At 36.5% G+C, this 121,896-nt stretch overlaps 1 long non-coding RNA gene across 1 annotated transcript; it reads left to right on the top strand.

Moving 5' to 3' along the window:
- The first annotated feature begins 2,474 nt into the window (after positions 1-2,474).
- LOC136767019 (uncharacterized) lies at positions 2,475-58,083 on the top strand. The gene is made up of 3 exons (XR_010821802.1): positions 2,475-2,546; positions 55,217-55,290; positions 57,331-58,083. It is a non-coding gene; the product is annotated as an uncharacterized LOC136767019 (long non-coding RNA).
- Positions 58,084-121,896: the final 63,813 nt, after the last annotated feature.

Raw genomic sequence — 121,896 nt, 5'->3', positions numbered from 1 at the left:
GTATTTTGTTATCTCATATCTATATATATATATATATACAGAGAGAGGAAGAGAGAGAAATATGTAAATGACAGCTGCATAGTTACACATTTCCAAAACTGCCATCTGGTAATTATTCTGATAGTAACAGGCAAGAAGCCATGCTTTCGTATATAAGCTGAAGGTTGTTTTTTTTTCCTCGTTTTTTTTTCTTTCCAAGAAGCACTAAAATGTCAGGGGATGCAGACTGAGTCAGTCTGCTCAGGGCCGCCATGGTAACAACAAACCAAACTTGCAGCTCACCGAAGGGGTTTTATCACAAGTGTTTTTGGGGGGTGGAGATGATTTCAGTCTCTCTATTTATGTTCATTTCTTTTACATCTCCACATTGCACTGAATTGCATTAGAATTTTTCTTGTGTAATGCTATACCTTCAGAGGGTTGGCTATAACTGATGGATGCAATCCAACACAAACCAAACGAGAGCCATTGATCCTACTGAAATTGCACACTGTATCTAGGCACTTATGGTTGCAGATTCATACTGTAATGTGTGTCTGTGTGCTGCAGTGCAAATAGATAATCATACTGTGCTCCATCTGCTCAGACAAATGTCCCCAGGTTAAAAAAGGAGCTCCAGTACAGGGCTTATGAGGCCAGAATTTTAGTCCTTTTAATATTGTGCAGGAAGTAAACAATGGATAGCAGATGCAGTGCCTTATCAACTCCAAACCACTATTAACTGCATTGAACCAGTACAATTAATTGTGGGTTTAATGGCATCCCTTCCCCAGCACTCCCTCAGTCAGTGAGTGGATGTTTCACTGTAACCAAACAAGTGAACTATCGACAAATAAAAGCATCAGCTGCCATTGTTACTGTCAGGATTCGGTTTTAGTAAGATCCTGCAGCATAAATAGATTTGCAAATTCTGTGCATGATTACAAAACCACACATTTGACACCCATGGTTGGTGAGTAATGAGGTTTGAAATAATACCCCTTTCTGCACGTTTGTTGTTTTTCCTTCCTAATAACACCAAGGAGGCCTGCTGAGATGAAGACTGAGTGCTCAGGACGGTTTAGGTTATGCGTCGATAACTGTCACTGCTTCACGTTTTTTTGAAACATTATGTATTGTGGTTTGCTGGTTAGTGGTTAAGTCCATTTTTTTCTTAACACAATCCTATCTGGGCTTGTTTCTGAGCTGCCCCCTACAAATATACCATTTTAAAATGCCCTCCAAATGAATAAACACATCTTGTGCTTGAAGTTCAGCATCTATTTACTACTGCATCGCATATTATTTGGGAGGCTACAGTCCATGCTTGAAAGTATTTATAAAACAGAAACATAGTGCAGACAAAATTCTGTAGCTTTAATATAATGTTTCATTTTTAGTTATGCTTGATGGGCAGGATCAGGAGAATTCTTTGATAAAAATTTATATGATTGCACATCAGGTACACATCATAAAACTATAATACTCTTGATGCAGGAAAATGTTGAACATGGTGATGCAATTTCTAGCTTTTGGTTCCTGCAGAGGAGTCCAGGGGCAGCAGTGATTGATGGGGAGGGGATTCCTGCTGCCAATACTCACATGGCACCTGGGTGAGTGAGTAGTGCTGTGTGCACATCCAAATATAGTTTAGTTTTAATTTGTTAAGATTCCCAAGTAGGAAGTGTCCAGTAGTAATTAAAATGCATCGTATGTACATCGACAAGAGAGTCTGGGTCTGTCTGTACAGCTGTCACCATCCCTGACACTACTTTTCTATGCGCCATTCCTGCTGCCTCTCCTGCCAGACAGACATTCAGGGTCTGCTGCCTTTATTGCTGTTTCCTTGCATTGAAATGCATGACACAACATACCTAAATACCATGCTGAAAAAATGAAATCGTTAATGGGGGAAATTAATGTACAGAATCTCCAAAGCAGGAGATATACATTACATTAATGGTGGGGGTTGCTAAGGTGTGGAAGGACTGCTCTCCTCCTTAGAGCAGAAAAGTCTATTCCAATAAACAGTTCTGACATAAGGCACTCCCTAGCTCTTGGCATTGCAAATTGCCAACTAATTACTATTGCTTTGCTTTTACAGCCTCGATATTCTCAACAAGGAAATAGTTTACTAGTTCTTCATCGTGGTAATTCTGTGCTTCTGTACCAGACCAGATGAACTCAAGCTAGAGGGGGCATTTTTTATTAGAGCATCATATTAATATAATGGATGACTGTTGCACAAAATATTATATTGTCATCATGTCTAAAAGTCTGGCATGCTGAAAAGAGACAATGTATGCCTGGATTACATTATTTATAAAAAGCCTCCATTAGCCCCTTTGCTCCTGTCTTTGGGGTTCTGCACGTTTGAAAATATTAACGTTCTGCTACTAAAAAGTTTCAAAACTGAACCATAGATGGCACTGTGGCTCTTTGTTGTATGTTGAGGCTGAGCTTCATTTTAATTACATTAGAACAAAACAATAGATTATAATAAAGCAGCAGGATTTTTACCAGGGTAGTTCCTCCTCATCCGTATACAAGACTGACTCACCTGACAGGTACGTACGATAAATCAAGCCACACTATCGCTGTGGCAATTGTTATGGTGCTCTTTTTAAAGTGAGAGGTAACCAAACAATTGAATGCCTGTAAGCCATGTAACATTACAGACTTGAAATACAGATGGGTGGATATCTGGGCTGCTGTCTGTGGCTGCTTGTGAAAGAATTTAACAGTAGAAGTATTCATGCTAAACTGTTGCTTTATATTATATATCTAAATATCTATCTATATATATCTATATCTCTCTCTCTCTATATATATATATATCTATATCTCTCTCTCTCTCTCTCTCTATATATATATATATATATATATATATATATATATATATATATATATCTATATATATATATATCTATATATATATCTATATCTATCTATATATATATATATATATATATATATATATATATATATAACACAACATTTATGTGTGCCAAAGTGAAAATGATTAACAAAGCTTGTCTTTTTGCAGCTTGCAAGTTTTGGCCTTTGGGACTTTAGCATGGCTTTTCAATAAAAGAGAAAATTGCCAGCTCTGTCCCCTAAGAAGCAAGTTTTACAGCAATTGCATAATTCTGCTAGATGTGCTTGTATTCCCTGCGTAGACTGATAGAAGATAGAGAGTAGATTAAGGTTAACTTTGGTTATTTCAAAAATGAAAAAATTAAACAACATTTGAATGAATTGGTAAACAAGAACCTCTGTGGACTTTTCTTTACACATGATTGATAACTAAGTTAACATTATGGATGTATTGGAATGCGAAACTGGGTCGGAGGTCATGGGGGATAAATTGAGTGTTGGTAAAGAGAGACTCAGGCAAAGACAATTTTATATCGAGTAGAAGCTTTTGAAATTATCTTGTTGCTATATACATCAGAGGATATAATTCATTATCACCATCTGAACATAGAAAAAGTCCTGGAATACGATAGGTGGGTGTACTTTTGAGCCTGGGAGCTAGTAGGTGGTAAATAGCAGAGGATCATTAGAAAATGAGGGAGTGGGTGTCAAGAGAGCAAAATGCGTAGCCGTCCAGGAAAAAGCAGTGACAGCATTAACAGACTGAGTGGAGCCTTACACTAACTGCAGGATGAGTGTCTCGCCAGGCCGTAGAGGAGAACTCTGTTTTAGACTGAGCCAAATAAAGAGACATTAACACCTAAGTGTTTAAGGGTTTATAGAGCACAAGCCTGAATTAGTACTCCAAACACCAGAATGTGCCAGCACAACCACTAGAACAAAAGAAAGGCATACATATATAGGTTTATGTATACCTTGTTTGTGTACTTTTTCACTTTCTATATTTATATATTATAATAGTGTGGCTCATCTAATAAAAGCCTCCAGGAGACCTACTGCCTGGATATTAAAGGTCTGAAATGAGGCTATGCAACTCCCCAACACTGCCATGGTTGCCCAGTGCAGTTTAAATGTGGTCATGTGATCTGGTCCCTTCATTATTTTGGCGGTGTGAGCAGGGGGATCCTGGCTGTGCATCAGTGGGTTATATCACTAGCCAGGTGTCTGGTTGTTACCAATGGCAGCTTGAGATGCAAAAATAAACACTTGGCCTGATAGAAACCCTCAGAAGAAGCAGATTATACTTAATCTGATTTCCACTGGTTGTTGATTTATTTTCAGATTGTGGGATTAATTAAATGTCTGCAACATATTTAAGAATAATATAAATAAATAAATGTTTTTGTCATTTTCAGTCACATTTGCTAAAATTATCATTCAATTTCTACCCAAATAAAAACCACTTACATGCACTGATTATTTGACTATTTTCTGTATCTTTTCTTACTTGAATATGTATTCTTTTTTATATATAGTATGTCAAAATAGGTTGTTAGGTTAACATTTGCAAGACCTAAAATAAAAAAGTATAAAGAGAAGTTTGACTTAAAAGAGAAGTGAGTGTCCCTGAATGAACAGACAGGAACAAACCTTAATTGACAGCACAGAGTGTTCTGCACGTATTACAGAGAATGATCAATTCTTGTGAAACCTCAACAAAAAGAATGTCTTGAAAACTCGAAAAGCATTTTAGGCTATTGTAGTTTTCAGTTACCTTGGGTGTTTTAAGTTTGCCTTAAAAAGGAAAAAGCCTTTGAACGTCAGTGAGTCTTGAGACTAAGGTCTTTGGATTCACGTACCTAAAGGCAGGCTGCTTCACAGGTAAAACATCAAAGCATACTCATCCTTTACCAAATATTTTTGCATTTCAGTGACATCTTTTCCAGTTGTACCATCAGGAATGAATTTGAAAAGAAAAACTCCCACATAACCTGATTTCCAAATCTCTCAAGGTCACAAAATACAGAAAGACACTTTCATAAACATAGGGGGGAGTAAGAGAATTCAGCTGAACACAATGACAAGAAGTGTGTCAATAACTGTATTGTACATTGAATTCATATTACCCTGTTTAAATATATTAAAATACTAGAACAATTACACTAATTACATCTAAATACATCTAAAATAATTCACAGCACTGTTCTGTGAATCCTTTAGTTAAGGACATATTGTTTCACTTATTTGTCAGTGGTTGTTTTTTTCAGACTTTGCTGAACATTGATTCAGCCTCAGGAAAATTGTAATGATTTCATTTGACTGAACTGAGTTAAGACAGGGGATTTAAAAACATTTGACTGACACTGTAGAAATCAATACAAATATATATAAACATGCTTTATAATGCATTTAATTTAATTTCAATGGCGTAGTTCCGACAGAAAATGACCAATTGATTCTTTGATTTAGCACTTGCAAAAAAGTCCATTGCTACTTTAACACAACGATGGAGGGAGGGAGACAGAGAGAGAGAGAGAGAGAGAGAGAGTGAGCGAGAGAGAGAGAGAGAGAGGGAGAAAGAGGGAGAGTGGAGGTGCAAGCATTCTCCATAACTGTGGAATTAAGTAGATTCACATTTAGGTAATTAGTATGAGCTAAATCGCTCTAGTGTAGGCTTAATTGCCACATCTGCATCTAAGCGACCACATGATATTTTTGTAGCCACGATAAAAAAGCCTTTCAGGTGATTTAGCTCACCCAACAGGTATTTTATTTTTAGCATTGTGAAGGAAGCCGTGCCAGTACATTCCACGCTGAAAGGCTTTGATATAAAGGCAAATTGAGTTACATCGGCTTGTTTTTGTTTCTGTCTGAATTAATGCTACATGATTTCTCAATCTGAATGTTTGCAGTCTACACATTCGGGTTTTCGTAATTGTGTTCATGGCACAAAACAGAGGCAGGACTCTAATCTCCCGCTCGGCAATGCCATAATTTTGTATTTTAATCTTCCATTTTTACAATGGCTTGTTTGTTGCTTTTTGTTTGATTTATATTCGTTTTAAAATGATAAATAATGCCTTACAGTTGTTTATGAGTTTTGATGACTTTTTCAGCTATGGGCTAAAACAGATCTATCATCTTAATAGCTGGCATGAAAAAGTCTGATTGTGACTTCAAACAATTTGTAATTGGAAGTAAAACTCTAGAACAAACGTGTATTGAACTATATATTTTTTCCATTTGGTTTGCAGGTTCCATGATTAAATGGTGTCCAAAAGGCTTTTTTAGATTTGTATGTAGGGTGGATTCAAATTACAGCAATGGTGATTCCAGCTGGCAGATATAATGTAACTGGAAGAAAGGGCTTCTCATTTCTTGTTAGAAGATTTAAAACCGAACATTATGGCTTGCCTTTCATAATCCTGTGATATTTGTTTGTAGAGGTTGGAATAATACATTGAAACAGAGTATTTGTAGTCTTGTAGATCTATTAGTTGTAAAAAACTGGTATTTTAGTTATGCATATCTCCAAGTGCACCTCTACTGACCCATTCATTATTCAATATGTATATTGTTCTCATTTTAAAAGTAAAAATAGTTCCCAGACACATACATTGCCAGCACTTGTATCAAGCTACTTACCAAAGGAATTATAAGGTAACTTGGGTCAAAGTCTGAGATTACTTCTGTGAGATAATGTCAGGTTTCATTTCCCTGTTAGAGTGAGACTGGATACTCACCATGGTATTTTCATTCTGGCGTATGAATTGTCTTAATACTCAGGTTCTTAAGCCACTGTCTGAGACCCAGATGAAGTAACAGCTTCTACTTTGTGGCAGTGCAATGAACATTTAATTTTTAATGGAAATGTGGATCAACTCATAGGAATATTCTTCAGCAGGAGAAATTTATGAGGGCCCTCTGTCATATCCTGTATGAAATCTCAGCATTGCATTATAATAAAGTCTTAACTGGAGGGCCATATGAGCTGTAGAGTCTGCTATATATATATATATATATACATGAGACCTGACTTTAACATATCAGCACAAACACAGCCAAGCCTACCAACACGTGGAGGTCTGGAATACATTGTATTGTGGTCTTCAGGGGAGTGCCCCTCATGCTTTTCTGCTCCGCTGCAAGACGAGTCTAATTGTGTAGAGGGCAGACACACAGAAAATGTAACCTTGTCAGAGGGTCTGTGTAAGATGTACTTACTTCTTACTAACAAGATAGTCCTATAACTCCCAAGTCATGCCAAAGCTTCCTCATGACACATAGAATCACACTTCTGAGGTGATTATAAAAGGTATTTTTGTAAGGACAGTATGAAGAATCCATTTCCATCAAAAGGGCTGGGTGGCAGAAAAACGCCTGTCATAAGAAAACGGGAACAGCAGTAGTTTTATCCACATGTGTCTGAACTCCTCATAATGCTTAAAAGGAATGAGAGATATATAGCTAAAATTGTGTGCTCTAAAGAGTCACAAATCTTGGAATGGGATTTTGAGTGACCGAAAGTCACACTATTCACCCTTTCATTCTCAGGGGTAAACCTTATTTTCTACGGAGGTAGGAGCACAGGTCTGAGGTCAACAGGATGCTGTCATGCATGTACAGTGCAACATTCAGTCACATGTAACAATACCAGAGCTCAATGAATATAAGCAGGGGCATTACAAAATAATAAATAAATAAATAAATAAATATGTGTAGAAACAACTTTCTCAGTCTCTTCCTGCATAGAGATATGATAATGACAATAGGACTCACAATTCTATATCATCTACTTTCTATGCCCTCTGGATAAGTACAATGTTTAATTTTGAAGCATGCTTTGAATACCTCTGAAAAAATGAACTACTACTGTATATATAAATCATGCAATGCTTTTATTATAAATCTACATACTATACAAAAAAAATCTAACACAGTTATATTGAAAAGTGGTGGCTTGCACATCAAACATATGTGATACAAAATGATATTATGAATATTAACTTGTTTTATAATTGCTATATTCTTCAAAGAATAAAACATAGAAAAATGCTTGACTACATGCTCAGAATATCCCAAACCTTTCGGCATTACAACAGCATGAGGGTAAAAAGATATTGGTATGTTTATGTTGTTTGTATAAAAGATTGTGATTGTTTTCCTCTTGTTTTGGACATCTTCTGTTTTCATGATTTAACTTACATAGTTTAAGTCCTAAACTGCCTTCATGTTGATAAAGCCTTTGTGGAAGAGGGAGATATCATTGCAATTAGCCTAAACTTCCCAAATGTATACATCTTAACCTTGGTAAATAAATGAGGTTTCGCTCCACAAAATAATTCACAGCAGTCTAAATTTATGAGAGCACAAACAATGCATCCAAAACACAGCATCCGATCCAATCAGAAGATGGCAGTCTAACTCTTCAGTTAAAATCAACCATCAAAGAGGTTTTCTGTGGAAGAAGGTGACAGTCATAAAAGCATGTATTAAAATAATTGTCTTTTAAAATAAATAAAATATAATTTTCATTTGGAATAAATTGCAACGATGTTTCATTTTTTTACTTTGGGCATCTGAAATAGCAGTTTTACAGTTAATTTTCGAGAGTTTAGCTAATAGGATTGTTCAGAAATTGAATTCATGCAGGTTGAGTTCCAAAGCAAATAATAGTGCCACATTATGCAGACCAGGTCCATCAAAGTATGCATGACAAAGATACAAGGATTTACACCCAGAGCTAATCCTAGGATGGCAGCAGGGAAGCTATATCTCTCTGTGTGATACTTCATTATTATTATTATTATTATTATTATTATTATTATTATTATTATTATTATTATTTAAGGGAATTACTATTTTGGGACAGACCTTTAATTTTCACTTTGAATCTTATTCATCACCTGACCACAGCACAAAGTGATACTGTGTGTCAAGCAAATGTGGTGACAGCTTGTGATCAGTAGAAGGGTTGAATGTAGGACACACAACATCATTCAAAACAGATATTTTTAATCGCTTTTTTGTTTTGCATGTGTAGTGTGTGCAGGACAGAGGCGGGGCGCTAGGGATCCCACTAGGGATTCGAACTACGCCATCCCAAGCACTCCTCCCAGTAGAGAGATAAACCTGCTACGCCAAAACACTGGTCTCCAGACTTTGGAGATTTATACACTCTACTGATTATACAGAGGAGTTACAGCACCGTAACGAGCTCACGTACAATTAGTGCCCCATTACACATGCGTAATTGAATATGATTTATTTTTTTTACAAGATCTGCTTCCAAATGAGAGTAACATTCCTAACTCACTTTAATTTAATTCATATCATTTAGAAATACGCCATCCAAACATTTTTAGGATAAGCCTCCTTCCACCAGTAATGTACAGCCAGACATGTGTAGTAAGATTGTGTGGTTTCTTTGGTATTGGACCTCTTTTTGTGAAAGAGGTCCAAACTAATAAATAACAATGTCACAGAGCTGGTATTGTAACATAGTGGTTCAAGGACAACGGCACTTAAAATATTTCATGGCCTGCACACAGTCCCGACCTTAATCCCACAGAATACATGCAATATGTATAGTAGCATTTCAGTGGCAGACCACAGAGACCAGCTTGCCTCACTGCATTAGAAACTTTGTGGTGGGAGGAAGGGTACAGTATTCCCCAGGGCATCTATCAAAAAGTGCTGGAAGGCATCCCTTCTAGAATTACAGTAGTCATTTAGGCCAGGGGAGGGCATAACTACCTATACCCTTTCCTGACTGCGCTTTTTTTTGTCACAGTACCTTTGCTAATATAGTGTGGTACATGTTCCTCATATACCTATTTTGACTGCAGCTATTGCTTTGTCAGATTCCTTATAGCTTGAGAGAAACTGCTCTCTTTCAGTCTGTCTATTACAACACATAAGACTTTGCTGTTAATCTATTCAAGGTGCACACAGTACCCAGGAACCTTGTCTAGCATCACGCAGATCTCGCTCAAGCACAGAATGGATGACTGACTGGTGCTGATTTTGCTCCACATGATAGAGTTTTGCCTTTAGTTTGTTAATATTAGCTGGATGTGCACATGCTGATCACATTTGCCTATATAGTTGTTTGCAGACATGTTGTTTCAGGCTAATGAGAAGGGCTCCACTGTGCCCAGCAAACAAACTCAAGCCTCCAACTCTTCCTTGCTGCTGTTATGTTTGTTGTCTGACAGGTAGAAAAATGTGTCCTGAATTGAATGACACCCCACCAAAACAAAGGCAGGGGGTTATTTGTGAACAAATCAATGCAGCCTTCATCGTCGTGTCTTCCTCCAATGAGCCCAGCTTTATTCTGTAAAAAGAACAAAATCTGACTGGCATCTGAAAAATAGGCCTGTTGTGTTTTGTGTGTGATTCAGAACTGTATGAGCTGTATCCGTACAACAGTACTTGTGAGGTAAAATCTGGACTGATGATCTTTCTTGGTGATACACTGAGTAATCCATTAATTAAGGCACTCCTGTAGTGATCAAAAGATCTCTTGAAATGTATAATTATTCTAATGGGGGGGTGTATTTTCTCAGTGAGGGTGGGCAGAAGCTTTCTGTATGGGGGGTAACTCCCAATATTCAATTTATTTTAACAATTTGTAATCATTTATTTATTTATTGTTAATGAATCGGTGGAAACTGTAAAATATGACAATTTAATGAAAGCAATATTTGAAAAATGCTGTATTACAGATACTCTGGGGCAGATTTGGCCTTGAAATGTGTATTATCGCTGCATTAATTAAAGTGGAATAAATTCTGTTAGTTGTCTAAAAATGTGCTGATGCTTGTATGCTTATGTAATACAGTACTGTACCATTTTTGATAATACAGTATCATAGCAAGGAGTGCTGTTGTTTAAATTGTAAACTTTCATTGAATTAAAAGCTTATGGATATGAAATGCTTCTGTTTCCATAAGTTGCTGTATTTTTGTCTGCTCCCTTTCCTTCTTGTTGTCGAGTCAACACATTAGGCCTCTTTAACTCTGGTTTATGTGTAGTCGTGTTTGTGCCACCATTAAATGGCATGACAAAACATTCCAAACGGACAGTTAAGTAGCATTAACGATAATGATAATGCCTAATGGACATTTTATTTTAGGAAAATCTATTACTTTAATCTGTTTCTGGCTCAGGGCTCAGGGCTCAGTGATTTTACGTGAAGGCTGAGCACCTTTTCAACAAGAAAAAAGTTTTCTCAGTAATCATGTCTAATTTTTTTTATTATCATTTTAATTTTGATTTTATGTGTTTTTAAAAGTTGCTTAAGGTGCAAGTCTCTTTGGCCTTGTAACCTCACAGTTGGCTTAATTGGTGCTTACAGCTAAACTGCCAAAGCTCCCAGGGATAGTAAACAACAGGGAGAAATAAACAGTGTGTTTATTGAATGTATAAGAGCTGTGTGAAATAATTTGCACTATAAACATTTCCTGCAGACTGGAATTTTATTATGTTGTTACAAATGATACGTTTTGTATTCATCCTTTGACAACTTTAAAATGTAAACAGAATCTTTCCAGCATCTGACTTAAAAAATAATAGCATACAATTTTCACCAACCACATTTTCCAAAGAAATTGCTTTACTTTTTAAAGTATGTGTTGTAATGGAGATAGAATATGTTACAAAAGAATAAGGCATAATCTGCTCATATATTTCCCTTGCATGGTAACAGGGGTCCCCAGTCTTGGTCCTGAGAGGGCCTTGCGTATCTTCAGGGTTTCATTTCTCCTGAGCTCTTAAATACCTCATTCAATTGAGTTATTGTCTTACTAGAATCCCATTTAACTGACTCACCCAGGGTTCAGAGTGTGGCCCTCCACGATCAGGACTGAGGAGCCCTTTCAATTTTAGAAAGACAACTTCAGAAACCATGGCGGTGTATATAAGCTTGTACACTCACTGAAATTATGGGAACACTAAATATCCTGGGCAAAACAAATTATCATTAAAATGCTTACAAATGAAAAGACGAATGTGGAATAAAAGCAAACAAACCAAAAAGGGTTTGCAGTAAAAAAAAAAAAAAAGCATCACAGTTGAAATAAATGCATGCAACATCTGCAAAAGCAAACCTTTCTTCTTTTCTATAAATCTTCAGAAAGTCACAGATAGAGAATTCATTGCATTATAGATTTCTACTAGAACATTTCAATTTCATGTCTTTTGCATAGTAAAACCTAATAAGATTAGAATATTGTACTTTCATTTAAAGTTGAGGAGTTGTAACTGAAAGATTCTGCTGCGTAGTTTGCTATACCCCATGCACTCTCATGCCTGAATTCGCTATTTTCAAATGTAGCTTTCATATATCAATAGAGTGGAGACCATTATTTATAATTTAATGATTTTTTAAAGAGAATGATGGATTATAATTTTAATTCAAACAGCAAAAAAAAAAAAATATATATATATATATATATATATATATATGACAAAAAAATACTTTCTGCTTGCATTTAAATACCACATGACATTCTATATCTAAGACTGAGTCTCAAATACACACAAAAACCCACTCCAGGGAAACAATTACTTGGCCATGTGAATAGTAAGAAACTGTAATATAATATTAACATCAGATAATTTTTTTATATTCAAGAATATTACATATTACACATATAGCTGCTTAAAATAGAATATATTTTATATTACTATCAATGCACATATTGCCCTTTATAAAGAATGCATACCTTTTTTTCAATACAAAAAGACAAGATATAGGTCTACACAGCAGAATGAAATTAAATGCCTGCGGATGGGTCTTGAAAAAAATCATTTATGATATACAAAAGAACTGTCGCTTTAACAGAAGCTCTACCCATAAAGACATAACCTGTATTCATCTTCTGCTGTTTTTCTCTTTACTGCAATGCAGATGATTAAGATCTTCTTTAACTTGTTTAAGACAAATTTCAAACATCAAGCCTCTCATCTATATTTAGATCAGTGAATCAAGCCCAGGACTAAACTTCTGTGTTCCCAAAGACTGTCCCTTCCGTCACACCAACAACATGTGTAATTAAACTCTCATTGTCGACATGTTTTTATTTTAGACTACTATATATTTATTGTGTGTGTGTCAGGTGTGTGGGGGGTGTCTGCTGTAGTAGGCATAAGCAGACTAAGCAATTATTACAGGCCCAGAGCAAGACACTTGCATATGACTTTACTAAGACATGTCAAAGCCTGATATATTGTTTTACTTATTTTAAAAATAGGTTTTAATTAGAACACATTTGAAAATATTGTGCGGTAAAGAATTTTTGCAGGAAAACTGTTACACATGTGGCAGTTTTGTGTGTGCTGATTGGCTGAAATCTGAAGTGGGACACGTGGGAAAACAATTACTTCAAAAAGAGATTATGGGGTGGAAAAAAGAAACTAAAGAAACAGATACAATTCAGATACAATCTTCAAGGAAAAGGGCATGTTTGTATATCTTTTTAAATGTATATATACAGTATATACACTCACCTAAAGGATTATTGGGAACACCTGTTCAATTTCTCATTAATGCAATTATCTAACCAACCAATCACATGGCAGTTGCTTCAATGCATTTAGGGGTGTGGTCCTGGTCAAGACAATCTCCTGAACTCCAAACTGAATGTCTGAATGGGAAAGAAAGGTGATTTAAGCAATTTTGAGCGTGGCATGGTTGTTGGTGCCAGACGGGCCGGTCTGAGTATTTCACAATCTGCTCAGTTACTGGGATTTTCACGCACAACCATTTCTAGGGTTTACAAAGAATGGTGTGAAAAGGGAAAAACATCCAGTATGCGGCAGTCCTGTGGGCGAAAATGCCTTGTTGATGCTAGAGGTCAGAGGAGAATGGGCCGACTGATTCAAGCTGATAGAAGAGCAACTTTGACTGAAATAACCACTCGTTACAACCGAGGTATGCAGCAAAGCATTTGTGAAGCCACAACACGTACAACCTTGAGGCGGATGGGCTACAACAGCAGAGGACCCCACCGGGTACCACTCATCTCCACTACAAATAGGAAAAAGAGGCTACAATTTGCACAAGCTCACGAAAATTGGACAGTTGAAGACTGGAAAAATGTTGCCTGGTCTGATGAGTCTCGATTTCTGTTGAGACATTCACATGGTAGAGTCAGAATTTGGCGTAAACAGAATGAGAACATGGATCCATCATGCCTTGTTACCACTGTGCAGGCTGGTGGTGGTGGTGTAATGGTGTGGGGGATGTTTTCTTGGCACACTTTAGGCCCCTTAGTGCCAACTGGGCATCGTTTAAATGCCACGGCCTACCTGAGCATTGTTTCTGACCATGTCCATCCCTTTATGACCACCATGTACCCATCCTCTGATGGCTACTTCCAGCAGGATAATGCACCATGTCACAAAGGTCGAATCATTTCAAATTGGTTTCTTGAACATGACAATAAGTTCACTGTACTAAACTGGCCCCCACAGTCACCAGATCTCAACCCAATAGTGCATCTTTGGGATGTGGTGGAACGGGAGCGTCGTGCCCTGGATGTGCATCCCACAAATCTCCATCAACTGCAAGATGCTATCCTATCAATATGGGCCAACATTTCTAAAGAATGCTTTCAGCACCTTGTTGAATCAATGCCACGTAGAATTAAGGCAGTTCTGAAGGCGAAAGGGGGTCAAACACAGTATTAGTATGGTGTTCCTAATAATCCTTTAGGTGAGTGTATATATATATATGTATGTATGTATATATATATATATACAGTACTGTACAAAAGTTTTAGGCAGGTGTGAAAAAATGCTGTAAAGTAAGAATGCTTTCAACAATAGACATGTTAATAGATTATATTTATCAATTAACTAAATGCAAAGTGAGTGAACAGAAGAAAAATCTACATCAAATCAATGTTTAGTGTGACCACCCTTTGCCTTCAGCATCAATTCTTCTAGGTACACTTGCACAAAGTCAGGGATTTTGTAGGCATATAGTCAGGTGTTTGACTAAACAATTATACAAGACAGGTGCTAATGATCATCAATTCAATGTAGGTTGAAACAATCAAAAACTGAAACAGAAACAGCTGTGTAGGAGGAATAAAACTGGGTGAGGAACAGCCAAACTCAGCTAAGAAGGTGAGGTTGCTGAAGACAGTTTACTGTCAAAAGTCATACACCATGGCAAGACTGAGCACAGCAACAAGACACAAGGTAGTTATACTGTCTCTCCCAGGCAGACATTTCAAGGCAGACAGGGGTTTCCAGATGTGCTGTCCAAGCTCTTTTGAAGAAGCACAAAAAAACGGGCAACGTTGAGGACTGTAGACGCAGTGGTCAGCCAAGGAAACTTACTTAAGCAGATGAAAGTCACATCATGCTTACTTCCCTTCACAATCGGAAGATGTCCAGCAGTGCCATCAGCTCAGAATTGGCAGAAAACAGTGGGACCCTGGTACACCCATTTACTGTCTGGAGAAGTCTGGTCAGACGTGGCCTTCATGGAAGACTTGCGGCCAAAAAGCCATACCTCTGACGTGGCAACAAGGCCAAGTGGCTCAAGTATGCATTAAAACACAGGAACTGTGGTGCAGCAACATGGCAGCAGGTGCTATGGACTGATGAGTCAAAATTTGAAATATTTGGCTGTAGCAGAAGGCAGTTTGTTCGCCGAAGGACTGGAGAGTGATACACGAATGAGTGTCTGCAGGTAACAGTGAAGCATGGTGGAGGTTCCTTGCAAGTTTGGGGCTGCATTTCTGCAAATGGAGTTGGGGATTTGGTAAGAATTAATGGTCTCCTCATTGCTGAGAAGTACAGGCAGATACTTATCCATCATGAAATACCATCAGGGAGGCATCTGATTGGCCCCAAATTTATTCTGCAGCATGACAACGACCACAAACATACAGCGAAAGTCATCAAGAACTATCTTCAGCGTGGAGAAGAACAAGGAGTCCTGGAAGTGATGGAATGGCCCCCACAGAGCCCTGATCTCAACATCATCGAGTCTGTCTGGGATTACATGAAGAGAGCGAAGCAACTGAGGCTGCCTAAATCCACAGAAGAACTGTGGTTAGTTCTCCAAGATGTTTGGGCCAAACTACCTGCCGAGTTCCTTCAAAAACTGTGTGCAAGTGTACCTAGAAGAATTGATGCTGTTTTGAAGGCAAAGGGTGTCACACTAAATATTGATTTGATGTAGATTTTTCTTCTGTTCACTCACTTTGCATTTTGTAAATTGATAAATATAATCTATTAACATGTCTATTTTTGAAAGCATTCTTACTTTTTTTCACACCTGCCTAAAAGTTTTGCACAGTACTGTATACATATATATATATATATATATATATATATATATATATATAATTTATATATTTATATATAATACATATATATATATATATATATATATATATATTATGTTTATCAACAAGATCAGAACATAGATTTGAAGTTAATCACCATACTTGAGACTCAAATTCTGCAAATTTACTTCATGTAATTAAGTTATGTGCACGGTGACATGCTGTGTTGCACAAACATGTACATTTTATGTACTGTGTATGTATTTGTTGTGAATTACATATATACTACAGCTACATTAAATGCAATGCAACAAATTAGATGAAATAAAAAAAAACGTAACAATTTTCCATCTGAACCTTTTGTGGGCAAAAGTTTCTGCTTTTAGTGATGTATTTTTAAATTGTATGTATTTATTTTTTCCTGGGCTGAGTTCTCTGAGCCCATGCTTGTACTAGTGTAGAAAACAGTTTCAGTGCTGACTAGCTTCTTATTTTAATACAGCTATAACTTGATTTATATTTTACAACCCATTATCCCAATAACGCTCACGATAATTGCGATAATGGGATTCATACATGCCCCTGAACTGCCATCATCATTAAGGAATCCAATCACAGATGCTTTTTCAATCCCAGGATTTCTGGGTTGTTGTTTTTTAATCCCGGGATCCCTGGAACCCATGATTAAAAGAGCTCCCCATAACACACATATACAGGTATTTGTCCTTTTCTGAAAATTCGATATTGAAGATGATATTTTACTACCTTAGTATTCCGCAACCGAAAAAAATAATAATTGATTTAACGAAGAGAACCCTTCGGCGTGACCAACAAGATTCCATCCTTCCTGTTTTTTGCTGTCGCCACACGAGAAAGACTTGACCTCTTTCACTCCCTCCCTCCTCCATCTCAGCTTAACACCACAAGCCTCTCTTCATTTCATTTCTTTGAGTGTTCATAGAGTTGTTTGATGTCTTTTTTTCTGTGTTTTTGATCCATCCATCCATTTTCGAAACCACTTATCCTGGGGAGGGTCACGGGGAAGCCGGAGCCGATCCTGGCATGCATACGGCATAGGGCACAAGGCAGGAACACACTCAGGACGGGACGCCAGGCCATTGCTGGGCAACACACACACACACACACACACATACAGGGCAATTTAGCATGATCAATTAACCTAACCCACATGTCTTTGGACACGGGGAGAACATGCAAACTCCACACTCCGTTTCATCTCCTCAACAACTTGATCATGAATATCAGCTGACATATCCTCGATCCTTCTGCGATCAATATTGTTTGACGGGGAATTGGCTGGCTTTGTTGTTTGCCGCATATTATTTCTACCACATCTTTTGCACGTGGTTTTATGAGCTAGGGGTAGAACGACTACTAATTTTATGTAGTCGATTGGTTAAGGGTAAAGTAGTTGAACTAGTTGACTAGTCTGGATTGTAGCACAAAAATATATAAAGAATAAATGGAGATTAAAAATGCTCTTTCCAAATCTCTTTACCAAAAAACAATGACTTCCATTTTGATCATTACCGTGGAGAAAATGGAGTCATGCAGTTTTATAACAAATTAATTTCTGCTTCATATAAACAACCGGCTGAAGTACTGCATGGACATAGTGAAAAACAACAAATACAACAAGTAGAGAAAAACAAAAGTATTGCTGTTAAACAGTGGTCTTTAGAATTATTTAAACTATGATGATAATTATTTATTAATATTCATGTTACTGATTTACTTAAAAAAAATGAATTAGTTCAAACAATACGCTCATGCCTTACAGAAAACAACTAATGTGTACATGCAATTGCATAGCTCGCCATAACTAAATAAATAAAAAAATACAATAAGAAATACCAGCGTAAGTTATTTTTACTGTTTACGTAGCCTATGTCATTTATTGGACGCTTTGACTGCATTTTTTCAGTGTCACTTACTGGACTGCAGTACCACTTGTTTGACTTTTAGCTGACAGGTTGAAGCAATGTTTTCCTCTGTGGTGAACACATTCACAATGTGCTTTGATTGTATTCTACCACTTTCTGACAAAGTGTGAATTATACTTCAGGGTTGTCTTGTTTTTTCTTTTAAATCCACACTAAGCCAGAGTCGCTTTGGATTGGTGGAATTATACAGTTCTGTTCAGAACTATGTAAATCTGCACTTCTTTTGATATTGATATAACATCTGCTAGCAAATATTGTGAATGGACATTTCTGGTTAGTCGAATACAAGCACTGAGGTCGACAACACCTGTAATTAGTCGACTATTCCACTTTCCGGTGCTAGCCCTATTACGAGCGTCTCTCTAATAGTGTGTGGTTTCTTTTGCTTGGCAATTGTGTATGCTACTTTGAATGATGCCTCCAACGCTGGTTTCTGAGTAGGGCCAAAACTGAGCTTTGACAGGGTTCCAGATGCTTCAAATCGAGCCTTTTTCTGGCGGAACTGGTCCTCTGTGTCATCCGCATTTCCCGCATTTGTTGATGTTAGGTGTTCTTTCAATTTTTAAGGTTTCATACTATCATTACACATACGTTTTCCACATATGAAGCACTGTGGTCTTTGATTCTCCCCATCCCTGTCACTTGCAAATGTGAAACCACACTTGACATACTCCTCCATGTACTTCCTCTTATTTGGGGGTATTTTTAATTATTTGCACTTTGCAAATGCACTGTGAAGGCACTATCACTGTAAGAGTGAAGCACTAGACTACAACTAGTACTAGTACACTAAAACATACACTGAGCAGTTAAACATTATATACAATAGGCCTATTTGTTTCTTAATATAGCAATAAAAAAAGAAGAAGAAGGTTCAAGGCATCAATTAGCTTGTCTCTTAGATGAGTGCGAAGATTTGTGCACAGCTAGAGCTAAAATGGGCTTTCGGACTCCACACTGGTTTGGTGGAGTGGACATCAGAAAGTCATATGTTAATTGCAGGTACAGCCCTTGTCCCCATTCGCTTCCAAATAGGGACAATTCTGTTTTGATAGAGTTAATCAAATGTAATGCTGCTACTGCTGTTGTAGCTGCTGCTGCGTCGCTCATACACTCCAGCCAACTTTAGCTGATCCACGAAGCCTCTCAGTAGTGCTTTCCTTCTGCCGCATATCAACTGAACTTGGGCTCAAATCTGCAGGTGGTTGTACTTCAGATTCAAATTTTGAGCAGATGACGAATCTCTGTATTAATTTGTGTACTTTTTTAATTCATAGTCCAAGAATTACTTCACCGTCACTTTTTTCATTAACCACAGTCCCGTGATTCACATTTCACATTTTTAATCCTGGTATTCCGGGACTCGAAAATTATCCAGGTTCCCAGGATTAGATTCCCTAATCATCATTTCGTTTGTCTTGGGCCGTTGCCAAATTATATCTCCCAGAAGCATCTCCAGGACGTATTTTAATCTCTTTATATAGCCTTAATTATAAAGTGAAATAGAGTAATCCTATGCATGCTAACAGTGATTCAAAGCACAGTGTGGCTAAAAGCAGAAAAAGCAACGTCTAAGCCCACCCTTTCAGAACCTATTTAATCCAGTTGGCTGGGATTTGTTGTCTGTAAGCCTCAGATGGTGAAGCACTCTCGCCAATCAGAGGACTGTAAATCTGTGAAATATATATAAAACATTGTCTGGTTTAAAAAATGTATTCCAGTACGTGGGCATGTGAGTGATTGGGGCCTATATTATTACCCCAATGGGTTTGCACTGGCTCTGGGGGGAATCTTGGGGGATAAGAATCTGACCCCTCCCATGGCATTGATTTACATCACAAATCTTATTTTCTATTTGTTCGAACCCCCCCAATTTTTTTAATGATTTTATTTAAAACTGCTAATGCTTTGAACCCAATTTATTTATTCACACTAGTAGCAACATGAGTTAATGATTAGCCAGTTTTCAATTGTTATTCTGAAAGGCTTCCAAACTTGTCTGAAGGGGGCTCACACTTGACATAAACATGATATATGTAAGAATACCCGAACCAGAGTACATGATGTGACCATTGGCGTATTAATATGTTGCAACATCATGGGGGGGTTCCACCACGGTGAGAATCAAACCCCTGTCTCCTGGGCCACAGTGCAGTGACCTTAACAAGTCACTAAAAGGCCCCTTAGTGAGGCCTCAGTATCGCTACACTACACCACCCCCCATAATTACAGCACGCCCTCATGTTGCTCTTCTATCCCCTCACTGCAGATGACCTGACGCAGACTCCTTCAGCACACTTCTGACACCAATGAAACACCCTGGGGGGTTCTGGCCACAAAAAGATTTGAACCGAAGTCTCCTGCGCCACAGTACAGTGACCATAATGCATCACTAAAAGGCCCAGGGCCCTTAGGCGAGCCTCAGGATTGTTACAAAATGTTTTGTTATCACATTTCTTGCAATGCACCTACTAAAATATAATAATTGTGAGCTTTTTATTAATATTTATTATACATTAATATGTATTATATATTTTATTCATATTTTTAGGTTTGTTTGCATGTGTTTTATTTAACATTCAACATAATAAGTGATGATGGCTTCTGTACCAGACTGGTCAATGATTCCTTACTTGTGCTGTCTTCCTTCTTACCCAAATTTATTTAATTAAGCTAAGCTATTAAGTTTATTGCATTCCAATAAATGTTTGTGAGAAAAAAAAAACAGTCCTCAGGCATAGGGAATATGATGTATAATACTTACAAACACACAGGGAAATACAACTGGAACAGTTTTGTGATTAAGTTAAAACCTTTTACACACAATGATTCATATTGAAATGAATCTAGTTTCTAATATATCAGCAGCAGCCAGGTTTCAAACGATTTCCCATTTAATAGAAAGATAAGAATAAGATTAGTGGGAGGGTTTGCTCTATGCATCATAAAACCATGCCTTCTCTGGCATTTGACCTGGGCTAAATGTGCCACATGGCTGTGTCTGTCCGTTTCTCAGTTACAGTGCGTGGCTCATCTGGAAAGCAATTCTTGGTAACAGTTTAGAAATACGTTCCTACAGGCTCCTAAAAACATTCCAAAAACCGTAACTGTGCGCTTTCATTTTTGTAAGTGGCTATCTGGTGAAAGCTCGTTGTCATTTATCATATTCTTTTACATGAAGCATGATTCAAGTATTTGTGAGATTCTACAGTATACAGTGTTGTTGCACAGCTCTGTCTCTGTCTCTTTTTATGGCTGCACCTTCTATATCATACAAACACACCTTTTTCCCCATGAGGGAGCAGCATGCTTTGAAGAAAGTGTAGTTCTGTGATCATTATCATAGCAGGAAGCTTTCCTAATCTGATTGTATTATTTTTATTTTTAATAACAAATGCCATTCTACAGATCTGGATATACGGCCATCAAATGAAATGCTTAAAAAACACACACTTGAACAGGCTCGTGGTATTTCCCACAGTTTACTGATTCACTCTCAATGCAAATCAGAAACTTGATTTCTGCGTTGGACAAGTTTCTGGATGTGGACACACTATTATTCATCCTACCCATATACTGAATTCATATAAAGTCAATGGGGAAATCCTTATGACAAGGATGTGTGTTATACCAAGGAAAATATTTCCTTATGAACAACATAATGAACTCTAACCCTAACCAATGGCTTTACTTTGAAACCAATCCACTTCTGTTTGCCCATAACTCATGTCCCTCATAACACACACATACTCATATTATATTTTATACTGTTTATTGTATTATTTTATTTCTGATTTGTTTTAGACCAGCTACATAGTAACTGCAATGATTCAACACATTGAATCTTCATCCTGTTCATAGGTTGAGGGGCCAATGTTACAATGTTTAATATTTATATTACAATGTTATTACAGTCAGCAAACTTATATTTTAGATTGTTTAGGGTCCTGTCAAATGTTTAGCCAAGTGTCTGTGAAGTGAATGTATTTCTGTCTAGGTACATGATTATTATTGTTTTATTTTTTTATTTCAAGAAGCATACATATGTAGCACTTCATTATTTCCTGACTATCTTTTTTTTTTATAAAAGCTGTGTGTACAGAATCATCTTTAATATACAGGGTGGCACTCAATTATAAATACTATCAATATATGTCAAGATTGTGGAAATTCATTTCGTGACTCATACTCTAATTATGTGTTCCCTTGTTATCACAGTTGGGTTTTTTAAATTACTCCGGAGCAGGCTAACCTCGGTCCTGTCTCTGAGTAAATAAAATCCCCCAGTAAGTGTTATTTCTTCAATTGATGCACAAATAGGCTCTCAAGCACCTCATATTTGGGATTAATATGATCTCACATAATCTTATTGACTCAGTGTCTGGCGGAACATAATTCCATGTACCTCAGGAGGCTTTGTCCACCTGACAAATGTTTAGAAATTTGCCTGTTTGCAGCTAATGCCCCTGTCTCCCCCTCCCACAATCTCTTTTTAACTAGTCATGTTATGTCAGATACCTAAAGGGCATCAGGTCCATGCTTTTGAACCAAATCCCATAGGAAAAATTAGAATTCTGTGTGCAATTCTTTGTCTGTAGGTAACTTTTTTTTTTTTTTTTTTACCTCTTTTATCCTTGAAAAGGCCAATGCCTACTTTTCTATTGTTTTTTTTTTCATATGGGATTTGATAGCTTGTATGCAAATTATGGAGCTCCTTTGAATTAAGAATGCTACTTCCCCTATCTCATTAAGCATCTTCTGTTAGGGCCTGGGTTTAAAACTGTGGTAATTTATTTTCAGTACATCTTTGTTAATGCAGTTGTGAAAGTTTAAAGGTACATTGTAGACAATTTTAAGGGAACAACATGCTGTGAATTTGCAAAACAGAGATCTCAATTAAACAGAAACAGAACATTTAAGTTGAAATAATAGTGAAATCTTACTTACACCACAATCAAAAGTGAATTTTACTAAAACTTAGCAACCAATACTGAATACATTTTCATTAATTCTATACTCTACAGCTTTAACTATATCCTACATGTTATTACAATAATTTGGAACATAATTTACCCCAAATTGACTTAAAGATTTCCATTTCATTGTGAGGAATGGCAGGGGAGGGTTTTAACATTGGTTATTGTACTCAAGTCAATAGTTGTTGTTTCTGACGCTATTAGAGGTTAGAACTGTGTGGGCTGTGTAAATTAACATTGCCTTGTATTTTGAAGACACTTTTGAATGTAGGACTGAAGGAAAGAACCGATAACAATGCATTTCCTGCCTGTCATTATAGCTGAGGATCCCAAGGTCCTTTACAAGAGTCCCTCGGTGCAGCGAACTGTTATCTGCTTGGGTGAAGCCCTGCACTCTCCATAATTGAATGAGGTTACCACTTTTAACTGCTATTTATTCTTGGACATTTAAGTTCATGGCTTAAAGCTGCTATGATCAAACAATGGTGAGCAGTAAGTGGGACTTCGGTTAGATTACAGTTTAATTTGTAAAAACTGCCGGCCATCATGTCCTTCATCTATGACAGTCACAGAGAAAAGACATTACCTGAGGTATGCTTTCACCAGTGTCTTATTCACCATGCTTTCTTCTACTTGGTTCAGATGATGCAATCCATTTCAGTTAAAAATGATCCTTTGACTTGAGACTGAGAGACAACTGTTCCTCTGCAATAAAATACATAGTTTAGAAATGTAAAGGCATTGTCACATTCATTCCCCAAGCAGAGGAAGCAGAATTGCATGTTGTAAATAAAAAATCTGGATAAAACCAATGGCCTGAAGGGCTAGATCCACCCCATACAGGCCAGTGTGTTTCACAGTGATCTTACAAGAAGTGGCGCAGGTTCTCTGCTTCCCACCGAGACTTTGATTAATCTGTCTGCCTTTATTTTATGTCTACTCTACATAAACTTTCCTCGGCATGAGGAAATGAAAGAGGAAGACGAGTTAAAACTGAACATCTGCTCACGAAGTCAGCCCAGAGCACCTTCACAAAGACAATCATTAAAAAATGCATAAACCTCCATGCCGGAGTTCTCCGAATAATTAACAACGCTGGTGTAAATTATCAGAGGGAAGCTCTTTAATCTGCTCCAACAACAGCCAACTGGATTACACCTGTCAGATACCCTGTTAAATATTTAAGGGCTCTATATTAAAATGGATTGTATAAAAAAAATCTACATAAGCCATGGAGCTTTATTTTCTCTTTATCATGACATTTTGATGTCAGAGTTTTAGTTAATAATGCTGTAAATGACAGTTTTATGATATTAGACCTTCAAACTAAAAAAATAACATGGAAAAAAGGCCATTGTGGAGTGAATGACAATCACCCTCAGATTGTACACTTTGATAAAAATAAAGAAACTCAGCAGGTATTGTGAACAATGAACCAACTTTTCAGCAGCACTGTCAGCATTATTGGCTCAAATTTGCAAGTTCTACCAGAGATTCTTTTTAGAGAAGTCTGCTAAACATGACAAAATATGACTGAAGTTTCTCTTATCATGCAGCTTGAGTTGATTAATATATCTTGAATGACATTAATAAGTGCCTCGAGCTGTGCTCTGACAGTTTATTGTGTTTTGTTAAATCTGGCAATTCAATTATGGCCTTATTTTCTACAGCTAGGAGTGCCGTGCTCTTCATATGTTGTATGTTATGTGTGCCAATTTTTAAAGAGCGAAATTATAATTCGCTGAATTGCTTTGCTGTACTGATTGTTAAGCCTGCATTTTTCCTAAGTGACATGCAGGCAGGCTTTCTCAGTAACCCTTTTCTATATACATTATTTTAAAAAATAGCAAGTGTCTTTTATTGATAACAATCATTTCACCAAGCACAATAAATAGGGACACTTACCATTCTCTGCCACTTCTGAATGGAAAAGCCCATTATTCACATCAATAAAAAACAGCATATAGGAAGCCCTAAAAAAGATCCATTGTCTGAAATGAAACCAAGCTCCAAAAAAAGAAATAGAAAAATGGGGGAAGAAATAAATTACTGTCTTCACAAAATATATTAATTATCTTTTGCGACTACTTACTAAAGGCAAAATAGACTATGAAAATGTGGATAATGTAAGTGGATTATCATGAGCTTTCATGTCCATTTGCATTTTTGTCTTCCAGTCCAAAATGAACCTGAGCTTGCTTTATTTTCTATATATTGTTTAATTTGCATAAAGCACACAGGAAGTGGATGCAAAGCATGACTAACGAATGGAAATGTTTCTGTCTTCTTTGTTAAATTAGAGTGCTCTGAACTCAGGATATGAAAATGAGGTTAATCGTACAGTGTTATTATTAAGTTACTTAGCAGGCGCCTCTATCTAAGGCGACTTACATGGTTTTACATTAGCATTTCATATTACCAGCGACCCCTGCCCCTCCATGAACCTAAATACATGATCTTTTGAATTTAAGGAGGGTGGAGGAGTGCTTTAACAGCAATTCAGAAAAAACAAAATAGCTCTGGCATTTCAAGAAGCAAAACGGACTGCTGCTGTTTACAAGATGTACCAGACTGAAGCTTAAACTGTAAAGACCCAGTGAGATCTCGAAAAGCTGCAGCCATACAATTGGTGAGAAGCAGAGACAGAGGATTTATAGCAGAGATGAAAGCTGAGAATCATTGTATTTCATTGTATATTAAATATATCTACACATTATTCATGATTTGAATATATCCACGATACACATCAAATCTATTGTATTTGGAAGACACAATGTATGTGGGCACTGTGCATCTCATCTGTACATGAAAGGTACATTGACACTCATTACTTTGTGGACCACATTAGCATCTACAATTCAAGTCTTTGACAATGTAAGAGGACTTTGGTTAGCATTGTCAGTTTCAACTAGTCTGAAGAAAATGTACCTTGAAAAAAAGAAAAAAAAAAGAATGGTTACTCAATTCCCCATCTGTCCCCGTATCAAAACGAGCAGCTTCTCCAGCAAGCAAAAATCATATATTATCCTTCCCTTCAAACACTCAATCATAAAATCTGTAGACCACTGAAAGGAACTAGGCTCATCATTAAACTGAATAACAATTACTTGACTATACTGATTAGTACTTCGCCAAGGCTTTGATGTTAAGTCACTCAACTCCAGAAATTCCTTTTCTTTGTTTCAGAATTCTGATTGCATGCACACTACCGCCATATAAATCAGCAGTGCTGCATAGCCCTCAGTTTCAAGCTTCATTTGCCACAATATTTAATGTAGCAATGCAGTCAGAGGTCTGACAACATCAAGGGTAAAACATAAAGCATATGCCTTTACTTGATTTCTATCATTGCTAATCATTCTCTTACTTAATCATTTTATTTTATACAGTGCATTCCCAGCATGTGTATATGCTTTATGTGGCTGACTTGGTGGCATATGGAAAACTGCTTCAGCAACTATTTATTTTTCAGATTAAAAAGCTATCTTTATACATGATGATTTCTCTAACCTATGAGAGAAAAAAAACACAGTTCTTTTGGAAATAGGCATGCATAGAAATGTTATTTTGCATAATCTCTGCTAGGTGAATGGAAGAAAATTTAAATTAACATTTGGTCTCAGTATTAAGTTTTATTTGTTCAAAATGTCAGGCAATTTGTTTGACATCAGCAGACTCTATATGTGCCTTGAATCTCCATAAGCTGCTCATAAACATGCTCTCACTCACAACTAGAAATGGTCATTATACATGCAACTGCAAAAATAAGTGGGAAAGCTCATATCACCACATTTCTGCTGAAGGCTTGCAATTCTCTTTTATTTTAATTTTTAAAAGACACATATACCCACATATCTACTATAAATGAGGTCAGTGTTAGTAAATAGCAGTCATGTGAAAAACAAATGAAGTATGAGCTTACATTCTTCATAAGCAGTAGTTGATATTCAGGTGACAAAAACAAACAGAACAACCAACAAAATAAAAATATTGATTTTCATGTTTATGAAGCTGGTCATAAATTATACAAATTCTATGTAAATGTTAAATTAATGTGAGTATTTGAGGGTGGAAAATATGAATGTGCATTTAAAAAAAAGTATAATGCCATGAAATACCAATATTTATATTATTTTAAGTAATTCTCGTTTCTTTAGCTGTGTTGACACAGTTAATCTGCAGCTGCAAAGGCTGTCTTACTTTAAACATTTTGTGCTGGTCTTTTACATATGCTTCACAAGAAAGGCTATACAAATACTCATAATCCTAAAATAAAATTAAAACTCTAGGACATTTTCTGATTTTCTGAAGGTATCATTTTTCTGGCGAATAGAATCAAAACAGTATATATACAAGATATATATATATATATATATATATATATATATATATCATCTTACTGGACTCTGAATGCCATTTTGACTTCTTGCATACATTTTTACAAGGCAGTAAAGTTGCTGCAATATAACATTACATTCTCTGAAGCAGACCTCATCAGTGTGCGGTGGCCTTCACTTCACTTTACTTATTTTTACCAGTGGATTTAGAGGACCAGCATCTCAATGGCCAACACCTTCTCTATATTGCCAATGTAGTATCATAGCACATCCAATATGGCGTGCATTCTAAACACTGTATAAGTGGGAAAAGGCAGTTTGTAGTTCAATTTATTTTTGATTGGCAAAGTAATAACACACTGGTGGCATTTGATGTGAGGGCTTGGGGTAGCAAGCAACCATTTCTTGATACAATCTGAAGAAATCATCACCTGAAACCCAAAGGGCAATTAAAAACATATTCTTCCAACAAATATGACCCTGGGTCTAAATCTTATTCTATAATAGGGGACCTTGCTAACCTGCCCACTAAGGTAATGGTTCATAACTTGGTCACTGCTTTCAAAAAATAATTATATTAGGGGGGAGGGTGTAGGGGTTAGCTGTGGTGTTAGTTGATGGTGGTAGGCTCTGAATAAAAATAAGAAAATCGCTCCACTCAATGCAGCTTTATTTTTCAATCTCACAAAACTATTCTGTCTGCAGAATGTGAAAAGCCTATTGATATCATATAGAACATGATCCCAGATTTGAGGCTTTCTGAATGTGACTGGCATGTGCTTAGACAATTAATTCAGCCTTTGAAAATCCTTTCTGGATATCCGGAGCTACACAATAAAGATTGTCAATGCTTTGATAACGTCTCCAAAGAATTAAATTCTCATAACTGTTGGAATCGGAAGGCATTGTCTGTGTGTAATTATGTTTCCTATGACAAAACACTGATATATTAATTGAAATAAACATTTTGCCGTGAATGTTTTATGACTAAATAACTTTTTTCTTTAACGATGAAGACGTTTTTTTTTTCCTCCGCCAAACTCAGGTTGTGCCTTATGATTTTTATTTTAAACACCAGTATTGGACTTAAAAGGCAGGACATGTTTTGCATTGAAGACCAAACACAGGGCTGGCCCCTTTTTCTCCAAATGATTAAATAAAAAAGGATTTGAGAGCCCAGGGGATCTTATTGCTTATTATTTTTTAATTCTAAGGCTTATCAGAGCTTTGTTTGTATTCTCAGTTGAAGCCCTTGCAGGCATGAAAATGTAAAGCTTTCTCAGCATTTCTGATTCATACACAGATGAAGATCAGTGTTATTTCTCACCTGTCATATTCCTCATCATCCATGCTGCAAATTAAATGTTATCCTTCACTCGTGGTTGTTTTACTGGTTTTGGAGAATGCAATTTTATTTAGGCTTTTTTTAATTAAGATGATCCCTTCTCTGATGTGTGAGTACAGGGGATTATAATTGCCTGCGACATCTCTTAGTGTAGTGCATGAATTTGACATAGTATTTCAGTATTTACTAAAAGGAGAAAAATCTCTTTGTGGTACTTCTCTGCTGATTAAATAAAAGGCAGCCATGGTGTTTGGGAATCTCCCTTAAGAGCAGTTGCAGAGGTAGCATTGGGTCCCTGTTGCGGCACCACAATGCACAGCTGAGAAATGTCGCTGTTATACCGGATATGTGACACATACTTTGTTCTCTCTCATGCATGTCCCAGGAGGATATTTTGAACTTTTAAGGTAATAATTTTTCATTTTAATATGATGCCAATGAAAATGGAACTATTGGTAGACTTGCATTTTCTTAAAAAAAACAATTCACTCTAAAGTTAAAATAAAACAAAAAATCAAACAAGGTGGAAAGAGGGCTGACTGCAAAGGTTTTGTTCTATGATAATGGCCTACATTTTGTCCTGGACTGGTACTGTTTTTCTTATTGTGTTTCATGAATAATACTGTTCTGCCCCTTCAAGAGAGCCCCACTACAGCTTCACAAGAATAAAAAACATGACGGCCATTAGTGGTTACTAGCATTAGGTAAGAACATATGTGAAATTAACTCTAAAGTGAGAGGTTGTAAATGCAAGCTGATTTGCTCTGTGGTATCACAACATTACAGTGAAACAAAGACTGCGAGGTCATCACCACGTATCCTATTACAACGAGGACAATAACAGCCTAGACCATTTACAGCAAAGTGCCATAACTGTGCTGACTATCACTGTGCATGCCAGTATAATAATAATATACTACTACTACTAATATAGCATTATAGTTTAAAGAGCAATATAGAACCCTGAATAGATTTGCCTTTGTTTCTATTTACTTCAGTTTCATACACTTGTGGTCACATACACTTTGGGACATGTGAGTGTTTGAATACATTACATTACAACCCTTGGGCTATAGCTTTCTCTTCTTCATGAAAAGCATCTTTTCCATTCATCGTTTCAACAAAGTATACATCAAGTGAAATTATAGTTTTTTTAATCTCTTAGCAAATGCAAATGTTACCTGATCCCCAGATCAGTTTAAGTGAAACAAACTTTTTTGTATACATAATCAAGTATGACAAAATAAATGTAAATATATATAAATTACAAGATTCTAATATTTTATTTTTAATTTTTAAAAACTATTTCATGCTTGGCAACATCAAAGGCGCCTCCATCTGTTATGTGAAATCTACAGCTACCCACAACTAGTAGGCTAGTAGCAATGAAGATATGTGTGTGTGGTGTGTATATATATATATATATATATATATATATATATAGATAGATCTCTCTCTCTCTATATATATATATATATATATATATATATGGGGGGCAAGGTAAAATATCTTTATTAGGAATACACACAGTTTGTTAGTGGATTATTGTGACTGCAGTCTTTCCTTTTTTTAAGTTAGTTTCACCTGAGCAGTTATGATTAGTTTAACCAGCCTGAGGTTCAGCTACCATTTGCATTTCACATTGCTAAGAGATGACATAAACTCAACATGCATTTCTTATGGTAATAGAATTGTGCTGTATATGGTCTTCGCCTTCACTGCTTTTGTCCTCTTGGTAAGGGGACACATGGTCATGTCGTTGCTGTCATCTGTTAGCTGTAATGTTGTGTAACTGTTGTTTGTCTGCTGTGGTGAAACATACAATGCTTTGTGAGACTAACTGTAATACAATATGACATGCTGATGGCCAAAGACTTTAAGATGAAATCTGTTATGCAAGCTGGACATGTTCTTTGAGAATAAATGGTAGTTCTCATGTAGGAGAACCTGGAAATTGTAAGGAGCCTGTGTTATTTCCTTACAGAATGAATCAACTGAATCATTGTATACATATTTTACAGATGTAATATTACAATAGGATTATATATATAGACATCTGAGATGAAAGAGATTACATTCAAAGCAAATTTACATTTCAACCACATGTATATAGTCATCCATTTACAAACACTTAAAAGCAAGGTTACAATACAGAAAACGGATACTGACCAACTGATCAGAAAAAAAAGCTGGCTGTATGAGATCAAAAAACAAAATGGTTTAATAAAGGTCGAAGAGAACCAATGAAAACAGGTGAGTGTTCAGTTTATATTCTGAACAAGGAGTGCAGGACCCTCTCTAAAAGTGGCTCCAAGAGTCTTCTAGTGAGGCTGCGACACAGCTAAAGGCAAGCCCCTTAAGTGCAGGTCTCTGAGGCAAGGAACTAATTGGCAGGCTGGAATGGGAGGATGTCAGATGCCACACAAGAACATAGGGCTTGTTTGATCAGAGGGGTAATGAAGAACGCACTATCCAAGGGTGTGTGTCTTTAGTACGAATAATGGAAGGTTTTGTAGAGTTATCTCCTGGTGTTTAGCTTAGTATAGCATTATAAATATTAATACAAATGTTGACAACAGATTATTCCAAACAACTGCCAAAAAAGTAATAGCATTTTATAAAATGAAAACAACAGAATTATTTTGTCATATATTACTTGCCTTACTTTTCCTGAAAGTATTGTATTCATCCCTCACAGATGTATTTGCATATTTTTAATTTGCCCTTGGAATAATTGCTAAAATATGTAGAATAAAGATGAAGTGAAAAACCCTTCACTTTAGCCAAAATAATTTGCTCTTTTTTAATGGACTCCCTAATTCTGTTGGACATCAGCTCAAACAATTTAAAAATGTTAGTATACCAATTAACATAACTAATCTCACAACTATTCAGATTTTGATAATGCGCTTGGGGTAATTTTAAGTTATTTGTGTTAAGTGTTTAATTCTTTTCTGAGCATTGGAATACTTCTTGCTTCATGCACAAATACATGATTTAATTGATTCCCTCCGGGCTAAGGAAAATGTATTAAAATCACGAAGTTGGAAATTTCACAGGCTGCACGCTTCAAGAAAAACTCTCCCACAGACACTCAAGTTACAAGTTGGGTCATATGATGCCTCATCTGCTTATATACCCTACAAAATGTAATGTTTTAAGAAGTTATTTGCAAAAAGTGAATCATTCTAATGCTTACCTGCAGGATTAATTATGAAATGACTAATTATGTGTCCTATAATCTTCAATTTAGCTTGGTGTTTATTCTTTTTCATTCCTTCCAAACTTGCATTTTGTTATATTAGATTTTTCCTTTTTGCTTTGCATACTCACTTCACATATTTTACAGATCTCTGGTTTATGAATCCCAATTTTATTTGGATTTCAATGGCTGTTTTATTTGCAAAGTGTACATTAAATAATACTACAGATCAGGAAATGAGGCTAATTCTGTTCCATCTTCTTGCATCCTGTATTTTAAACTGTGCATGTCTCCTGTTTCTCTTGTTTCTATGGGAACTGTTCAGGGAGATGGGGTCACGCATTAACATGGGCACTGGTGAAAGAAAGCACCATGAAACATGAAGTAACTTTTTCTGGCAGCAAAAATATTCTATTGATTTTTAATATTAGCTTAGTATTATCGCATTTTGTCTTACTTTCAATATTATTATTAACATTATAATCTTCTGCAAGGAGAAACTCTAGCCCTCTGCATCCAGCTGCTTTACCTGCTGTAAGAAAACCAGCTAAGATGTGTCTGATGACATTAGAAATAATTCTCTCATGAAAACTGATATATTACTGCAATTTGTTTCCATACCTTAAGGACAGCTATTACATCTGTCATGTGAAACGAATCATATTTGTATAACTCTGTTGTAACATAATGCACTACATATGACCACTCATTTACCGCATGCTGGAGACAGCTTTAACACATCAGCGGTCACTCTTCCGAGTCTCTCTTTCTGACTGACGGTGATCGAACGAGGCGGAAGCATGAGATGATTTAGAATACCATGATAATTCGAGATTATTTCTCAATATAGCGTGTATGTTCATGAATATGTATATGGAATTAGGACATTTGCCTCAGACAATTAGATCAAAATTGGAAGCAAAATGCTTCTGTTCATTCACAGATTATGCAATGGGATGAGGCTCAGTGAGGAAAGCTCTGCTGTGGTGATGTCCAGGTTGATTGTGCAGAATGACCTTGCAAATTGGGTATAAAGAAAGGAAAAAAAGATTATAACCTGGATAGAAAACATTCTAGTGAATGATTAAAAAACAAAGTGAGGTGGTCTCTCACAGAGAAAGTCTCCTGCTGGCAACATAAACACAAACATGTTTCAACAGGGCATCCTGTCACTGGTGGTGTGAGCGCGGTGGTAGGGGTTCACTCTGTCGACAGAGCAGGCAGTTGGAAATGAAACATAATGGCTGTCCTGCTGCAGTAAATGTTACTGGCTGGCTAGTTTTAAAGCTTTGGCACCCTTCTGTGAATCAGACGGGTTGTTTTGGATGCAAGCCAGTGCACCAATGATAAACAAGAACCCAACTGCTTGTTGCTGTCTGCTAGTGTCATTTTTCTCAAAATAATGTTTACTAATTGAGTGTTGTAGGGCAATAATAATGTTGGAAAATAAAGTATGAGTAGTAAGTTCTTAAAGTTAAAAAAACTCAACTAAACAAGCATATATATATATATATATATATATATATATATATATATATATATATATATATATATATATTAGTATTACTTCCAGAAATGTCACCATAACAACAAGGAATATCTTGACATTTGTTCGCCATATAAATATATATCAGGATTGACACAACACCTTTTGAGCACTTTGAGCAGTTGCCCATTCTCAGCTTCGAGTTGAAATTCAAATTTTGTATTTTTAATATCATGCAGTAGTAATGCATTAGGAAAAATACTGCAGCTCTGTGTTGATAGTTTGTTTTATACATGTGCTTTCACAGTTTTGTTCCTTTACACCAGACAACTGCACTTATTTGTGAAGAGTTATGACATGTTGATAAGAGTAAAACAGTTAGGTCCATAAATATTTGGACAGTGACACAATTGTCATAATTTTGGTTCTGTACGCCGCCACAATGCATTTGAAAGGAAACAATCAAGATGTGCTTTAAGTATAGACTTTCATCTTTAATTTGAGGGTAGTTACATCCAAATTGTGTCTTTGTCCAAATATTTATGGACCTAACTGTATGCTGCAGGTACAAGGAACTGAATTTCACACGTTTTATTTATTTTCTGTGAAATAAATGGTGTAAACAGTTTTGATTTACTTTAGTGTTTGAATGTTAAGCATGCCAGCCATAAACACAATTCAAGTGCCAACTATTAAAATCACTGTAATAGTCTTGCTGCTTTTTGAGTTTGGGCCCATTTTATACTTTTGGTTAAAAGCGAACTCTTTGTCCTCTGGGTGTTGTTGGCTTAACCTCATACTTGCAATATGTAACCATAATACATTCATTATGAAGAACAAGGTACTTACTATTTATACATAATTTGACCTTTAAGTGTTTAACATCAATAATGCTGCTAAATAAATAATGTATATTCTCCAAGTTAGCCTTTGTTCAAAACAAAGAAGCAACATGTTTCTTTCAGACTATTATTATGTCAGTTTGATTATATTATAGTCTAATGCTCCCCCTGGAACTTGAACAAAATCCTCTAAGTTGATAAAGTAATGTATTAAATGAGAGGAAACAATAAGTGCATGGTGCTGACATTGATGGTACAATTAAAAAAAATGTAAGAATTGTATGAAATGAGCATGAGGTTGATAAGACTGTGTCTAAATATGTTCAATACACAAGTGGTCTTTCTGAAAATCACACTATCAAGATTGTGAGATTACCAGTGCAGTTAATTATGCATTCTCATTTCCCTCTTATAAATAACACCTATTTTTCCCGTTTCCCTACCACTTTTCAACCATAGTGATTATATAATTTCAAACCTCCAGGGGTTTTTCAGGACCCACTCCCTGGGCTTTGAACATAAATGAAAAGAGAAAAGAGAAAATGATCTTTTTGCGTCCATAACTGTGACTCCATCAGTGTGTGGGTGCGTGTGTGCATGTGTGTGAGTGTGTGAGTGTGTGAGAAAGGACTCAACTGCTCTCACTGCCCCTGCTGCAGAAGCTCCCATATTCCTGTAAGGTATGGGGACAAAACAGCAAGTACATGTCTGTACAATGCAGTGACACAAATATTCAGATTAAAAAACACACAAGAAAACACCAACAATGGTTTAAACCACAGATCTAGTATTGTATGAACTTTGTCATGTTTCCAGCTATGTCAATTTTTGCCAGTGTATTTAAATGTGATTTATGAATCATGTGACTTAAGGTAGATGAACAAGCGAGTTCAAATAAACAAACATGCAATGCACTTCATGTGTTTTGTTGTTTTAATCACAATACACTGTTCACATTTCATTTTGATTTCTTTGTTTCTTTATTTTGGAATATTGATGGTATATTTGTTATATTGAGTATATATGAAGCCACACTCTATTCCCCTTTACTAATATTCCTTATTTTTATTTCCCCTGATTTCTGTTCTACTTTAGTTCTTGATCACCTAATATAACATGTAAATTCCCCAAATGCATCAATTTAACATTATACATTAATTGAAATGTAACCTTTTAAATTAAGAAGATTAATTTTGGATGCTTGATTTTCAGTGATGATGTATACACTCTGTTTTATTAATTTGACAATATATTTCATGTTAGTTACAGAGAGGGAAAAAGTATTTGATCCCCTGCTGATTTTGTACGTTTGCCCACTGACAAAGAAATGATCAGTCTATAATTTTAATGGTAGGTGTATTTTAACAGTGAGAGACAGAATAACAACAACAAAAATTCCGAAAAACGCAATTCAAAAAAGTTATAAATTGATTTGCATGTTAATGAGGGAAATAAGTATTTGATCCCCAATCAATCAGCAAGATTTCTGGCTCCCAGGTGTCTTTTATACAGGTAACGAGCTGAGATTAGGAGCACTCTATTAAAGGGAGTGCTCCTAATCTCAGCTCGGTACCTGTATAAAAGACACCTGTCCACAGAAGCAATCAATCAATCAATCAGATTCCAAACTCTCCACCATGGCCAAGACCAAAGAGCTGTCCAAGGATGTCAGTGACAAGATTGTAGACCTACACAAGGCTGGAATGGGCTACAAGACCATCGCCAAGCAGCTTGGTGAGAAGGTGACAACAGTTGGTGCGATTATTTGCAAATGGAAGAAACACAAAATAACTGTCAGTTTCCCTCGATCTGGGGCTCCATGCAAGATCTCACCTCGTGGAGTTTCAATGATCATGAGAACAGTGAGGAATCAGCCCAGAACTACACGGGAGGATCTTGTTAATTATCTCAAGGCAGCTGGGACCATAGTCACCAAGAAAACAATTGGTAACACACTATGCCGTGAAGGACTGAAATCCTGCAGCACCCGCAAGGTCCCCCTGCTCAAGACAGCACATGTACAGGCCCGTCTGAAGTTTGCCAATGAACATCTGAATGATTCAGAGGAGAACTGGGTGAAAGTGTTGTGGTCAGATGAGACCAAAATCGAGCTCTTTGGCATCAACTCAACTCGCCGTGTTTGGAGGAGGAGGAATGACCCCAAGAACACCATCCCCACCGTCAAACATGGAGGTGGAAACATTATGCTTTGGGGGTGTTTTTCTGCTAAGGGGACAGGACAACTGCACCGCATCAAAGGGACGATGGACGGGGCCATGTACCGTCAAATCTTGGGTGAGAACCTCCTTCCCTCACCCAGGGCATTGAAAATGGGTCGTGGATGGGTATTCCAGCATGACAATGACCCTAAACACACAGCCAAGGCAACAAAGGAGTGGCTCAAGAAGAAGCACATTAAAGTCCTGGAGTGGCCTAGCCAGTCTCCAGACCTTAATCCCATAGAAAATCTGTGGAGGGAGCTGAAGGTTCGAGTTGCCAAACGTCAGCCTCAAAACCTTAATGACTTGGAGAGGATCTGCAAAGAGGAGTGGGACAAAATCCCTCCTGAGATGTGTGCAAACCTGGTGGCCAACTACAAGAAACGTCTGACCTCTGTGATTGCCAACAAGGATTTTGCCACCAAGTACTAAGTTGAAGGGGTCAAATACTTATTTCCCCCATTAACATGCAAATCAATTTATAACTTTTTTGAATTGCGTTTTTCTGGATTTTTTTGTTGTTATTCTGTCTCTCACTGTTAAAATACACCTACCATTAAAATTATAGACTGATCATTTCTTTGTCAGTGGGCAAACGTACAAAATCAGCAGGGGATCAAATACTTTTTTCCCTCACTGTATATTGATTAAATCTATTTGGATATACATATATTTACTAAATTAGCTGTAAATCTCTGTGGTAACTAATTTATATCAGGAACAGAAAAACAGAAATCTGTTTTGGCATTTTTTCACCCTGAACAGAATGTGGAGATAATTTAATTTTTATATGTGATTATTATTTATTTATTTATTTATTTAAGACAGGTGGTTATGCTACATTATACTATTATTATTATTATTATTATTATTATTATTATTATTATTATTATTATGTTTACTTAATTAAGGTTAAGTCTTCTTCTTGATACTCCAAGATATATTTGTGGCACTAACAACATGGTCCAAAATGAGTTTGAATACCTACTTTATGTGAATCAATATGTAACGTACATGCTTCTACTGTGGCAATACGTTGCTAAAGTCTCCTTCACTTGTGATCTGTCTGGTGATACAATGAGGGCCAGAATTGGACAACATTCTGAATAGAGGTTGGAAAGCAGCCTAAGTAAATGTAAGATTGGCTTTTTCTGTCTGTAATGAAGCAGCAGCTGTTAACTTTGGGGTGTTTCAGACCTTACATAGCCATGAACACTGCCATTCTTGTTTCACTAGATTGGTTCATGCGCTACTAGTACATAACTTTCTGTTTGTCTTCAGCTGCAGTACATGGCTTATAGTTAAACCCCTCTAAAGCTCATTTCACCAAAGCCCTTTTCATTTCAACACAATTTACTTCAAAGGATAGAGGATCACACATGAAAAATGAGGCACCTCAATTTTGTAAATCAGTTTTTGTAAAGTGCATTGCATTTCCTGCAGTAATTATATAATGGGAATCAATACAAATATGTATTTATATATAAAATCCTTATATATTACTATGTGTTTCAGCTGCTGCTATATTACTTTAAAAAAGCTGACCTTATACTCCTTATACTCCTAGTAAAATATGTTCTTAATTCATAGGAAATGGGGTAATCCTTATAGGATTGATTAAATTGATAGAATCTAAAGAAAATATTGATATTGTCCACAAGTAAACAGGCATATAATCAAAACACACACACACACACACACACACACACACACACACACACACACACACACACACATAAGTAAGTGTGAGTTCTACATTATAATGTAAATATTATACAACTACTATGAGTATTATTAATTGAGCAGCAGTTTTTATGGCACATTTCTAACACACAAGAAATTTCCTGACTTGACTTTAAGGGGATTTAGGGCTAGATTAAAAAAGATTTTTACCACATGTTAATTGAAAACTACAATCCTGGTTAATTTCTTGTCTGATGCTTTTTCCTTCCACACACGAATATAATTGCCATCAAGTATATTTTAGTAGTTTGTTATGAATAATAATAATAATAATAATAATAATAATAATAATAATAATAATAATAATATTATTATTATTATTATTATTATTATTATTATTATTATTATTATTATTCATAACAAACTACTACAATTTGTTATGAATAATAATAATAATAATAATAATAATTATTATTATTATTATTCATAACAAACTACTAAAATATACTTGATGGCAATTATATTTGTGTGTGGAAGGAAAAAGCATCAGACAAGAAATTAACCAGGATTGTAGTTTTCAATTAGCATGTGGTAAAAAATGTGATTTAATCTAGTCCTAAATCCCCTTAATGTCAAGTCAGGAAATTTCTTGTGTGTTAGAAATGTGCCATAAAAACTGCTGCTCAATTAATAATACTCATACAGGGGCTTTAACTTCTTCTAATTTGATTAAAAGTATACTAAGAGACTCCAGGGTATGTATAGACCAATTATTTTGTATTTATGGATAATTACCAGGATTTATATATAAAAACAATCCATGCAAACTGTATGAAAAATATGCAAATGCTACTTTTTTGCATGCTTTACTTAAATATCTCAAAGACATCTTCAGTCCATCTCCATTAAGCAATATTTACATTTTGTATTTTGCAATTACATTTTAAGTGTAGTGTGGTTTAATGTAATTCTATTTAGGTTTATTCTTCAATAAGAACAACACGTTTACATATACCACTCATACAAAACCAAGTGAGACACCATTCTCAAACACTACAATGCAGCACCCATTTTAAGGTTGCCTTGAGTCAATCCTTTTCCCAGTGCCAGCTCTTCTCAGTTTTGGCAATCTGGGCTACCAGCAGCTTTAACAACAGGGCCTTGGGTCCTCCCAAGCTTCAGAAGACTGAGCCTAAAATCACAGCTTCAGAGGGATTTTTCTCGCTCAGGGTTTCACGGTGACAGAGTTCTGATCTTTTGCAGAAGCCCCTGGTGGTCTGGCTGACTGGATGCATACATCAAGCTTTTATCCTCGTAATTACCTTGATCAAGCAATTGATCCATTGGACAACCATGGAAAAAAAATGTTTATTTTTTAAGGGATATGCAATGGGTGACACTTTTACTCTCCTGTGTGCTGTAGAGTGCTTTCAGCTTCATCCAAGAAGTGAAATACTTGAGTTTACAATACATTTAGTGTAGGAGGTGTCATCAACCTGTTTTGATTCCTAAAGATTCAGTATTGTAACTTGACATGTTTGTGTGCTACGAGTGATCCCTGCATTACTCTTGGAGACCTTAGCAATGGCAAAATTTGTTCATGTTCCACTTCAGAACAGAAATAGCCTCCAATCAATACAATTTTTACCCTAATAGAGTTGTTTACTTTCAAGACTGAACTACTGCCATGTTTAAATGAGAGACATTTCAAGTGTGTTCTGTAGACACCATGATCCCTAAATCTCAATCCAATGAAGCACCTTTAGTTTGACTAAGGAAACCCATTAATCATCAAAATAGCCTGATTTCCTGTTCACCTGTTTACAGTACACATGAAATATTAAAGACTGAAACCTTTCAGGATGATGTACAGCTTATTGTGAATGATTGTACCAATATTATGCTTGGGGGAAATGAAGGCCCAACTTAATACTGTATGAGATACCTACAACGTGGCTAGGCACTGTACATGAAAAACAAATGTTTTTTCTGAGGTCTCCTTTGTATACTAAATGTAATTTTTCTCTGTTGAGTCTCCACTACTCAAAATATCTTAGGATATTACTACACAAGCTGGCATTGTCTCCATGAATTGTATTATGAGGTGTCTTTTTCTAATGACATAATTATTATTATTATTTATTATTATTATTTATTTATTGGCAGATGCCCTTATCCAGGATGACTTACAAAATATAAGCGCAAAATAAAGTGCAAAAATACATTGCAGTTCAAGGCATAAAACATTACAAATTCCGATTTACACAATATATGAGGTCTGACATCCTGGATTGTAAAAGCTGACGAGTGCAGACAAGATGTTAAGTCACATTCAAGGGCCAAGGGAAAGGGAGCATAGGGGAAATAAAAATACGAGTACTAGTAAAACAAGGCAAGAAGTATGATAAAACGATGTAAAGTGCTCTCTTACAGGAGAGTAAATGACTAAATTACAAGTAGTCTGAAAAGATGCATCTTGAGTAAGCACCGGAATGAGGTCAAAGACTCTGCAGTTTTGACTTCGGTGGGAAGGTCGTTCCACCACTTAGGGACCAGGGATGAAAAGGAGCGGCTCTGGAGGAAGGGGAGTGGAGAGGAGGCAGTGTGAGTCTTCTGGCACCGGAAGACCGCAGTGGTCTGGAGGGGATGTATGGGGAGATGAGGGTCTGAAGGTAGCTTGGTACAGTGTGGTCGAGACAGCGGTAGGTGAGGGTCAATGTCTTGAACTGAATGTGTGTCTGTATTGGGAGCTAGTGGCGGGAGCGGAGCAGTGGAGTAGTGTGTGCGAATCGGGGCAGAGAGAATACCAGATGAGCCGCAGAGTTCTGGATGAGCTGGAGTGGGCAGGTAGTAGTTGCAGGCAGGCCGGCCAGGAGGGAGTTGCAGTAGTCCAGGCGGGAGAGGACCAGGGACTGGACAAGTAGCTGAGTTGAGTAGTTGGTGAGGAATGGTCGGATTCGGCAAATGTTGCTCAGGAAGAATCTACAGGTGCGCGTCAGTGTGGTGATGTGCTGGGTGTAGGACAGCGCTGGATCGAGGGTGACTCCTAGGTTTTTAGCGGAAGAAGAAGGAGAGAGTGTCGTAGATTCCAAGATTCCAACGTTATAAATTGATTTTCATGTTAATGAGGGAAATAAGTATTTGATCCCCTATCGTTACCTGTATACCTGTATAAAAGACACCTGTCCACAGAAGCAATCAATCAATCAGATTCCAAACTCTCCACCATGGCCAAGACCAAAGAGCTGTCCAAGGATGTCAGGGACAAGATTGTAGACCTACACAAGGCTGGAATGGGCTACAAGACCATCGCCAAGCAGCTTGGTGAGAAGGTGACAACAGTTGGTGTGATTATTCGCAAATGGAAGAAACACAAAATAACTGTCAGTCTCCCTCGGTCTGGGGCTCCATCCAAGATCTCACCTCGTGGAGTTTCAATGATCATGAGAACGGTGAGGAATCAGCCGAGAACTACACGGGAGGATCTTGTTAATGATCTCAAGGCAGCTGGGACCATAGTCACCAAGAAAACAATTGGTAACACACTACGCCGTGAAGGACTGAAATCCTGCAGCACCCGCAAGGTCCCCCTGCTCAAGAAAGCACATGTACAGGCCCGTCTGAAGTTTGCCAATGAACATCTGAATGATTCAGAGGAGAACTGGGTGAAAGTGTTGTGGTCAGATGAGACCAAAATCAAGCTCTTTGGCATCAACTCAACTCGCCGTGTTTGGAGGAGGAGGAATGACCCTAAGAACACCATCCCCACCGTCAAACATGGAGGTGGAAACATTATGCTTTGGGGGTGTTTTTCTGCTAAGGGGACAGGACAACTGCACCACATCAAAGGGACGATGGACGGGGCCATGTACCGTCAAATCTTGGGTGAGAACCTCCTTCCCTCAGCCACTGTCTCTCACTGTTAAAATACACCTACCATTAAAATTATAGACTGATAATTTCTTTGTCAGTGGGCAAACGTACAAAATCAGTAGGGGATCAAATACTTTTTACTCACTGTAGCAGACAAGCAGGAAGAGATGCGAGAGGGGATGAGAGGGAAGAGGGAAAAGACAGGAAGATCTGGTCATGATCTGTGTAGAAGTGGTATTAGAAACCATGAGATGCCATGAGGGGGCCCAGGGAGCGAGTGTAGAGAGAGAACGGGAGGGGGCTGAGGACGTAGCCTTGCGGTACGCCTGTGAGGAGAGGTTGGGGGGTGGATAAGGAACCTCGCCAGGTCACTTGATAGGGTCTGGTCGGTGACGTAGGAGGAGAACCAGGTGAGAGCAGTCCCAGAGATTACAAAGTCAGCGAGGCAGGAGTGGAGGATGGAGTGATCGACAGTGTCAAATGCTGCGGAGAGGTCAAGGAGGAAGAGGACTGAGTAATGCAAGAATATACAGTACATTAAAAAAACAACAACATCCCTTTGTGAGTCAGAAAGTGCAGTTATTGCCTGCTTTCCTAGCCAAATGTGAAAGGAGAATAAACACTGTTTATGTGGACAATATGGCAGGTTTTACTCTATGGCTACATTTAACCTGATCAATCTTAAGTACCTGATAAATATGTATTCTTTCCTTCTGAAAACTGCAAGTAGACTTGGCTAGGCACTCTTTCTTATTTAATGCATTATAAATGACAACAGATATTTAACATTATTGAACATTCTTGGTGTCACCTACGCATATCAATTGAATCTACTTCAAAGCTCAAATTTCTCTTTTTTTTTTTTTTATTTTTGGTTAAAGTGCTGTAATGAAGGCAGACATTTAAAACTCACATTGAGCAACCTTCATTACTCTGTGTGGAATGCCTTTTGTTCTTCAAGCATTTAAGAAGCTAGAATATGCAAATGATGGCATATTGTCATCCTCGCATTTTAAAATAATTACACTTAAACTTCGCAGCCTGTCAGTTTTGAATGTAAGCCTATTTGAAGTATTCTGCATGGATAGCAATTAATAAAATTATCTGATCTCATGCATGAAATTGTTGATAGTAAAAGGCACATATCAGCATGAGAGTGGAAACTGATTAATCAGGAATCAGTTCAGTCTCAAATCTTACAAAAAATAAAGCGATGAGGTCTGCATAATGAAGGCAATGATTAATCAAAAAAGGACAGTGATACATACACACAAACATATATATGTTATATCCAATGTCTGAAACTTAGACAATGAAATCAGCAGGTGGTCATTGTTGTTAATAAGGTTTGGTGAAATAAATGTCGATGGCTTTGGATATATCTTACATAAAACTATGCTTAGTTATATTTACAAGTATCAAAAGCATTCATTTGTGGATGTGTTAGTTTATTGTTTATATATACACTCACCTAAAGGATTATTAGGAACACCATACTAATACTGTGTTTGACCCCCTTTCGCCTTCAGAACTGCCTTAATTCTACGTGGCATTGATTCAACAAGGTGCTGAAAGCATTCTTTAGAAATGTTGGCCCATATTGATAGGATAGCATCTTGCAGTTGATGGAGATTTGTGGGATGCACATCCAGGGCACGAAGCTCCCGTTCCACCACATCCCAAAGATGCCCTATTGGGTTGAGATCTGGTGACTGTGGGGGCCAGTTTAGTACAGTGAACTCATTGTCATGTTCAAGAAACCAATTTGAAATGATTCGACCTTTGTGACATGGTGCATTATCCTGCTGGAAGTAGCCATCAGAGGATGGGTACATTGTGGTCATAAAGGGATGGACATGGTCAGAAACAATGCTCAGGTAGGCCGTGGCATTTAAACGATGCCCAGTTGGCACTAAGGGGCCTAAAGTGTGCCAAGAAAACATCCCCCACACCATTACACCACCACCACCAGCCTGCACAGTGGTAACAAGGCATGATGGATCCATGTTCTCATTCTGTTTACGCCAAATTCTGACTCTACCATCTGAATGTCTCAACAGAAATCGAGACTCATCAGACCAGGCAACATTTTTCCAGTCTTCAACTGTCCAATTTTGGTGAGCTTGTGCAAATTGTAGCCTCTTTTTCCTATTTGTAGTGGAGATGAGTGGTACCCGGTGGGGTCTTCTGCTGTTGTAGCCCATCCGCCTCAAGGTTGTACGTGTTGTGGCTTCACAAATGCTTTGCTGCATACCTCGGTTGTAACGAGTGGTTATTTCAGTCAAAGTTGCTCTTCTATCAGCTTGAATCAGTCAGCCCATTCTCCTCTGACCTCTAGCATCAACAAGGCATTTTCGCCCACAGGACTGCCGCATACTGGATGTTTTTCCCTTTTCACACCATTCTTTGTAAACCCTAGAAATGGTTGTGCGTGAAAATCCCAGTAACTGAGCAGACTGTGAAATACTCAGACCGGCCCGTCTGGCACCAACAACCATGCCACGCTCAAAATTGCTTAAATCACCTTTCTTTCACATTCAGACATTCAGTTTGGAGTTCAGGAGATTGTCTTGACCAGGACCACACCCCTAAATGCATTGAAGCAACTGCCATGTGATTGGTTGGTTAGATAATTGCATTAATGAGAAATTGAACAGGTGTTCCTAATAATCCTTTAGGTGAGTGTATATATATATATATATATATATATATATATATATATATATATATATATATATAGTGGCAAAGTGCATGACCATGTAGTGGATGGGTGCTATTATAAGAACTACACATAACAAAATGGCAACTGCTAAAAAAAACTACATTCCCCAAAAAGCATCCAAGCATCGGCCTATATTGATCCACTGCTGGATGAAGGACTCCCCAAGATGTTTCCATATGTTTCAATACGTCCCCAGTCCTAGTACACAGGGTATAACTGTAGCTCCAAATAACCCTGTAAAGAGAAATGCTGATATATTGTTTCATGATACAGCAGGGGAATTAGATCTATCAGACCTTGGGATGTCTACCACAGGGACAGCACAAGCCCAAGATCCAAACTTATAACATGCAAGGGGAACTGTTAAACTAATCAATGATGTCCCGATTGATGATGGTAGTGGCCCTCCGTCACTCCCATATTTCTTTATGAAAAATGACTTGTTATATCGGGCTGACAAAATAGGTATTGAGTTGGTGGAACAATTACTGGTGCCTGCAACCTGTAAAGGAGCTGTGCTTGAATTAGCCCATGGACATGTCTTAGGAGGTCACTTATGGATTGATAAAACTAGGGAAAGAGTGTTAAGAAGATTTTATTGGCCAGGAGTGTATGCTGATATAGCCGGGTACAGTACATCCTGTCCTGAATGTCAGCAAACCGCCCCTAAACCAGCGTTCCGCAGCCCCCTTGTACCATTACCTATTATAGAGACTCATTTGAATGAATCATGATGGATATCATAGGACCCTTACCAAAGTCTGCTAGAGGTCACTTGTATATTCTAGTAATCTTGGACTATGCAACCAGATATCCAGAGGCAGTGCCTTTACGCAATACGTCATCCAAGAATATTGCTAAAGAGCTCATGATGGTGTTTAGTCGAGTAGGAATTCCTAAAGAGATTCTAACTGATCAGGGAACACCATTTATGTCTAACATGACTGCTGAATTATGTAAATTGCTCAAGATTAAACATTTAAGAACCTCTGTATGCCACCCTCAGACTGACGAACTTGTTGAAGTCTGTTACGCAAAGTCATAGACAAAGATTGGAAAAATTGAGATTTCATGTTGCCATATTTAATGTTTGCTGTACGAGAAGTACCCCAGGCTTCCCTGTGGTTTTCACCTTTTGAGCTGCTATATGGACGTCACACTAGGGGAATATTAGGACAGGAGGCTACGCCCTACCACAGTGTGATTGAACACATATCCCACATGCAAGACAGAATTGCAGTCACCCCAATAGTTCTGGAACATTTACAGCAGGTGAAGGAAAGTCAACGATATGTGTATAATCGGCAGGCAACGGTGAGGGTATTTCAGCCTGGGGACCCTGTGTTAGTGTTGGTCCCAACAGTTGAGTTTAAGCTTCTGTCTAGTTGGAAAGGACCATACGCAGTGATAGAAAGAGTAGGGGAAGAAAAATGTAGCATCGGTCTCGAGGAAGTTAAATACTTAGGGTACACAGTAGGGAGGGGTGTGCTGATACACCAATTTTCCAAAGTGGAGGGTATCAGAAACTGGCCAAGACCGGTCAGTAAAAAACAAATAAAGGCATTATTGGATGTGGTGGAACACCATGTGCTGTTCCTGAGTAGCAAACTTGAACCTAGGGAGAGGAATTACGCAATTGTGGAGAAGGAAGGCTTAGCCATCAAGTGGGCCCTAGAAGACCTTTGGTATTATCTGTTGGGCAGGACCTTCACTCTGGTTAGCAATCATGTGTTACTGACCTGGATGCACAGGTCTAAGGACCGGAATGCCAGGATCATGCGTTGGTTCCTCAGTTTGCAGCCTTTTCATTTTCAGCTGGTACATAGGCCTGGTTCTGTTATGGGGAACGCTGATGGCTTATCTAGGGTTCATAGCCTCCCTCTGACTCAGAGCTGGGGTAAGCATGTGTGGCAAAATGCATGGCCATGTAGTGGATGAGTGCTATTATAAGAACTAGACATTACAAAATGGTCACGGCTAAACAAACTACATTCCCCAAAAAGCATCCAGGTCCTTTGTTTCCAAAGGGCAGCAGACTCACCTGTCAGGCATTGAGGGCTAATGCAATGCCTATATAAGGTGATCTGTGCTCCTGGAAAGGGTGTGGTAGTAGGAGGACACTGTGTTTGAGTTTGTTTGGAAGATAAAATGATAGACCTTACTGTGTATGACCCTTGCTTGTTTGGACTTTCTGGTGTGATATATATTGTTTGGAGGAGGAACTTCTTTTGTGTACTGAACTTTGGACTGGCTATTGGAAAACAAGGCTTGCGCTTTATAAGGAATAAATTACAGACATTGACCCTGGTAACTAAGAAACCACTTCAAATAGTGGATAATATGCTCAAGAGTGTGCAAAAAGCACCTGAGGGAGCGTCTTTGTCAAAATATATACACATATGTCTATATCATCATCATCGGCCTATATTGATCCACTGCTGGATGAAGGACTCCCCAAGATGTTTCTGTATGTTTCAATCTGTAACTTCTCTTTTCCATGCAACTTTAGCAAAGTTTATAATTTCATCTTCCATGCGGTCATCTCCTAGGTCTTTTTTCATCTCTTGGGATCCATTCAATAGCTTCCTTAGTCCATCGTTGATCTATTCTTCTTGCAGTGTGTTCGGCCCATTGTGCATTTAACATCCATTAATTTATCTTTCTATCTCTTGTTATTTTCAAGCATACATTTCCATGCTTCTGCAGCTGGTGCAGGTCGAAGCTCCGAGAGCTCCACACCACACAGCTCCACCCAATAGAGTTATAATCTCGCTACACCGAAAGACCACGTCTCCCTATGCGAGAGGTTTATCATGTACACCATGAGCCCTGTTACACTTCTATGTGTCGTCCGCAGCTTCTGTAACTATTTGTGTTTAGTGACCAGATTTAAGGGCCGTAAGTGAGCACTGGAAGTATGCATTGATGAAACACTTTTCTCTGCAGGGAAATGGATAGATTGCCTTTCAACAGCATATTGTTTCTTGTTGTCCAAGGCAGACACCAGAGAGGTTAGGGCCCTATGGAATCTGTGGGAATTTCTTCCAAATTCAGCGGAACGTTTAACTTAAATTCTTTCAAAAATTTGCACCTTCATCTCTTCTTCATGTATCTTCACTATGCTTCCCTTTTCCAATGTGAATTGTTAAGTTACATTTACATAATATATTGTATAAATGGTGAACACTTTTCAACCTTGTTACCCTGCTCTAAATAATATGGCCATTTGATTGTTTTCTGCATATAATTAAATGTGGAAAAAATGAAATCTGGATTTATTCTGCTATATACATATCATAAAGTTACATTTTACACACATGTAAGGTTATGGTTAAACTTTCTCCTTTTTGCAGTCCAATCAAAAAGAAATTCAGAGCTGACTGTGTTTTCCCTCAGACATTTAAGCAGTCTGTTACCACAAGTCAGAAAAGTCCTTATTAGTTTTACTCTTCAGCACTTGTGTAAATTGAAATATGCTGTGTCCTCATTTAAATGCATTCTGTTATTCTCCCTCTTCTGATTTAATTCTTGGCTCCCAGATGCATTGAAACCAATTAACATTACCTTCATTATGTGGTTCATGTCAGGCACAAAAAAAGATTCATCATTAAGGGCAGTTTTATAATGAAGGTGGAGTTCATGTTTTCCAACTGTTGGCTTCCTTTGAAATGTTGAGGTGCTCCTTCTGACTGCATCCCAAAATCTTTGTTAATATTATTGTTGTTGTTTTAATTTTGCCTGGCAACAAGCTTTATTTATAAAGTCGAAACTTAGAAAGAAGTAAAACGTGGTAGTGACTTCAATGTAAGGATCGGGGCAATTACACTCTGAGTATCTTCAGAATAAGTTGCTTCAGCTCTGGGCTGAAATCTGAGTGGCTGCAGCTCACCTCTGGACTGAGATATTCCTGCATTGCAATTCAAACCTCATGTTGATACAGGTAGGCCTATAGCCCGAATCTTTTAATGTAAATCAGAGGATAATATGACATTGAGTGAAGACAGCCTTCTCTTACTGACTGTCTTCAAAGACCACAAAGGTCCTGCTTTGAATGTATTACTAGTAGGGAAGTTGGAAAGTTAGCATTTAATTGGGAGCCCTGAGCCGCACTCCAGCTGGTAACTTCTTTTGTGTGTTCCTAACCAAGTTTAATGAACTGAGGATGTGGTTTCTAGTTGCTCATTAATGTTCTTTTCTTTCTTTTTTATATTTTATTTTAACAAATGCTGTGTCTGAAGGTATGCATGAAAAAAGTACTAAGTCATTCACATTTAAAACATTTCATTTTCAGGTTAAAGTATTAATTAGTGTGGATGGCGCAATATCTGAGTGAAGAAAATAACTGTATTAATGTGTCTTAGATGTCACAGTTGGGACTCTGTGTAAAGTAACTAATCACTTTATTATACCGGGAAAATGGCATCAATTGCCAGAAAGGGACACATGGATTTCTTTAAACTGTTCACATGCAGGAGAGTGTTTCATGTTTCCTACTGAGCAATAATCATCATCATCATCATAATAATAATAATAATAATAATAATAACAATAATAATAATAACAATAATAATAGTTGTTACTGGTGATATTGTTATGATGATGATGATTGATATTATTTGCAGAAATATAATTACTTCAGTTTAAAATGCAAAAAAAAAATCAATAATCTAGTAAAGCTAAGCTGCAAGGCTAACAATTATATATCAGCAAATTAAAAATGATGAGCTCACATTATCAGCTTTGACCCCCTCAAAAACAGACACGAACATATCTAAAATGCCTGTACAACTCACTAATTTCTTATTAATACCCACTAGCATGTATTACTTTTATCAGCTAAAGCTAGGTGGAATATCCATTTGCTTTGAGTTGATGCAGAAGTAAATGTAATCCCCTGTGCCCTTTGTTCTCTAATGCTGCATAAAGACAAACTTTCATTATTTTCTGCTAGCAGGTAATTATTTTTGGCAGCCAAATGTCTCTTGGTAGATTATTAAATAATTTCATACAAACCTAAGGTACCTTGCAGTAGGCTTATTGACATAGCCCAAAGTTGTATTAATAAAAGTTAATATTATAAAGATTTACCAGCATAATTGTGCATACTTAAATAAAACACTCTGTCTGGGATTTCACTAATATCCAAACAATTTGCTTCCAAGTTACTAATCTTCCTAAAACACAACTGAATATTTCCACTCTCATCTTCCTAAATATTTTTTGCAAATAAGACTAGTAATATATACAGGTATGTATAAATTAAATCCTAAAAATCATATTCGTAGCACGGTAATTACAATTCAGGAAACTATAATGTGATCATAGAGAAATTTGAGAAATTTGTATGAAAACTTGAGGACCAAAAAAAATTGGCCAAAATGGTTTAATAGAAGTATGCAAAAAAATATCAAGAGAAAGAAAATATTGTATAGCGCATACAAAAGGAATAGAGACAAAACAAAATACAAAGAATATGTTGAGCTGCAAAGAGATGTTAAAAATCTTAAGGGATCAGGAAAGCAATGATAGAAATAGAAAGAAACAGCTCTTGTTGCAAAGAGTTTTTTTCAATACTACAACAGCAAGAGGTCAATAAAGGAGGATGTGAAACAGATAAAGGGCAATAATGGAAGTATCTTGGAAAATGAACAAGATGTGGCAAATGTTCTAAATGAGTATTTCACAGAGGTCTTTACAAAAGAAAAAACAGACGACATGCCACAGGTTGACAACCAGTCCAGCCTAATCCTAAGAGAGATCAGGATAAATGAGGAGGCGGTACTAAAGGGACGAGCAGAATTAAAACAAACAGATCACCTGGGCCAGATGGCATATTTCCAACAGTACGTAAAGAAATGAGGGAAATGATTTATAGGCCGCTAACTCAAATATTCCAAAAGACGCTTAGAACAGGGGATGTGCCAACTGACTGGAAGACAGCAAATGTCATCCAATCCACAAGAAAGGGGACAAAACTTACAGACCAATCAGTCTCACCTGCATCATCTGTAAAGTGTTGGAGAAAATTATTAGACAGAAAATAGGGGAGAATCTTAATGAAAACCATATTCTTGGAGATAGTCAACATGGGTTTAGATGAGGCAGATCATGTCTTACTAATTTATTAGAGTTTTTTGAACATGCAACTGCAGCTATAGATCATGTGAAAGCATATGATATGATATACTTAGATTTTCAAAAAGCTTTTGATAAGGTTCCACACCAAATACTGATTCTCAAATTGGAAGCTGTAGGCATTCGGGGTAATGTAAGTAGATGGATTATGAACTGGTTGATGTATAAGAAACAGAGGGTGTCGATTAGAGGAGTCGCTTCTAACTGGAGTGAGGTTGTTAGTGGAGTTCCACAGGGATCGGTACTAGGGCCTTTGCTTTTTCTAATCTATATTAATGATCTGGACTCTGGGATAGTTAGCAAACTTGTCAAATTTGCAGATGATACTAAAATAGGTCGCTCAGCAGATACAATCTCGGCAGCACAGGCTATTCAAAGGGACTTAGATAATATTCAGTTGTGGGCCGACACCTGGCAGATGATATTCAATGTGGAAAAGTGCAAGATAATACATGCAGGTAACAAAAATGTCCACTATAATTACATTATGGGAGGAATAGAACTAGATGAAGTAACGCATGAGAAAGACCTAGGAGTCAACATGGACTCCTCACTTTCTCCATCCAAACAGTGTGGAGAAGCAATAAAAAAGGCAAACAGGATGTTAGGGTATATTGTCAAAAGTGTAGAATTGAGAACAAGGGCAGTAATGTTCAGACTGTACAATGCACTAGTTAGACCTCATCTGGATACTGTGTACAGCTCTGGGCTCCATACTTCAAGAAAGATATCGCTGCTCTAGAGGCAGTTCAGAGGAGAGCAACCAGACTTATTCCAGGTCTGAAGGGAATGTCCTACTGAGAGACTGAGGGAACTGAACCTTTTCACCCTGGAACAGAGGAGACTACGTGGGGACTTGATCCAAGTCTTCAAAATAATGAAAGCATCGACTACATCAAACCAGAGGAGCTTTTCCAGATCAGCAGGGACACACGCACCCGGGGACACAAATGGAAATTGGGCTTCAAGGCATTCAAGACAGAAAACAGGAGACACTTCTTCACACAGAGAGTTGTCACAATCTGGAACAAACTCCCTAGCAATGTGGTAGATGCTGAAAATTTGGGAACATTTAAAAATAGACTGGATAGGATCCTTGGATCACTCAGTTATTAATGGACACCAAACGAGCACGATGGGTCGAATGGCCTCCTCTCATTTGTAAACTTTCTTTCTCTCTTTTGTTCTTATAGGAATGTTGCTTGGTTTTTTATAACCTTTATTAAATTCAGACACTGAATGATATTTTGCAAGCACATTTTGTATGGTTGGGAATCCATTCCCAAATGAAATCTACAGCATCTAAGTGTTATGAGTGTATAGGATTTGTGGCTCTGTGTTTTGTTGACTGTGGCCAACTGATAACCCAATTGCTGTGCTGAATTTGCCTTTCATTTTGTATCACAGCATTGTCTGTTTTTGCTGGCAGGATGCAGGGTCTTGACAGTACGAATCATACCTGTCTTCCAGTTGACATTCCTTTGTTTCCTTCTTGGTAATATTTCTCTTCATTAGTCAGGTCAGTGCACAACTGCAGTGTCAAGATAGGCCAAAAGATTTGGAAGAGGCAGGAAGCTAAAAGAAGATTCTAAAGTAGGTTTTAGGGACTATTCTGTTTAAGGGACAGAATAGATTAACTCTCTTCCTGTGTTTGTGTAAAAGGCATCATTTTAAGATTTTTTTTGTAAATGTATATATTTGTTATGATTTAAGTTGGTATATTTTATTTTAGGGATTTGCTTTCTTCAATTCCACACCCGTCACATGCAATGTGCTTTGTGTGTCAATGGCTAAAATAGCCACTGCAAACAACAAGACAAAAAGTGGGACAGTTAAAACGTAGTTTCTCCCTGCAGCATTTTCCGGCTTAGCTGTAGGGCAAGGTAACAGAAAATATACTCTACAAGATAGGAGGCCAACATGAGAGACAGAAATGAATGGTTCTGCAATTCTTTTAAGGCAAGGAATTTTTCGTAACGAGCTTAATATTCTAACGATTCAAATTAACATTTTGTCAACTTAAATTAAAACAGCAATCTTAATTATTATAATATTTATTTAAGTGATCTTGCATGCCAGAATTCAAGGAGCACTGTAAAGAAGGCACACGTCTATGTGTCTATGTAATATTTATGAATATAACATTGGTATCTTTTGGAAGCTGAAAATCTTGAACTTTACCTGAACCCTGAGCAATTGATTGACAGGGATTCAAGAAGCCTTAATAAACTTCTTCACATTCACTTGCCTGCTGTCAGATTATTATTTTTTTGTATAATATCTGCCTTTAATATTGAAGTCATTAGACACAAAACCACATGACCCTGGAAAACACAAATATTACCAATTCAAAGGAAACATACATTTACAGGAAGTCTGTCAATATTTTTTTGTTCCCCTTTGCAATGTTTCATTGAATAGCAGGAAGAAAAACTCATTCAAGGTGAAAAATTAAAGGTCTTTAAGGTTCTCTTCTAAAATGTTTAGATATAATCACTTTAATCTTAAAATCCTCATTTGTTTTTATATTCCTATCACCTCTGCAACATTTTCATTATGGTGTGCTGTAACATTTTTCAATAGCGAGTGCCATTTGTAATATTTATACATGTGCAAATGATTCTGTGATTCAGCTACACTAATAGATTCGTCCATTACACTGATCTGTTGACGTCATGGGCCTTGATCTCACAAGCAATTCATATTTCTGATACAAAGCTCCCTCTTCCTTCAACACAAATATTTTAAAAGGTTAATGTGCTGCACTGGCCGCTTTCATGGACTGTCTGTTTAATTAAATTATGCTTCATGACTTTTGCTCAGAAATATATATTTTTTCTTTACTGTTTGTCAAGGTATATATGAAGCACACTGTTCATGCATTGTCAGTTTTCCTTATTGACAGTATGAATGTCTCCGCAGCACCGAATAGCTTTGTATCAGGAATAGGAATCTCTTTTGAGTCAGTGCTAGAGATTAAGGTCTGTGACATCAGCTCAGCTGTGCTATGGTGCTATCTGGAAGTGTAGCTGTTGGCTGGGTTAAAGTACTTTGGAAAATCAAGTGACTTATTGGGCCAGAGCTTATCCTGGTTTCTGTAGCATTAAACACTAAAAGCGCAAGACTCCCTCTGGATGGGATGCTTGTCCATGGCAGATTAATCCTCTAGCCAAAGCCAGTAGCCATTAACACAGGTGGGTTGATTGCAACATTGAGTTTAATGTACCTTGCCCAAGGATACTTCTGACACACTAGGGACTTCAAGCCACAAACCCTAGTAATTGGGTACAGAACCCTAACCACTAACCTGTGCAACACCCTTAGTGTAGCATTAACATGTCTGTAAATCATTCTAAGCCATGCTTCAGATTGGGAAATTCTTCAGGAATGACAATGGATATTAATGCAAGTAAGGAAAATGGTAATGGCAGTAAAGCAGAATTACAGAATACTATAGCTGTTTAAATCCCATGCAAAATAAGTTATTACAATAATTGTATATGCATAACATAACAAGCCTGTAAACAAATGTTACTTCAAGAAATTATATCATGAAAGGAACATTTTATTAAAATAATAGTATTATATCACATTTTAATGCTACAATTATAAGACATTTACAATTGATTATATAGGTAAATTGAATGCTGATTTTGAAGGAACTGATTTCATAATCCCAATGAATGTGTGAAGAGTGGTAAACAAGGAAGAATCAGAAACGTCTTTTGACAGAAAGAAATGTGTTCGAAATGAAAAGAAAAGCATTAACTCCACACATTATAATGTATTTGCATTATAATTCAAATATATTCATGGGGTATATTCAACTATTTATGGATTTCTCTATATTAGGCCATACAGTCACCTATGAATCTGTTCCCCAACTGGATGTACCAGGGTGTGCTTATGAACCTGTTAGTGTGCTATATCAGCGGAACTTCATTTTGGGAAAACACAGCTAGTTACTAAAGATGAATAAACTGACAGGAAATGTGCCTGGAAGAAAACTATCATAGGGGTAAATTGGCAAGGCTCAAGTGGACATGACACTATTCATTTTATCTACAGGTAGCTGAAACATTTATGGCTTGGCTGCCTAATGTTTGGTTTCATTATCAAAATTCATGAATGTCTGAATTTACATTCAAGAAACAATCTTTGAAGACTATCTGGGGAAATCACGATTTACTGAATTGCTGTGAATGCTGTTTTGATGAATAAATTGTAGTTCGTTCAATCAGTATTTTCTTTCATTTTTGTTTGTTTCAGGAAAAGGACGACAAGATGACGCCCTTCACATTGCACTAATACAATCAAGAGGTGGATCAAAAGGAAGATTGTAGGTAGGTAGAGATTTATATGAACTCTTTGCTTTTATACCACTCTGCCCTGGAAATTACATACTAAATAGCCACAATGATTAATATTTTCTGCAAAACAATTACAATGTGGAAAAATGTGTTACTGGAATAGAATAGAATAGTGCATTAATCTATAATATTGCAAACATTGTTATATTATATCAATATGCAAAGTAAATTAGAAGCTTGAACATATTGTTCGAATTAATCATTTATATCAACCCTGTCCATTCCCCCATTCACTCCTATTCACTTCATCAAATTGTTCTTCAATTTTGATGAGCCAACTTGTCAACATCAAAAAGTAACAAGCCTCTAATAGTTGACTGGCATCGCAGGAACAGAATGAAAGAGATATCGCTATGAAGTGATAAGTCATTCATGATGCACACATATTTAAATGATACATCACAGTGTGAAAATAAAACCCTCTAAATTAAAATGAATGCCATTAAAATAAAAGCTGTTAAACACACAGACACAAACACACATCCAGCATCAGGCCTGGAGATATTCGAAAATAAATGAGAAAATATGACTCTATAGAAACAGCACTATCAAAAGTGAAGAAACTCTTGGAGCTTTCGGTTTTAGAATTTCAAATAAGAGAACAGACTTACCAGTAACTATAACAATGTGTAGTTCGTTAAAAACAAACTACATACTAACAGATACATTTATAAAGAAAAGCCTGTGCACAATAAATCAAAAGAGTTTTGCTTAGAGCGCAGAACAACAGAAACCTACCACCAACCCTTAAGACCTCCCAAGATAAAAGAGAAATCTGTCGCTGTTCAGATATACTATTTGCATCTATCCAATGAAACAAACACCTCAAGTCTAAAGCAGAAACTAAGAGAGAGAGTATACCAGGGAATCAGGACCTACGTTTTAATTAAACTCAACAGGGATTCCAAGTTAAAAGACAATTTAGTACCCACTGGCAAATTTTTTCACTTTCACAAGATGCTGTGAAAATAAGCTCTTGTCGTGGACTAACAACATAAGAAAACAAATAAAAGTGAAAAGACAAAACACTGATTTGCATGGAGCGCAATGAGGAGGAAAACATATCTTGAAACCACAATGTTTCAGACGTCTTACGGTGCCCATGCTGTCACAGCATTACCTATGAGCATAAAACAGGAATGTGTAAATTAAAAAAATCACTTTATAAAACAGAAATCCAACTGAAGAAATCCACTAAATCCACCAAAACATCTTCAAAGTACTTATACTTGCATTTTAATAATTAAATGTTGCATATTGGCTCCATATTAAATTGGTGTTACTGTACCAAAAACAGTCAATGCTTGTCCACATTTTTATGCAGAAGGAACATGTCACACATAGACCTACCATCCAAGTGTCCATATACATCCAGAACAAGCACTGTGATCCAGTCAAAGAAATTTACTATCACAGAGTATCACTAAAGGCTGAAACCAGTGCATGCGTGCTTGACACTCTTGGGAAGACCAGGATACGTCAGAACTCTCGCCTAGGGAATTTAAAGTATTAATGATGTGCTAGAGAAAAAACGTTTCCTGCTATAGACCAGTGAAGCTTCAAAATTTAATTTCCCTGCCAAACACTGCAGTTCAGACACTGACTTACATTTTTTTAGAGGAGAATGTATTTTATACCATTTTAATCTTTGCCAATTAATCGTCTGACGGTGACAAACCTATCCGTCATTAGCGCAACTGAATCCCTCAAAACAAGAAGGTGCTCTTTAGAAGAATAATTAAAACGATTTGTATTCTTGAACAGATTTTATACAAATATTTTCCTGGCACCCAAAAATGATTTGCTGTTTCTTTTAATGCAAAAAAACAACAACACACAAAAAACCCTTTATCTCCATTCATATGCAAGAATATGTCATTAAGGGCAGACTTTTTATATAAACATTCTGAGAAATGATCCAATTAGATTTAGGGTAGGTAATACATCAAATGTTGATCTGGTTTTTGTCAGACTAAATCTCAAGACTAAACCTGCTCATTTATTATGTTATAGCTGAAGACCCTGGGAGACATTGACTGATGGTCATAAGTGAATAGCGCCACAGACAATTAAAGAAGAAGAAAGACCCTGCAATGATATTATAAGCTTACAAAAATAAAATCACAAGCCACTCTTTCACAATATTTCAACTTTCAGGAAACTCTGAGAATTGGTTCAGGATTATATTGTAAGTGCTCTCAGCCCTCTCAAACTAGGCCCTGCTGCGCTGCACTGAAGGTGGTGACAAGCTATTGCTGATGGTTCTGTGCTGGGGATCAAAATCATTATGTGTTTCATCCACAGCACTGGTATCCATTTAGACATGAATGGATGGTATCGTGGAAGCAATACTTAAGTCTTTTCGAGGCACCTACAATTTCTCAGAAGCCTCAGGTGACTAAAACAAGAACAAATTGTTCTAATTAGTCAGACGTTTTGCACTCATAAATTGAAAATTTCAGGCAAGAGCAGAAGGGACATTTGGAGAGCATTCAGAGCCACCATAATGTCTCCCAGTAGTATACGTATAAATTGTTTTAAATTGATCTCCTGGATGCAATATTTTGTAAAAGCAAAATGCCATATAAAAACAACTGGCATCCATGCGCATTGCATCACACTCATAACTCATCACACTCTAGACTATCAAACTAATAGAAATTGACAAAATAGCAATGACTATCACTTGTTGCAAATCACTTGTTGTGAATTATACTAATCTTGTCACTGGATAATTTAAGAAAGTAATAAAATGGAATAATGATATGTTTAGTTCATTCTTTCAAAACAGGCAGTTAATATTATTGGTAACACTTTACAATGATCACACTTTAAAATAAGGTGGAGTTATTGTCTATGAATTAATATATGAATACCACAGGATTAACACATCAATACCTGATGAACATCATCTGGGTTCTGATGTTAATCACATGTATAACAGAGTTAGGGTTCGATTTTAGGGTTAGGGTAAGGGTTAGGGTTAGGGTTCATGTGCTCACTATCAGAACTCAGATGAGGTTCATGAGGTATTGATGTTGAAATCCTGTGGTATTCATATATTCATTCATGAGGAATCACACCACCTTATTATGATGTGTTACTTTTACAAAAATGGGTACCAATTCTTCATTAATTATTGTATAAATCCCACAGGAATAACATGGATCCCTGCTGATCGCATGTATAAGTCTTAACTTCAAACCCAGTCTGTAACCCCCTCCCTAACCCTGACCCTCACCTTGTTATACATTAACAGCCAAGCTCAGATTAAGTGTGTACGGTATTTGTGTGCTATTCCTGTGGTATTCATACATTGATTAATTAAGAATCGGTGCCCATTTATTGTAAAGTCTGACCATATCACATCTGCTCCTGCACACAGTATAATGAATGAGGTTGATTGGGATACCCATCACATGTCGCCTCCCAATATGCTTTGTTGTTTTAGCAGAGAATGCCTCAAAGGAACAGTATCACCAGCCTTTCAGTGATTCATTTTTGTTCTTCTTAATGAGTTAGCAGTCCCTCTAATTATTTAATATTAGTGTGCAAATCAGGACCCGCAGTGCTGTCCTTTGTTTCCTAAAGTGTCATCAGCTGTTCTTAGTGTTGTAAAATATTTGGAATAAATAATGAATACTTTTTAATATGGAAGGACTGAATAGCGTTAAGAAACTAATTTATTCCTTTCACTAATTTAATTTCCACAGCCGTTGGGTAAACCCTTTTCAATACTGTATTTACAAAACTATTGTAACATGGCCTGACGGTTTAAGGATGAATAAATTACACGCTATTTTCAAGCTCTGACCTTCGAATTAACGAATAGTGGAAGAAAAATAATTATTTTAAAATGACTGAATATTTGTATTTGTACCTTTTTTATTTGATGTAAACATATGCCAGTGTGCTGGGTTTGACATTTTGATACAACATTTTAGGTCATGTGCCTCAAACATTTATTTTAAATGCTCACATGCTGCTTCCATACTAAAGCAATTTGTTTTGGCTGAGTTGAAAATGCAATCACCTCTCTTGCATTGGTGCAGGGGGTGCATCTTTGAAAAAGCTGTCTGTCTCACATTACTTGCAGGTACTATAGAAAAAACGAACCCTGATGCGGAGAAAGTGCTTTTAGTCTGTTTGTTTTTGTAGCTGCAAGAGACATCAGAGATGTCATGAAAATCCAGAATACACACTATGAAGAAAAGCTAGCAGACATCTCAGAAGTTATTGCAGTGGACATATACAGTTAAGAAAATACCAGGATGTGAATAATGACAAGAACAATTACAGGTACTGTACTTTGAGTTGAAGCCACATGTGTTGAATCAAAACGCTCAGTTTTTCAGGGCCCTGCATCCCCCTCCCGCACACGTCCTTCCCTCTGTATTTTTTTAATATATATTTTTTTCATTTATTTGAACAAGGACTCATTCTTAAAATTTCATGAAGCACTGCAGGAAGGCAATTTCCCGTGTTAATAGGATTAACATTTACAGGAAATGCTCATTAGCATTAGGCCTTTCTTTGTGAAGTTTAAATAGCAGTATTACATTTGACTTTGCCAAGGGATACATCACTGCACAGAGTTACTGGACTTCGAGGTGCTAAGCCTAAGGTCTGAAGACCCATTTGAAACTTTGCTTCTGGCTACAATCCTAATATGAACTGAACAGCTGGCAAAGGGGTACCAGTGAAATTACGATTTCTGTTTATCAGCAAATCAAAAAAAATAAATTGAACTCAGGGCACAGATCAGTCAGGTATGATAAACAGCAGTGAAAAACCTCTGGCAATATAAAGACAGGCTTTTCTTCTTAAGTCTTTAGTTGTTTAAATATACCCCAAGTACAGTATCAGACCAAAGATAAATGCTTTTGAAAGATTTTATTTTTCTAGATGGATGAAACATTAAAATGGACCAATGAATAAAATGAGGGGTTTTAATGTATAAATGTTGGTACACTTCTATTTACAAAGCCACAGACTCTTAAGCCTTTGTTGTTAGGGAGGTTTAACCCTTTTTCAGGAAATTGTATGTTTATTGTCTGTGTCTTTTTAGCCAGTAGTACAGGTGATTATTACTTCAGTATACAATTTTCACTCCTTACATTTTAAATCACGGTGAGTTAGTACATTTTTTTATGGTATTGTTAGAAAGGTTTGTATTTGTGATGGAGTTTGTGTTTATTGTAAATAATCAATTTAAGCTGTACAGTGTAATAATATCTCCAGTGGATGCATTTCTATAGTATGATCCACACAACTGTATTTTGCCCAAATTCTAATGCTCAAGATTCTTTTTGTAATTATGATTAAAACTGAAGAATTGTAGAAATAGCCTTTGTCCTTTCAAAATGCATTTTATGTAGAAAATCCACTCTAAATTGTCTCTTTGGTTTGATGTCATTGAATAATATGTTAAATTAGCAACATGGAGTTGTAGGCTAATCATTTTTCGAGGAAGTCAGATGAAACATTCGTATATGCCTCTGTGATCTCAGTGTGCTCTATAGCTAAGTGGTTGAAGATCAAACCATCAGAGAAAGACCCCAATCATATAACAACATCCTATTATTTATCTAACCTTTTACATTTAAACTTCTAGTAGACCAGTCTTTTATCTATCAGTTTCATATCTTGGAAGACCTTCAGAGTCTAATGTAATATTTTCTTTTAATCATTTTCAATATTTTATAATTGATATGTTTTAACATTACCTTGATATGCATTTGACATGTCATTTAAAACGTAAAATGAAGATGAGCTGAAGACGTCGGCGACAATGTTGCCTGGAGTCCTGGATAATTACCGTGGAATCTGACCTGTATGTATTTAGACCTCAATAGGAGAGCAGCAAAACCCACAACCACTTAGAGTGATTGCAAAGTTAAAATCATATTTAAAAGGTGGGGGGGTTTGGGGGGGGGGATCAATAAACTGGAAAGCTATTTACACTTTAATATTTTTAGATGGGAAATAAGGCAGCCTAGGTCAAGCACTGCTGTTACCATGGCAAGAGCTTATTTCAGACTTCAGTCATTGCGCTGGAGTGCTGTTCCGCTTTCATAACACAATGAAGGCAAAGAGACACAAACCTGAACATATAATTAATGGATAACTAATAATACCATCCATTCATATCTGAACCATTCACTTAAGACATGCTTGATGTCCACACTATCATTTGGACTTCATTAATCACATTATTGAGTTTATAAAGAACAGTTCTGTGCAAATTATTTTCTCTGGGAAAACACTACTGTTCCACACATTTACTCAATGAACACATCTGAACAACTTACAGCAAACTTTAAACACTTTAATATGAGTGGTTGGTATTGTTCTCTTTTTTATTCTAAATACCGGTTTTATATTTTTCATTTTGTCAAATCTGTAGTATAAAGATGTTTAATGCCAGAGTGAATGTGTATTTAAATAAGCCTATCTGAAATGCTTCTGAGTTGATTGTTTGATAGTCCGTGCATCTATGTGATCATTTCATCCTGGAGGGAAAAATAAATCAGCATTTTAAAAGGTGTTGTCTGCCCTGTGTGCTGTTTCCACTTCTGTCGGTCTGGATATTTGTCTTAAAAATATTTGTGGAGAAGCAATACCTTCAGCGACACAGCAGCTGATTAATAAAGGTAAAAAGTTACCATACCAGTCTTACTGTTTTGTATTGCACTCCTGTGGAATCACCCTGTTACACGAGTATAGTCAATACTTGCAAAATGAAAAACCTGAACTTGATATTTTGTAAAGGTTGACAGATTTAATGTATCTTGACTCTACTTCCTTGCAATACTTGACACATAATGTGAGGCAAGGTTGGGGCTATTGGTAAAATATTTAGTACACAACAAATCGCAGTGTGTTTTCTTTGTGTGTACCACAAGTAAACTAGCATTTGTCAGGCAATTTCCCTTAAGGTACCCATTACTGTGTACTCCAGCTTGGCCAGACGTGATCTGTACAGCATGATCCCAAAATGAAAGAAACAAAACCTGAATCTAACAAATATAAAAAATGTATATTGAATCTAAAAGTGACAGTAACAATTCAGTACTGCCCCATTATAATAGGATAGTCTGTCAAACTCCATAGTTGACATGGGTAATCAATATTTGTCCTACCCCCTAAAAAAACAAATCTTGGAAAAAAAACTAGATTGTGAATTAGGATTTGAATCAATATTTAAAGATATAAAATTCTAATTGTATTACATTTAAGCATATACTTTCTTTACAACATGTACATTAATTTATGTTTAATATTACCCAGTGCATTAAGAAAGCAATACTTTCTCACATTTTCTGGATAATAGCTATGTATTTTTTTTAACTGTGCTCTGATTAAGTGTCCTTTTTCGGTAGGTAAAACTTCATTCAGCTGTCTCCAGATGCTGAAGATGTTTGAAGCCATTGCTTTGCATAATTTAAATCTAGCTTATTTCTGTATCCCTTGCTGCAAAGCTTTGAAGCTTCAGCTAAAAGGTGGTAAAATCCTTGATTTGAGTGACTGAGGGAGTGATTAACACAACATGATAGCAGAAACATAAGATGGGATACACAGGCTTCTCAGTGGGGAAAAGGTCTGATCCACAATACTCTTATGTGATTTACATAGTAATAATTTCACCAGTTTCTGTAAGCTACATGACTGTACACAGCGTAAAACTGTATAAGTGGACTTTTATTTGACAACTTGGTCTTACTGGGCTCAAGTGATGACAGCTAAATGAGTCAAATGCAGTTTTCTTCGGAACATTAAATGAAAGCCTTTAAATCACAAGCAGTATCTATGAGGGGCACATATGTTCCATTTTTTTATTCCTTGTTTTTAAGCACACACATGCACACAAATGCACACACACGCACATTCATAAGTTGTGGTGTATCTCTAATGTTACAAAACTAGTTTGCTTGGAGAAAAGCACTGATGGCACAAATTGGAGACTTTTACACAAAGTAATGCTACCATGAAAGGAAACAAGTCAATATTTTCTACTCGCTGATTAAGACTGTTCATCTTGCAAATGACATGATCCTTAATTGAAACATAAACAGCACTTATTTATTAACTTTATTTTTCTGCTCGATTGGAAATATTTGTCTGCTGTGGAAAGATGCAGATTTGTTGAACAATAGCACAGTATGAGTGCAATCTTTATAGCATGACTGACTTTGCTGAATGCTCCTTCGTGACTCCAGCAGAAAACCTCCCTCACACATTGCAACCCACCCAGCAACAGAGGGAAAATAATTAAAGATGAATGAACCCTGTGGCCAAAAAAAGCAGGTACCAACATACTTTTTTCTACCTGGGAGACAGTACACTACTACAGTACTACTACTATACTACAGTATACTGTCCCAAATGCCACCAGCGCAGATCTGGATGGAGTCAGCAGGGCGGTTGTCATCTGGCCACAGGGTGGCAGCTCCTCACCCCCTTGCCTGGGACACTCAGCAGAGGAAGTGTGAAGCATGACTGTCCTCCAGCTGGCAGTGGCGCCCTGTGGTTTCTGATGGGGTTGGTAGTGTGAAAGTACACATCTGACTTTATGACTCAATTTTGGAAGAGGCTTTATTTTGTTTGGTTCATGCAATACAACAAGAAGGTGCAGGTAAAATTAAATCAAAGTTGTCAGCTCCAAATTGTTTTGTCATATTGAAATCTTTCCTACCTGTTGATGTGATAACAAATCCAAGACTTACATTCTATCTTCTGCTAGTAGAGAATACCATTTGTAAGCAAGGAATATGCCTTTAAGATGAAAGTAGAAATGAACCGGGAACATAGTTTCTGGGCCAGAACTTTATGCACCAGAATGAATAGCTTCAGGGGTAACAATTAATTCATGCATTGTCTCCTTGCTTTATGTTGCATCCTATTTGCTTCTGGCGTAATCAGTCAGCACTTCTGAATGGTTTAACCCTTACAAAAGAGAGTTTGGCCTGCCAAAACTATTTGCTATTTATGGTCTATGTAATTAACTGTGACAGATGTGAAATTAATTGCAATCAACTTTACATGTTACTCTGCTCATAGTGCGTGTTAATGAACAGGCTTAGTCTACAGACTGCATCTGACAAAATGTTCAGACATAGTGTTTCTTGATGTACTGCTGACTATTGGTTCTGGCAGATTCCCTACTTCCCAGTTCCTCTGTTTGTCCCTTCTCCCCATGGGCACCAGAGGGCACATTTTTCACAACAGGGCCTCCCTTCTGTTATCTGCCATCTTCATTCTATTACCTATCAGGCAAGTAACATAATACATGACAAAAATAACTTACCTCAACACCAGACTTAAAATGACACATTATACCTACAGAGCATTATTCTTAGCTTGAATTACTTCTTTTATAAACAGGAGTGTTGATTCAATACTGTGAATAGTTTTATGTTATTTGTGGTTGTATTCATTTAAATGTGTTTCATTAGTTGCACAATTTCATTTGGACATATAAGTGTGTGATGAACGCATTTGCTTTCTTTCTTATTTTGACATTATTACCTGTGGCCAACTTGTGGCAGTTAATTAATCACTCCAAGTCACAGATCTGGGCCATTATTAGAATGAGAGGAAGTTATGACATGGGCAGCACTTATTTCAGAAAATTGTGAGTATATGTTTAGATTGAACCTTGATCTCCCTTTGCCCAAACCACACTTGCTACTTCACCTAAAGGTCCAGACCCACTTGTATGGCAGTAGTCGACGACTACTTGATTCTTGGACCCACTGCCAAGGCTTAGAACATTACTATATATACTGTTCATGTGAAGGTCACAGAGAGTGCGCAATAGCCTCAACAGCCTCAGCCTTTGAGAAATGTAAGTCTGGGTCAGTGGTTGTGGCATCAACCTATGACATTTGGACAGATATCCTTGGATTTAAGTTGTTTTCTGTTTTGTTAATTAATCGGTACTTGTGATGTTATATAGGAGCAGTGAGTTTGAAAGCTGCCCAACCGATAATATATTAGTGTATAATTTAGTCTATTCATTTCTGTTTTGGTTTGTTGATACACCCTTATGTTTGCATGCATAATTATAACATTCAGATGGATGTTTGAAGAGTGTATCTACTATAATTTCTAGATGGAGCAACAGAGCAATTTATCATCAAGACACATTGCACATCAATAACTCAGATTTAGCCATTGTTAAAAATACACTACTCTATGCTCATACCGTGATCATTAAACTGTGAGTTATTGTCAGGAATAATTTCCCGTAGTCTTGTTGATGTGATATAAAATATAAGGAAAACATTAAATAAGGATTGAGCGCTTTCTTGGAATGATGCATTGCCCTGCCAGCTGTAATCACTTTATACTATAAATTGAATTCATGGCAAATAAAATGGTGGCACTACATAATCCAGGACTTTCGACTGAGCTGAAAATTACATGAGGGCAAAGTGATATTTGACTTACAGGTTTTCTTTGTATGGGTGTGCTTGTAAGGTCATCGAGTGCATAGGCATTAGGAACGCATTTCTGATATATGAGGAGCTTTGAAACCAATGCACTTTCTATTGAATGCAACATCAGACAAAAATGAGATTTTGATCATTAATGTCCAGATTTCTTTTTTCTTTATTTTTAGATGGGGGAAAACAAAAATGGCAAAGAAGATAACAGGTGGCTTTAAAATCAGGTTGTCTTTGGTACTGTATGCTGAAGAGTCAAGTTTTTTGTGAATATTATGCTGTTCAAACTTATTACCAGAAAATGTATTAAACATCATGTCAAAAAATGATAACATTATTTACCTGTGTTGTTTTATGATGTCGTGCAACATTCCTGCAGAAACATGGCTGTTAAATGTTCACATGACATCTGTTAAATAGGAAATCATCTTTGATAGGATATTAAGTGTTGGCAAAGCATCCTTTCAGTCTTATGCCAAACATAAACAGTAATAAAACATGATTCTTAGTAATTTTTACATTCATTTGGATTTTGAAATTTTTAATGCAGTCTTATTATTATAATGAATAATAATCATAATAATAATAATAATAATAATAATAATAATAATAATAATAATAATAATAATAATAATAATAAAATACAGTACTGTATGCAATTCTTCTTTGGCCAAAACTCTGGAGCACTAGCAGAGTATGAATTATATATGTTCAAAATATATCATTCTAATGTTCTATTACAGACAGCATTTTTTAGCTGTAGGTATACTGACTTTGCCATCCCTTGGCGGTTTGCCTGTTTAAGATATTATTCGTTTAAGACATGAATCTACCAGGACAAGGGGTAACCCCTGAGTTGACCCATGCATATGTCTAATATAATCTTGTTGACCCTGCTTTTTGACCTCCCAATATGATCAGAACATGATAAATTATTATAGTGCTAGATCATAGTCTATTCTTGCTATCCAAACAAGGAGGAGGGGATACCATCTACATCTAAAATAAAATCTTACTGCACTCCACTGGTTAAAAAAAAAAACCCGGAAAAGCAAACAAACAAACACAAAATTACATAAGAACCCTGCACAGTAACACACTGTGACATTGATTCAGCAGGTTTCATGATGTAACAAGTAGCAAACAAACCTAGATCAGACATGTAGGTAACTCCAAAAGAAACCGATTACAGTGTTTTATGATCCCCAAAGAAAATGGATGTCAAGAGCTGGCAAACCCGATTATAATTTAAAAAAGAACAGAAACCCAAATCCTTTTTTTCTCCCGCCTCACTTAGCTCAGACAGCAGAGAGAAGGATTCCTGCCGAGAGCAGGTCCGTTTATGTGACATATACACCCTCAAACATATATGATCCTTGACATGCTCTTGAGAAGGTGATCTCTTAATCTTAGAAATAATGCAGGAATTGAGACTGCCAAACAGCATACTTCAAGGGTGCATTGCTTCAGGGACTGGAGAACTGTTATCCAAGTATGAAAAGAAGCAAGGCTTGTTAGAGGCACTCTTCCTGAATCTTCCTTCACCGATTTGAAGGGTCAGTGTATTGCCTGTGGCAGAACTGATGAGGAGAATCTGAGATATTTTCTTATGCAGTTTACCTACTATATTACAATGCAGGTTCATTTGTCATTGCACTTAGCTGACTTACATATTGTAATTAAGGAGAATAACACAGAGGTATGTAACCTAGGCACTATCAAATACTCATTTGGGGAAAAAACCTACAAAATTTGCAATTCATAGGCTTTTGCAGGCATAAAGATGAACAGCTTTGCATAATGTTTGCATTTTTATGTAGCAGGCCAACAATGGAGGCTACATTAACATGGAGAAGAGGTTTTCAGTGTAAGCTCAAAGCATTAGCGGTCCACGCTTTGCAGTAATGTACCCGTGTCCTGATTCATTTTTTAAAGGTGCCAAATCCCCTTTGGGGCTCTTAAAATACACTTGTGTGAACTCTCCAGTGGTTTGTACCCATTACTTCAGGAAATAGAAAACACTGCGGAGTTGTCATGATTGAACGTTATTAAAATTCATAAAATCTAGTGAAATATGGTAAGGGAGAAGCCAGCACTTGCATCAGAAGCGTTATTGAATGCTCGTTCGGTCTCTTGGGGCTCTGCACCTGTGTGTGCTCATCAAAGTAATGAGAGAAAAAAAAACACTTGGAAATTGCAACATTTAATCTTTTGAAGTCATGTGGTATATTTCACACCACAATCCCATGATCGCAGTGGTCACTTTCTTCGTCCATTCTCCTAAACGCAACTGATTTTCTATATCTACTTTTAAACCAGTTTTCGTGCACCAAAATGCTGAATCATTAAGGGTACAACTCTTTGGAACTACATTTAGATTAGCAGCACAAGGGACTAAAGAGAAAGCACTTACGAGAAAGAAGTGCTGAAAACAGAAAACAACAATCCCTGTAGACTTTGTAACACTGCCCTTTTGTTTCTACTGTGTTGCATTTTTCAGATCTTGGTTGTAGATGAGAAGTGAGAACATCACAGTTTGAAAAGGACACATGGGGAAAAAGGACACTTGTTTCTTTTAACAAATCAAACTATATATTGTCTGTTATTAACAATAAGCCATGATTATTATTATTATTATTATTATTATTATTATTAAGAACTGATGCCACCACAATCTCTGTATCAGTCTGGCATAAATGAAGACAGAACATGCATTCTGTAAGACGTGGATGTATGGGTTTTGTTTCTTTGTTGCTGTGTTTTGTACTGAGAGTCAAAGCAGCGAGACTTTTGTGCCAGGTGAAGGACAAATAAAGCCTTTGTAGTCAATGTTAAAAAGACTCGCAAGGTATGTGACATTTGTAGCAAAAAACTCAAAATATTTTAAAGCTCCACACAATAATGATTTCCTTGAAACCCTATTTCAAAATTGCAAATAATTGTTGGCAATACAATGAGGTCTTCAGTCTTGTGAACATTTCTCAGAGATATGCACATTCCACACATTCCTGTTGCTATAGAAAATAGACGCAAGTTGCTAGGATTGACACGAGAGAAACTGGAAATGGTTATAAAATTGCTGAATGCTGACTGTTGGAACCTTAAGTGCAATATTAAAACATAATGCATTATTAAAACTGCTATTGTATTAGCATCCTCAGCCTTGAAGTCGTGCTTCATTTTTATTTCTCTATTTCAGCTCAGTTGTCTAACCTTGGGGGTTGGCTCTGAATTCCATTTCAATGTAAAATATTTCACCTTCATATTTTTGTTAATGCATTCATACATGCATAAAAAATGGATCTTGACACTGCGGAGGTTATGGAAAGATTAGCCCCTTGGGACTCACTACTGTTGCTGTAATCAAGCATACCGATTATACATTTTATTGATTTCAGTTGGTTTGATCTGTCATGCAGCTGATCATATTTAGCCTGTGCTTATCATCCAAGAAGCATCCTTGGAGCTTTGCAGAAGAAACGCCAACAGAAGCAGTGGATAATAATGATAATATGCACGTGATTAAGAATGACTGGAAACCAGCTGATAAAGGAAAAGAGATACAGCTTGAAAAATATTTCCCCTTGCTGGGCTATTGATCATTTGCTTCCTCTGTCTGATCTAATATCATTGTTGATGTTGATAGGAGCTGATAATGATTTAATTAAAATGATAAGAATCCAAGTAGCACCTGCAATTGTTTAAGATATTTTCCTCTTGAAATCCTCTTGAAATCTTGAGGTAAACAGTTGTCATGTTCCATCTGGAAACAAATCATCCCTCATTTAAAATATCATATCTTCTTCTTTATGATTATTTTGACACTTTTATGATGAATACAATCAGACTCCTGTGGTTTACATGTGGTAAGAATTGCATTTAGCAGCCTATTAAATATGGTTTGTGATCTCTTTAAAGGGGAATTGGTTTTAAGGATTGTTGTCTGCAAATTAATCATGTTAATTGATCAGAGAATATTTAACAATGTTATTTATGCAAATACAAAAGCTAAACAGGTGATTTGGTAATGTCAGGATCAGAGTACTTACATAAGCATATATTTATAATATATTAATCAAAACTGTTAATATGATATAGCACCTGTATTTAATTACAGTATACTGTACGTGAAGACAGATAAGAATCTGGTGATACTTAAATTTAATGATCAGTGAGTTTTTATAACATCTGCAAATGCAAAGCTACAGCCCATGAAACATCATTTTACTTACCAGCAATTTCCACATTTCCACTACAAATGTCATGCACACTTGAATTGCTTGAATTCTAAATTACAGGGTCTTATGAAAACACAAATTTGAATTTGTGTTATGTTACAGTATATTATATTATTATATAATATACACTCACCTAAAGGATTATTAGGAACACCTGTTCAATTTCTCATTAATGCAATTATCTAACCAACCAATCACATGGCAGTTGCTTCAATGCATTTAGGGGTGTGGTCCTGGTCAAGACAATCTCCTGAACTCCAAACTGAATGTCTGAATGGGAAAGGAAGGTGATTTAAGCAATTTTGAGCGTGGCATGGTTGTTGGTGCCAGACGGGCCGGTCTGAGTATTTCACAATCTGCTCAGTTACTGGGATTTTCACGCACAACCATTTCTAGGGTTTACAAAGAATGGTGTGAAAAGGGAAAAACATCCAGTATGCGGCAGTCCTGTGGGCGAAAATGCCTTGTTGATGCTAGAGGTCAGAGGAGAATGGGCCGACTGATTCAAGCTGATAGAAGAGCAACTTTGACTGAAATAACCACTCGTTACAACCGAGGTATGCAGCAAAGCATTTGTGAAGCCACAACACGTACAACCTTGAGGCGGATGGGCTACAACAGCAGAAGACCCCACCGGGTACCACTCATCTCCACTACAAATAGGAAAAAGAGGCTACAATTTGCACAAGCTCACCAAAATTGGACAGTTGAAGACTGGAAAAATGTTGCCTGGTCTGATGAGTCTCGATTTCTGTTGAGACATTCAGATGGTAGAGTCAGAATTTGGCGTAAACAGAATGAGAACATGGATCCATCATGCCTTGTTACCACTGTGCAGGCTGGTGGTGGTGGTGTAATGGTGTGGGGGATGTTTTCTTGGCACACTTTAGGCCCCTTAGTGCCAATTGGGCATCGTTTAAATGCCACGGCCTACCTGAGCATTGTTTCTGACCATGTCCATCCCTTTATGACCACCATGTACCCATCCTCTGATGGCTACTTCCAGCAGGATAATGCACCATGTCACAAAGGTCGAATCATTTCAAATTGGTTTCTTGAACATGACAATGAGTTCACTGTACTAAACTGGCCCCCACAGTCTCCAGATCTCAACCCAATAGAGCATCTTTGGGATGTGGTGGAACGGGAGCTTCGTGCCCTGGATGTGCATCCCACAAATCTCCATCAACTGCAAGATGCTATCCTATCAATATGGGCCAACATTTCTAAAGAATGCTTTCAGCACCTTGTTGAATCAATGCCACGTAGAATTAAGGCAGTTCTGAAGGCGAAAGGGGGTCAAACACAGTATTAGTATGGTGTTCCTAATAATCCTTTAGGTGAGTGTATATTTGGATATATTACTGTATAACTACAATTAACGTATCTTCTAAAGCATATATATAATATAGCATATGTTATATCTCCAAACTAAATATCTTCCTTTAAATCTATTACAATATTAGAATCTATACCAAAGACATCCTGTCTATTACAACGTTAATTATGCTTCATTCAGCACTGGATACGATGGATTTCTGACTGTAAGTAAAAAACAATTGTCCGTTTCACATTACTTTATTGTAATTGAACTTAGTGAACAGATTAGCTTTGACAACAATTTACAACAGTGATTAAGTAATATGTTTTAAGATTTTTTTTAATCTTAACACTGTGAAAGCAATATAAAATCCCATGATACTATTTGTTAAAAAAGGCCACTTTAACACAAGGTTTATTGTGTTCTTATTATTGCTAAGTAAAACGAAAATCAATTTAATTCAAACAACAGCATGAAAAATGGCCTTTCATATCTTTTCATAGAAATATTTAATTTAGAAAACTGAAACACTTTTTCCTTGGTTATTAGCTTTTAATTACACTAAATGCGTGCAATATTTCTTTTTGTAAAGATTTTATTCTCTGGACAACTGATAGTTTGAACATGTAGGCATCCCTCGTGAGTTCATTACTCGCCAGGAAGCTGTATGATTGGAATTTAATCCATACCATTATTTAATATACTGGAGTTTAATAGAATAATTACTGTCTAAATGCATGACTCACTTCTGATAGAAATTCTAACTAGCAGGCTCATATTTAGGGTTCCTTTGTGCTCTAATTTTATGCTTGAGATCATTTTAAATTATTCCTGAAACTGCCTGATAAGTCGAAGCAATACATACAGTCAGTCATTTGTTGTGGGTTTTATTTATTTTCAGTAGCAGGGGAGAAAGTAAAAAAAAAAAAAGGAACACATCTTTTTTCTGATCTGGCATGGGTCATCTTCATTAAGATGGATTAAGGCTCTGTATTCTCCATAGATTGGTTCCCTTAATCCTATCATGATGCTTTGCTGCCAAAGCTTCTAGAAGCAAATAAATAAATAAATCAATATATAAATCCACCGAGACTGCTCAGAAGTTTAAGATTCTTCATCTGTCCTTGTGTTGTAGTGTAATAGTCTGTAAAAGACAAACGGCAAGAATTCTCAACAAACACAAATGACAAGCACAAAGAACACGTAAAGGTCACTGTATTTGCCTGTCATCGGCAAATGTGTGTAAACAGAATATTCTCAAAACATTAAGGCATGCATTAGCATCTGCTTTACAGGATTCAGCTGACCTAGAATTGGCTTTCACCGTGTACTATGAATGTAGGCAGGGTGTTTATACAAATAAGCACTAGTAGCATAAAAGGGCTGTCTATAGTAGTTTTTATATTGTCATTTTTACTCTAATCGCGGTGTAGTACCTGCCTCCTGCGAATCAGGGTGTGTTCCTCGTGCCATCTTGCAAGTTTTACTGTTTTTAAACCATACTTTTGGAAGGGATTATATACACTGATGCAGACAGTCATGCTCAGTTTCACCCAGAATGCTATTGTAAGCCCCTTTCTCGCTATTTGATGTTTTGCACTTCTCCCTTTTGAAGTTTTTCAACCTGAGGTCACAATACTATGAATATAAATCGGACACTTGAGGTCAAAAGTGCCTATTCAATGTATGTGTATTTTTACTGCCCTGTTTTTCATGTTTTGAATATATTATCATTTCAGCACATTCTTTCTAGACACCAGTTACTTTTTTTGGTGCGCACTCACTGGTTATTTATTAAATCACAGTTTCAAATGAAGGGTGTGAAAACTATTCAACTGTATACAAGTTTTTTCATATAAACTTATCACACGCCTTTATGTTCACAATATCAACTATGAACTATATATGAGTCAATAATATGATGAATGTTTCCCTCTTCTCTGCCAGAAGCCTGGAAAAAATGTCATGAATTCATACGAGCCTACAGCTCCTAACCAATTGCCCATCAACTGAAGACCCCAGGAAAGAGAAATTGTGATATATCTTAGTAAGGAAGTGGGAAGTGACATGGGCTGTAGCGAGTGTTTTACACTGAATAAACTTTCTCTTGTGAAACCCTAGTATAGTCACCTCAGTGAACAATTCCCTGTCAACTGTTTGACATGACTAACAGAATACATCTCAGCTGTGGAGCCTAGACACAAAGGTGCAAATATGCCTCTCTTGCTAAAGCAATACACACCAGCTTGGCACAGTAGTTTCACTCTGAAAAGGTCAAAAGCAGGGTGGAGATGAGTAATATGGATTTCTTTATACTTCAGGACTGGTTTCAGCTGTAGAAAGACTATCAATCAAAACCATATCAGCTACTAGTCTCATCAATACAGTACATTTCAGAATAATCAAGTCAGTGGTGAGGCTGCTGTGTGATATTTTAGCCTGTTCTGGAAATAAACCCTATTGCCAACTCAGGGTGACTGCTTTTGCATCATATAGTTGTTGATGGACAAGATGAGTAGAATAGGCTCCTCTCATTTGTAATCTTTCTTATGCAGGTTCTTATTGATTTGTATCGTCTCCGACACAGTCTCATAAATGATAGAATCATCGTTAAATTAGGTAAATTAGGTGAAACTATGATCATGTTCCTGATTACTTATATATTGTTAGAATGTTAGAATCATTTTACTGTAACTTTTCCTATGCCTTCCCAACCCATTTGTACAAGCTGGGACAAACTGTTTTATGTCTGCACCGTTTTGTTAGCTCATTTGTACTAGCATGCATGATTTGTACTAATTGTATGTATTTCACTTTGCAATGCTTTGAAAACATTTCTTGTGAAAACTGTAAGTCGCTCTGGATAAGGGCGTCTGCAAATAATAAAATAAAATAATATACAAGGCACTTATATGTCTCAATTTAGGACACTGCAATGGGTAATGTCCTTGACGGAGTTCAAAGGACAGTGAAGAGTAACCAAAATAATTCCTAGACTGAAAGGTATGTCATGCACAGAAAGATTAAAAGAGCTCAATCGCTGTAGTCTGGAAGAGATAAGGTTTAGTGGGTGTTTGATTTACTTATTAATAATGCTGAAAGGAACTGACAAAGTAAACCTCAACTACTCAGATGACACACATGGAAATTAGGTGCACATTTATTTATAACAGAAAATAGGAAGCAAATTATGCTAAGAGTTATGGATATTGGCACAAACTACCTAATCATGCTTTGGAATTGAATTAATTTGAATCCTGATGGAAAGATGTTTGAAGATCTCCAATTGATGAGGTTCAAGTAACTAAACAGCTGGTTAGGTCAAATAGCTTTCTGGCATTTGTAAACTTTCACATGTTATTGAAAGATTTCAAATTCCATACAACAACCTTCTACACCGATAACATAGACAATCAGGCTACCATACCTTCCTCTGAATAAAGATGCAGATCTCAAAGTTTTAGCATGATTTTTGTCACGTGGCAGCTGTCATATTACAAAACTGAACTGCATAGATTTCCCAAGAAACAGGAAAAACACAAAAAATGTAATTCTACTGATAAGAGGAATAACAGCCATGCCATATACGAAGACAAGCAGTGTACTTTAGCTGTCAGGGAATCCAATTGACCCTCTCTGGGCCAACTATATGAAACATTCATATCTGACGCGTTAAACCCCCCGCAAATGTTTGCTCACCCTCATATATCTGTATACACCCAGCTTAGTGATTGTTCAGATTATAGTTCCTTTCATTTTCAGCCTGGCAAGGACACATTGGCCTAGGATTGAAAATGGATGCATTTAGTGACACAGCTTGGGAGAACAACAGATGGCAGCACTGCTCTGCAGGATAGATGGCAGACAGAGGGTGACAGACTGTAGGCATAGTATGACTGGCTGCCATGTTGTTGGCAAGGGCACCTGGTAGATTTCCGTGTAAAATGGAATCCACAGATTCTGGTAATATAACCAAACAGGAGACGATGGGGCCTGCAAATAAAGCTCTCTCCATTCTAATGGACAGCAGGTCATCACGCTCTAAGGTCCGTGGACCCGTATTGGTAAGTTCTAACAAACAGGAGTTTTTGTTTTTATGCTACTTTCTAGGATTTAATTCTCAGCAACAGCTCTTGCTGATCTGTCACCACAAAACAGGACCCTTCTTTCAAAGGGATTATATGCCCGAATGACTGTCCAGAATATCTTTCCATTTATGTACGTCATGGTCCCCCATTTAAAGAAGAAACATGTGTGGAACTGAATATGTGGACAACTGTTCTACAGAGTAACAAATGTTTAAATAATTAATTTCTATTTTGGGTCTGGCTTCAGCTGGGACAGATACTTGATTATTGGCTCATCCAATAAGTCTCAGCATTGTAAAATAATAAGCTTGCACTATATCATTTATTTTTTGCTACAAATCAGAATACTATTATAGCCATATATATATATATATATATATATATATATATATATATATGTGGTACTGTGATGGGTTGGACACGGTTCCGGGGATCTCAAAGTGGGGCTTAGGAACAGAGAGGCTTGATTATGGTGCAAAATGAGTGATGTATTATACAGTGCGCCATGATCAAGACAGAAGGAAAGGCTGAACATTTCAAACAAAACCCTAGCTCGTCTTGACCCAAAACTAAACACATATAAATGGGTCCCTGAACTATACATATAACTAATCAAAACACGAACAAGGCAAGCAGCTACCATACAAAGTCCATGACCCAAAGTCATGGTCAAATTCCATAAACAAAGTCCCATATTCAAAATCCTTCAAAATCCTTTCTGTATCACACTCACTCACACTCTCCACATCAGGAAGCCGTCTACTTCCTGTTTTACTGAGGAGGGGAGCCAGTAATCAAGCTCCAGGTAAATCGTGCCGCCTGACACTGTATCACAATATATATATATATATACACCGATCAGCCATAACATTATGACCACTGACAGGTGAAGTGAATAACACTGATAATCTTGTTATCATGGCACCTGTCAGTGGGTGGGATATATTAGGCAGCAAGTGAACATTTTGTCCTCAAAGTTGATGTGTTAGAAGCAGGAAAAATGGGCAAGCGTAAGGATCTGAGCGACTTTGACAAGGGCCAAATTGTGATGGCTAGACGACTGGGTCAGAGCATCTCCAAAACTGCAGCTCTTGTGGGGTGTTCCCGGTCTGCAGTGGTCAGTACCTATCAAAAGTGGTCCAAGGAAGGAAAAGCGGTGAACCGGCGACAGGGTCATGGGCGGCCAAGGCTCATTGATGCATGTGGGGAGTGAAGGCTGGCCCGTGTGGTCCGATCCAACAGACGAGCTACTGTAGCTCAAATTGCTGAAAAAGTGAATGCTGGTTCTGATAGAAAGGTGTCAGAACTCACAGTGCATCGCAGTTTGTTGCGTATAGGGCTGCGTAGCCGCAGACCAGTCAGGGTGCCCATGCTGACCCCTGTCTACTGCCGAAAGCGCCTACAATGGGCACGTGAGCATCAGAACTGGACCATGGAGCAATGGAAGAAGGTGGCCTGGTCTGATGAATCATGAGTTCATGAGTTCAAGGTGTTGAATCGAGCATCTGTGGGATGTGCTGAACAAACAAGTCCAACCCATGGAGGCCCCACCTCACAACTTACAGTACTTAAAGGATCTGCTGCTAACGTCTTGGTGCCAGATACCACAGCACACCTTCAGAGGTCTAGTGGAGTCCATGCCTTGACAGGTCAGGGCTGTTTTGGCGGCAAAATGGGGACCTACACAATATTAGGCAGGTGGTCATTATGTTATGGCTGATCGTTGTACATACATTCATACACAAATTTATATTACAGAATTATAGAGATTAATAGAAATTGAATGTAGGAATTAATTCAATAGAATGCCAGCTAATTAATACATAAGTCTGCTATTGTGGCTCCTGTTGCAGGAGTAGAGCATCCTTGGAAAATTTCAGTGTAACAGCTGCAAAAGATATGCCTGGTTGTAACCAAAAATAATTTTGCAGATAATGATGTGAGACGTCATTCCATGGCTATCATTTAAGGCAAGAAAGAAACGCTGATGTTCCTATAAAAAGTGGTTGAAACTCTTCTGTTCACTGGCAGTGATTTCCTTATCTCCAAACAGTGGAATGGAATGATTGAAGAAGGCTGCCCTTATGAACCATTTACTAAATCAAACAAACAGCTACAGGCACAAGTTGTACTTGTATAATGCAATTGATTTAGAAACATGCTAGGGCACATGGATGAAGCTGTTGTGTATTTCTGAATGTTGAACTACAGAAGAGTGATTGGTGATATACTTTCTGTTTTCCAAGGCTTAAGATCTCTTGCTTTGAAAAAATATAACCTTTGCAGCTTAATGGCATGGTGCAATCGATCAATAAATGCATTAATAATCATATAAACTTAACTTAGGGATGTGGTTTTAATAACTTTACTTGTCGTGCTGTAGCATATACTGTTAGAAACTGGATTTGAATAGCCACCTCAGGCACAGTTCTGAGCCCTGGAGCCACAAAACATAATCATGTGTCAAAGCTGGCATGGCGAAAGTCCAGTCCACAGTTAAGAGGGATCTGGACCCTTTTGAGAAACCAGGCACATATACCTAATGATCCCTGTTACACTCTTCTGCAGCTACCTCTGTGATTGATAGGTATTAATCTACATGATGTGAGTCACCACTATAGGGAATACCATTGGGCTGTGGATTTGATCATCACTGGTTGGCAGGAGTTGGAGCGAGCAAGCCAATAGTGGAAAAAGGAATTAAATAATGGTAACGGATTGTATTTATGGATCTTTGATTGATTGGATTGGTTGCTGTGTGTGTGTCGTGTTTGTCTTGATTAGCAGATGCATGTGTTGAAAGGGACCTGTTGTACGTTTAGTTTAGGCTCGAGAGGAGCTAGGGTTTTCTGTTGGTTTTATCTGTTTATTTTGAGTATCCATGCACTGTATATAAATTAACATGCACTCTTTCACCGTACCTTGCCTATGTGTTTCCTGAATCCAGTCTTGAGAGCTGGACGCCCTGTCCAACCGCACACGGTGTCACAATATATATAGATATAGACAGATAGATAGACATGTAGATGATGTGTATAATTTTCTGTGGACGTTTTCCCTACCATTTTTTCCTGTAATTGTGAGCTATGCAACATGTGTGGTGGGAAATATTTTTTTAAAACATCACAGTGTAATGAAATTGTATTTTGACTAACTTGTAATTTCTTTTTTTGAAAACATTTAAAATCCCATTAAAAGTGTCTGGATTTCCACACTGGGAAAAGTATTCTTTGATTGAACATTGACACAAGGGTGAAGCAAACTAATAGTTTTTGAAGTACTGGGGTATATAATTGCATTCCGTTCCAAATAAACAGGCAGCTAAGCATAAATAATTGAAGCAAGCAGTTTTCTGTATTGCAGACTGCACATTTCATTGTTAGCTTTGAGCTTAATAAAAGGGGTGAACTCAATAGTTGTATTTGTATGGTGTTTTTATATTGTCATATCTGCTAATTCCTTTTGCTCTGTGTATGTTATTACCATAAAAAGCAGAAAATAAATTGAAATACTGATTCATTTTTATCTGTGCTTTTCATATTGAATATCTGGTCATGCTCAGAAATTTGTACAGTCTTTGTAGATAAATGGGTTTCCAAACTTTATAACTTATCAGAAACACAAAAGTAGGTAGTGTGACTTTGTCAATTTAATATGCATAACTCTTTGGTTGATATACATTTTATTACAGTTGCCTCACTATTCAATCTCCTCCTTATTTGCAAAAGGTCTGCCAGCTTTTGTTGGTGTCTGTAAGTGAGGTTTTATATTATCCTCAAAGCACAGTTGGAAGGATGCCTTATTGTTTCCTTTTCGAGAGGACAGGGACATGTGTTCAACTCTAATTACAATGTTTACAAAGTAATGTCTGCCATTTACGTTTTCATATTATGTAAGGTGCAGATATCTCCCCCAAAAAACAAAAAAAAACTATGGAAGAAGATGCTTTTGATGCTAGATGCAATTAAAGTTCAGGATTTTCAGTTCAGGGACTTCAAAATACACAATTTGAAATACTTTGTCTACTTCAATGTGCAAGTCTACATATACTTTTTATGTTTTTCCATACATGCCATTTACGTAATGTTTATATCTATATGAGGGGAAACTGGTAGATTATAATTTGTCTTTATGAAAAAACAAATCAATAAAATATGTACTTTCAGACTTTAAAATCAGTAGGGGGCCTATCTTCAAACTGTCAAAAGAAACACATTTGTTCCAGCTGTAGTAGCAATCCACAAGGTGGGTGGCAGGGTCCCATTTATTATTCTGTTACTCGTCTCACATCTATGCAATCTCTAATGTTAAGCAAATACCGTCTACTGGAAGAAGCAGAATAGGAGTAGGATGAAGAAGAATTTTAATTAAAGACAATCTTGTATTTCAGGCATCTATTGTTTACTTGTTCCATTTGTTTATATGATAGGAATCAGAAAGATACAAATTAGAATATAAAATATATACAGTACATGTTCCGCTTGGCACCAAAGACACTTTAATACCATGTGAAGAATATAAAAATGTCCCTTTTATATCACAGTCCTGTCTGTAACCCTGCATTGGTCCTTGTAATTTTTTGTAATTTTTTTTAGGTTTCCTTTTTTAATTTTATATTATTAATTATTAATATTAATTAACAAATACATGTTATACCCCCAAGTAGTAATTATGGTACAGTAATCATTTTAATTGCCAAACCACATTTATTTAGTGATGTTGGACTAAGCTTAAAAACCAGGAATATAGTAATGAAAAGCAATATTTTTAATTAATAATAATAATAATAATAATAATAATAATAATAATAATAATAATAATAATAATAATAATAATAATGAGGTAAACATATTTGGAAGGAAACAAACAAAAAAATCTGTATATATTAGAGGGGAACATATGGCATCAGGTTTTTCCAATGCTGGCTACTGCCCAGGCAAGGGGGTATTTGGAGACTATTATTTTCATTTCATTTCTTTATTTGTGTGTGTGTGTGTGTGTGAGAGAGATAGAAAGTAGTACAAGGTTGTTGACTAGGCTAATTGTTTTTGCTAACTGGGCTGGGCTGTTGAGTCTATTCATACTGATTACAGGGTTAGACCAAATCAAGACTTTGACCCTGTGAATTGCAAAGTACAGATCTACACCCTAAAGGAGTCTCATTCATTGTTAGAAGCCACTTACTATCTATAAATCAAAAGGTGATAAGGTAAATCTTCATAATTTGTGATTTGCCGGTGGGTCAGTTTTGACATGGTCTAGTCTTTAGTGAAGTTTTGCTGATTTGAGAATGAAAATAAATGTACAGATGCATCCTAAAATCAGGATATGTGTCAATAGGTTTTCTTGTCTGTGTGTCAGAAAAGTGTGCCAGTGACACAGTCTGCCTGACATTGAAAGACATGTACGTGTCTTTTTTGCCTCCACACATTGGATTATACTGAGGTGTGTGCTCTAAGAGAAGGCATTCCATTTCTCATTGGTCCTCTCATAGTTTTCGTGTTTTGCAATAATTGCTTATTTGTGCTCATAAGCTTAAAACATGATGACACCTTTTTAGTATTTCTCTGATGCCTAAGCTGCATAGGTGTAATGAAATGTATGTTGCTGCATTGTAGATGATTTCATTTTGATGAAAAACTGTGGGTTTTATTTCTACTACTCAATAAGCATTTTGAATATGAAACTGATGGACTTCTTTTTTGTGTTTTGTAACATCACTGAAAATCACATATGTAGAATAACATTTTCTGCTTCTTTCTACTTACCTAAAACAAATATGTTATTGACAGTTTTGCCTGGTATACACAAGAGAAAAAAAACAACTCACAAACAAACATGTTGGATTAAGTAACTATAGAAAAAAAAACACAGGTAAATCTTTTCTGGCATCTTAATAATAATCTATTATAGATAATTAATCTCTGACTGCGAAATCCTTTGGGCAAACATATCGGGCAGTTAGCAGGTGCCCCTGTCACGGCTGGTTAAGTTTTGAGTAAGCTATAGAGAGGACAACCGCAGAGAGTGCATTGTAAAGGGCGTTGAGGGGATGAGAGAATCAAAAGGGAGACGTGTATAAAAGGCCATTTGGAATGGTTATGAAACCCTGTTAGAGAGAGGAATGGCATAATTGTTTTATGGTGAAACCTTGCCTGTTGTATGTGATAGTGACCTATCACTGAGTTCTTTGTTCCAACATGTGTTCAGAAAAGCACTCACTCTCTGTGGAAATCCCATCTATAGCTGACAGTTGGCTCTTTTGAATGGATTTTGTGTGTGCATGTGAAAGTATATATTTTTCTCACTTCTTACTTTGAGAATAATAATAATAATAATAATAATCAAGGTATTTGGTGCCAAAAGGGTAAAAACCTTGTGACAGCCATTTCTGAAATATAAGCATCCTCACATCAGCTCATCTGACTCTTTGGACTAATGGGCTCATTGGCTGCTGGAAGGAATTAATTCCAGGTACTGTTCTACCTAAAAAAAGACTTGACATTTAAATAAAAACAGAAAACTGTACTGGGTTTGGGCAATTTGTTGTCATTGTTAATTATAACAATAGAAAAAACAAAAAGGCCTGAGCCCAGTAAATTATCAGGTTCATCAATCATAGCATCAAGGTAATTTAATTAGACTTGTTACAGTCACACAGGAAGCTATTACCTTAAAATAAGAATATTTTATATAATAATCAAATCATGTAACAAAATTAAATATAAAACTAAATTATCCAACGTGACTTCAATTTGGCTGGCATATACCATTACATTAATGTTAGCTTAGGGCAAATTAAATAGATATATTACACCATCAGTCTTTAACAGAATGCAACTTGGTGCTTCATCATACACAGCCAAACTCTGTGCTCCTGTCTGAAAATGTGTTTATATCAGGTAAAAGGGAACCAGTTGGATAAATAAAATCTGGGGTATTAAAACCTGTTTTCATATTTTATAAGTAATGTTCAGTTAGCTTCTTTGAAACCAGGGCAATTTAATAGGCTCAGTCATAGAACGGAAACACTAAATTATATATGACTTTTGAAGTGGAAGAAAAATGTCAAAGGCCAAATCTATATGATTAACATTTACTTTAATATTTAACTCATGACTTTAAACCCTGGTAATAACTCATATTAGATACCTTGAAAAGGTGACTTATATACCATATATAAAAACACAAATTAAAGTTTAAAAGTTTTTCTAGATTAAATTTCCCATTTAAAATCCAATTGATTGTGGACTTATGCATGCCTACGGTGAATGTTAACAACAATTAAACCCCAGTTATATGATCTTTGATGTAGTGTTAAAGGTTGAGGCCCTGTGGTCATGTATCCATTCATCTGTCTGTCAATGTTTCAGTCTGAAATAAACTAAAATCCATTTAGTATTTTAGCACTGGGATTGCTTACTACAATCAATCACAATTTCCTGGCTTATACAAGGTGAAGGTACTGCTTTTCTTACCAATTAAGTTTGACATTAAATCTATCCTCTAAAATAGAAAGTTTTTTTTTCACTTCATCAGAATATATATATATATATTATATATATATATATATATATATATATATATATATATATATATATATATATATATATATATTGCTCAATCATACATTCTCTAATTTCAGAATTAATATAATAATATTAATTATATATATTAAATAAATAAAAAAACTAGTCTGGGAATGGAGGTCGTAGTCCATACGAGACAGTACTTCAAACCCTGTAGCACAGGTGCTATATTTGAAATTAATTTCTGAGGGATACATGAGCAAATGAAACTGTTTAGGAAAGGTCAGACAGCAGAAGAGAGGAGGGCTTGTAATTTATTTTTGATTATAGAGGGTATACAGTGTAAAGCGTTGAGTGCATCTTGAAAAGTAGAGACTTCAGCTTTCAGTCCTTAAAGAGATGCAACTAGGAAGCTGCTTCATGCATCACGAAGAATGAACGTTAATAAAATGGGATTTAATTTTCGAACATGATGGCAATTCAAAGCACACAGCAGGTGATACTAGTGAAACACTTCCTAGCGCAGATAGGGTCGTTTTCTCATATTGAATTTCCTTGTTCTGGCCTCATCATATTAAAATGATGTTGGGATTGTGTTTGGAGTGTACAACAGGAGTTACTGTACAATCCCCACACAGACAAGTCTGAATTTCATACTGTTACCTGATTTCCTTAGGTGCTTAGGAGAAAGGACTAAAAAATAACCAATGTAGCTTGAATTATTTCATCCCCAAATATTTTTTTATATTTTCCTGCTGAAGGTAAATACTGGGATAATCTTATATCTAAACTATACATTCATGTGATTTAAACAGTTTCAGTCAAATACCATGCAACTGTCAATGCAGAAAAGTGGTTCCTGCTTTCATTACATCTCACACTATTGCAATGATGATCCAGAATGTGTGGCCTGGGTTTTAACTATAACCCCAGTCACGGTGTCTCTCCATCAGCTTCTGGTTCGGTTTAGAGTTAATGAGCCATGCTCCTCTATGTCGCCTGAGATATGTGTCCAAAAAATTAATCTGTCATCAATTGGTGATGTGTAGATTTCATGCCACTTCTTCCTATTGTACTGGACTCATTGTACTGATGTTTTTTTTTTTTTTATGGTGGCTTTTTAAATTGTCTTCATTTAGTTTTTTTCATGGTTTATTGCCTATTATTGTTGTCCCGAATGTAAGTGCTTGTTAATATATGTTAACACGAATCTGTATCTTTAATCTGTATAGTGCTTCGTAATTTCTTGGAGAAGCACTTCATGAGCTAAAATAAATTAGTATAATGATAATTATTAGTTTTATTACCTGATCAGCATCAATATCCTGCTGAGAGTCTCCCATTCAAATGTTCTCTACACATGGAAACCACATTTATGTAAGGTTTCTATTAAATCAACACAGAACCATATGCATGGCTAATTTGCATATCAATCCCCCCTTTTCGCCTTCATTTTCAACATAAGACTTCTGGTGTAAAGGAAATTCAGCCCATGAAACACCAAAGGTCATTTTATGTTTGGCTTGAATACAATGTCTTGAGTGAAATTAAAGCATATGCAGAAACCCCACCATTAAATAGTAGAATGTATATTGTGACATATTGAATAAAGCAGTAAGTATATAAAAAGTAAATAAATAAACCAAGGAAAACAATAACAATGTAAGTACTTGGTCAGTCACCCCTTTTCAATAATGGGCAACAATTCTAAATGATTAGATGTATGTATATCATGGGAATAACCCCTCAAAGTGAGGGTCAAGATTAATGATAGGGTTTCAGAATAGGGCTGGGATTAAATCAAAACCCACCTACTAATAGAAAACTACAATACTGTACTCAGTGGCAACTTCAACTTGTATTAGATGCTACTATCTTCTATTAATAAATGTTACTGTTATGATGTACAGCAGTGGGTTTCAAACCAGTCCTTGAGTACCCCCTGCCCTGCTGGTTTATGTTCCAACCGAGGTCTTAATTACTTCATTTAATGGTATATTGCTTTGTTAGTTCAATTAAGGATTCAATTAAGCAATTAAGGCCTCGGTTGGAACAAAAACCAGCAGGGAAGGGGATACTCCAGGACTGGTTTGAAAACCAGTGATGTACAGTACTGTAGTCTGTTATTAGTAGGTGAGTCACACTTTTTATTTAATTAGGTTTGCATTTATACATGTGATGGACCTCAGAATTTAGTGGAAATGTATTTGGCATTGATATGTTATTCCTGTGTGATTCATGTATTAATTAATCTAATATTGGATTCCATTATGGTAAATTGTTACCACATTCTTTACATATTCTTAACCACATATATCTGTTGTCTATATGCTAGGCTTACGTATTGCATATAAAAATAGTTGCTTTAACCTTTATAGATACAAGAAGATGACTGCAGGGGGCTTTTTATTTTAAATCAACCTTTAACAAAGGTTTAAAAGAAGTGTTTTCACCCCTTCCCTTTCAAAATCAGGCTATATGCAGTAAATATATTTCAAATTTGAGTATATATATCTTTCAGTAGTCGTATACATTTTCCTTGACTTCCCTTTATGATTTCCCTGCCATAAGCAGTTAAATAAGGAGGCGCAGAAGTCGACCTTTTCTCTATTGTTTTAATCTGCCATTATTAATCTTTTTCCAAATCAGATTGTATTAAGCAGTTTGTTTAAGAAAGCCCCCCTGGGAAACTATTAAGGGATTATAAGTATTTTATGTTGCGCAACCTTTCCATGTGCTTATACTGTTGTGGATTGATTTGTTTACCATATGTAATGACCGAAGCAAGTGTATGGGGTACACTTGATTAACCTTTTGTAATTAAACTTATTCATTCATAATGACTAGTTATTGTAAAGAAAAATATGAAAACATTACTGCAGTGCAAGATAAGGCAGAATAGGAAACAGTATATCCATTCACTCTGAAGAGAAAGGAGAAGACAATACAGATCTTTAAAAAGTACCCGGAGAAGAAACTTCAGCAGAGGGTCAAGGTCAGCAGAATGCAAAAGCATGAAAACATTTGCTGTGCTTCACAAAGAAAGCAAATCTAATTTGTGTAATCTATATCCATAAAACCTGAGACAATATATCAAACTTTTTGTGATGGGTCTCTGCCGCTTAATGATTATCCTTAGATATTTGAAAACAAATTCCATGTACAAAATGAATTAATAATAATACAAATGTTCTGCACCAAACCACTGTAGCAGTGTGTGGTTCATATTAAATACCAACATATATATTCCAGAAGCATACAATTATTTATTTTTCATGCAATACATGAGTATTTTATACTTCACATGAGTCTACATCTAAAGTGAATTAAAACTGCATTAACACTGCATTATTGACTTAATGTGAAGATTTCATTAGTTTTCATCGTTATCCATGTGTGGTAATATACTGCTCTTAACAGCTGCGTGTTCACAGTCTTTTATTTTATCGTATTATTAAAGTAATGGTATGATAGTGTACGTCATTATTTTAAGGCTGGTTCCTGGGACTCAAGCATTACTTACACTTTAGAGCTGTCAGTTGAACCCTTAATTGAACTAATTATTTGTGTAATTAGACCTTTTGTAATTGTTTTCCTCTCCTAAAATGCCGAAGAATTGACATTTCATTGAATATATCACTGGTTACTTGAAATCCCCCAAAGTTTAACAGCTAAGAACCGATTAAAAATATTTAATTAAGTAAATCATTAGTTCAGTAAAGAGTTCAATTAAGTAACAAAGAGCTCAGCTGGATTGAAAACTAGCAGACACTGGTGCCCCCAGGATCGGGAAGGGATGCCTTGTTCTAAAGGCTTTTCCCTCCTACCCCATGGTATTATTTCTGTTCCTCTTCAGTAGCACAGAGTAAAAATACAGTGATAATTGTATGGTAAGTATTAAAACAACCAGAAAAAAAACATGATTAGTTTTCAGATTGTAATATAAAGGCTGTCCCCATGTTACAAAATAATTATATTTTATATACATGCAGTGTTTCACATTTTCATAGGTTTCCTTCTTCCAGCATTGCATACACACCGAATATGAAAAGAAAGTCTATATAAAGTACTCATTTAGTTAAAATACTCCTGTTGAAAATGAAATGGCTCCTCAAGGAGATTCCAAAACAATAAATACATAAAACAATGCAACCTTTTGGCCTTGACACCACTAGTATTTAATGAATTTTTTATTTTTATTTTTTGTCACAAGCTACATGACACATGGAACTGGGTACATCTGCCACAAAGAATTATCTGAAAATGGTTTGTCAGAAACCGGTAGAATATTCAGCTTACCCCATGACCTGTGGCCTCCATCAATATTAAATAAGCAGAGGGCAGCTGGTGCCCTTTTTCCCATTTGATTTCATAAACAATGCAACCTGTGCACAGACTTCATTAGGTGATTCTTTAATGTGCTTGAAACCAGACTTTATAATGTTTTTTTTCCCCACCACTGAGACTTTCTACAATGCCTCCATAAAAGTTTCAGCTCTTTCACCTTCTCAAAGAGCCAAAAGTCACCTTTGTGATCATTCCCTTCTCATTTGAATGTGGACAGATGGAATTTTTAAATACTCCACGGTGATTGTACTTTTTCAATGTATTTATTTGTTATGCACGTAGGGCCCTCTGGTCTTCAACATTGCAGATAAGAATGGAAAGTATTAACACATTCAGCAGCTTCTGGACTGTAACAGAAAAGCACTTCTATGACCAGATAATATATGTACGTTTTCCTTACTCAAAATTAAAACAACAAAAAAATTATAAACTTTTAGTATAAATCTGCATGTACCAGTACTGAGACACACAAAGCTTTATCTTAGGATGTAGTCATTAGTATGCAAAAAAACAATACAACAAATCACTGATTCTGGACCAAAGTAATTTGATTCATTGCAGGATAAAGCATGTTTTGTTTTGAGTCTCAAAACTGCTTAAAATCACCCAATATAAATATTGCAGAATCCTCTAGTGATAATCTGGGTTAAAGAAACTTGGCAGAGTTTAGGCCACTTGCCATACTTCTATAATATATATTTACTTTTCCCCACTACACCACCTATTTTTGTATTCTTGCAATGTATAATGCAACACAGACAGATGATCATGGGTGTCTTAAAAGGAAAGCATATCTGTTCAATGAAAACCCGTTGCTTTATGGTACAACAAGGAATTGGAAAGAAGTTGGAGGAGGAATAAAACTATGATTCACCTTTTCATACTGCACTTTCTGGAAAAGAAAAAGAAATAAAGATGATCTTCCTGGCTTTAAAATGTATCGATCGTTTGGAACCCTCAGCATCAAAGCATGCTCAAAGGAAATAGAACAGACAAGACGATGAACCGGCCAGGCTGGATAATATGACCTGTGATGCTCTTTCTGTGTTCCCAAAGTGGGTTTCAATCATCCCAAAGACTTTTCCTGCTTTAAATATGTTTTTCATTGCTAAACAACACACTCAAAACTGTCAATAAGTGGGTTTCATTCCTATTCCATTGAAATAACAGTAACCATTTTTGAGCCATTACATATTTAGTTAAGTAAAGGTTTCAGAGACCTTTATCATAGTCTCACCAAATACCTAAATCATAACAATGGATGGCAAATTAATTTGTTCTTTTCAACAAGCAAATTACAATGACTATATTCACATCTATGCAATGTATGCATAGACCTGGGCAGGTCCCGAAACAGCCCTGACCCGTCGAGGCATGGACTCCACTAGACCTCTGAAGGCGTGCTGTGGTATCTGGCACCAAGACGTTAGCAGCAGATGCGAGGTGGGGCCTCCATGGGTTGGAATTGTTTGTCCAGCACATCCCACAGATGCTCGATTGGATTGAGATCTGGGGAATTTGGAGGCCAAGTCAACACCTTGAACTCGTGATTCATCAGACCAGGCCACCTTCTTCCATTGCTCCGTGGTCCAGTTCTGATGCTCACCGGCCCATTGTAGGCGCTTTCGGCAGTGGACAGGGGTCAGCATGGGCACCCTGACTGGTCTGCGGCTACGCAGCCCCATACGCAACAAACTGCGATGCACTGTGTGTTCTGACACCTTTCTATCAGAACCAGCATGAACTCTTTCAGCAATTTGAGCTACAGTAGCTCGTCTGTTGGATCGGACCACACGGGCCAGCCTTCACTCCCCACATGCATCAATGAGCCTTGGCCGCCCATGACCCTGTCGCCGGTTCACCGCTTTTCCTTCCTTGGACCACTTTTGATAGGTACTGACCACTTCAGACCGGGAACACCCCACAAGAGCTGCAGTTTTGGAGATGCTCTGACCCAGTCGTCCAGCCATCACAATTTGGCCCTTGTCAAAGTCGCTCAGATCCTTATGCTTGCCCATTTTTCCTGCTTCTAACACATCAACTTTGAGGACAAAATGTTCACTTGCTGCCTAATATATCCCACCCACTGACAGGTGCCATGATAACAAGATTATCAGTGTTATTCACTTCACCTGTCAGTGGTCATAATGTTATGGCTGATCGGTTTATAGATGTATTTGCACTGACATCAAATCATCATATCATAGGATTTTTACATTTTTTTAAGTATCCACCACAGCTATCTATATCAGTAAATTAGTCCTGCAGTGTAAGGTACTTTATATAGACATGAATCTTAATATATACCTGTGGAAAATATGAGAATCCGCCCCCAGTGAATCAAATTTATTCAACAGAGACTACATTTCTGAAGTAAACAGCTTAGAACCATTCTATCATCTTTTTAGTCATGAATGTTATTTTATACTTGGCTTGATAATTACTTTTAAAGGACTGAATAATTCATAGAGCATTAATCACAAATCCACTAAAAGGTTGCAAAGTCAATTAATTCAACTATATTTCTGATATTGTTATTCTGTACCATATGTTCTATTAAAACACTTTCAAAGAGATAACTTTTCTCTGCAAATTACATTCATAAGATTGCAGTCTTTAATTTATTTAATATTATTTTTAAGTTCTAATGCACAATGATAATAAACAATATTGTATGAATCTCATTTCCAATGGTGTCTCATACTGTTCCAGATATCATAATACACTACATCATATTAAAATATAAAATACTTGATATTTGGGTACTTTATATGAGTGTGGAACATTTTTCAGCAAGTTTTCTTGTTTATTCACTGAAGTAGGAAAAATGCACCAAACTGTAAACCACAACATTATTTAAAAACAGAGAACAACACATTCTTAAACATAAAACAACAAATCTAATAAAAATAAAAACAGAAAACCATTAACTCAAAATGACTGATTTGAGGAACAACCTGTCAGCCACTGTACTTCAAAACTTTGCAAAGAAAAGCAAACAGAGCATCTGTGGTTTGTATTTTTTCAGCTTGTTGTGTTTTTCACTCCAGGGCCACCATACACTGTGCACTGTATCATTAAGTTCATTTTATGTGACTACTTTGCTGTTCTGTAGAAAACACAGTTTCTTTCATTTGAAAGTCTCAAGGGCACTACCAGTTAAATTTGGAGTAATACAAATAATCTGGTTGTCTGATTGAAGTCCGCATGGAAACACATATTTTACGCAATGTTAAAATGGAAAACTAAACCTTGCTTCAGTATTACATTTCAGTAATACTCTCATATAAATGAATGAGCAGCAATTCATGAATTGCCCTTGAGTGAGAGTGGGGGAGTGGGAGAGTGAGAGGTAGAGAACAGGAGACAAACAGAGAGAGAGAGAAAGACATGTACAACATATAATCAATCATGTATGATTATGTGAGAAAACTTCCAAGTTACTGGTTTTGGAAGATGTTACAAATTAAGAAGTAACAACAGCATACAATGCAGTGCTCCATGACCTATTCCCATTGGTCACATCCATATTGTATGAGCTTTTTGTCAGTCCGATTGTTGTTGACAGCGTGTTTTTTCTACCCTCCATTCCAGTTGTAAACAATTTGATTGATTCGGCATCTGTCAAAACAAGTCTTTCCGTAATACCAATGATCATTTCTCTCTCTATGGAATATGTCCCTCTTTGGTCAGGAAAGTACCATTCAAAAATCCTGCAGTCTCAGCTTTATTCAAATCAAGAGTAATGAACTGCATCCAAACCATATGGCCCTTTTACTGTTGTATCCAGTGGATAATTTTCAAGAATTTCCAAGGTGCGTGGGCCTGGTGCTTCTGAAAGAGTATCTGTATTGGTGTGCTTGTCAAATTTGTCAGTTCCTGTCACTTTTCTTCCAACGCTTTGAGGGACTGGCATTAAAGAAATTCTCTGCACAGTCAACATATATTTGACAATTCCTCTGAGGCCTTAAATGATTGCTTGGCTATTAAGCAACATCCACATGGCATTTCTAAAATCTGGATTGAACCAGAGTAGATGTTCTAAACACAGTGACAACAGATGAACTTCTGAACTTCCACTGTTAGCTTGCTGATGATGCAGTGTTTTTCAAACTAAAGGTAATACAAATCTTGAAATCATTAATCAAAGCATTTATGCAGCTTTCAGTCCCCTGCTGGTATGCGGTTTGTGACCTAGTTGGTAAAAGCTGTGTATATAGAAAAAACATGATGTCCTGTTGATGTTTGAAAATTGAAAGTCTTTAAACACTACGGAATAAGGTAGTGAAGGAATTAATTTACAGGTGCAGTTAACCACATTATCATTATTGTAGCACAGAATTAAAGCTCAAGCTGTATATTATTTATCAATATATATAAAAATATACAACAGAGAAAATGTGATTTTGGTTCCTCTTGATTTTCTCCTTCTGATTACAGTATTATATATATTATAAAAGGTTACTGAAAGTATACTTTGGATCTTCAGGCATTCTAATCATAGTCTGAAATACAGTAATGTTCAGTAACATATTTAGAAATTAGTTGTTTAAATTTGCTTTTTAAATACCATGGTCTTTGAAGAAAAATGTTCATCCAGCCCCTTCAGACAATAAAACAATACCTCTTCCACCCATCTGTCACTTCGATTAAGTGCATCTGCTAATACATAAATAATAATAATAATCTATTTTGAAAAGTCAACATACAATAAACAACAGTATTTTATTTATTTTGTTTAATCTCAACTAAGCAACAACAAACAATCTAACATGCAAAGTCTCTGAACACCTTCCCATGCAAGTTGAAATCCCATCATCCATCTCTTTGTTATGTAACCTAGAAAGTACTATCACCACTACAGAACTACTTCACAAGCTCTTATTGTTTAATTCATAGTTGGACATACCCATTGTTCAAGTGTAATGTAATCCTGCAAACTAATTTGCTATGATGCATCTAGTATGCTATTCTGCTTCATGGTAATATGTGTTGCATGATAATCTACATGTTGAATTTAACAGCTTTTCTTTGGCACTACTGTAACTTTTATACTTCTTTGTACATTTAAAATGCAATTGTGTTTTTAAATGCTCTGTTTAAAGTCAACGAGTCAGATATATAAATGTGTATCACATAGATCTGTTAATATAGCCATTCCTGGCATTACTGATATATTTGGTAAGAATAAGTACTGATACTGAGTCACTGGATATGGGAACTGATTTGTTTTATTCTCAGATAAGGAGGCCACCTCTGATATTGTTTACTGAAAGCAACAAGGGGTCACTACCTGCAGTGATTTTGTTTCCCCATTCATTATCATGGGTAAACAATTAAATAGAGTCATACATATATCAGATTTCTCCTTCCGATTGCTTTACAGTATTAAAACCCTGAACATGTAAAAACCATGTGGACCATGATAAGAGAAGTATTTCATCTGGCACTACAGTATACTAGTCTATACTTATATTGTGTTTAATTGTTATTAAAATAATAAAACATGCTTTCTAATAAAAAAAAATAGAACTTTAATTATAACAAGTGACATTAATTGAAAATACAATACTGTGAATGCATTTCCAATTCACTGTATCTCAAAACTTGTGCTGGAAGTTTAATAGACAAGTCAGTCGATAACTGAGTATAAGGAGGTAACTTTTGTTTGTGTAATGGCAAAAAAACATTTCCATTTGTTGAGTTTATATTGTCATTCAAAGACTAATTGACATTAGTGAGAGGAGTGCAGTAGCTCCTTCACTTGTAGTCATGCTTTCTATAGCTATTAGAAGGCTGCTGAAAGCAACTTTGATCATTCACAATTCTCATGAAAGTGGCCTGTCTTCTTAACATCGTGCTTACTTTTTTGCATTCAAAGAAACAAGAATAACTCTACGTAGTATACAGCTTAGTCCCCGCTTTGCGGTTCATGTTTCTGCATGTGACGGTGTATCTTGAGGAGCAGGACATTCTTCTGGCAGTATGCACTCTTTGTGAAACTGCAGCTTCAGTTTGATGGATCAAATTTGATTTTTGTGGGAAAAAAATAAAAGTTGACCTTAAACACACACAAGAAACAAATTATTTTAAGCAGGTGTCAGACCAAATTAGGATTCGGGAAGACAGTCTCATATACCCCTCCAAGAAGGCAATACGTTTTACTGTATATGTTGATATGAATAAATTATGTAATCGCAAACTAAGGCCCAGAGCACATCTAGACTTTGACCTAACCGTGAATTGCAAATTATAAACTTGTACCCTATTATGTTTTGATTTAACAGTGGCAGAAAGTGGCTTCTGACATTCAGTATAACTGGGTAGTTTGTGATTTGCAGGTAGGTGAACTTATTGACTTAGTGTCCTTTATTTTGAAGTAGGATTTGCTATTGAGTCTCCACCAGTTCTATGTTAGAGCCTAGATTGATGTGTCTGAATCTGGAGAATGGCTCAAACATTATTTTACATTTCAATTATATGGGCTAACCTTGCCAAAATTCAGTCCTAGATTCAGAAGATGTAATGGGTAATGTGCTCCCCCAAAAAAGTATAGTCTTTAATCATTATGGTCAATGACTATTAGTGAACAAGCATCATCTGTAATCTAGCATGCAGTCCAGTGGTTTGAACGCCTAATAATGTGGCATGAGGAAATCAATAGCTTAACATTACCAGAAAAATGCCATCACTTGGCTTTTCATAGCTAGAGACTCCAGCTTCTTGTTGTATCCAAATAAATGAATGCTTAATGCCACGGAATTCAGAACCTTTAGATTTGTTCTGTAATATTGAAGACTGCTTACTATTTTTGAAAACACATGCATACATACATATATCCACTTGGATTGCATCTGTAACCTCAGCATTTCTTCATATCTGGAAGCATTGAAGCAGGTACATGCATTGCTCCAACACACCCACCTGTAAAATCAAACTTCTTACTGGAGAGTTAATGCCAATGTTGCATTTCTCACTGACAACACCAACAGCTTGTAGACACCTGGCGAGTCACTGGGAGTAACCGTTGTAGCAGTAACCTGGGAAAACCTGTCTGACTTAAGCCCACCCTGCTCTGTTGCAGTCTGCAAATGACATAGGCCAGACTTTAACCTGTGACATCTGAGCTATAGGGCATTTGTTTGTTGAGCCAGTCAGGAGCCCCTGAACAATACATATCAAGACATGAATATGAAGAGAGTGTTGTGGAAGAAAAGTAAATACATTGTATCCTGTTATTGCCATGTTTCAGGAGTTTGGAAAGAACAGAGAAATTCATATATTTAGTGTAATTTCTTCTCCCTTTCAAAGATTGAGAAAAAAAAAAGAAACTTAATTCCAGTATAATCCTGTTTAATGTTAACGTTAAGGGAACATACACAATTATTTTCAAGGGAGAAATATTCATATTTCATATTCTTCATATTTATAATCATAGCAGCACTGTGGAGTAGTGGTTAGGGCTCTGGACTCATAACTGGAAGGTTGGGGCAGTGCTGTTGTATGCTTGAGCAAGGTACTTCACTTAGATTGCTCCAGTAAAATGCCCAGCTGTATAAACGGATACAAATGTAAGTCGTCCTGGATAAGAGCATCAGCTAAATGACAAATAATGTAATGTAAAGAGATTATTTGTCCAGTTGTTAATTTCCCAGTTAGATTATGGGCCCAATTAAATAAACACTGTTCCTAAGCCATTTACATGAGAAGTTGTGGAAGAGTCACAGCTCTAACTATCACAGTGCTACATCTAAAAGTATTCAATCTAAAATATCTGGACCTTTGCCAGTGTGGCTTCCGAAATGGGCAGACAGCGAGAAAGCCACCGTGAGCTAATAATATCGGTTGTTGTTCAAGCCAAAAGAGAGGCTTTACCTAAATTATGCAGCCTGAATTATTATGAATTACGTGAAGTAATTCATGTAAATGTTATGGGGGAAAATATTAATCAATAATACCACTTATACTGCTATTTGTATACTTTTGAAGGGGTATAGCTGCATTGAAAAGCAGTGGCATTCAATGTCATGTTTGTGCCCCTCCCCGCCCAGTTGGAGTATCTGACTCCCAACCCCATGGGAGATTTTCACTTTCACTGGCAACTGTAGATTATACAGATTCAGCTACGTTGTTGATAGCAAAATTTGGTAATACTTTACTAATTACCATGTATTTACACTGTAATTACTTGTTACAGTGTAAGTAGGCATCAAGTTATCAAGTAAATACACAGTAATTAGGGACACTAAATGTAAAGTGTTACCCTAACACAGTAAAACATTATAACCATGCACAATAACAGTGTAAATACAGTGAAATAGGCATAATTACACTGGTAGTTACCAAGTAATTACAGTGTAAATAAACAGTAATTAGGGACACTTAATGTGAAGTGTTATACTTTTGTATTATATTTACATATAGATTGTTGCACAGTTTGACATTATTTTTTTAATTTTAATTACATGTTTTAATTGTCTCACCCTCTGAAATTGTGTCACCTGTTTACAAATTGATTGTATTTGTCATAGAGTATTATAATAAAAATATGCATACATAGTTATGTTAGAATATTTAGTTGGACTAACTTAAGGATGCAGCAGATTAATTAGTCTATAAAATGTGTTTGTTTCTAAGATGATTCATCTTTATCAGTGATATGAATTGTTCTATACAAAAAGTTTTCTGCTGGTTAAACAATTTTCAAAAAGAGAATATACAGAAATCCTTTCGACAGTAGGCAAACTGACTGACAAATTTAATTATTCTAACATCATATTAAAATGAGCTGAGCCTTGATCCATCCCTGGAATATGTTCTTGTACGAGCTGAGAAACTGACATCTAGGCCTAAATACTACAATAAGAAGTTCACTGATAATTGCTGTTACTCTTCAGTTTAATACTCTGTAACAATCCAACTGCACACGTGTCTCACACACATTTAATTATACACTCTGTGCCAAAAGAAAGTCTACAGTACTGTATGAGTCATATTGACATTCAGTAGTCACAATCTGAGAAACATGACAGGCATATCAGAGTATTCACATTTGTTTTACTTCAAATACATTTTTAAAATAGTTGTAGTGCATTTTTATATACATTTACACAAATTGTGATGTTTCAAATAAGTCTACTGCCAGGTGCTAATTTAAAAAAGTCAGAAATACGGGAATGAAATGCATTGTTACACCAAATACATATGTTATACAGTAATACGTACACCCTAAAAAATACCATTTACAGGTACAGCACCTGTATTTGGCTTTTTTAAATTTAGTATAGCACATTTTGATGCACATAATTTTAAATAAAATACAAGAGGTTATTATTTTGTAATAATATAAGTCATTATATAAGGTTCTTGATCTGTTGAACACAGCACATATTCCTAGAACATTTAAAACAATCTTAGGGACACATCTTTTAAAGGTCAAGGACTGATTTCTACACAAAATGCTTTTAATAATTTTTGCTAAAGTCACAAAATCTTACAAGTTGCCATGGAAGCACATATCGATAGGTTGTGAATGCAGCCATGGCTATCTGAGAAAGAGAATACTACCCAAAGGGGGATGGGATCTTGTCGTTACAATTGGAACTGATGAACACATTGTCTTACAAAGCTGCCTATATTGTGAAGAAGCTGATCAGTCATAAAGGGCTAATTGAAATACACAGTAATTAGTGACACTTAATGTAAAGTGTTACCCACAGTCCAATAATAAGTATTATAATTACAGTTTAGAATAAGTCTCCCAGTTACAGTGTATCTACATAGAAGGTACTCAGTAACTACATCTGTAATTACTCATAAGAACAATGCAAATATGCATTGTTACAATGTACTTAATGTGTAAAAATGATGTAAGTACACAATTGTCTGGTAAGGATCCCCACCTTGTGGCTACCTTTGGAGCAAAACCGGGCATGGGCCACTTTTTACACATTAAGTACATTGTAAAAATGCTTATTTACACTGTTCTTATGAATAACTGCTAATGTAGTTACTGAGTATCTACTATGTAAATACACTGTAACTAGGGAGACTAGTGTTACCATAATAATAATAATAATAATAATAATAATAATAATAATAATAATATAATAATAATAATAATAATAATAATAATAATAATAATAATAATAATAATATTAGGCCTCTGTATTTTAAAACCTAGCTTTTGTGATACCTAGTATTTATAGAGATGTAGCATTCTATTGAACAGCCTTCTTATTCACTTACACCCCTGGCTCTGTGTATTCAATGATCTGCAAAGTCTAACTCTCGCAGCTCTGCAGAGCATTTGAGAGAGACTGCTTTTAATCCTCCCCAAGATCTACTGAATAAGTCCATTGAAAAAAAAATGGGTCCAATTTCAGTTTAAGTCTGTGTGCACACACTATCAAACATCAAAAACAAAAGCTTTGTGGCTTTTAGTTAGAAACAGTTACTTCCACGAGTAGTTTCCCTACTGAAGGAGATTTATTGACAGACTATAAAGAGCAACTCTTTAGAAGGGAACAATTTGATGTCATGTTTTAAAATCAAGAGCTTTGCTTCTTTAATGATTTTTTTCCATCTGTTAAAAGACAAAACAAAACAAATAAATAAAAGTAGAAATCTATATTTTCTCCATAAGGGATCATTATACTCTCTTAAAACTCTGGAGGCTCTGTATTAGGAATCACTCGCTGCTCCAGGGGTTTGCACATGGAAAAGGTTCTTTGTTGTTCACTCCTTGTGGACTTGGCAAATAAAAGGTATGCACAGTGTATTACCTTCAAAAGCCACGTTTCCTACTTTTGCTGAGGCAAGCTAGGCTCATGGAAGATATAGAATTTAGTCTACACATGGAACTTTGAAGAAAAAAAAAATGCCTTCAGATAAATAGTCATTTTTTCACAGTTCTTTTTAACTTTAGCCAAATACACAGGATCTACTTTTTAAATTTCTAGAGTAGTGAAATTAACATTTTATTTAGTCCATGGATAATTTGATTCCATTATCCCTGCCCACAACACCACATAATTACACACCACTACCTGTGGAGATACAGTAGGTAAAAAGATTAGGTAGCAACTTGTTTAAAAGGCAACCAAACCTTGCAGTTTTCAATGCTATGTAAGTAATTAGACAATCTGTGAGGGTTATTCAAGTTTAGCTTGTTATAATACACACCTGCAAGCAATTTTGAAGTCAATTAATTTATTTACACCTTTTATTGTGTAGTATACAGTTTTAATCAGCTTCACAGTAAGTCATCTCTCCCAATACCCAGCAGTGTACATTTATACTTCAAATTGTGTTGAAACGGTAGTTGTTATTTCTCTTTTGTCTGCATATTCCTTTCATAGATTTCCCCACTTGCTAACCAAATTTAAAAAGACTTTTCTCAGGCATATTTCACAAGTGAAATAACGCTTCAACATCGGCACTGTTTCCATGTCAAACTCAAGACGCTGTGCACCAGGGAGAAGCGCTAAATAATAATGGCTAAATCAATATGTATGACAGTAGTTATAGCTGAACCCCCTGTTGGCTTTGTAATGGGACTCATTCTAATGAGTTGTGGCTGTATATTTCCAAACGTATTTCCATAGTATTGCTAAGGTTTCAAGAATTATACTTGACTTGTCACTCCTAACAAAAACAATTATGAAGCAGAATGTTTCAGAACTTTTCTTTTTTAATTGGATTGACTATAATACTATACACATCTGCCTTGATATAATTTCAAAAAAGGAGTCAATCAAAACACATCTTCTAATTGAGAATGCATGTCTAATTTCCCAAAGTTCAATATCTGGTTATTATTCTTACTGGCAAACTTTGATATAATTTAAATAAGCATAGATTGATGTGAAAACAAAAATTATAATTTTAAAACAATATTTGTTTCAATATTTAAAATGTAGTTTACATTGTAAAGTTTTTTTATCCAAGTCTGAGTTTTCCCTCTCATGTTTGAACAGGTATAACACTTTACAATACATCTCTCTAGTTACAGTGTATTTACATAGTAGGTACTCTGTACCTACAGCTCTAGTTACTCATAAAAATAGTGTAATTATGCATTATTACAATGTACTTAATGTGTAATAATGATTAACACTATATGTAAGTACATAATTATCTGGTAAGGATGTCCATCGGGAGGCTGTTTGGAGCTATACCAGGCATGGCCCACTTTTTACACATTAAATACATTGTAATAAAGCATAATGATGTAATGAGTAACTACAAATGTAGTTACTGGGTACCTACTAAATACATATACTGTAACTAGGGAGACTTATTGTAATGTGTTACAATTTAATTAACCTAACTCAAAGCAGCAGCCCCTCAAATGTAAAACGTACTGCAATACACAAACTATAATTTTGCAGATTTTATTCCAGGCAGTGATATTCACTCAATGTTTTGGCTGTTCAAGTGGCGCAAGACTGGACTGGATAAAGTTAGCAGAAAGGTCTTAGTGTTACTGTACAACAGTCAACTCTTATGGCTGGATGCTTGTTAGGTTTAAGCAATTCATGCAGGGGATTTTCTTCTTGTCAGATATGGTGCAAGCACACTTTCCAACACTGAGGAACAACATGTTTACTCCCAGAACTAGTACAAGTAGCACCCTATGAAGTTTACCTGTTGTACAGTTCTCAACATTAATGGAATGCTTACATAGCATACAGAGCAGATCTGAGAATGGACGTGTATCTTTTGTGAGACAGGCTTCCTGTTGTAGTTTGGTGCTGGCAGGGTCACATACACAGCACACACCCTTAACCAGCTAGTGAAAAGACACATCATTATTAGCTGTGTTATAACCTACCCTGTTAAAGTTAGTCATTCATCTCTCACACTCATGTTGGCACATTGTGATAACTCAGCTGAGCTGTGTGTGTCAGTTCCAGTCTTCAGCAGGAAACTTGCTGGTCTGAGTAATCTGTCTCAGAGGACACTGCATTTGTCTTTGGTTCCCCAACATCAATACAATGAGTCTGACTGAATAAAGCCACTATTACAAACAGAATAGATAGGGGAAAATAAATACCAATGTGGAATTTTAAATGAATTACTTAATTTAAAGAATAAAGTATTACATAATGAATTACAAATTAAATGTACACAAATGAAAGTAAGCAAAACTACGAACCAAGGGGAATTCCAATTCTAAATAAGTGAGTATAAAAAATATAAAAGGTTATTTGACTTTAAATGTAAATGACACATTGATGTATGTCACATCAATTTAGCTCATTTTATTATCTTTGAAAGATTAAAGAATATACATGATTCCTGAAAGTTGTGCAGAAGTTCAGATTTTTCTCTATCAGTACAGTCTGTTCAAAAACTCGTAAAGGAACCTATTCTCCTACCTTTATCCTCTGTTTTGCAGCACATTCAATGGATTGGACCTTAAGTACTTTGGCTGAAGGCTTCCTGCATTTGATCACATTCAGCTGACAGCCTACAAAACATCCCTGCAGGCTCCGCTTCTCCTCTATGCCAATGAAATGGTTGGAAGGCTGGTTTTATTCCAGGATCATAATGCTTTAGAATTCCACTCACTGCAAAATCTTTTCTCTGCCATTTCATATTGCCCTGTTAACCTTTTTGCAATGTCTTCAGGAGAACACAATAATTCCATCAGGAAGCCGTGGGTGATCTTTCTCACTTTTTACACTGCAACAAGCTATTTGCTAGCGGTTTCCTTCATGCTTAAACCTGCTGTTTGTCTTTGTGGAACAGATTTCCCATACTCTTCTTCTGCTGCAGTTCTAGTTCACTATTTTCTGATACTGTCCTGATACTAAGGTCCGATTAAATTATTAGTAGTATTATTTATTTCTTGGCAGACACCCTTATCCAGGGTAAATTACAGTTTACACAATACGCAATTTAACCATTGCATAAGTGCAGTCGTACAATCAGTACACAATTACAATCAGTATACATTCTAGTGCAATGAGGCAGCAAGTGCAGATATAACAGTTAAGTCCCAGGTATGTGACTCCTAGATTCTTTGCAGTAGAAAAGGGGGAGAGTGTGGTAATAAGCGATAACTGCTTATTGCTACAGTAACCACAATACAGGTGTACAGTGCGGGTAACAAATTACATGTTGCGCCCAACATCCACACAAACAAAATGTTGCCTATTGTTCATGCACAGAGAGAAAATATATTGTTTTTGAATGTCATTTTATTCAGCAATGTGTCAGTGTTTCGATTATGTTTTTTATGTTTTTTTTCATGACTTATTTAATTCACTATTTTGTTTATTCTGCTGTTGCTTTGTTCGTTGTTCTGACAACTATTTGATGTCTTAAAAATGGTTTCCTTATTAATACATCTTTCGTGGGAGTAGTGCCTACTATCGAGTAAACATTAAACCTCACTTGTACTCACTACAAAGTTATGTATATTTAGCCTATATCATATATAAGGGGGTTGTTTCCATGCATGATACATTTGGCAATAGTTTAAAGTTTTACAAGAAACAGAAAAGGTGTATGGTGTCCATATTAGGACATCCTCACTCCTCGGAGTCATTGCCAGGCATCACTTAGTTTTGTGCTCATATTACAAGTTATGTTCAGTGAGCTAAAACTACAGAAAACATTTTTGCGCTCCACTATGACAGAAGAAAGTCTATATTGGCTTGAGCACATGAACATAAATAAGGACCTCACACTAATGTATGTTGATGTTATTGATGAATTCCACCGTATGTATTTAGTAAACTGTTCGTTTTTTGACGGTGTCGAATTACCTAGCTAGCTAACTAGCTTACATTAGCTAGCTAACCTTATGCCTTAAGGTTACTCTGCAGCATAGAGAGTGTTAGCTAACTATTGTTAGCGTTATCGTAGCTTTCTAGAACGATTTTCAAACCACTTGATGAACTTATGACTGCCAGAGCATCTAGCTAGCTGATGTTATGGGCTGGTATAGTGTTAGCTTACTAGCTATGAGTAGTCACAGTAGCTATGCCAATTTGCAGACAATGAAGAGAAAGTCCACAGATATCTCTTCTTTCTTTAAAATGAAAAGTAGTACATGGGACTTAAAATAGAATTCCTGAAATTCAGTTATGGCTTTTGGTTTTGGTGTGCCACCCCAAGATTTTCAGTGGCCCCATGTGGCCACCCGAAAAATTTCTGTGGGCGCCACTGGTCACAACACTACACTTGCATTCACATACAGTGAGGGAAAAAAGTATTTGATCCCCAGCTGATTTTGCATGTTTTCCCACTGACAAAGAAATTATCAGTCTATAATTTTAATGGTAGGTGTATTTTAACAGTGAGAAACAGAATAACAACAAAAAAATCCAGAAAAACGCATTTCAAAAAAGTTATACATTGATTTGCATGTTAATGAGGGAAATAAGTATTTGATCCCCTATCAATCAGCAAGATTTCTGGCTCCCAGGTGTCTTTTATACAGGTAACAAGCTGAGATTAGGAGCACTCTCTTAAAGGGAGTGCTCCTAATCTCAGCTCGTTACCTGTATAAAAGACACCTGTCCACAGAAGCAATCAATCAATCAGATTCCAAACTCTCCACCATGGCCAAGACCAAAGAGCTGTCCAAGGATGTCAGGGACAAGATTGTAGACCTACACAAGGCTGGAATGGGCTACAAGACCATCGCCAAGCAGCTTGGTGAGAAGGTGACAACAGTTGGTGTGATTATTCGCAAATGGAAGAAAAACAAAATAACTGTCAGTCTCCCTCGGTTGGGGCTTCATGCAAGATCTCACCTCATGGGGTTTCAATGATCATTGTCATCAAGAAAACAATTGGTAACACACTACGCTGTGAAGGACTGAAATCCTGCAGCGTCCACAAGGTCCCCCTGCTCAAGAAAGCACATGTACAGGTCCGTCTGAAGTTTGTCAATGAACATCTGAATGATTCAGAGGAGAACTGGGTGAAAGTGTTGTGGTCAGATGAGACCAAAATCGAGCTCTTTGGCATCAACTCAACTCGCCATGTTTGGAGGAGGAGGAATGACCTCAAGAACACCATCCCCACCGTCAAACATGGAGGTGGAAACATTATGCTTTGGGAGTGTTTTTCTGCTAAGGGGACAGGACAACTGCACCGCATCAAAGGGACGATGGACGGGGCCATGAACCATCAAATCTTGGGTGAGAACCTCCTTCCCTCAGCCAGGGCATTGAAAATGGGTCGTGAATGGGTATTCCAGCATGACAATGACCCAAAACACACAGCCAAGGCAACAAAGGAGTGGTTCAAGAAGAAGCACATTAAGGTCCTTGTAGAACCGTCTTGGAAATAAGTGGAGAAGTCGTTGAGATAAAGCAAATAGAACTTAAATCAAGCCGGCTTGGAAGCCCCACGTCAGGAAATTCCTTCAGAGAGGACTTAATGTTTACAAACATGAGTGCAGCTTTATAGGAAAGTGACGTGAAATCTTATGGTCGTTCATCCAATCAGAAAGTACAAGTCCGGGTCTGTTTACGATCTGTCTTTCCGTGAAGAGGTGATGGATCCAAAAAGCAGATGTCTGTCTTTGATGTGCACTAGGAAGATGTGATCCCACGGTCATCATTTACCTAGTGTCAATTGCTCATTAACAGAAACAATTCCTGCCTATCTGGAGAAACGATTAAGACACAAACAAATTTTCAGCAAACAGCTGTAGGCTATTTCGACACTGTGTGATCTTTTATTACTGACAGGAGTTTCTAACAAATGAACCTTGTTGACCTTTTGCTTAGCCTGCTAAAGCTAATCTGCTCAGTCTGTATACAAGCTACTTCTAATGGTAGTGTTAATATAAAACATTATATAATTATCACAAAACACTTTCTTCAACTTTCCTATACAGAGTCTTCAGTCCTGGAGTGGCCTAGCTAGTCTCCAGACCTTAATCAATCTGTGAAATCAGAAAATCTGTGGAGGGAGCTGAAGGTTCGAGTTGCCAAACGTCAGCCTCGAAACGATAATGACTTGGAGAGGATCTGCAAAGAGGAGTGGGACAAAATCCCTCCTGAGATGTGTGCAAACCTGGTGGCCAACTGCAAGAAACGTCTGACCTCTGTGATTGCCAACAAGGGTTTTGCCACCAAGTACTAAGTCGAAGGGGTCAAATACTTATTTCCCTCATTAACATGCAAATCAATTTATAACTTTTTTGAAATGCGTTTTTCAGGATTTTTTTGTTGTTATTCTGTCTCTCACTGTTAAAATACACCTGCCATTAAAATTATAGACTGATCATTTCTTTGTCAGTGGGCAAACGTACAAAATCAGCAGGGGATCAAATACTTTTTTCCCTCACTGTAGAAACTCCTACATCAGCAGCGAAACCACTGATTTCCAATGAACAGTTGCAGTTTATTTTTAGTTGCTAGTTTCTTCCAATGATAAATGTAACCACTATGAGTTTTGTAGCCGGTGCGTCACAGTTTGTTTTTAATCTGCACCACTACACAATGTCCCCACAATGCTGTGGCAACGTTTTCTGTTAGCTGGGAAGTGGACGCTGAATAAAAGATTTACATTGTTCTGTTATTCACCCAACACACCATTGATCCACCCGCTAATAGATAACATCTAGGTAAGGGCGTCTGCCAATAATAATAATAATAATAATAATAATAATAATAATAATAACTACACAGCTTTCATCAATGGTGGCGTCGGTTTTTATTGTATTATTTTTTCTTCTACTCATATTTGTAACCGCTATGAAGTACAGGCTTGTAGTTTTGTGTCAGCGGGGAGATTAACGCTGTGGATTCACAGCACGGAGCGCCAGATCGCCGTTTCTCTGCTTTATTGACGCATCGCTCTTCCCGCAGCCCGTCCTGCTCTCCCGCCTCCGGTTTCTCTTCAGTTTCAGACTCTGTGATTGGCTCCGGTTTCTCTTCAGTTTCAGACTCTGTGATTGGCTCCGGTTTCTCTTCAGTTTCAGACTCTGTGATTGGCTCCGGTTTCTCTCATGCTGCCCGCCCATCCCGGAAGCCACGCCCTCAGAACAGGCTCCTCCCCCTCGCAGGTCCTTATATTTTAGATATAATTCAGCAAGGAGCTGAGCTGCGAGATTTCCTCCTGCAACCCTTCGGCAACTTTTCACGGTTGCACCTTGCGAACATTTTTGATTTAATCCTACCCCTGGTCTGGTTTGTCTGATCTGTCTGAGCCTGCCTGGAGAAACTGCAGGGTGGTGTAGAGTTCTCCCCATATTCAATAAATGACTTGGGTTGGCTTAGTCTGGTTAAATTATGGAGTAGTGTCACTACTTTGAATTGCAGTAATGCTGCTAAAGCTTCTGCAAGCGATTTAAAGCATTTTTTTTAATTGTGCCCTAGATTTTCTCCTTCACAGAGTATAAACAAGCAAAAGTGTTTTTCAAAAATTATATTATTATTATTATTATTATTATTAATAATAATAATAATAATAATATTGATAATAATTATTATTATTATTATGCGTATATACTTACTAACCTATATGCAAACCTATATTTCCAAATTTCAGCTGTTCACTTAATTAACTTAAGGGACCTAGGGAGGTACTATGATTATTTTCAGTCTTTCAGTCAAGCTTTCTGAAAGTAATCCAAAATTAGGTGACGTGGGGAACCCATGTAAGTGCAGTTTGAAAAATGACTGGAGTGGATGTCCTCAATGTCAGATTTCTTTGATATTAAAGATATTTGTTTCTGCATCATTTTTTTTTTACTTTTAATTTCATTTCAGACAGCAATGTAATGGTTACTAGATTGTGAATTAGGCAACTAAAGTGTTACTGCACATCCTAAATGTATTTATGAAGGAATTACAGTTACCAGAATGAATTTCCATGCTGCTTTAAATGGAACATCTTGCTGTTTCACTGATATGATTCAGAGTCGTTAACAAAAGTGCATCCTGTAAAAATGAGAAAATGCAGCAATCCTCCTGGTCAATAACAATCCTCCGGAAACATTCTCCACAAATATTGCAGAAAACATAATAATAAAATGAAGATTTTATGTGATGTATCTAACAAAAATCAATGCAATAAGTCTGTCCTTGACCTCAACTTAAATCAGTATTTAATTATCCTACAAATATCCAAACAATTCTTGATAGGTTACCGATTAAAAGTAAATTTTACCATATACCATATAAAGTATTCTTAGCTCTGCGTGGGACCATCTGCCAAAGTTCAGGACTTCTGTTTTTGAACTGAAATGCTTACATCTGAATCTGATTCTAAATCTGAAACCCAGCACAGAACAGGGCCAATGCTAATTTTTAACCCAGTACAATCTTTGACAGCTTAAACAGCTTTAAAAAAATGTTAACTGAGCAAATGGATCAATTAGAGAGTGCAACAGCTTAAGCAATTAAGACAAATATATACTTAAATGATAACACCTCACAAACACAAAGACAATATGTGAGCTGCTTTATAAAGAGAGCTATACTTTAGCCTGGAAAGACATGTCTCATACTTGATTTTGAAATGCAGACTGCCAAAGATGTGACCCCTTGGGTTTTTAAGTAAAGCATTTTTTTTTCCATTATGAAGTGCGCAACAGCAATTCTACACCATTTTTCCCTGTCACTTTTAATTTCCTTCAGCTCTAAAGTGTCTGAAGGGCAAAAGTCCAGTAAAATAGAGGGAACATTAAAATAGTTTTAATTGAAGGTTTTTATTTTTTATTTTAACAAGCCGATGCCTTTGGGTCCAGTTACTCAAGGACATTTACTTATTTCATCAACATACAAATCACGCGGCTATCTATTGCCTCAGATAAATCAACCAGCTGTATCACAAGGTAAGACCAATATTCTGCATCAAGAGAGGCATCTTATGAGAGATTCAGCAACATGATAATTCTTCTTCCATTCATTCATGAAGGCAACATATTTCAAAGTAAACAAAACTATACTGACAATAATGTCTATTTAATGCATTATCAGAGAGCTAATTCGCACTTATGGGCTACTTATAATTAGGGCCATGCAAATTCACTGCAAAATTTTATGCTGTGAAAAAATAATACAATTTTAAAAGACTAACTTATTAATTTAAACACCCTGAAAGGGTCTTCGCGATACCATCAAGACATAAGGGTGTACAGTTGTTGAATTAAATGTTCTGTGTATTGAGCATTTATAGAGCACAGGTGCTGCTGAAACAGTCTATACTTTCTTTGGTTTATGTATGTATGTATGCATGAATGTAAAGTTGTTGTTTTTTCATTTATTTCAGGGAAATGTTACAGTTACCCAGTTCACATGAAAAACCGACATGCAATGTATGGCCAGCTTTTACAGTTGAGTTCCATGGTGCACTGCTTTTGCTCCATCTAGCTCAATAGGGCTTTGCCAACGCGGCAAGACTCATCCTTAAGGACATTTAAAAGTCAATGTAAAATCTCTGTGAGCTACCATTCTAATCCATCAGCAAAGGTTTCACAAATTGCCAATGTTGAGTTCTGCAGAAGCAATGGGCACTGATTTATGGAGAACGACCTAACAAAAGCTATGATTCTTTTTTGGTTATTAAAAAAGTGAAATATTCTCCTTTAGTCAATTCAATTAAGTTTTTATTCAATTCATTTTTTTTTTGGTATTGCTCCTTTTGCTCCCAAGTTGACATGACTTATGGCTACCTCCCCATCTAAAAATGATAATACTAAATTTCATGGATCTAAAGTAATAGTCCCTGATTTGGTATTGAGATGGTTTGTATGAAGTAACTTGTGGAACAGGAATTATTCAACATAAAACACAGAGTAAAGGAAACATGTTCATGCACATGTTGAAATTCATGTAAGTTGCAAATAGTTTTCTTCAATAAGAAAGCAATAAATGTGTCAGGCATTGGCCTGGACTAAATCAAAACTATGTCCCCGATACAATATATTATTTTTTACATTAGTAGACAATTTACATTGTTTTCATTTAACAACCTTGTGATTTGTTTAAATTAGTGTAATGATTATTCCTTTAAATATGTTTAAGAATACATAATGGAAATCCAACACTATCCTTTAAAAACAACTAGTAATTGCTCATTTTGTCGATCACGAACGTTATATGTCAACATATGTATACGTGATACAACCCCCCCCACACCCTTAACACTACGTGGTTGCGTTTTTATTTTATTTTTCTTTACACAATAATACCAGCAAATGTTATTTACTTTCAATATACTTATATTTAAAGGGTTGCCATCTGGACATAATGAGTCAAGTTTAAATTATATTTAAAATCATTATCAACCAGTTGCATTTAATAATAGAAGGGTGAAAATGTTTCAGTCAGTGTTTAACCATCAGTACTGTTAACACTTTCGATTGAAATACAGCAATATATAAGAGTTAAGGTATGCAAATACATAGGATAAATGAGCAATTACTGTAAATTACTGGAAAGCCAAAATCCAAATGAGCAACTACTATTTGTCTTTAAAGGATATTGTTAGATTTCCATCACGTGAGTAGGAGGTGTGACAATTGACTGAGGGAGGGGTGAGTAACGATCCTGATCCCGGAGACTTGGGGCCGGATTAAATCAAAACTTTGACCCACCCGCTAATAGCAAACTACGAAGCTGTACATCATAATGGTTACATTTCTGATTTAATCCCAGCCTTGAGTGGGTGATGCTTGATACTTGACTCGAGGATGACTAATGCGTGAGGATGTCCTAAAATGAAAAATGTACAAAACATTTACCAGCTCCTTCTTGATGTTGGGTTTGTATTAGTTAGAAGGAAAATTTGTCTGTCAAACAAACAGTGACCATCAAGTATTTGTAATTGGTTAATGGGTCAGAGTTTTGATCTGGCTTTAATTACAGTACACTTTTGATGCGATACAAAATGATACAAAGGTTAAGGGTTAGTGTAACCAGAAATGGTGGAAGAAATTATAAAGAGCACGATCTGTTCTAGTTTAATTGGCTTTCACACCTGATGATCACAAACATCTCAGCCTGTCAACTGCCCAACCTTTTCAACAGCTGGTGTTCATACTAAGTAAAATGATGACAATGTATGGCTGCTTGTTATTAACACCCATTGTTCACAGGCTGTGGAGGCATATGAAGAAAAATATGACAGCTTTATTAAAATGAGATACAAATACAAGAAAGCAAGTGTAGTTTATCACACTTCATGATTTCAACTTTTTTCAGTTGAAATATGCTGCAGAATTTTTCCATATGGTCTTTCTGTGTTTGTAAGTTTTCCAGCTTTCAGTTCCAATATGCTTGTGCCCCCCAAAAGTAACACCATACATATGTTGGTGATTTTCAGTTTATATTGTGTTATTTATATATATAATTTGGAATATTGCCATTCTTCTTCTTTTAGTTTACAGAACATTTGTATTTTTCTGTAAACATTGTGGGAAATCACAACTTATATCACCTATCTATTAAAAGTGTGATTGAGGAGTCAAAATGTGATATATTTTCAAAAATGTTTATCATGTTTATGTTCATTATTAATATATAATATTTGTATTGATATATTAAATGTCATATTTTAAATTATTCAAGCATTATTAATAGTGGATACTTAAAATCCCAGTAACACCCGAGATATTTATTTATTTCAAATGTAAATTATAAAATAATAATTGATAATTAATAATAATATGGTATATACAGTGGAATGCATAAATACCCCATCCCACCAAAACTTTATCATATTTTGTTATGTTGCAAGCTGGAATCAAAAGTTATTTCATTTGGATACTCTCCCTTTGATTAACACCACATACACAACACCTTGAAGGTGCAACATATGTGTTTATTGTGAAACAAATGATAATTAAACATAAACTGAAATGTGTTAGTTGCATAAGTATTCACCCCCCTGAATAGATACTTGGTAGAAACGTCTTTGTCAGCAATTACAGCTGGGAAAGTTTTTGGGTGAGTCTCTACTAGTTTGCACATCTGGTTCCTGTAATTTTTGCCCATTCTTCTTGGCAAAATTGTTCAAGCTGTCTCAAGATGGATGGGCACCATTGGTAATAGCAACTTTCAAGTCTTGCCACAGATTCTCAATTGGATTGAGGCCTGGGCTTTGACTGGGCTATTCTAGAACACTCAGCTTCTTGGTTTTAAACTACTCCAATGTAGCCTTGGCTGTGTGTCTAGGATCATTGTCTTGCCAAAAGCTAAACCTTTGCCCCAATCCAAGGTCTCTTGCAGACTGAAGCAGGTTTTCCTCTAGTATTTTCCTATATCTTGTCCTCAATCCTGACAGGTTTCCCAATCCTTGCCAATTAAAAACACCCCCATATCATGATGCTGCCACCACTGTGCTTTACCATGGGGATGGTGTTCTCAGGGAGATGAGCAGTGTTAGCTTTGCGCCACACATACTGTTTTGCATTTAGGCCAAAAAGTTCAATATGACCACAGAACGTTTTACCACATCTTTGATGTGTCTTTCAAATGCATTACTGCAAATCCAAATGAGGTTTGATGTCATGGATTTTCAGTAATGGATTTCTCCACACCACTCTTCCATATAGCCAAGCTTTGAGGAGCACCCAGGTAATAGTTGATATATGGACAGTTTCTCCCATCCTGGTTGTGGAACTCTATAGCTCCTTCAGAATTATCATTGACCTCTTGTTGGCTTCTCTGACCACCGACAACATTGTTGGGTTGCTCAGTTTCAGTGGACGGCCTGTTCTAGGCAGAGTCGTAGTTGTACCATACTCTTTCAATTTTATTTTTATAATGGATTTCATTGAGCTCCTTTGGGATAATTTTGGGATAATTTTGGGATAATTTTGTATAGCCCAAGCCTGACTGGAGGATTTGGAGAACTTTCTCTCTGACTTGTTTTTAAAAAGCTCCTTGGTCTTCATGGTATGGTTGTTTGGATATGCTGTCTGGCATACTTTGGGGCCTTCCAGAAACAGGTGTATTTAATCTGAGATCATGTGACACATTAATTACACACAGATGGACTCTATTCAACTAATTATGTGATGTCTGAAGAGAATTGGCTGGATCATAGCTTGTTTAAGTGTGTGATAGCAAAGGGGGTGAATAGTTATGCAATCAACATGTTTCCATTTTTTATTTGTTGTTAATTAAAACAAGATATATATATATATATATATATATATATATATTTTTTTTTTTTTTTCAACATTGACATGATATTATAATTTGTGTAGATCTGTGACAGAAACCCTCAATTAAATCAATTTTAGTTCCATACTGTAACACTACAAAATCTCCAAAAGTCCTTTGTGGTTGAATACTTACACAATCCACTGTAAGTGAACTACACTATGGGACAATAAATGAGCCCAATGATAACAATTGAAACAGGCCTTGCAGACATACAAATATGAGGAGTTTCAAATTCTTGGCAGAGGTATGAAGTGGAACTTCTGCCAGCATATTGACAAAATTAGCCAGAAAGGCAACTTGCAGACTCATATGAACATATTTTTGTATCTAAATAAGTAATAAATCAACCTAGGCCAGTTTTTGCAAGGAAGAAGATGACAGCTGAAATTAAAAATAAATTACAAGTGACAGAATGCAGATATGCAGTTCATCTGTAGGCTTTCTAGTGACACAAACTACAGAAGCACTATTTTGACATAGAAGAAAGGAAGAAAAACTAATGAAATGTGATTATTTATCAAAGAATGGATGTTTCTTTACAAAATCATCTCAGAAGGGAATACTGAACATCAAACACACCTAATTTGTGTTACATATTTTTAAATGTTGTACATTGCTGAATATAATGTTTCTTCTTTTGTTTGTATCTTTTATGTTTTTCATTATTGATTTGCAAAATTAATTAATTCAAACTAACTAATCAACTAAATATATAAGACTGCCTACATTATTCAGCTGGTAGGACTTCATTTAATTATAAACTACTACTCCAAGTAAATAAACAATATAGAATTAATACTTATATTTAGTAATCAACAGATTAACATTTTTCAATACTTTTAATCAGCTCTTCCCATGATGCTCTTTTGCAATGCCTTTAAATCTAAAAAGTAACCAATGGGGAACAGGTCACCTCAAAACAATGACCTGAGGGAGCCTAGCCCACCACATGGACAAAGACAAACAGCAGTGGGTGTACACTAAAAAAAACACACAAAAAAAAAACACATTTGAATACAAAGGTGCTAAATTATTTTGCTGATTAATTTGATGCACAACCTTCCCCATCTCACATCACTAAATCATCTCAGCACTTATGGAGAAATGATAAATGTAGGACTACATTAAGTTTTTCTCTGCTCTTCCCTGTCAGTGACTTTCTCTCCTGGATAGAGGACTTTTATGATCACTAGGATAGAGACGACACCTCAGCCTTAACATTATGCCTTAGCACTCATGCTCAACAAATTCTCTGTCATTGTAGACACAATTTGACTGTCATAGTTGCCAAGAATTTCAAAAGAAGATAGTGCAAATTTCATGGAAATCCACATCCCATGTGAGTGCTGTGTACCATTTAAATTATATTTCAAGCTTTGTGTAAACCAAGCTGCTGTTGCATAAAGTTTCAAATGTCAATCATTGGTTTATTAAAAACAAGGCTTAACTTTTTTTATTTTTCCACATGTGACACAGGCAGGTTTATATATGGAGCACAGGTGGGTAATAGGTCTGTTCCTGGGATTGGTATTTCAAGAATTTAAATGTGATTTCATTAACATTAGATTTAACATTTTAGATTTCATAGATCTGGATTACAGCTCATTCAATAAAGGGATTAGATGTTGTGATGAAAAAAAAATAACTAGGAAATAATTATATATATATACAAACATATATACATACCCTGGTTGAAGTGTAAGTAAAGTTGATTTAACAAGAGAATGCAGCTGTACATCCAATATGTGTTGCTAATTCCTTTTATAACTATGAATATTGTAGGCATTAATTGGCTGTTTGTCAAAGTACATATTTCTAACACACAGTAGGTGCTTGTTGTGTAACGTGTTCCTGGACTGCTTATTTTAGTGTTGTGGACTGAAAGTGTAGGGCTCTGGAATCATGACTGGAAGGTTGTGGGTTCTAATCCTGGGTGGGTACCCTGTTGTACCCTTGAGCAAGGTACTTCACTTAGATTGCTCCAGTAAAATGCCCAGCTATATAAATGGGTACAAATGTAAGTTGCCCTGGATAAGAGTGTCAGCTAAATGACAAAAATTAAAATAATAATTATATATATATATATGTAGCGTAAGGTACACTTATAAATTTCAATTAAAGAAGTGAATTTATAGTATCACCTTATCACAAATCCTGGAATCTTGTAGAACTCAATTTCTGTAATAATTGGACGCAGGCACCAATTCCAAAGATATAAATTGTTTATTAAAAACAAAGATTAAATGTAGCACTACACTAATCATACAAAAAGGGAAAAACTAATTAAAATCAACAAATCAAAGACAAATCACTTCCATGACCAAATCAAAGACCATGGGATCACATATGATAACACACAAATCGTTAAACAAGAAAGGTTATAAACACATTGAATACAATACCAGTTAGTAAGACGAAGGTGAGTCTCTCATTAGTATTGTTAGTCGGACATCAAATAACTACGCAGGTTAGTATTTATGTCAGGTAACTTCTCGTTATATATATATCAGTCTCCTTTACGTTTAGGTGCCGAGAAAGATCCTATCATTACTTGTTACCACAATTTCCCTTAACTGATTATTATTCAATGATTAAGGATAGGCAGGGCCACCAATAATCTAATGTCTATTAATGTGTATCAATTTCAGACTAAACAGTTAAACAGGAATGAAAAGATATTTCTCAGCATTGACAGGTTTTATTTCTAAAATTGTCAACAAAACAGTTTAATGCAACACACATTTATATTTAAGAAAACTAAATGATATTACACATTCTAGAGTTATGAATCACAGATTAACATTTCTAATTGATTTCTCAAATGTCATGAATCATGAACTCCAAACTGTTAAACTTATCTGAACTTCGTCGCAGAGAGGCCTCTCTGTCTTCGGGCTCAGATAACAGCACACGGCACGAGGTCCGTGTGGTTTGGAACAAAGGCAGTCCGGTTCGGCTTTGTCCAAGAACTTCCACTCAGTCGATGCACCTGGAAGTTGGGGTTTCGTGAATGTAGAGTCGTTTCCAAACAGATTTTCCACTGGTTTGAAGGCTCCAAGGTTGTGCACAAAATCTTCTTTGTAAGCAGGGTTCCACCGTAGTTACTTGAAGACAAAGTCTTTGAGGAAAGCAGGGCCCTGTTCGGTTCCAAGGGTTGAGTTTCTTAAGACTCAATAGCTATTTAAATGACTGACACTATCATATTCTGTCGACTTAGTCAATTGTCCAGCTGTAAAACTCCACTGATCAGGTGGGCACAGGCGGGCAGCGCAGTCTGTAAAGTTCTTTATTTAATAAAGTCCTTTAAAAGAATTCTTTGTACGGCTCAATCTCCTTCTCCCAGTTTAACTCTTCTGTTGCCGGCAAAGACTTGGTTGGTTTCTGGTTCCGGTTCGTGCAACAGAGCTACAGGTTGAGCTGTGGCAGCGAGTTACTGGTTCAGGTCAGAGAGAGAGAGAGAGATGCCGTGCGCTACTCTTTATACGCCTGTCAGATCAATAGGTGATTGCTTCTTGAGTTTTTGAGATTGGATTTCGGGTTCAGCCCCCAGTGTCCTATTGGAGGGGGGCTTGATTTATGACTGATGTCAATCCATGCCATCTTTTGGAAATGCCGGTTGGCCCATTCTCGGTGCCATCCTCCCAAAACTGTAACTTTGATGTAGACCAGTTCACAGCTGATGAGCTAAGGAAATCTGATAACTTTGGGGGGGAGAGGTCTTCTTTAGATCAGTGCTTCAGCTCAGAGCTAAAATGCTCTTACCAGAATACACCCCCACACGTAACGTTACATATATATATATATATATATCTATAAGGAGAAAAGGACAAAACCCTGGCCTGTCAATACCACAGACAATAAATGGAAACAAGAGTTACTGAAATATTGTAAGTAGCATTTTATTGCTACAAATTGAACAAACTTAAAAAAAGAGAATACGACTAAATACGAATATTAACAGTTAAACTGGCCACCAAGCAGGATTGTTTCATGTTTGAACAATAGTTGCTACACTAAATTTAATTTAGAATCATAAAATGTCCAAGAAAATGTATCTTAACAAAGAAAATCAATTAATAATGTCCATCTTGTTGTATTTTCCCAATCTGCATTTCTGTGATCATCTTCTTAGCACAAGTGATCAGTTTTCTTTGAGGAATAATGATACAATTGATTTGATCGACTTTCAAAACACCTTCAAAGCTTCAATAGAAACAACAACAACAAAAAAATCTAGCAATAAGAGCAGTATTATTATGATGAGAGATTTTATTACACTGGATGATTGTCAGAAATAAAAGTATTCTCTTTAATAGTGACTTTATTGCATGATAGTGACGTACAGCTCAATTGTTTGGATTAATGCATCTTGGCTTTGACTTTGTGTAGTAAATTTGAATAAAAAAAAATGATGCTGCATGCATACATTTGTGCATATGTCTCCATATGCTTGCCATTCAATTAAATGTACTTCCTTTAATTTACAAGTGATGCATCATGCAATAATTTTCTCCTCTAGCACACTGTCTTAATAATGGCGTTGTCTGTCAACTTCTTGACAGAAAGAAGATGAAGTATGCACCGTTAATAAAATAACATAACCTCAAAATGTTAGATATAAATAAAACATCCAAGTGAGACACACAGTACAATATACTATTGCCCAAATTAATAGGACAAGAATAGCATCATCCATCAAAATATTGAGTACAAATTTACATTTACTTTTGTACCACAAATATAAAATCTTTCTTTTTTTGTGTGTGACCAAAAGTTTTAATTGAAGGAAATCAGCACAGATAACAACAGTGTACCTAGGACCTTCCAACCTTCCAACCACTACCCCACACTGTTAAACAATGAATTTTAATAAGCTGTGTGTCTAGGGCCTGCTGAATGTGTTTATTTAGGCAGAACTACCTTGATTTCATGAAATGATTTGTATGCCCTAATAGGCATAATTTAAGACGGAACCAATTAACATTCTAGGTATTCCAATGACACACAGTACCTATGGCGTTTAAAAAACACGTTAAATGTATGTGTTTCAAATAACCTCTGCAGAGGCTCTTGAGATCTTATCAGGTCTAAAACTGTTCAAATGTGAGACAGTAGCTTTCTAGATTAAGTCATTTTTAAATTATGGTTAATTTTTGATCTTGTCTTACACACACACACACACACACACACACACACAAGAGGCTTGGCAAAAGATCAAAACAAAGATGAAATGAAGATGAATGTGGGCTAATCAAACCAATAATTGCTTCTGCTCCTGCTCAGATAATATGTTCCTGATTATAGAAAATTAAACCAATGCAGGTCTAATATCTCTTAAAAATAATAATTATATATGGCTGTATGCTGTAGTTGCCTTAATAATGTTTGAGAATAATACAAATAAAAGCACCAATGACTTTAATACTTAGTACTTAGGACTTAGTAGTATTAAATAGTATTTATCATAACATTTGTGATCTGTGATATTATGAATTCTTGACCCAGTTAACTCTCAGTCATAAAACAGTACTTGAACATTTATGTACATTTCTACCACAAACGCACACACACAGCTCTTAGTAACTGATCACTTTTCTTAGTCTCAGCTGGTTTCTGGTTTAAAAGCTGTAAACATTGAATGATTTAAGCTTTTTAAGTCTCAGGGTGTGTCTGAGCCTACTGAATAAAGCAAGAGTTTTAGACTTTGCAATACACAGAAAAATGTGACAAAAAGCCACCATATATATACAGTGGTCAAAATGGACTGGTATACAATGGTACCGGCACTTCTCAAAAATACCAAATATAAGCTGCACTTTGACAAAGATTATATATTTAAAATATAAAAGAAATGTCAGCCCTATTTTCCGTTGTAAAACAAGTGAGAAAATGTATACAGTAGTTATGGTGAGGCACTTCCTATTGCAGTGCTGTGTTTCCATGGCAATGCACCTTTTACATAACTCACATTTTCTTCCTGCGCAGACGCGTACATACATTGAAAATTGAACATTGAAAACGTACCAGATTGATTTAACTTGACAGAGCTTGAACAGTTTTGTAAAGACGAATGGTCAAATATTGCCATCATTAAAAGTTGGTAGAGACCTATCCCAACAGACTCACAGCTGCCACCAAATATTAACTCAGGGGGGTGGAGCCTTCTCCAATGATAATGTTTCAGTTTTGTATTTTTAATATATATATACACTCACCTAAAGGATTATTATGAACACCATACTAATACTGTGTTTGACCCCCTTTCGCCTTCAGAACTGCCTTAATTCTATGTGGCATTGATTCAACAAGGTGCTGAAAGCATTCTTTAGTAATGTTGGCCCATATTGATAGATAGCATCTTGCAGTTGATGGAGATTTGTGGGATGCACATCCAGGGCACGAAGCTCCCGTTCCACCACATCCCAAAGATGCTCTATTGGGTTGAGATCTGGTGACTGTGGGGGCCAGTTTAGTACAGTGAACTCATTGTCATGTTCAAGAAACCAATTTGAAATGATTCGACCTTTGTGACATGGTGCATTATCCTGCTGGAAGTAGCCATCAGAGGATGGGTACATGGTGGTCATAAAGGGATGGACATGGTCAGAAACAATGCTCAGGTAGGCCGTGGCATTTAAACGATGCCCAATTGGCACTAAGGGGCCTAAAGTGTGCCAAGAAAACATCCCCCACACCATTACACCACCACCACCAGCCTGCACAGTGGTAACAAGGCATGATGGATCCATGTTCTCATTCTGTTTACGCCAAATTCTGACTCTACCATCTGAATGTCTCAACAGAAATCGAGACTCATCAGACCAGGCAACATTTTTCTGTCCAATTTCTGTCCAATTTTGGTGAGCTTGTGCAAATTGTAGCCTCTTTTTCCTATTTGTAGTGGAGATGAGTGGTACCCGGTGGGGTCTTCTGCTGTTGTAGCCCATCCGCCTCAAGGTTGTACATGTTGTGGCTTCACAAATGCTTTGCTGCATACCTCGGTTGTAACGAGTGGTTATTTCAGTCAAAGTTGCTCTTCTATCAGCTTGAATCAGTCGACCCATTCTCCTCTGACCTCTAGCATCAACAAGGCATTTTCGCCCACAGGACTGCCGCATACTGGATGTTTTTCCCTTTTCACACCATTCTTTGTAAACCCTAGAAATGGTTGTGCGTGAAAATCCCAGTAACTGAGCAGATTGTGAAATACTCAGACCGGCCCGTCTGGCACCAACAACCATGCCACGTTCAAAATTGCTTAAATCACCTTTCTTTCCCATTCAGACATTCAGTTTGGAGTTCAGGAGATTGTCTTGACCAGGACCACACCCCTAAATGTATTGAAGCAACTGCCATGTGAGTGGTTGGTTAGATAATTGCATTAATGAGAAATTGAACAGGTGTTCCTAATAATCCTTTAGGTGAGTATATATATATATATATATATATATATATATATATATATATATATATATATATATATATATTTTTTTTTTTTTCACATTATAAACTTTTTTCCTCTTTACAGTGTAGATAAGTGGAATGAAACTCAAAGGCACTGACAATAAAATGTGAAGACATTTCAAAGGGGTGTAGACTTTTAACAGGCACTGTGTATACATTTCAGAAAACATGCTTTACTAATTTGCTTTTGAATGCGTTTTTTTAATGCTAAGACTTAAAAAAGTGGTATTGTTAACTACCCTGATTAAGATCCATTTACTCAGTACTTCCAAGAGCAACATGTCATTGATCATTTTCTAACAAATGGGGAACACTCTGGGTGCATCTTCCATTAAAATAATACACTGGCTTAAATATATGGGCCCAGCACTTTTTCTTTTAATGCTAGTTGCATAGACATTGGTTTTTAAAACTCACATTGATTTGCAAGGCACTGTAGCTTGATGTAAGATGCAGGGGGTGTAATCAAGGACAATTGAATAGTCTCAGTCAGTGAAAGGAGAAATAAATCACAGTTTAAAAGTGATAACTGGGAATGAAAACCCTTTGCTGAAAAAGGGTGCTTATGGAATTTATGACCTTGCATTCAGGGAACTAATGCTTGCAGATGCAAATATGTGTTCGATTATTTAGGAAGAGAAAAATATTCCCTGGTGTGCAACCACAGAGATTCAAATTAAAATACTCATCATTGTAATTCATTGTTTTATGTTTCAAGTACAATCCTGCACTGCATTAGCCCTCAGTAAGTAAAAGATAAGGAAAGGCAAAAGTCACATGAAAATCTAATCAAAATCAACCGTTTTATACTACTTCCATGGGAAGCTGTGCAGAAATAAGGGGCAAGGGCTTTTCTTTATATAATATGTATGCCTCGTTTTGCTCTGTTCTGTTTTCTGAGACTTGAGATTGCCAGGTTGAAACAGCTCAACCTACACAGATGGTTTCAGAGACATCTAATTCAAGCTCTTGAAATAGCAAAAGTGAATGCAATGTTCACATTAATTTATATGTTTTCTTTTAGATGAATATAAGGCTACAGTCTTGGAAAATGAATGAATACAGAACACAAAATAAGTAAAAAAACTAAATCAGTTTCTGAGGAATACTTTCAAATGTATTTATTTAAAAAACATTTGACATGTAGTGTAGGCATGATACACCATATGAACTAAACTCACAGGAATTAAATCAGTCCCATGGGGTTTACTGTTTTTAATTAACTGAATTATATTTTGTATGGATACTGTAACATGCTTTTATTCCAAGGGAGGTGGGCCTGAGACTTGCCTATTCCTTCACTGGTTCGGAGGAGGATTTTCTCTAATTACCAGAACTAGCGAGAATGTACCTATTACACATCATGAGCTAGCTGAGTGATTGTTAAATATCCTGGAGGGGCACGGGGTCAGGGACGGGGGAGGGACGTCGACTTTACATTAGTTTGATTTGGGCTTTGATAGGAGGCTGTCTCTCCAGTGGGATAGATAAGTGAGTAATTAGATGGGGATTGTTGGAAATAGCCAGAGATGAGATAGATAGGGTGCTGACTAGTAGACTTACTTAGGAAGCATGTTCAACACCTAGATTAAGTTAATAAAGAAAGTTTGCTTTTTAAACTTCAATTCCTTAATTGTATCACCCACTAGAAATCACTATGTTGTGCTTCAGCAATTAACTTAAAGGGGTCAGATCTAATCTAGACCTTTAATAAGTACAGTAGGTCAACTGAGAAACCCTATCAGTAATAGCAGAGACAAAATTTGAATTCCCTATATATAAATAGAAACGTGTATGTGTTTTCTAGAACAGGCTGTACATGGTCAAGGGTTTTGCAGACTTCACAGAAGATTGCATATATCTGCAAGTAATCCATTTTAAGACTTTGCATCAATGTTATTAAGATTACGTTTGAACACAAAATGATTCAAAGTTACTAAACAATGTATGTACATTGTTGCTCTCACTGTGCAATGCTGTTGTACGTTGTATAACCAAGCATGGAGCTGGAAGATATGGTTTATTGTACTGGCCTGGGCAGAAGGCAGAGGCTGTGAATTGAGATAATACAACAGATATTTTTTCAAAATAATTAAAATAAAATGCAAATTTGATATACTTAAAAAATGTTTTACTCATTACTATTCTGAGACAAATAGCTTTCACTGGCTATCAGAATAGGGTAACCACTGTGAACCATGTGCATTCGACAGTCACACAATAGAGTTAACCTACACTTCATCCCAATTTCCCACAGAACTGCACATTAATATCTACCTGGCAAAGAACTAAAAGCTTTCAGCTCATTAGTTGAAGTTCAGTAAATTATGAACCCCTCAAGGATATTTTATTTAAGTTTTAATGAACAATTTAACATTTCTTTCATCAGTTTCCGGATGTTTACAAAGTTACGATGGATTTACTTCAGCTATTTGTAAAACTTTGTTTATTGTATTTATTACATTTTTGTTTATTTCGTCCATTGGGATACTGCTCAAAACATGTAGGTTCCGCTTGACAAGGCACCTTTGTGAAAAGCCCTCCTCTAAACACAATTATTTTGCCTTTGGGTAATTAACAGGGGAAAATGAAAGTATACTACATTTCCCTGTACTTGGTGCTTGGATATACAGTAAATATTTCCTAGATGAAAACAAGGGAGGTCATGTTGCATAACCTAGTGGGATGACATCAACTAGAACGGTGGTGCCCAACCTTAACTTTCAAGCCATACCAACATTTACTTTTACTGTTTTTATTTTTGATATAGACATTTTATTAATACGCATAATGAGTGAAGGGCCCACTTTTTCAAACCCATAATTTGCATTGAATCTGAGGGCTTATATTAAAATTAAGTGCATCTTAGAAAAAATAATATTGGGTACTTCATTATACAGACGCTTGCAAATGAAATGAGGAAACTGCCAAGTCATGTTGTGAATGCTGAGTCACTGGGAGCATTAAAGAAGGGTCTTGATCCAGTTCTGGGACC

This window comes from Amia ocellicauda, chromosome 13 (assembly GCF_036373705.1).
Source record: "Amia ocellicauda isolate fAmiCal2 chromosome 13, fAmiCal2.hap1, whole genome shotgun sequence".
Taxonomy (NCBI): domain Eukaryota; kingdom Metazoa; phylum Chordata; class Actinopteri; order Amiiformes; family Amiidae; genus Amia; species Amia ocellicauda.
The sequence above is the reverse complement of the archived record's forward strand: the minus strand, read 5'-3'. Positions and strand labels throughout refer to the sequence as shown.